The 110,934-nt window shown below is 32.7% G+C and overlaps 10 protein-coding genes and 1 long non-coding RNA gene across 18 annotated transcripts in view; 6 read left to right on the top strand and 5 right to left on the bottom strand.

Annotated features, from left to right (window-relative positions):
* LOC107414362 (uncharacterized) overlaps positions 1-2,965 on the bottom strand; it is a 3,258-nt gene extending 293 nt beyond the window's left edge. The window contains exons 1-4 of the mRNA XM_016022478.4: positions 2,383-2,965; positions 817-1,060; positions 436-529; positions 1-243 (exon numbers count right to left, since the gene is read on the bottom strand). The exon at positions 1-243 is cut by the window's left edge and continues 293 nt beyond it. Of these exons, the coding sequence (XP_015877964.3) occupies positions 1-243; positions 436-529; positions 817-1,060; positions 2,383-2,837 (1,036 nt within the window). The 5' untranslated portion in view covers positions 2,838-2,965. The remainder of the gene's footprint in view (positions 244-435; positions 530-816; positions 1,061-2,382) is intronic.
* Positions 2,966-6,248: 3,283 nt separating this feature from the next.
* On the top strand, positions 6,249-12,928 carry LOC107414193 (uncharacterized). 4 transcript variants are annotated; one of them, XM_048470596.2, is made up of 14 exons: positions 6,250-6,471; positions 6,899-6,978; positions 7,097-7,191; positions 7,721-7,881; positions 8,072-8,223; positions 8,426-8,544; positions 9,048-9,211; positions 9,377-9,451; positions 9,805-9,876; positions 10,850-10,987; positions 11,233-11,388; positions 11,985-12,037; positions 12,134-12,312; positions 12,399-12,928. In XM_048470596.2, the coding sequence occupies exons 1-14, from the start codon at positions 6,387-6,389 to the stop codon at positions 12,457-12,459; spliced, it is 1,590 nt and encodes a 529-aa protein (XP_048326553.2). In that variant the 5' UTR covers positions 6,250-6,386; the 3' UTR covers positions 12,460-12,928. The 4 variants fall into 4 exon arrangements, with proteins under 4 accessions (XP_048326555.2, XP_048326553.2, XP_060675986.1 ...); XM_048470597.2 differs by having other exon boundaries at positions 6,448-6,471; positions 7,147-7,191; XM_048470598.2 differs by lacking the exons at positions 11,985-12,037; positions 12,399-12,928 and adding an exon at positions 11,629-11,677 and having other exon boundaries at positions 6,249-6,471; positions 12,134-12,269.
* An 11,832-nt stretch (positions 12,929-24,760) lies between these two features.
* Positions 24,761-29,376, top strand: LOC107414195 (leucine-rich repeat receptor-like protein kinase TDR). The gene is made up of 2 exons (XM_025071960.3): positions 24,761-27,613; positions 28,684-29,376. The coding sequence occupies exons 1-2, from the start codon at positions 24,955-24,957 to the stop codon at positions 29,142-29,144; spliced, it is 3,120 nt and encodes a 1,039-aa protein (XP_024927728.3). The 5' UTR covers positions 24,761-24,954; the 3' UTR covers positions 29,145-29,376.
* Positions 29,377-30,288: 912 nt separating this feature from the next.
* LOC125421597 (QWRF motif-containing protein 7) lies at positions 30,289-33,536 on the bottom strand. The gene is made up of 5 exons (XM_048470825.2): positions 32,895-33,536; positions 32,367-32,603; positions 32,059-32,148; positions 31,502-31,609; positions 30,289-30,360 (listed from the first exon to the last, which is right to left on the bottom strand). The coding sequence occupies exons 1-5, from the start codon at positions 33,534-33,536 to the stop codon at positions 30,289-30,291; spliced, it is 1,149 nt and encodes a 382-aa protein (XP_048326782.2).
* Positions 33,537-37,142: 3,606 nt separating this feature from the next.
* LOC125421441 (zinc finger protein ZAT9) lies at positions 37,143-38,817 on the bottom strand. Its single transcript, XM_048470484.2, has one exon. It carries the CDS (start codon positions 38,387-38,389, stop codon positions 37,337-37,339), a length of 1,053 nt encoding a protein of 350 aa, XP_048326441.1. The 5' UTR covers positions 38,390-38,817; the 3' UTR covers positions 37,143-37,336.
* A 2,135-nt stretch (positions 38,818-40,952) lies between these two features.
* Positions 40,953-58,143, top strand: LOC107414226 (structural maintenance of chromosomes protein 6B). Of its 4 annotated transcripts, XM_016022331.4 has the most exons (28): positions 40,962-41,379; positions 41,634-41,739; positions 43,084-43,217; positions 44,412-44,467; positions 45,328-45,414; positions 45,492-45,812; positions 46,460-46,579; positions 47,053-47,187; positions 47,814-47,890; positions 47,975-48,050; positions 49,499-49,573; positions 49,677-49,781; positions 51,289-51,458; positions 51,567-51,669; positions 51,801-51,913; positions 52,522-52,726; positions 53,672-53,803; positions 53,894-54,008; positions 54,141-54,226; positions 54,373-54,468; positions 54,869-55,002; positions 55,099-55,201; positions 56,174-56,253; positions 56,351-56,429; positions 56,558-56,615; positions 56,812-56,909; positions 57,097-57,191; positions 57,744-58,143. In XM_016022331.4, the coding sequence occupies exons 1-28, from the start codon at positions 41,238-41,240 to the stop codon at positions 57,799-57,801; spliced, it is 3,159 nt and encodes a 1,052-aa protein (XP_015877817.3). In that variant the 5' UTR covers positions 40,962-41,237; the 3' UTR covers positions 57,802-58,143. The 4 variants fall into 4 exon arrangements, 3 of the variants coding, with proteins under 3 accessions (XP_048325796.2, XP_015877817.3, XP_024927514.3); XM_048469839.2 differs by lacking the exon at positions 47,053-47,187 and having other exon boundaries at positions 40,960-41,379; XM_025071746.3 differs by lacking the exons at positions 40,962-41,379; positions 41,634-41,739 and having other exon boundaries at positions 43,078-43,217; positions 44,404-44,467.
* Positions 58,144-59,827: 1,684 nt separating this feature from the next.
* On the top strand, positions 59,828-62,243 carry LOC107414214 (F-box protein At5g07670). Its single transcript, XM_016022318.4, has 2 exons — positions 59,828-61,280; positions 61,613-62,243. The coding sequence occupies exons 1-2, from the start codon at positions 60,046-60,048 to the stop codon at positions 61,881-61,883; spliced, it is 1,506 nt and encodes a 501-aa protein (XP_015877804.3). The 5' UTR covers positions 59,828-60,045; the 3' UTR covers positions 61,884-62,243.
* Positions 62,244-62,752: 509 nt separating this feature from the next.
* Positions 62,753-71,427, top strand: LOC107414227 (uncharacterized). 2 transcript variants are annotated; one of them, XM_016022333.4, is made up of 16 exons: positions 62,753-63,119; positions 63,226-63,309; positions 63,938-64,011; positions 64,108-64,141; positions 64,342-64,400; positions 65,400-65,514; positions 65,592-65,629; positions 65,828-65,925; positions 66,109-66,164; positions 66,990-67,272; positions 67,433-67,548; positions 68,205-68,261; positions 68,816-68,881; positions 69,300-69,374; positions 70,222-70,309; positions 70,964-71,427. In XM_016022333.4, the coding sequence occupies exons 1-15, from the start codon at positions 62,916-62,918 to the stop codon at positions 70,282-70,284; spliced, it is 1,422 nt and encodes a 473-aa protein (XP_015877819.3). In that variant the 5' UTR covers positions 62,753-62,915; the 3' UTR covers positions 70,285-70,309; positions 70,964-71,427. The 2 variants fall into 2 exon arrangements, with proteins under 2 accessions (XP_015877819.3, XP_015877820.3); XM_016022334.4 differs by having other exon boundaries at positions 62,755-63,119; positions 71,021-71,427.
* Positions 71,428-71,563: 136 nt separating this feature from the next.
* LOC107414228 (NADPH-dependent aldo-keto reductase, chloroplastic) lies at positions 71,564-74,869 on the bottom strand. Its single transcript, XM_016022335.4, has 5 exons — positions 74,693-74,869; positions 74,056-74,231; positions 73,249-73,492; positions 72,469-72,648; positions 71,564-72,247 (listed from the first exon to the last, which is right to left on the bottom strand). The coding sequence occupies exons 1-5, from the start codon at positions 74,810-74,812 to the stop codon at positions 72,020-72,022; spliced, it is 948 nt and encodes a 315-aa protein (XP_015877821.3). The 5' UTR covers positions 74,813-74,869; the 3' UTR covers positions 71,564-72,019.
* Positions 74,870-94,201: 19,332 nt separating this feature from the next.
* Positions 94,202-94,946, bottom strand: LOC112491089 (uncharacterized). The gene is made up of 2 exons (XR_003055366.3): positions 94,673-94,946; positions 94,202-94,531 (listed from the first exon to the last, which is right to left on the bottom strand). It is a non-coding gene; the product is annotated as an uncharacterized LOC112491089 (long non-coding RNA).
* A 7,352-nt stretch (positions 94,947-102,298) lies between these two features.
* LOC107414196 (MDIS1-interacting receptor like kinase 2) lies at positions 102,299-106,205 on the top strand. The gene is made up of 2 exons (XM_060819977.1): positions 102,299-104,892; positions 105,879-106,205. Exons 1-2 carry the CDS (start codon positions 102,312-102,314, stop codon positions 106,172-106,174), a joined length of 2,877 nt encoding a protein of 958 aa, XP_060675960.1. The 5' UTR covers positions 102,299-102,311; the 3' UTR covers positions 106,175-106,205.
* Positions 106,206-110,934: the final 4,729 nt, after the last annotated feature.

Raw genomic sequence — 110,934 nt, forward strand, 5'->3', positions numbered from 1 at the left:
CAATCAGTAGAACCATAATGGAAAGCATGAATGATGTTTTCAGCTTCTCATTGAAGAGATTGGTGGTTCCTGCTGTATTTTCGTCCTCCGGATGTTGAAATAGGTCACTGAGGATACTGGTAATTTTTTCGATTACCTCCATGAATTTTGCTCTGGTGCTGTCAAAAATCCATTTTATAATATTTTTCACCTTGTTGGAGTCCTCAGGAGTCTCATCTGGATTCTTGGAACTACTCTCCTGATCTGCATAAAAATTGAGTCAGTAAAATGAGGGTGGTTATGGGGATGACAGATGAAGATTGTTTTTCCCTTGAGTTCAAAGGTCCAAATAAAAACTGTGGATCAATACAAACACCAAATTAAGTCATTGGCTGAAAGTAAATAAGGTATTCACCAAAAGATTAACTTACCATGATAACTAAATTTCATACTAACCTGCATAGAATGACTCCCTGAGCTCTCTCACCACCTCATTATTCTGAACCGCATCCCAAACAGATTTATCCGATGATAATGAAACAACCATCCTCTACAAATGAAATTGGCTTATAAAATATATAAGTAGATTCTTTCATATAAAACACAAAAGGATCCATTTTTTTTTATTTAGAAGGACATATTTCTGCTTCCTCAAATTCGTTAAAATTCTAGTTCAAACAATATTTTCTCATCTTGAAAGCAAAAGTTTCAAGATCTCAAACAATATCCAATTTCTTCCATAACAACCTACGATTTTGAGACAATTTCTAAAAGTTAGTTGCTTTTTCTTTCTATCTATCTGGAGCAATGATATGAAACTCAAAAAGAATAAAACACCTGTATTAATGGCTCAGTCTGCAACAAATGGAAAGCATCATAAACATTGCGATATCCATGAGGCTGCATCATTTTTGAATTACAAAGATGAAGAGGTGGCTCCCTCCAATCCAACTCCGACCCAACCGGAGAAACTTGGTGCCCCAAACCAGTAGGACTCACAACTTGATCTCCCACATCATTGCCCGATTTAGAAGCAAATTTATCCCTTACAAGCTGGGGATAAGGAGCAAGGTTGATAACCCTGTATAAATACAAAACCGATCCAAAACAGAATTAGAAACTCTGTTTGCACAGCGAATAAATGACAAGTGTCAACAAATTGCTAGTACAACTAATTACACTTACAATAATTCTATACTCATCAATTTCGTTTACCAAAATGCATATATCAACTGTTAATAAAATCTATAAAAAAACATAGGAACTCTTACTTCAGACAATTTATACCCCTTGAACGTACTCAAATAACTAATAAATAAGGGGAAACTTCGTAGAAGGATATAACTAAGAGTTATTCAACAGCAGCGAGAAAGTGACTCAGAAAATAAGACATAATACACACACATTACACACTCTTGGAAAAAGTCCTTAAAAGTCCAATTTTCAGCATACTTTTCTTAGCACATCCTTTCAGAACTTGTACGGTACTTCTGCATTCAATTGCTTGTTAAAAATGCAAGTTTCTATACAACCTCTTGTGCCAAATTCAGTAGTAAGCCATTGGAATGGAAATATGAGAGTTTCATTTCTATAAAAGTTTATTCTTTAAAGGCTAAAAAGACAACTTTCAAACTTCTTGTTATACTTTGGACTGCAAAGTTCTAAATTGCAGGTACTGAGCTTCTCTTCTCTTAGAATCAAATCAATACAGTAAATAAAATTAAACATCTGTAAGAATTCACTCACCAACACCAGAAGCTACCCAACAAAAAAAAAAAAAAAAGGAAACGAAAAAACGAAAAAAAGCTGTGCTGTCCTTTGAAAATTATTTTGTTTCCAGGTAAAGTGACAGGAACCTTCCTTTGAATAAATTGTCAATTTAGCTGTTCGGGATTACCACGAAACCTTAGGAATTAGCTCTGACAATGATTTTTTCATATTAGTATTATATGTTTAAGTATTTACTTGGCCATCACCATCATCATGTATGCGTAAAAACTAGACCAGTTTGGAAGAATTTCACTTCTTGTTTAGGGGCGTTTTCAGACAGTTGACCTATTCTTTAGCCTTCAACATCCTCACCAATACCACCACTCTCACTACCAAGTACCATCTAACATGAATAATAGTAAAAATAATCGCTGCAAAAATATAGTTCTAAGAAATAAATACATATTATGGACCACGAATTCTAAAAATTAATCTAAAACAAAATTGCTTATGGACCTTTTCATTGAAACAAATGGGGTTGTGTTTCTCATGTTCATGAGAATCTTACAACATCAAGGAAATAACAATCACCGACACCCTTACATTTCCACATAATTAAACATAACCCATGAACAACAAAAGCAATTAATAATTAATAAACGAAAAAAAAAAAAAAAAGTAAATAAATCTCACCGTTGAAGAGCAGAGACAACGTTTTGAACTTCATCTTGGGAAGGAACAGACCCAAGAACAATATCATCAACAACTACCCCTTGTTCTCCAAAATCTTCAACACCATCCACCGAAACCCAATCAAACTCATCATCACAATGGGACAAGGAAGAACAAGTAGCTAAACCAGAAGTGGGATTAATAGGTATATTATAAGAAGCAAAAGGTGTTGATGAAGAAGAAGAAGAAGAAGAAGACGAAGATAAAGAAAGGTTATTTGAAGAAGTGGGTTTATGGGTCTTTCTAGTAGTGGTAGGGGTAGTAGCAGTTCCACCATTAGAGGAAGATGAAGATAGTGGTTCTTGAAGAGCCCCACCTGCAACATTAACCCTTGTCACTGCTCGACCTACTGACCTTAACAAGTTTCCTCCACCTCCACCTCCACCTCCCATGCTTTTCCCACAACCAAACATCATATTTTTTTGGTATTCTGGGGTTGATTTCTATCTGCTCTATCTCTCTCAATCTCAGAGTAAAAAAAATCCAAAGAAGGAATCGTGTGGATGCTGTTTTTATGTATCTTTTTTTTTTTTTTTTTTTTTTTTGGTTTTCTTGGATAGAGTTTATAATTTCGAGGAGATTAATTAAAGAAGATAGGCTCAATACTAAGAGGCAAATACAGAGTTGGATAGGCTTTTTGTTTTATTTTTTTAAACTTTACCCCATTTAATACAGAGACTGGCTCTTAAATCGCCCATTTACCATACGGACAAACTTAGCTTTCCTAGTGTTTTTTTCTATGTTGGCAATCAATGAGAGGTTGATGAGTCGCAATCATAGGTGATTTTTAATTACCAAAAATAAATTATTTCACATATGATTCAATCCAACAAACTTACAATATATCTATATATTTTTTTCTGAAAAAAGTGAACTTATTTTTGTACTTTTTATCTTAAAACATTCCGTACTTACTTTTCTATTTTTGATAAATATTCTGTACTTATATTTTCATTATAATTATTATGATTTTTTTTAATAATGCCTTCCTTAAAGCTAGAAAAACTCTTAAAAATAAAAAAATAAAAAAATTACATTTATGAATAATTATTTTATTGATTAATGTAATATTTCATTTTGTGTTATTTAAATCCTTTTGATAATAATATAGCTCTTTCATGTTAATAAATATAACAAATAAAAGTTAAATTTAAATGATTTTAATATATATATATATATATATATATATATAATTGTTGAGATATTAGATAATATATTTTAGTATTAACCTACAATTTATTAGGCAAGAAACGAATAATAAACTTATGTAGATCTTCAGCTGTCACTTTTTGAGAATTTCTTCCTTTCATTAGTTTACCAGAACAAATTGCTATTTATCATCGATGATAATGATAATTGGCACTATTTAATTACACATTAATTTTTCATTTTAAAATTTTAATTTGAAAAGTGAAGCCTCTTGATAATCACTATGCCAAATTGTTCCCATTCATAATGAAAAATAATATATATTTTTTTTAATAATTTACATGATATACTAGTTGCTGGTTACGTGTTAAAGATAATAAAATGAATTTACTATGATGTGGACTTATATATATAATTCATTTAACTATATTTTATGCATTGAATCTAAACCAAATTTTACAAATTTTGTTATACTTGTTTTCGTAATTTCATCCGATAAATATTAAAAACCAAAACATTTAGATCAATACATGCAGATTTTGGTAAATTTAATATCTATTGCTTTCCATTATACTCACTCTGTGAACCAGTTATATTTATTATGTTAGCCCTCCATTCAGACTTTAGTATCATCTAAAATTAAATGACTAGGTTTTACAACTATGATCAAAAAGCAACCAACTTCAAGAGTTATAAATTAGATTTAATAACTTCTTTGTTCGATTCTTAGCTACATCTCTTCTTTGCTATTTAAATATTCACATATATAATCAAAATGGGGTAATGGTTTTCTCCTATGATAAGTAGTAATTTTCTCTGTTTTTCAAACTTAAATATTGAAAACAATGAAGAACCAAACCCAAATCCACCATATATAAACAACATTAACAAATCATTTGATTATGATGAGCAATAAGAGTGAATAATTAAGAAATTAAAAAAAAAAAAAAAACCTCTAACTATTAATAAATGAAAGTTTTTCAATAAAATCATTATGGTCTAGTAAGTTGTAGGATAAAAGAGATTAATATATATATATATATATCATTATGAACAAAGAAATATTGCAATTCATAAATGACCTATTGAAACATATTGAAAGTTTTTTCTTCACAATTGAAGAGTAAAGTATATTACCCTATTCGTTTGGATTATCTCATCAAACGACATGGTGTCAATGAAATTCATCTTTGCTCCAAATATTCAAAACTAAAACCTGTATAATTTTGAGAAAGAATAGAAGCCAATAAGTTAGAGAAACAATTACGGAAGTAACAAAATATATAGATATATATATATATATACAGTTCGTCCATGGTGCGGACAGTTCTTATACGGACTATAGTATTGGTGACAGTTTTTCATAGTATTGATGACAATTTTCTAAAAAACCGTCTTTAATACTATAAAAAACCGTCACTAATACTGCGGTCCTCATGCGGACCGTCCTCACCATAGAATTTCTGTATATATATATATATATATTCCTGCTCAAGAAACAAACATGTAATCCAACTCTATATATCTAATAGCTTACTCTATATAACTTCATGTATAACTTGAAAAATAAAATTTAAGAAAATATTATGTGAGAAGGAAAATAAAAGCTGGAAAAAGTCGACAAAATATTTCATTGTCAACCATACAAAGCAAATTTTTAATCATTTTCATCTAATTGCTATTCTAAAAAAAACTCTTAAAAAATATTATTCTAGTTAGTAACTTTGAGATCAACAGAGTAATATATAACCAACCAAAAAACCCAAATAATGGCTTGAATGCAATCATATTTATTCATTAAATACATTTAATATATCAATGTAATGATTTCATAAATGAAATATGCATCGATATTTGAGTCTTGCAAATAACTTTTTAGTAAAGATCAAGTGCTAATCCATAAAAAAAAAGTACTTTTCTTAGTAAAACTTCTCAAGATCACTATTGCAATTTCCCAAATCCATTTAATGTAAGCATCTCAGCAAATACAATCAATAATCATTCAAAAACAAAGCAATTCATGGAAAATAAATAAATAAATACATACTTTATTCAAGAAAGAATCACATCAGAGATTAAGGAAAACAAAAAAAGCCAAAACTATTCATACATAAATGAGAGAAGATTTAATAAAATTACCTTAAAAAACAATATTATACTCATTTTTAGCCATAACAATGAAGAATAAAACTGTTAAAGCATCATCAATTTTAATTGGAGCCCAAGTAGTATACAATAATAACCTGCTGGCTTAATAAACGACCCTAATATTTAAAAAATTACAAGACCTGTAGTATTACTATTGAAATAATGAATAGATAATAACATATTTATCTTAACTATTACTTGAGTAATAGGGTGCCTCTAAAATACATATTCAAAAAATATTTCTCTCCCTATATGTATTGCTAAATACTTTTAAATATGTTTGTGTTCTAAATTACATAAAATTAATTTAGATAAAAAAAAATATTACGTCAAGTTAAATAATTACTTGACTATATCTAATTATTTTAATGAGTTTTTTTTTTTTTTTTTTTTTTTTGGGGTCATGAGTTACAAAAGGAAAAGAAAAGGATTAAAAAAAACAAAAAAAAAAAGATCGGTCCATCGAAACTGATCCGATCCGGAAACATTCCGGGTCAAGTCTTCGAGTCTGCAAGAAAGTATTATTATTATTATTTTTTTTTTTTTCAGAAAATTTGGAAACATTTTTATTTGGGTTTATGTGTCTTTTCGTGGCGCGAGTTTCCTGAGAGAAGTTGTAAATTTGATCAAAATTGTGAAAGAAGAAAGAAAGAAATTCAATCAGGAAAATGTCTGAGAATTCACCGCCTCCATCACAAACGCTCAGCGACAGAGATCGTATCAGTCTTTCTCATACTTTCAAGTACTTGTTAGGTCAGTCACTCTCTCTGTTATCATATTTCTATTCGTTCTGTAGCTCAGAAAAGTTTCCATTTTTAGTTTAAATTTTTTTAATTATTTTTATAAAAATACTAATGATAATAATAAATCCTTGTAAAGTTCACGGAACCAAATTCAAGAAGAAATGTTTTTGTGAATTTTATATATATATATATATATATATTTTTTTTATGAATTTCATAGAAGCAAGTTGAAAATGGACGAATAAGTAAATTGAGCAGTTCGAGTTATTTGAGTAGGAATGATTTGGCATATTTTTTCAGTTTTGAGTATTGGAAAAAATTTAGGATTCTAACTATGCAGAAGAGAGCTGCAGAAAGATTCTATTTGGATTAGTTTGTTAATGTTAATTGCTAGATTTTTTTTATTTTATTTTGTTAATGGAATTGTGAATGATCAGCTACTCAGTTCCTGTCGAGAGGAATTCCATTTGTGTTCAATTCATGGATCGTGAGGCACCTAACACAAGAGGATTATGCGGTAGCTTTAATTTTTACTTTATTTTATTTTAAAAAATTTAGTTGTTTATTTTATGTAAAAATTTAAAATTTATGTTTAATTTTCAAATGCCTTATATATTTGTGTTTCAATGCTGTAGCTTTATGCAGTGCAGTTTCATCTATTTGTCACATGTGTCTTGTTTCTCAGTCGGGAGGGATTTCGGCGGGCATGCTTGCGTGCAGACATGAAATGGTGCTTTTCATGCTATCAATATGTAGTCATTTGTTGCAATCCGCCAAAATGCACTTGGATATTGCATTTTTCTATTTCTGTTTTGCTTTACTTAACTGTTTTTGGAGCACTGACTCTGAAGTTTCTATCGGTTTTCATTATTCTTGATATCGGGCTTAATGGTTAAGTGGTTTTTTGCATTTAGTATTCTTTACCTTTCCATATGTGGTTTGAGAGAACAATGTTCTAGGTTTGATATTAAAAATGCTGCATTTCGTTGTTAACCATATTCAGTTGTATTAAGTTACAAAAAATCCAGTTAAATGTAAGTGCTAGAGTTAGCAAAATGCTTAAATATAAATATCTCATAGAAATGTCTAAGATGATAATCTTTGATTAGTCCAAGCACAGCACATAATTTATATAACATTTCAGGTTTTATCTGTCTAATAAATTGGTTAGCTAATTTGTTTTGCTTATATTGAGGACTTAATACTTATGGTACTTTTTCTATGATATAATTCCTGAAATAATATTTATTGTGGTGCAGGGATGGCACTTCAATGGAAGAAAGCATGGCAAAGTTAATGAAAATAGCCTGGTTGACCGTCCCACTTGGAGTGCTTATAACACTTGCAGCATGCTATTTCGTCTTCTGGTGGCAAGGTTTAAGTTATTTTGATCCATATGGGCAAGCTATCTTGATTAATGGTAATGTTAATTATGGTTCTTACTTTAACAACACCTTACTGTATTTTTTTTCTTTCTTTCTTTCTGTTTGTTGTCTCTGTATAAGAAGAAGATTTCTATCTTTTGATTTGATTTTGCAGTATTGAATGAAAATATTATTTTATATTAATTTTGTAGTAACTTGACCAATGAGATGAGTTCTATATGACAGGCTGTGCTTGCATTTTGGAGCTACTGGCAGAGCCTTTATATATCCTCTCTCAGAACCTGCTTCTGCTTAAACTGCGGCTGGTTGTAGAAACAGTAGCAACTCTACTGCGGTGCATAACAATGTATGTTTTCATTGTGAAGCGAACTGATATGGTAAGGGTTTGAAGTGTATTATGCTGTCATTCTTGGTATTCACCTGTTGTTTAATCATGCAAACCGTGGCAATGGCAGTGTAGTACGGATCTTATTTGTTTTCCTTTTTATGATATGCTTGGTTACATGGTTTGGCATTGGTTGGTTTCAGTATTTATTCTGTACAGCTTCTAATAGTTAATAATCAGTTGATTGTTTGCAGGAGAAAGTGATTGTATTTGCACTGTCCCAAACTGCATATGGAATGTGCTTATTCTTTGGGTATTGGGGTTACTTTCTCCTTTTTCGTGAATTTAGAAGTTCTGAACTTTTCCCTTTCAGGTAATAGAATTTTTCTGGCTGTGCATTATTTCCTTTAAAACATTAATACGCATTCTCTTACACCACAAAAAGGAAAAGAAAGTGAAGCTAATAATGCATCAATTCTTAGTGGATGAATGAATGCATGCAACACTATCTAAAATGGTGATATCTATATATATATATATATATATATATTTTTTTTTTCTGTTTATGGGCATCACATGTTCATATTGTTTGCCTTCTTAAACTGCCAAATTGATATATTAATTTTCTTTGGTGAAAGATTTCATGGAGTGCCTTGTCCATGGCTTTACCTTGGAACCAGTAGACCCTTTGAATGGCTAATGTTTATCCTAAATAATAAGCATCACACCTTGTCAATAATTCACAGTTGCTTACTAAACAACTGTACAAGTTTGATCTCGCGTGTGTGTTTGAAATGAAATTCAAATTGATGAAGAGCATTGTACTCTATTCTAAGTTATTATAGTACAGAAGTTAACAATTTAACTCTTTTACAGAGTAGAAAAGAAGAAGGGATTTGACAAGCAGCTGTCAAACATGTGTATGTTGTTTACTCTTCAATCCTTCAGGAAGTTGATCCTTCAAGAAGGAGAAAAGATGGTCCTTGTGTGGTTGGACACACCTTACAACCAAGCTGTATATGGACTTGTAGACAAATTAGGTAAGTAATTGGTCCACATATCTTTGACCATGGTCAATGCAGTTAATGCATTGCACTTCAATTGTGGTTGTTTATAATTGATTCTTGTATGGTTGCAATTACTGGAGAAAGATTGGTTAACCTTGATATTTTTCCTATGTTTACTTTTACACTATTAAATTTCAGGGAGCTTAGTGGTGAGGATGGTTTTTCTTCCTTTTGAAGAAAGTTCCTATGCCACATTTGCAAGGTCTGCATCAGGTTTATTTCTCTCCTTTTTTTCCTTGATGTTTTTAGATGGATCAGATTTTACTCTCAATCTCCAATTCTTAAAGATAAAAAAATGATCAGATATGACTTTTACTGTAAGTTAGCTTCGGGGTATATGTGTTCATGCCAAGTAAATTGGTATATGATCAAGTATTATTTATATTTTTCTTATTGATTATCTTTGTCTGCACCGTGCTTTATAAAACAAAATTCTTCAGTTTTGCCTTTGTGGAAGAAAGCATGTTATTAACTTTTTCTTTTTGCGTTCAATTTGTGATCAGTTATTTTGCCATGGCTTTATTCAAGAATTTGATCCTTATAAGCCATAGTGTTTTCTATGACAGATAATCATCCTGATAAAAAGAGGAAGTTAGGAAGTTTCCTTACGGAGGCCCTGAAGCTGGTTTTGTTAATAGGTCCGCTTTCTTTCACTTGTTCCCTTCTTTCTTTTTTTTTTTTTTTTTTTTTTTTTTTTTTTTTTTTGGGTCTAATTCATATGTTTAACCACAGAAACTTAAGTGTAGTTTGCAGTTTATTTGTTGACTCTGTCAGTTATGTAGCTGGATTAGTTATAATATGTACTGGTATCAAACTAGAGCATATGTTAAATTCATAATTAGTGGCAAAGCTAACCATTTATTCTTTGAGTTCCACCAACACTCGGTCTTGGCACATTGCTCTGGTTATACTGGATGAAGAGACTTTTGCAAAATGGAGTGTAAAGGCAAGCATAAGAGAAATTGATTGAGAATCTAACATGTAACTTATCCCAATCCTCATATTGCTACATCCTCCCAGAAGAATAGTAGTTTCTTACACTAGTAAATAATAGAGTATCTTAGGTGTATGAACTATTTAATTCCTTGTAAATAAAGGACAGCATGCTTATAAGAGGGCCTAGGTAAACAAGGGAGTTGCTGAGATAGACCAGCCATGCAGAATAGAGAAGACTTGCAGTCGGTGGTGATGTTACTTGGTGAAGGAAAGATTTAATAGGATGAGGTCAAAGTACTAAGAACTCCTGTCAACTATTGACTTAATATCTCATATAAGCAGTGCAGATGATCCCATCTAGTTGGAATTTTTGATAGGCTCTTATGAATCAAGCTCTAACCTTGAATAATCCTGTAGGCTCATAATTGTTCTGTGAATAAGTTTACGATTTTGAATTATGTTTTTAAATTATACTAGTTCATGATGGAAATAAATAAAATAAAATAAAAAAGTGAAAACATTTTTCTTTTTTTGCAGTGGTTTTCATTGAATTATTTTCTTTTAGTGTTTCTCCTTTCCTTCGTTTGTTCTTCTTTTTCCCTTTTGGAGCTTATAATCAAATTTTACTATAATTATTGTTTTCTTCATCTCAAGTTTCAACTATGTATCTTGTAGGTCTTGTATTTATGGCATTTGGGCCAAGTTACTCTTATTCACTCATCAGATTGTTATATGGCCAAAAATGGAGTGATGGAGAAGCATCCACAGCCCTTCAGTATTACTGCATTTATATCATTGTTCTGGCCATGAATGGTTAGTTGTTTCGTGATTATCAGTGGTTGCAGCTGAACTATATGTTTTTGTATCACCGAAAAGTAAATATTGCATGCAATGATGGTAAACAATCTAATATTACATCAAGGACACCGGTGGTCATGTAATCAGCAAAATTATAGTATATTATTGCTTTGGTGTAATCAGCAAAATTATAGTGTATTATTACTGCTTTCCCTTGTCTCTTATGAGAAACTGAGACTATGGTTCTGCTTTTGCATTAGGGACCTCTGAAGCGTTTCTACATGCAGTTGCAACAGAGAGTCAACTCAAACGATCCAATGATTCATTGCTTGTATTCTCAGTTTTATATGTAGTATTGAATGTTGTGCTTATACGATCGGCTGGTGCTATTGGCTTAATTGCTGCAAATTCATTAAGTATCCTTTTTCTTAGACTTTTCTCTTTGTTTTCTGCTAATATTTCAATGAGCTTCTCTATCGTTTACATTACATTGGAAATCAGTTAATTTACATTGGTTAAGTAACTGTATCTTATAATTATTTTGCCGCGAAGAGTCAATCATGAAAACTTACTCTTCATTGACCTGTGGTGCATTTGACATCAGAGAGTTTTGTCTGCAATAACAAAGACTGTAATTCTTATATTTTTGGTGGCAGAATTGTGAGTTGCATAGCATGAAGTCAAGATTACCATGATGAATGACAGGTATGGGTTATAAATGAAAGAGATAGAGGTGCTAGCATGCTTATGCATCATATCTCTATTATAGGAATTTTATGAGTGAACAAAGCACATAGTAGGTTGCTAAAAATTTGCTTTGAGGAAAATGCTTCCTGAACTGATTCACATCTTTTAGATAATATCTAAGATTTCTCAAGCAGTTTTTCAACCTGACATGCCACTGGAATCAGAATTTCCTTATGAGCCTGTTTTTTTCATAATTAGCTAATTGGACAAATTTGCATAAGCTGTTTAGTTAATGTTTTTGGTTGAGTTTCTTGACATTGTGAAGATATGATTTTAAGGATTATGTACTCAGGAGTATTCATCAAATCTTATTTTCAGGTATAATTTTTAATTATGCAAGATTATGTAAGCTTACAGGTTTGGTCATTGATATTAATCTCATGCCACATTTTTTGTCTCTTTCCTTCTTGACAGGATTCTTCCACATTTTCTTTCTACAAATGTTTGCCTTCAGGATGGATAGCCCTGCTGTTTTCAGGAGTAACTACTCTCATATCTGAGAGAATATTTCTGGACAGAGAAAATTTCTGGCCTACATTTTTCATTCATTTTTCCATTGGGTTTGCTTGCTTTTGTGCCTCGTCAATTGCCATGTATGTTCTTTTAGTCCTTGTTCATGCTAATCATATCATGTTAGTTTGAAACAAGAATGATCTCATTTGTCAATTTTCTTCTTCAGTTATCGTCGTGAGAGACCCTTTATCAGAAAAATCATCCGCTTTCGTGATCATTCAGACTAATGAACTTTGTCCCCAACTATTGGTGAAGACAGGATGGCGTTTCTTGACCATAAATTTTGATGGTATGCATCTCATTTTTGCATTTGAATTTATAGTATGCACAAATATTTTCCAACGCAAAGACAAACAAGAGGGGGTCTTACAAATATCTTGCTGAGATAGCTGACTGTAACATTTTTCCAACTCCTGTAAAAGGAAACAAAGATTTTAATACCAATTCATCAATTTGATTTTCTTTCCATTAAGCAGAAAAGAAAAAGAGAAAGTCAGGGCCTTGTATTAATTTAAGGAACAAAAGGACACCACACCACCAAGGATTATAGATGTCATAATGGCATTTACTGAAATGGCCACGTTATTGGAACGTCATGAATTAGTTTTTACTGACAGAAACATCAGTTAATTATGTTGTAGGCTGAGAACAAAATTTTGATTTTATTTTATTACCATGGGTAAACTATTACGATCTTCCAAAGGGTTCTCAGTTCTGTGCTTTCCCTTCCTTCATTCTATTACTTAATTTACTTTGTCCTGAAAATGGATTTTTTATAGCAGCTTCGTTTTTTGGAAGTTGTGAACGAGCTGAGAGCTATGTTTCATTTCATGAAACATGTAGAAGCTCTACTTGACGCTTTTGGACCATTGTAGCCTCATCTTTCAGGCCGCTGAGAAAACCAAGGAACCACTCTCCTAGATTTTCTCTAGAAAGAAATTACTTATATATACTTGGTAATATTTTTGGGTCAAAATAAATATTTGGTTTTTGGTATATAAGATTTTAAAACAAGTAGGGAAATGAAACAGTCAATCAAGTGGTAGAAGATGATATATCTCCACCATCTCATTAGCCCTGCTCCTTTGTGGCCGGCATCATCTTCATCTAGTTCCACGCGTCCCTAAACGCGTTTTCTTTTTATTATTTATTTATTTATTTATATTTGAAAGCGAAAAGCCAAAGGCCAAGCAACAAAAAGAACTTATTTCAAAAATTCACTCGAGTAGAAACTAGAAAGTAAAGATGATCAATCACAATGCCATATTTATCTTAAAAATAATCCTAATAAACTTATTTGCAATTTCTTTATTTCATAGATTTTTTATATGCTTACAACGGTTATTATTTAGTCATATTTTTTCACCCGTATGTGATATACTTTTATGAATCTTGGATGTTAAAAGATATAACGTTTTCCAAACGATCATGAAAAAGCAATTATTAAAGTTTCTCTTAGGCCAAATGAGTAGAAACTAAGCGAGGATTGCAATTGTTAGAAGCAAAAAACTACTTTAATTAGATATTACATATTATTAAGAAAATATTGAAACATATGAGGAGGAAAATTGAAATTGCCGATCTAAAGGGTTAGGTGAGGTCTAAGGGGGGGCAAATGAACAAATCAAATGTCAAAAGCAAAATGGGTAATGGGGGATATAGAGGGCCAAAAAGGAAGAAACGGTGATGATTCATAGGACATCCACGGGTGCGTGGGTTGTCCTCCAATGTCACCAGAAATTGCCAACAATGGTAATTATAAGCTTTGAAAGCTCGGCAAAGGTAAAGTAAGAAAAAAAAAAGAAATGGAATTTTATGATTAACATGTAGACTAAGGTAGACAGGTATCCAACAAACATGTAATATAAAGTGAAGTTCATCTTCTAAAACAAAATGATTGTAGTTTTTGAGTTTTGTTTATAAGGTTGAATTCCTTGACAGTTTTACTTAGTATTTAGTCTTTTTTGCTTCTAAGTGCAGCAAAGAAAAATGTCCTACAATATAACAAAAAATATAATTATTATCCTCTTTCTTTTTAATCCAAAAAATTTGAAAAACAATTCATATAATATGAAAGAAAAGGCCCTGACCTGAACTAGCATGCAAATTTTCTGCCAGGACCAGGTGTCTAGCTCAAAGTTGATTCGAACGGAGAATTTTGGGATATAGGTTTTTTTGTATTTATTTCTATATATTGACAAAATTTTATTTCTAGCATTCTTTATTGTTATTCAAAGAATAATAAGAAAGAAGGAAAAACTAAGGTAACGTTCTTTGTTTAATTAATTGATCGTCTTTTCCTTCATGCAATAAATAAATAAAACCCTTCATTTTACTATCTATAATTTTAGAAAAATATTGTCTCTCAAACTCAAATCAGGAATTGATCATTTAAAAAATAAAAAATAAAAATCTCTAATCAGGAGAAGATATATTGAGATAACCTAGCTCGATTAAATTATGATTCAAGTTCCTGAATTAAATGTGTAGCCCATATCCATAATTTGTTTATTTATATGTATATATATATATATATATGTATCTTCAAACTTAATTCTAAATTAGTAATAACTAATAACTTATCAGTGCGTGTTTAGCTCCATCATTAATAAGGATATAGATAGCAATGCATTTTTAACTTATTTCTATAATTTTTTTTTTTTTGCATATCTTTTTTTTTATTACATTTTTTTTAATATCTTATTTCTATACTTCTCTAACAAAAAGTTGTTTATGACTTAATTCTGTCAATGCAGTGTGTTTGATTTGACCACCAGAAAACAGCTTAACAAATTTCGTGCCGTGGAGTTTTAGCAATTCAAGTGATAAGTGTAATCTTATTTTAGAAGACTGAATTCTATTCAATTTTTCTAGAAAGTATGTCTTTGAAAATACTTAGCAAAAAAGGGGGAAAAAAAAAATCATATCTTTCAAAAAACTGGTGAATTTTTTAATACAACACTTTTACTCTACATGCATATAGATCTAAATTAATTAGACATAAAATTCCACCAAATAGTACTTTATCATAGTCAGTTGAAACTTGGAACACAAATTAAGATGACAGAGACAAATTATATGCAAATTCCTTTATCATAAACCGATTTTAAGTTGGAAATCTTTAATATTTGAAAATGAAATGGATAAATATGAAAATAAAGGGTGGTTATTGTTTACTTTTATATTTATTTATAAATTATATATATGTTTTTTTTTAATTTCATTAGGGCAATTTCCCAAAAACCGTCCCCCACAAATATATTTAGTATTCCCTAGTTAGCTTTTTATTATCCCTCTACTTTAGAAGGTCTAAATCATTTAGTTGTCTATTCTCTCACTACTTTGATCACATACTCTCAAAAATTAAGAGAGGTGGCTCTAAATTTATATCTTCAAGTTAAAGCATCTTTTTCTTTAACACAGACTAAATGATAAAAATCATACAACATGACATGCAATGATGGGTGGGGACCCTATTTTGTTATTTCCCTTTGTTACCTTGCTAAAATTCACTTCATGAGGTTACAAATATTCACCATTAGCTTTCAAATTGTTATTATTGTAATAGTTAATTGATCGTATGGATCTTTGTTTAATTATCTCTTTTAACTTTCTAATCGCTAAAAGCTCCACTAATTTTTCAAGTTTCATGATCAAGACAAAATTGTTCTCCATCTTGTAACAATAACCTTTCTTTCTTTTTTCTTTTTTCTTTTTTTTTTTCCTTTTTTTTCTTTTTTTAATTGGTTCAGCTACGTTTGATAAGCCATATATATATATATATATATATATATCTGAAGACAATTGGTTTATTCAATTTTGGTGGGGAATGGAGGTTTGGATGTAAGTTTTCTTTGGTTGGTTTATAGAGAATGATTTGGTCGAAGAAAATAGTTGTTTGGTAAACAGAAAAATTAACAGGAAAGAATTTCCAAAAAGAACAAAGAATTAATTAAAATATCTTTTTTAATATCAAAACCACCTTAAACATCCACCCTACTACTTTTTCTGTCAGATACCATATAACAAAAATAATATTAATTTTCCATAAATTTTTTTTTTTTTAACACAAGAAAATATGATTGCTATATATATAGAAATATTTGTATCTTTTCCTAATAAACAGATGTAGATAATTACCCCCCCAAAAAAAAAAAAAAAAGAATTATAATGGAGCCCCAATAAAGTATGCTAGCTAGTTTACACTTCAAGGCAAAGCTAACAAGACCAAGAGACCGACATATATAGCTTTCAAATAAATCCATGTATAAAGAACCATAAAATCAAATCCCCACGAAAATGAAATGATTAATATATATTTTGATGGATCATTGAAAGAAATATATATATACATATATATATATATATATTAAAAAGCAATCTACAAATTGGCGCGTGTACGCACTCGCATCCTCAGGCGCGTGAAATGATTCACATGTTATATAGATATATATATTAAATTAGTGTAAATCTTGACTTAAGAGGGAGGTCTCACATGCTCATATCACTCACCTTCAAACCATAATAATTTTGTTCTCCACTTAATTAGAAAGTGTTATCATGTGGGGGAAAAAAATAATATATATATATATATATATAAAATAAAATAAAAAAACAAAAACCTAAATAAATAAATAAATAAAAAAAAAGAGAGAGAGATGACTGTGAAGTCAAACTCTAGGACTGTAAGTTCACAGTGTTTCTCTGCAGAAAGAATGTAAGTATGCCCTACATGGGACCCAATCCCATCCATCCAACTTTATCTCTCACTCAATCTTATTGTCGACTAATCTTCAATATTTCATCATTCTCTTGTGGCCCCACCATTTTTAACTTTCCCATACTCGTGCAGCTCTTTATCATCTTGTATTTTATACATATAACATATAAATATCTAGTCATATACTGTTTCTTCAGTATTGGGCAACTGGGTAGCAATCCTAATTCCTTTATATAAAATTTACGAAGCTTTCTAATACAGAGACAAACATATATGTATGCTTTGGGCATGTGAGAGAGTACTGGCATATACGTATTCATTGACTCAAATAATTGCAGTGATATATATTCCATGATTGACTGCTTGTTTGTATGTGCAGAGAATCAATATGAAATTTGTCACATTTTTCCCCATGTTTATGTCAGCAGATCGGTTTGAGTCCTAGTTAGGATAAGTCTCAATGAAAGACAAGAAACAAGGATATTGTTGTTAAAGTAGATTGGAGATAAATAATACCAAGAAATGTGATTGTCATAATTAAGAATATCTCCAATTCATTATCCATTTGTTGGCTTCCATATCAGTGAAATGAATTAAGAAAGAAAAACTGGCAGCATGCATGGGAATAGATTATAGATATGCCATATCAAATACTTTAGCACTTCGGATGATATTATCTTAGTAATAAAAGATATGAATATATATATACATATTAATTTTCAATTCTCTTATATGATGGGACCTTATACAAAAATAATTTCAGACAATCCTAGATAGAAAATTCTTAGATGATAGAAAAACTAATAGACATATAATCAGTTTTTTTTTTTCTGGAATTCCGTGATTATTTGATTATATTTTGGATGTTTCCTAAATATTTATCCATTGAATGCAGTGTAATTGTTATTTGAATTCAAACCATTAAGACTTGTCATATAAATGTTTCACATTTAATAAAATCAAAGATTTCTTTGATAGAGAATTACTGTGTATATATATATGTACATATAAAAGTTTAATTTTAGCAGCACTTCTTGTTCTTGTTCTTTTTTTCTCTTTTGGTGAATCTTCTTGTTCTGTTTTCTTTTTTTTTGCTGAAACTTCTTGTTCTGTTTGTTGTAGGGTATTGGAGATGATTAATTGATGAATAGGATCCATAAGAACAAAAAGTACTTAGCACTATTAAAGATTAAATGTTGTCATGTGCTATAACATGGGGAGAGGGGAAGGGGTGTTTGTGACCAAAAGTCCAAGAAGAAAATTAAATTGGATGTGGGATCAGCTGAGCTCAAAGTTTCTGTTGAGAAAACTATTCAAAATTGAATGTAGAGATAGTGCCTTTAAAAGTGAGACAGATAGGTACATATAGAGGCAGAGACAGAGATGAATGAGAAGGGTCTGTCTGGTATATATAGCTTCCACCACCTGCAAAAGTTTACAACTGATTTTCTACAGCCAAAGTGTTATAAATATATATTTCAAAAATTGAAAATGTGAGAATCTGATAGGCTACTAGATTGTAGGTACCAATTCCAAGTAACAGACAAATACTTCAACTAAAAACCACATAAAACCATATTAACCAGCATTTCATATTTAGTGGGGCAATGGACCCAATTTTCCCACTCCCTCCTAGTTTCTAAAACTTTTCCTGCTTCTACAAATATTGTTTCACACACACCAAATAGTGGCCTACTACATATATTTCTTTCCCTTCTTTGATTCCTTTTATAGTACTAACTTATTATACCAATCAACAAAATATATATAATATTCTTTTTCTCATATGAATTCTTTTGAGAACTTGAACAAATATAAATAGAACTATACTAAGGTGCCAAATGTTAAGGTACCACCTTGAATATATATATCTATGAATATATATATATATATATATATTATCTATTTGAACTTTGAAATTGGCAAAAAAGAAAGGCAAATGTTATAAATAAAGGATGAAAAGTATAAAAGGAAAAAAAGAAAAGAAAAAAAAAAGAGGTATATATATATATATATATATAGATATAAGTATAGCTTTTTCCCGGTTATTTGTATTGATTTTGAAATTGAAGGGTTTGGTGTTTTATGCTTGTTTTATTCTCTCGTATTTCTTTCCTTTCTTACCTTTTTTCTGAGGAATTAATGACAATTTTAAAGAGTTGAGAACAAAATATTTTGATTCTAGCGACAAAAATACAAAGTAAAGTGGAGCACTCAACTCAACTATATATATCTATATATTTTGTTGGAACATACACATACACACCATCTTCACCTGTTGATATTCGCTGTACATGCAATCACAAAAATACTATATTTTCTATATCATTTTTTTCTGATTTTTCTTTTTCTTCCTTTTGGGGCAAAATCCTCGCTATAACTGTATCATATTCTCCATTGTCATGTAGAAACTACATAGATATTTCTGGCTTCACATGTACTTTCATTTTGATTGGATATCTTTTATCAGATATCTTTTATCGGTTTTAAAATATATATATATATATATACAATTTTGCTATGATATATAAGCATATGCAAATTAAGATGGATTTGTCTTATCCACTAATTCTATTAAATAGATTATATATAATTAGATCATATAATCCATCATAGTTAATAGATTGTATGTAATTGACCATGTACATTTACGTTATGGTTGATGTATCCTTGTATAAAAAGTATAACTATATACATATTAATAATATTTTTTTTTCTTTAAACAAGTAAATGATTAAATGAAACTAAAATCATTAAAAAAAAACATTGAATGTTGAAAAAAAAAAAAATCTCAGAGAATTAGAATGAAATGTTCTAAGTTATTATCATAACTAATAATAATTTCTTAAAAATCCAGACTCAAATGTACATCTTCCAATGACAATATGTCAATTTATGTAGGTTGCCAAATGTGAAAATAATATTTTTATATCTGAACCTAAAATCCCACTTCACAAAAATATATACATTGACAGTTCTTTTTCTTTCAAAATGCCTTGGTGAGAATGCGTCGGTGGATTAAACACTAAGTCCTTTTTATTATTACTCTTTTTTAGGGAAAAATGAATTTTGTATTGATTTATTTAAATTTCAAATGTATATATAAATTGGAAAAACTAATGATGTTTAATCAAGACAGTTTTGATATAAAAATATCTATATATAAATAGTTTTGTTATAAAATGAATGCATATTTTTAATATGATTTTATACATGTTCAATAAATTATATGTAATACACCGATTATAATAAATCACATGGTCTGAAGTAAACGTTACATACAAAAGACATACATGCATTTTGTTGCAAAGTTCTATAATATATATATATATATACATATACATAGTTTACATTTAAGAAAATTATAAAGAAAAAGCATAGATTTATTCCCCCTCATTTTGAGTCGTTAAGGGAAATGACAAAGGACAGAACCGTCAACCCACCAAAAAAAAAAAAAAAAAAAAAAAAGCCTCAAAAAAGGTAGGGAGGAACCGTTTCAGGGCTGAAATTGAGAGAGGAAATCACGCGTGGTGAGTGATGATCGTGTCCAAATATCATGGTAGTGGGCTCCATTCCCCCACCCCATCCTCACGCCACACAGACAACCCCCCACCTTCTATTCATTGCATCATCTGCCACGTGTCTTCTTCCCACTCCACTTCATCCCAATTCTTTAATCACCGTTAAATTAAAAGAAAAATATAAAAAATTTGTGTTCTATTATTCTCAGCAAACTATATTATTTTATTATTAAATTTCTGCTTTGTCATCAGAGAGAACGAACTATTAGAACTCCCCACAAGACAAAGTGAATGGTATGAGGGAGACAAAGTGATAGTGGGTCCCACCCTCAGCACTCTCTCTCTCAAGCCCCATGGACCCCACTAACCCATCCACCCACCCATTAATCTCTACGCCTGCCTCTGCCCCTGCCTCTCTGCGGTTAAAGAAGCAAGATATGAAGCGCTTCTTTCCTTTTGTGCTGTGTTTGTCCCTTGTGCATTATTTCCCTTTTTAATTTGTTTTCGTACGCTGCACAGTCTTCCCAATGTTGTTTTTGTTTTTGTAATTTTGAATTTAATTAATTTTTCTTTTTCCTTGATTTAAGTTAGAGAAACGTCATTGACTAAACCAGGATAATGATGACTCCTGTATGTCTTTATATGGAGGCTTCCACGCGCCTTTAATACGTGGAAAGTGTTAATATGTCCCTTTCTACACTTATTTTCTTTTTTGTTTGATGCTGATATATTGGTCATTTTGGTTAAAGTTTTCTGAATTTTTTTTTTTTTATAATTTCATCTTTCTTCATTATTAATGGATAATTGGATGTGTCTTAATTTTTATTTTCTAGATTTTTTTACTGGGTTATTGGTAGCTCTAATTGTTTTTCTTAAGTTGTTTTGAATCTTCTAATAAAAAAATACTTATAGTAAAAAAAAAAAATCCAATAAAACTGAATCACAATTATACAAAAAATATGCATGGATCAGTATTCACTATTTAGGTGACACACCGTATACATTTATAAATGTACGGGTGATGTCATTGAGTTTTGTTTATAAAAAATGTAAGCATATTTTCGTTAATGAAAAGCCAACTTAATAATATTTTGTCACATTAGTAAACAAAATGTTTTTTATTATTTTTAATGATTTCTCTCCATTCTAATATCTCAAAGCAATAACATTTCAGATATTAGTAAGCTAGCTTTATTTGATATTAGTAAAAAAAATTTAAAAGGTAAATTTGGTGTTACAAACATTATTGTTTTTAATAAATAAACTATATAAAAAAAATAAATAAATAAATAAAACATTGACTAAAACACTCAATAACTAAGCTTGACTTAATAATACCCCCCAAAAAACAAAAAGAATAGAAAAGAAAAGAAAACCATAACAACATGATGGCTATTTATAAATGTTAAACCAATGCTTTCAAAATTTCAAATTTATTTCAAGGGCTTGGCCAGTCGGCCTCAGCAAGGAACAGGGAAAAACAAATTAAATAATAATAATAATAATTAAAAAAAAAAAAAGAGTATCCAAAGCATCATTGGCAATTTGAAAAGCGTGAGGAGTGGGAAGCACGCGCGGTAAGGAGGCCTGCAAAAAGTAAAGTCCACGTAACATTTGAATTGTCAATAATACCCTTTGCGAAGGCGACTATACGTACGTACGTTTAGCTTCCTTCTAAGACTGAAAAAAAAAAAAAAAAAACTTTAATTCTGTTTCTCTTTTACTTTATTTTATTTTATTTATTTATTTTACTAATTTTTTAGTTAACATTCTGTTGGGAAAAAGAAACTTCTATCGGACAAAGAGAGAAGAGGTTGACGAAAGCTATGCTTATAGTTCTTCAACCGAGGAACAACTTAGGAACTGTCTCTCTCACTGTAATAAAAATCTATGTTTGTTCATTTATTATTATTATTATTATTATTATTTCGAGATTGTGTAAGAAATTATTTTATGCGTATTTTTTCTTTTTCTGCTAGCTTTGAAAGAACCGTTTGATGATGATCCCGTGGTTAGTTTGGTATCACTATTACTAAATTTGATGGTGATGTATGGATTTGCATGAGAGTTAATGGAAAGTTATTAATTTCGAGTAAAAGCAATAAATCCATATTGTCTTATTGATAATGGGGACAAAAATATGCTTTCAAAATCATTAAAAAAATGTCCTTAAAATGCTTTTGTTTTGTTTTATTCTTTTTAAATTCTACCTGTATAAATAAATATTAAATGGCTCTTAATCAAATGGGGTACGTAGCTTTCCATCTTTCTAACATTGGCTTTGTATAACAAGTTGTGTGGACAACCTGATTGAGCTTTTATTAACAGTGTACTAAACTCATTTGGTTGTTTTTATTTTTTTATTAAGTGGAAAATCCTTGTTTTGTATTAACCTTATTGACAAGGTCGGAGATTTTATTTTATTTTATTTTATTTATTTTTGTGTATTGTATGCTATCCTGATTTTATATTTATTCTTTATCATAGTCATTTAATTAAATTTGTCTGTGTTGTTGTAATGCCACTTTTACTTCAAATTTTAAATTAGTGATTACATAGAAAGAAACGTCTATATGATCCCGGTAATTCTTCCATCATCACGAATATAATATTTCTGTTTTTGAACTTTTTTTTTTTTTCAAAGAAACAAAAACTTTAGTGAAGAAAAAGGGAGGTTATTAAAATAAATTGAAGCTTAATTATACTAATTAACATCGATAATCGCATGGGTAATCAAGCAAAAAGATGTTAGGTGGAATCATATGCAAAAACAAAATGAAAAAAAAAAAAAAAGAATTAAAATGATTGAGGATGATTACGTTTGAAGCTTTATTCTTTGTCTTAAGAAATAGTTTAACAACATTAATAATACAAAATAAGTGCATATCAGGCAAAAAGCTTTATCAAAGTCAAACTCAGTAGAAAAAGCTACATATTCAGTATATCCGTATTATTAGATATAAAAATAGAAATTAATGACAATTCTCTTATCCATTCGGGCTTTAATAAAATAGACAGGGGTTTTTTTCGACTTTTCATTGAATTTCAAACATCCGCGCCAATCTTTTTTCCAGAGCTGGTTTATTTTTAACGGAGCACAATGATAAAGTGACACTTGTCACAGGAAAGAAATTATGACCAGCCACTTATGATGTGCCGTGCACTCTCTTTCTTTTTTTATTTTTGGATGATTTGGTGAATCAGGTGGCTGACAATCTATAGACTATTATGATTAACATGCATCCACTTACACCAAATTAGAAAAAAATGGAAAATCTCATTAATTTACATAGGAATGGAAAACGATAAAAGCTTTTTTTTTTTTTGTTTTTTTTTTCCCAATTTACATTTGGCTGATCAAATTAAAGGAATAAAACAACTTAAAGTTTTTTGCGCCAATTCAGGTGGATTCCTTAAAGAAAATGGTCCCAAAATTAGACCATTTGCAGTGAAAGAAAGGAAGCTAAATAATAATGACTTTTTTCTTCTCTTTGCTGCTTAATTATTATTATTATTATTATTTTTTGTTTAAGCAAAATGCATACTTGAATTTAATTGCAAGCATTGAGAGAATGGTTTATATAAAATAGGTGAAACATGTTTGATTATAATTATTAGAAACAAAGTAGAAATAACTAATGCCCAATTTAATAATGTGGTCCGTTATTCACCCCTTTCTTTTTTTCTTTTTCTTTTTTTAATTAAACCAAGTTTTCACCTGAAACTCTTTGTTGGATGATGACCTGAGGAAGAAGAAAATTAAAGCTCTTCAAAAACAAAGAAAATGAAAAAAGAAAGGAAGATTATGTTGGGGGAGGAGAGGGAAAAAAAAAAAAGAAAAAAAAGAAAGAGAAAGGAAAATAAAGGAGAGGGAAAAAAAAAATTTGTTTAAATAAGGGTATGAGGGAATAATGGTGGGAAATTGAAATGACTTTCTTGGATCCTGTGAGAGACATTGTCACTGTTTTACATATTTATCAATTTGTTAGACAAAGATAAAGGAAACAAGGGAATGATGAAAAGTAGAAGCAAAAGAAAAGGAAAAAAGAAATCCAAGGAAAAAAACCAAAAGTATAGTGTGTGGGATATCAGACAAAGGTAGAATACTTGAGGGGTGAGAGAGAAAGTGAAAGAAAGTGAGAGAAACAATTGTAGCAGTAGCAGTAGAAATTTGTTGATATGGAACAAGAAGTGGTAGAATTAGTAGTAGTTTTTTTTCTTTTTTTTCTCTGTTAGATTTTTTTTTTCTTCTTTTTCTTCAAAATCCCACAAAAAAAATATATATATATATATACCCACTCAGAAAAAAAAAAAAAAAAAACAATCATCATCATGAAACACCCTCTGAACCCAGCACTCCAGAAAAGCAATTCAATTTCACTTCCTCATCATCATCAAAACATTGATTCCCTTAAATTTACCTCTCTTATTAACACCATCACCTTCCCAATCTATTCCCAAACACACACCACCCAAAAACCATGAAACTTTCTTTTCTTTTCTTTCTCACATTCTTCTTCTTCTTTCTCCAAATTTCACAGCTAGTCTCTGCTTCTACCGTGCCTTTCCAACTCATTGCACTTCTCTCCCTCAAATCTTCCCTCAGAGATCCCCTCTCTACCTTCCATGATTGGGACCCAACGCCGAGTTCTTCCAAGGCTGATTTTCAAGACCCAGTTTGGTGTACATGGTCAGGTGTCAAATGCCACCCAAAAACGTCTCAGATCACCAACCTCGACCTCTCACGGAGGAATCTTTCCGGCACGATTCCGGCCGAAATCCGGTACCTGTCGAATCTGGTTTACCTGAACTTGAGTGGGAATACTTTTGATGGAGCTCTCCAATCCGCCATTTTTGAACTTTCTGAGCTCAGGGTTCTTGACATTAGCAGAAACAACTTCAACTCAACTTTCCCACCTGGGGTTTCCAAGCTCAAGTTCTTGAGGGTCTTCAATGCTTACAGCAACAGCTTCACCGGCCCTTTGCCTGAGGAAATCAACCGCCTTCGGTTACTCGAGCAACTTAACCTCGGAGGAAGCTACTTCGGAGGTAAAATTCCGGCGAGTTATGGAAGTTTTCCGAGATTGAAGATTCTTTACTTGGCCGGAAACTTGCTCGAAGGACCAATACCTTCCCAGCTAGGCTTCTTGTCGGAGCTCGAGCGCATGGAGATCGGCTACAACGACTTGACCGGTGGGTTTCCGACGGACCTGGCATTGTTAAGGAATCTGAAATACTTGGACGTTTCTCAAGCCAATATCTCCGGGACTCTAGCGCCGGATATAGGAAATTTGACTAAGCTTGAGACTCTGTTGCTTTTCAAGAACCGACTTTCCGGGAAAATCCCAGAAAGTCTCGGAAAATCGGAAGCTCTGAAGGTTCTGGATTTGTCAGATAATCAGTTTTCTGGGTCTATACCGACGGAGTTTTCGATGCTGAAAGAGCTAACGGTGTTGAGCTTAATGACCAACAATCTAGACGGTGAAATTCCCGAAGGAATAGGAGAGCTCCCGAACCTCGATTCGTTGCTTTTATGGAACAATTCCTTAACCGGAATTCTTCCCCAGAAGCTGGGATTCAGCGCGAAGCTGACGAAGGTCGATGTTTCATCGAACTCTCTCACGGGTCCAATTCCACCGAATATTTGTCAAGGAAACAAGCTGTTCAAGCTCATTCTCTTCTCCAACAGGTTGGTTGACCAAATCCCAAGGTCTTTGGCAAATTGCACTTCACTATCAAGGGTCAGAATCCAAAACAACAATCTCACCGGTTCGATTCCTTTGGGTTTCGTTTCTTTACCCAACCTAACCTTCGCCGACCTGAGCAACAACAATTTGACAGGTTCGATTCCCGAAGATCTCGGCAATGCCGAGAAGTTGCAGTACTTGAACATTTCTCAGAACAGTTTCGACACCGTTCTGCCTGATAACATCTGGAAAGCTACGAATTTGCAGATCTTTTCGGCCAGTTCTTGCGGACTCAAAGGTAAAATACCGGATTTCATCGGTTGCAAAAGTGTGTACAAGATCGAGCTTCAAGGTAACAGTTTCAATGGTAGTATTCCATGGGACATTGGGCATTGCGAGATGCTTCTCTGCTTGAATCTCAGCCGGAATTCGCTCACCGGCATTATTCCATGGGAGATTTCCACTCTTCCTTCCATCACCGACGTCGATCTTTCACACAACTTTCTCACCGGAACTATTCCGTCCAACTTCGAGAACTGTAGCACCCTAGAAACCTTCAACGTTTCGTTCAACTTGCTTACCGGTCCGGTACCGGCGTCCGGAACGATCTTTCCCAATCTACACCCTTCGTCGTTTTCAGGCAATGAGGGTTTATGCGGCCGCGTTTTGGCTAAACCATGCGCTGCGGATACTCTCGGCGCCGGAGCCGTCGAGGTCCACCAGCAGCAGCCTAAGAAAACGGCGGGAGCCATCGTTTGGATCATGGCAGCGGCTTTCGGGATCGGTCTTTTCGTTCTCGTCGCCGGGACTCGATGTTTCCACGCGAACTATAGCCGTCGATATAGCGAGGATCAACAGCAAATCGGACCGTGGAAATTAACCGCTTTCCAAAGGTTAAATTTCACGGCGGATGATGTGTTGGAATGCTTGTCGATGAGCGATAAGATCATCGGGATGGGTGGGACGGGTACTGTGTACAGAGCTGAGATGCCAGGTGGCGAGATCATAGCGGTTAAAAAGCTGTGGGGTAAACAGAAGGAGAATATCAGACGGAGGAGAGGAGTGTTGGCTGAGGTGGAGGTTTTAGGAAACGTGAGGCACAGAAACATAGTGAGATTGTTAGGGTGCTGCAGCAACAGGGAATGTACCATGCTCCTCTACGAGTACATGCCCAATGGGAATTTAGATGACTTATTGCATGGCAAAAACAAGGGTAATAATTTGGTGGCCGATTGGGTTACAAGATACAAAATTGCACTTGGTGTGGCACAAGGGATTTGTTATCTTCACCATGACTGTGACCCAGTCATCGTGCACCGTGATCTGAAACCTAGTAATATTTTATTGGACGGTGAGATGGAAGCCAGAGTGGCAGATTTTGGTGTGGCCAAGTTGATCCAGAGCGACGAGTCCATGTCTGTGATTGCTGGGTCCTATGGTTACATTGCACCAGGTACAACATTCTGTTATAATCTTTTATTTTATTTATTTACTAGTAATTTTTTTTGGTTTTGTTCCTTTTGTTGGGTGTCGATGTGTTGCTATCATGCGCAGTGCAGTGCAGCGCATGCTAGTATTTGTTATGGTTTGAGTTTGATGACGAAATCTGGAAAAAAAATTTACTAACATGAGCTTGGAAATGTGTGCAAATTAGCATTCCAATCTTCGTTCAAGTAAATGGTCAACACTTACCTGCTAAACAAAATCCGGGTGAAAAAAAAAAAAACAAAAAAATAAAAATTTGCGTGGTTGTTGTTAAACTTACAAATCTTTTAGTCAAAATGGATATCAATAATCAACTTTATTTAGCCAAGGAAAAGATTTAATATGGCTCTGTCCTTTTTTCCCCCCACTAGATCTTCAATTTATCTCTTTGATTTACTTAACGGGGAAAAAAAAAAACCAAAAGATTTATGACATATCAGAGCTAGTCAACTTGTGTCACACTTTAATTTCTTTTTCCATCTTTTTAATTTTGTGGGTGGCCAGGAAAATTGGTGTTTTGGCCTTATCATAGGACTAAATTAGATTAAACAAGGCTTATTTATTCTAAAAGTGATCATGATCTGACAAGGTGAACCAAAAAAAGGTTGATAAGACATATTTCGGGCTTTGTGCTCTATTCATTTGTATATCTCAAATGGTTAAAAACATTATAGTGATGCTCAAAAAGGAGCTGAAATATAATATGAACATGTTTTTTTCAGCTTTGGTTAAATGATATAGCCAAGTTAGCCTTTAACTTCCTTTCGGCTTCGCAAATTTTTCTACATGTTTTTTCTTTTTCGGTGCATGCCACAGTACTTACATGCGCGCATGGCTTTTTCTTTATGGCGTTTTGCTTTCTCATGAGGTCGATTTCACAAGATTTAACCACAATTGAATTTTTATTTTTCTTTGTCGTATATGGGATTGAAAATGTATATATTTTTTTTTTTGGCATATTTCAAAGTTTGGAGTATTCTATTGTCGCATTTTCTTTTTCATGGTTTTTTGATAAAGAAATATTGTTTTTTTGTGCAGAATATGCATATACCCTACAAGTTGACGAGAAGAGTGATATTTACAGCTTTGGGGTGGTATTGATGGAGATTTTGAGTGGAAAAAGATCGGTGGACTCGGAGTTTGGTGATGGGAATAGCATTGTGGATTGGGTGAGGTCGAAGATAAAAAACAAAGATGGGATAAAGGATATTTTGGATAAGAATGCTGGTGCTTCTTGTTCGCCTGTGAGGGAAGAAATGATGCAAATGCTGAGAATTGCATTGCTCTGCACCAGTCGAAACCCCGCCGACCGGCCGTCCATGAGAGATGTGGTTTTGATGCTTCAAGAAGCCAAGCCTAAGAGGAAGTTGCCGGAAAGTCATGTAATAGTTATTGGTGGTGGTGGTGGTTGTGGTGGAGATAATGGGGTTTGTGGAGGTGGTGGTGGTGGTGGTGGAGGTGATATTGCTTTGACACAGAAACCAGCACCTGAATGTTAATATATGATTAAATTAATTTTAAAAAGGGGTTTTCTCCTTTTCTTTTCTTTTTTCCTTTTCTTGGTTTTTTTTTTTTTTTTTTTTGGGGGGGTTATTTTTCAAAATGGTGGGGGATTGGTATAGGAGAAGTGATTTCTTATTTTTATCTTTAAATGGTATTTTCCAAGTGTTATTGGTCAACTTTAATTTTGTTTTATATTATAATTACAATTAACTACTTAAGCTTTGTTGATATGTATATCTATGTATAAAGTTTTATCATCACTAAAGACTCTAAGTTGATCAAGGATGTCGGTAGTGATTGCATATGGACTAGTTGTGGGTTTAAAGAAGGAAGAGCACCGTCTTCAGAGAGGCAAGGGAACATACAAAATATATAAATAAATAAAATAAGAGGCAAAGGAATCATGTAAACGAATATAACTAAAACTTCAATACTATTTTCCTTAATAGAACAATGGAGGATTTGAGAAAGCTAATTAGATCTAGATTAATTAGTTTCAAAACTAATTTCAAGAAATTACCCCAAAAAAAATAAAAAATTTCTGAAATATAATATATCTTAAACTGCAGGACAAAGATTCAGCTGATGGGCAGGCCCCAAGCCTAAGCAATTGTTTTATCTTTTTTGGCTGAAAATGGGAGTTTTATAAACCAAAAGAAAGACAAGCAAGCAAGAAGAGGAATGCTTGTCCTAGGATCAAGAGGTACAAAGGCCTCTCTCCTTATCCATCTTTACAATAAAAGAATTATACATTAAATCCAAGGTTAGAGCACCCTCTACGAGAATTAAAGCCCATTTACACAGAATATGTGCAAGCTGGTTAGCGGACCTCGGAATCCAAGAGAAGGAAACCGAACAAAAGAGTTAATCAAACTAAAGATGTCAGACAGGAAAGTATCAGTAGCCCAATGGAAACCACCCCTTGACACTGAATTCAGAGCAATCAATTACATTCTTAGCATCTGATTCACAGAAAATTTTTGACTCACATATATAATGGCATGAATTAACTACCAACTTCGTGTAAATATGAAACAATTCCAATGAAAGTAAAATATTTTTGGGCTGGTATTTTATTTTTTTGTTGAATTGCAAAAGGTGATTTTTTTTTATTTTTTTTTTTGGCTGAAGGTGATTTTGTCAGTTATTTTGGCTCCTCATCGAATCCATAACTGCTTGGATACAATGTGCTCTTACACTTGTCTCATTTGCCTGTAATACATGAATCAATAAAAAGAAAATAGAAGTTTTAGAATCTTTTTTCTTTCAAAGATTTGAATACCAAATGATATGATATGATATGATATATATATATATATATATATATTATTAATACTGCTTTTAGTGATCTCATTTTAAACTCAACCAAGGAGAGCATTCATTTTAAAGACTATGTCAAATCAATTTCTTTTCTGATATCCCTACATATTTTGGTTTAGGTAGTTTTATCATGTGTGTCTATATAGACAGCTTATGTGCGCCTCAACTGCTACTTTTTACCTGAGCCATTTTGAGGGCTCACTTTTTCATGTCAGCCTAGCGCATTTAGAAGTTATAGAACTATAAAAATTCTTCCCAAACTGACATATAATCGCACTTTCTAATTTCAAAAGGTTAGTTTGTCTCCATGATTGGAATCACAATTTAAGATGGGCGTGCATATTGGATTTCAACTGTGCCACCAGCATAGTTACATATCTCATATAAGTCCATTTTTAACGCGGCCCTGATCCAGCCCAGCTAAAATGAGCCGAAGAACACAAACACCGTCCCAAGTCATTCCAAACTTTTTTTATTTTTTAATGTCTAATACAATATGTTCTAAGGAAAATTTTCCCTACAAATCAAAAGCTTGATAGAAACTTTATTGACACTTTCATGTTTGAAAAATCATCATTTATCTCTTCAAATTTGGATAATTATCATTTACTATCTTTAATGTTGATTTATAATAAAATTGGTTTATGGAAAATCTATTATTATCTTTATGTGTCAAAATAAATATTGCATTATTATTCTATCACTTACTTTATAATAGCATACATTTTAAAAAAATATATATTATTTACTATAAGTATCATTTATATATGATAAACAATATAATTAAAAAGTAATAAATAAATTACAATTTTTAATATATATTATTATATAAAAAATATCATAAAATAAAATTCTGATATTTATTTGAAATTAAGGATAAAATAGAATTTTCATAAATTAGTTTACTAGAAAAGCTACTCCAAATGATGATTTTTCAAAATCTCAAGTGTATAAGTGGTGATTTTTTAAAATTGAAGAGTAACAACAAATGCGTCAATGTTTGAGTGTATAAAGAAAAAAAAAAATCACTCACCAAAAGTGAAGCTACATAGATTACTGTATTCTTCAACTCCTCCCCGAAATCTTTCTCTTGTTTTTTGGCAATTACAAGCTCTGTAATCATATAAAGTGTATTTTCAACCTGAAAGGTAAATTACAATTTTATTAGAATTTCAACCCCAACCTAATATAGGAGCTTAAGGTTTCCAAAAATTATTAAGAAAAATAATAATAATAAAGACGTGCTATGCTCTATTTTTTGCTTCTTCTCTTTTTATTTTTTGGCTAGAATATGTTATACAATCTTGCTAACAGTTAGCTGTACCAAATTAAAACAATATACGTACTAACACACATAAACAATTTAGAAAACGAGAAAACAAAGGCCAACCAACACCAGACCAGGTCAGCAGTTATAGCTTCTTTAACATTACCTTAAATAAAGAGCCAAATCAAATGAAAGCTTTTGAAAATCTTGAAGATGTTATCCAGTACTTTTGCTTATATAAGATATATAAATTAATTAAAAGACATTTTTTTTTTTTTTTTGGGTTTGCATAGTTATAATTAAAAGAGAAAAAGAGATCGAACCTGTGAGTGGAATTTACTAATGATTAATTCAATGCCCTCCATCACATCCATGGCCATGCTCATGGCTTCGTAAATGGACATCACATCTGCCTGCATGCATGTACAACACGTGTTGATTACAACAATTGATTAATTTAATTTAATTTTGCTCTTCCACAAATTAATTAATTACATATTTGGTATTTCCAATTGATTAAGTTAACAATGTGCTTTTAGCTTTACCCAAAAAAAAAAGAAGTAATTTTAGCATTTTATTTATAACTTTAATTTAATTACTAACTACATATATATATATAAAGCAAAACTACCTTAGCGCCATGAACTAAGGGTAGTTTGATTGAAATTCCGGACAATTTTTTCACCAGCTTTCCCACAGCTTCTTGATTTCTTTTCTCCATTTTTGCCCATTGATTGAGAAGAAATACTTGTGGGTTCAAAATTTGATACAGCTTGATCTCATGCTTGAGCTTTTGCATCTGTATTCTCTTCTCTGTGATTGAGTTTCTCAGTATAAATATTCTAAGCCACACGTACAGCAATTTTTCCTGTCATAAATTAGGCCACCATAACCAGCTAAGTTTCTCTTACAAAATATATATTAATATATTTATATATAATTTTATTCAATTGATCGTTGAACAATATCTTCATGCTGAAATATTATAATTTTCATGTGGATTATAATTGGATGCAGTTAGACAACCCACCATATATTATGGGTATAAATCTACTACGGTAGAAGTGTATATATATATATATATATTTATACATTTCTTAGGGCTTTAGAAACTAGAAATTAGGAAATTGAGTAGTAATTATCATTTTTAAGTACTTGCCTCAGCAACAATCTTTGTAGCTTCCATGGCGGCGTCAGCTCTAGCATTGGCAAACCTCCACTGCAAAAGCTTATTATGCAAAACCCTGAAACGGTGAAACTCCTCTTCTTGAATAGGTGACACTTTTTTCTGCGCCCTGAAATACTTCAAAACCCCACCAACCCCACCACTACTCGATTTAACCTTAACTCTTCCCACCCCCGGTGATTCCACCGCCACCGGAGATGCCAAAGACCGTCCTGGAGACAATGCCCAAGCAGATGGAGACCCAGCCAGTAATGATGTCTTTGTTGCACCGACACCTCCGCGTGGAGTTGGGCTACTAGCTATGCCGCGGTGCAAGAACCTTGCAAAACCTTCTCTACTTTCTTGAGCCGGCTTCTTTTGAAAGTTGGAATTGATGGACTGTAAAGGATTAGGATTGATATTTGCTTTATTATCCTCGTCTTTGTAATTTGGTCTTGTTTTTTTGGTGGATTTGGAGCGGTTGTTGTTGTTGAATCTTTGGCTGGTGTTCAATGCGGTTGTTGAAATTGTATTCGTTCCGCTCCTGCTACGTACAAGGCGTGGAGAACTTTGTGGTGGTGGCTGTGATTTAGTACAAGATGTAATTTGTTGGCGGCGTGCATTTGAGTTTTCCATTTTCTTGCTCTGATAGTTTTAGAGGTTTCTTTTAGATAGTTTAATTACAAATTTACAGGAAATATATGTGGATATGAAGGGAGGGAATTTGAAGTATAAGGAGGACGTTGACAGCACGTTGTTGTATATGATGAAATTAAGTTGAATATTTATATCTATATACACGTTGCCAACGTTCTTGAACTCTTCTGGTCAAAGGTTAGCTGCGAGGCCATCATTTCCTTGGACTTATTTTTTATTCTTCTAAGTAATATAACTTTCTTTCTTAATTTCTATCAAATATTTATATATATTTATATTGGCTTTGACTGCAGACTTCATTGGTCATTAGGTTTCTTTGGAATTAATAGTATGTATCTAACCTATATACAAATCTATTGAAATTTTTTTTAATAAGTGGGTTGCATATATAGCCAAAAAAAAAAAAAAAGGAGGTTGCATACATATATATATATATATACATATATATTATAAGGCTATATGTATGATATTTAAATTATACATGCATACATGTCTTACAATATTTTTATAGTATCTCTTTTTCCTGCGGTAAAATTCTCAATATATATTTTTCGAAGACAGACAGTATTCTAATTAATTAACATCTATATATAAATAAAGAGTACTATTATTGAGGTATCAAATTCTTTCTTGCTCATATATAAAATGGATAATTTAATCAAATAATTAATACTTTTATTTTAAGATGCAAAAATAGTGTTAATTTATTTATTAGTAATTTTTGATTTTACACAATTTCGGAAAAGAATGGTAATGATATAAGTTTTATATGCAAGTATGCAATATATGGAACTTAATTAAATTAATGTGTTTTTATGCACTTCTCTTCAGGGCCTTCTCTAGTCTAGCCTATGGCTTCCTTTTTACTTTTCTTTGGTGAATTTGTGTACTTTTTTTGGGGGGTGTAATATTATATTCCGTCTCCCTTTATTTGCTCTCATTTTTATTTCGGAATTTATATAAATGTTATGATGATGAAATATAATGCTTTAGTAATTTACCTATGTCGTATGGCTGGATCAAAAAGTCAGATTTTAGTTAATAATATCATAGCCACATTAATAGATGGACTAGTTTGAGTTGGACACTTATCTGTCATATGAATCTTTCTAAATAAATAAATAAATAGAAAATTTTAAAAAAACAACTACTTACCTACAACCAATTAGGCCCTGATTAGTTTCTGTTTTGTATCTAGTGAATACAAACAAACGAAAATAGAAAACTCCTATTGTATATATATATAGTAAAATTATGGTGTGGACCGCACCAAAATCAATAACTATTAAAAAAAAGTGTTGACTTTGCTATTATATACATAGAGTAAAACCGATGTTTTTTTTTTTTTAAAGTATCAGCTTTGGTACGAATTCGCATATGAACGGATCATATCATAAAATTACCCTATATATATATCTATGGAATTTAAATTTTTTATCAAAAAATGCTTAATTAGGAGTACGTGTGCCACATTTATATTGTATACAGCAAAATATTAGGTAATTTGCTTCTCCGCAAGCGATTAGAACTTTAGACTTCAAAGTTTGCATTCATGAGAAGGTTAATATGTATGTTTTTATTTTTATTTTACTTTTTTGTTGGATACAAATGAAGGCAGCAAAGCACAAAACAAATAAAAACTTGAACGTATCGGAAGGGCTTATGGGTTGTTCGTCCTCTATGGAGAGGCCAGCTACTAAAACATTCCCAATTGATGGTAATTTTTAAGGATTTAAGGTGTGATAACGAAATTTCCTTTCCTAACTTATCAATAAATATTCTATAATATTGTTTTGCAGTTAGGAGTTACAAGTAGAAAATTTTTAATTTTTTTCTTTCTAAAGATTGACAAGGTAGAAATTTGATCCATAAACTTTGACACCATAATTATGAATGGAAAACATTGATTAATTAATTAAATTTTATCACACCTATATAATTAAGTATACATATTTTTGTTAAATGACGTTGGTCATGTGGAATGTCCCTCACACCCAGACCTATGATATGCCACCTCCTCTTTAGTTTAAAAATTATAATAAAATAATTATTAGATGATTGTCAGGCACTGCATAATAGCTGCGTCACTATATATGGTAAGATCTAATAAGATTTTGCTTATAAAAAGAAAATATTATTTTGTTTCCAAAAGATTTTGTTAATTCACACCGATTAATATTGTAACGCGCTTATAATCTTTAATGTTTATGTATTTATCCGTTGACACAAGTATTTTTGTTTTATCAAAACTTCTAATGCATTAAAAAAAAAAAAAGGAATTTCTAAAAAATATAATTGGTTATGGCCTTTTCCGGTGGAGTACTGGTATAAATCATCATAAATATTCAAATTATAGTAAATTTATCCCCCCCCCCCCCCCCCCCCCCAAAAAAAAAAAAAAGAGTTTATAAAATGGTTAATTAATTTGACATAATATATAGTAGCTAAACAATGGTACTATGTTTGCCAGTTAGTGGGATGGAGAGAGCTAGCGCTTATTCTCTATCCCAACTATTCAATTGAATTTTATTTATCCAAAATGATAAAATTTTGAAAATAAAAAGATAGTCATCTAATGTAGTTTAAAATTCTAATATTTATATTATCGTTCCTATTTAATTTATTACATAAATCCATCTTTTTTTTTTTTTTTTTTGTGTGTTCTTCCATTGCTTAAAATGTTGGAAAATAGTAGTCAAACTAGAGATATGTTTATCACAATGACAAATATTACTATTATATTTGTAACCGAACATGATTTAATATGCTATAAATTTATATCATATTTAATTTTATTCTCTCAACACTTTTTATCAAAAAATAAAATCTCAACACTTCATGGATATGTTTCTTTAATTATTAAGAGAATTTTTAAATAAAATAAAAAGCAATGTGTCTCTACTCTCTAATCACCCATAAATGGGAATTGGAAAAAAAAAAAAAAAAAATTTTCAGCAAATATATATTATATGTAATTACAAAAATAAAACTTGAACCATAAGGTAAAATACCAACAGAAGTTGGCTTTTTGTGGTGTGTTAAAAATGGATTTTGGGCTAAAATTTTGCATTTGATGGCGTGTCAAATTAAGAACCATCGATGATGAGATGGCATACTCAGCGTATGATTGACAACTGTGGTTTCACATTACAGAAGCAAAACCAAAGGATAAACTACAAAGACGAAAGATAAGAAGGAAAGAATTTGCATAGCTCTGACTTCTTCACCAACTGTACAAACTATAATGGAGGTGATGACAAGTAGAAGCTAATCTTATATCCCAACAAAAAAACCAAAAACTTCTTTTATGACTCTCTCTTCAATATATATATTTTTTAAATAATAGAAAAATAGTTACCTAAAAACAAAACCATCTTTCTTCTTTAATGTTATTTTCCATCAAAATTACTAATTTTTATAATTTACCAAAACATATTTACTAGACCTAATTAATTCATTCTTATCTGCATTAATAGCATCCAAATTTGTGTTTAATTTGCAGGGTCATGGAAATTTAGTACTTTTTCATGCAGCAAAGAAAAAAAAAAAAAAGAGAAAAAAACAAAAAACAAAAGGTCACTATCATAATATTAACCAAATGGAAAGAATTTCAAAAAAGAAATAAACACACTGTATGAAATTGTGAAAAAGGATAAAAGAATGCATACCAAAAAAGAAAAAAAATGTATTAAATAAAGAGAATCGAAGTTGAAATAAGAACCCTTTTTTCCATATGAAACGTTTTCATCAACTTCGAAATTGTTTTTTTGTTTGATGTATTAATAATCAGAAACTGTTTCATGGGTTACAACCTCCTCGTCTTCTTCTGGGGCTGGTAGATTAAGATCTATGACCAAATTATCTCTGAACTTATTAGTAGAAGAAGCAATATCGTTTCTAGCATTATTAGATAGATTGGAAAAATGAACCTTTTTGTGACCTCCCAAAGCCTGTCCAGTTTCAAAGACCCTGAAGCAAAATGGACATTCGAATGTTTTGTGTTCAATAACATAGTTGATGGTACCATCACCGTAGCCAGCTGCAGTGCTGTTTCCACCATTATTGTGATCTTTGGAAAATTCGCCGCTATCATCCAATATTTGGGTTCTGACGATGATCTTTTTGTGGCTTGCTCTATGTCCTCCAAGAGCCTGATAAGATCGGAACACTTTCTTGCAAGTTTCGCACTTGAACTTTGATTGATTCCGGGCTCGATTTCGAGACTTCGAAGGCAATATATCCTCCTCTTCTTCCTCTTCCTCCTCCTCCTCCTCCTCCTCTGGTTCTTGCTCTTCTTCATCCTTGTCTTCGTCCTCGTCGAAGACAAGTTCTACATCTTTCACATCGTCTTCCTTTTTGTCCCATTTGTCCTTTGAAAGCATTATAAGACACATAGCAACTTCTTCTTCAGAGAAAGTCTCATATAAGGAACTCACCTGCTGCTCCGCCATGAAAGGCGGCTTAGCCACCACTTTTGCAACCTCTTTACGGCCGCGTTTGGATCTTCTACGAGTCAAGTTCTTGGGTTGAGACTCGGTCTCATCGCTTTCTTTATCATGGATAACCGAATCCTGAGAGAGCACTTCTCGGTTCAAGGACATGTAAGACGGCCTATTAGAGTTCTTCCTGGAGTGAAGATTGAGTGAAGAAGATGAAGATGGAGATTGGGTTGGTGGAGTTGTTGTTGACTCGGTCGAGTTGTTGTTGAGATGTTGTTGCTGCGGTTTTGGTGGGATTGGAAGCTTTGCGAGATGAGATCTCATATGGCCTCCCATGGCTTTGCCATTGGAGAAGCGTCTGTTGCAGATCTTGCAGATTCTTTGCTTTTCCATGGATGATGAAGAGTAAGATGAAGAAAGAAGTAGTATCTTCAAGCCCCAGATCCTCTTCTTTGCAGAAGTTTCTCTCTCACTTCTAATCCTAAATCTCAAAGAGAACGAGTTGAAAGTGGGAACTTAAAAAGGAGTAGGTGACAAGCATTCCTTAAGAAAAAGGAACAAAACCAGAAGGTCCAGAATGAATGTGGTAAACATTAAGGTGTCCTTTGGAATGGGTGTGGCCAAAATGCGTATGTGAGATTTTGGACCATTCGATGGTTCGATATATATGAGTGTGTATGCTGATATTATGGTTAGTCAAAAAGTCCCACCCTATGCAAATCAGAGCTAAGATTTAGTAATTAATGCAAATACAAAAACATATAAATAAATGTTTTTACTTAGACTTTTTTTTTTTTGTTTTTTGTTTTTTGAACTTAGCTCTTTTTCTTTCTGGTGGAGAAGGTTATATATATATATATATATATATAAAATGGTTGTGGGGCCGTTATTTAAATGGTAATAGCAAATTAATATAATGTTTTACATTTACTAGGACTTTTACAAATCTGCTGATCTCTTTTTTTTTTTTTTTTTTTTTTTAATTAAAGAGTAAAATCTTAAAAGCTGATTTTCCTTTCAATTTTTAAATAATTCAAAATGACTTTTGTTTTTGTTTTTTCTTTTTCACATTTACTAAAAAGACCTCTTTATTTTTAATAAATTTTACACCCTATTGTTCTTGTCATTATTTTTATTTTTGGTGGAATCTTGAACTCATTTTGGAATGTATCCAAATATGACTAGCTGAGCAGTCACTATTAATATCAAAGGCACAAAACAACATCCCTAAAATGGAGATTACCAATAATTATATTGTTCATATAATTTGTGTCATCTAGATATTGATATAATTACGTCCACGTATAATGGCTCAATAGGAATAAGCCGTGTAATCCTCCCATTACACATCATTTTATATTTATTTTAAAAGTATTTTTTAAATTTTTAACTCTTTTGTTATTTCATTATAAAGTATAAAGTATTTATGAAGCTGTTTAGAAGATACACATCATATATACATACATTTTTCATATTTACCAAATAGATAGTATTGTATAAAATTCGTCTATAACGACATGTTATATCAGATCATAAAATAGCATTGTAAAATAGTTATATTTAAAACAATTTCAAATGGAATACATAGCTTAAAATATCAAAATTATAAGAATTATTATAAAACTAAATGAATGTGTATTTAGAGGTTAAAATATTTATGTCAAATGCTTAATGCTTATTCTAAGTTGCGAAAAGAAAATAAATATATATATATATATATATCGGAATTATAAAGTTATGATGATTCATGATCTCTATTATCTATTTTTAAATTGCTTTAAGGATTAAGATTTGAAAATATGTTAACCCATAGAAGGTTTATATTGCAATTTTTGTATTTTTATTAAATTTATATGGTATATCAATACTTTTTAAAATTTTAATGGTTATAAAAAGTTTTAATGTTTAACTATCATGGTCTTTCTTATCAAAGATTTGTGATTTGTTTAAGCTAGTGATATTTATATGATAATATATTTATTTATTGGATACATTAACAATTATTATTTAAACTATCTAAAATATGTAGGATATGATAACCATTTTGACACTCTACACAAATATCACCTATTTAATAAAATTCGACATTCATTTATTACAAAATTGTCGCACAAGCACACATATATACAACCTTTTGCTTTAAAAAGTTGAAAATTAAAAAAATTATTTATGTCCATCTAGGTTTACATGAAGTTTGATTTGTCTAAATAACATTTTAAGCATGTTACTAAATTTATATTTAATTAATAATTAAATTTTAAATTTTAATATTTGATATGATTCTATATTTAATAATAAAAAATTCAATATTAAATTATCAAATATTTGATGGAAGCTATAGATATATTCCTTTTAATCCCAATATCATAGGAGCTTGCGTGTGTATATATATATATATATATATATTCCTTTTAATCCCAATATCATAGGAGCTTGTCTATATATATATATATTCCTTTTAATCCCAATATCAAAAACCTTTGACGTATTAAGATACGAACTACAAAGGTATGGGGTAACTATTTGTTTTACAATTTGAGAATTCATGATTAAGAAATAATAGATGATAAACAAGTTAGAATTAAGTACAAACAAATTTAGTTAATAACTAAGTTAATAAGTTTGACATAATTATTGTTTTTTCTTTTTTTTTTTTTTTTTTGGTCGAGAATTATTGCTAGAGGAAAACTGTAATTCTGCTATTAGACCATCTTAAAATGAACAGTTTAATACAATTTGTTTGGGATGGATAAAATTTGTTTGGGTGCAAAATAAAATGGTGGACATTTTGGGGGTGTTGGCATGGTCTTTGGACCTGTGCTTACAATTATTAGACATCGGGCCGGGTCGATCCGGCATGTCACCGTTATTTAAAGCTTTTAATACATCATGAAAATAATCAGATCGTTTTTCAAAAATTTATAAGAAAGTGGATGATGAAAATCATGAAATTATACTTTTATTTGATCAAAAAAAAAAAAAAAACTATACTTTTATCTAATTGCGTTCAATAAACAAATATATAATAAAAAATAAAAATAAAATATATAAGAAATAAAAAATAAAAAAAAAAAAACCAAAGGGGTCGTGTTCATACACATCGGTCTCAGACAATCAATTCCTTTTATTTCCCGCCACTGATAGGAATCTTTGTCGCGGAGGTTCTTGGCGGTTGAGCCTAAACCACTTTCTTTTTGTTTCGGAACCCTAGGAGGAGAAGAAGCAGAACTCGGCCTCAGCCATGAACGATCATATCTCCGGCGCGTTTCACCGTCCCATGGCAGGCGTCGTTAAAAGAATCCGGCTAGAGAACTTCATGTGCCACAGTCACCTGGAAATCGAGCTCGGCGACTCCGTCAATTTCATCACCGGTCAAAATGGAAGTAAGGCTCCTCTTTCTATCTTCTCTTTGCCTAGGGTTTATGACATCCAGAATTTGTTGATTTTGCCTATGGTTTCAATTTTCTCAGGTTTTTGTTTTTTATTTTTTGAGTGTATGTGTTTGAGCGCAATTATATTTGTTAGATAGGCAATTAGTCTAAATTTTAGCAGCCTGTTGGGAGTTTAATTTTAAAAATGCAATATTTTTTCTTTCTTTCTTTTTTTTTTTTTTTTTTTGGTGTGATGGTGTTTACAGGTGGTAAGAGTGCGATACTTACTGCTTTGTGCGTTGCATTTGGGTGTCGAGCTAAAGGGACTCAAAGGGCTTCAACGTTGAAGGATTTTATTAAAACTGGTTGCAGGTTTGTGTTCGCCTTGCCATTCTTTTTTCTTGTTTGTTGTTTGTTTTTTGGGGGCAGGTTAATGAGAAACATTCACATCATAGAAGTTAATTCTATGTTTTTGAAATAAAATCTTTTCATTTTGTCATTGTGAAAGGTTTGTGCTTCATATTCCTTTCAAGGTGTGTTTCATTTTGACGTCATGAGACATCTAGCTAAAAGAATTGGCCACATAGAATGCCATGCCACTGTGCTAATAGAGAACCGCAGATCTTGCTAGAAAAGGGTTCACTTTAATTTAGATGTGAAAATCTGAATGCTTGACTTTGTAGGGTAGAAGGTCCGCAGATGACAAGTTGTAGAGTAGGATATACATTTCTGAGAAGTTTGTAGCTGTACCTGCTGAGGATTGTTAAGAGAGAATCCGGTGTTTTTGATACAAGTCCATCAGAGAAACAACGGACTATAACAATTTCTGTTTGTATGCCACCTTTCGTACAGGTTTAATATTCTCATGGCTGTTTGTGAGTAATAAAAATTCATTGATCTGTCTAGAAACTTAGAATATATGAACTATGTTTACTTTGATAAAGCATTTCACTCTTGATGTACAAGGCCCTTCTGTAAGAGGATAGAGATAAGTTAAATTTAGGAAGTTCTATCTGAAAGGAGTGTTTTACTAATAACCTTGTTGATTGGATTGGTGATGGGAAGTTCTGAAAGAGTAGTGATTCTCTGATATCCTTGTTAATTGGATTTGTAATTGGGAGATTTCTCAACCAGTTCTCAGTCTCCGTACAGCTTTAGTTCTTCTTACATTCACCTAAGTATCTAATTTCTTTAGGCCAAGTTGGATTAGTCTTACTTTTGCAATGCTCTTAAACTTTGATTGATATATTATGTAAATTTTCCCTCTTCCTTTAACAATGAGAGAAACTTCATTCTTTGGGCATCGGTATTTTCTCTTGTGCTTCTTTACTCTAACCATTAACTGGATCCTTTTGATTAGTGATTCTGTAGCCTGCAGTATTGCTTTAATGAGTGAGACACTTTTAGTTATCTCATTAGACCTGAAGTATCCATAAGGATCTTTCTTAATTTGCGTTTAAGGTGATTGTTGAAATTGTTTCAGACTTTCTTTTAGTTTTCAGTGGCCTGAAGCATAGTGGGAGCACTGTAAATATAACAGAGAATTCAAGTTTGTGAATAACATATAGTTGGTTTATATTTTTTTCTTTTTTCAAGAGGCATTTTCTGCATTTGAGATATTTTAATGTGCTTCCTATGCTTGCAAAACAGTGTTTTAAGACTTACTTCTTAGTTCAATTTGGTTTGTTTATTTATTTATTTTATTTTTTGTTGCAGTTATGCAAATGTTCATGTAGAAATTAAAAATGAAGGGGAGGATGCTTTGAAGCCAGAAATATATGGCGATGTCATAATTATAGAGCGTAGGATTTCTGAAAGTACAAGCACCACAGTTTTAAAAGATCACCAAGGTTTGAATATCTGATGCTAAAACTTTTTTCTACTTTAAAGTATTAAGACAGATAGGACTAAAACTTATCTTCTGCAAGATTTGTTTGATTGGTTCCAACTTTCAATTAAATTATAAACAATTGCTAGAATGTGTTTTCTAAGTTCATCCTTACCTATAGAGAAACCAATTTTTGTAAGTTTTGGTTTGGTAAGCGATTGGAAGTGATGACCAATGAAGATGGCATTTCAGTAGATGGTTTATTAAGAGTTTAAATCTTTGTTCTTTGATTTGAGTTAATTTTATCACCAACAATTTTTTTGTGTGGTCAAAATCAATTTGGTAAGATGTGTGTTACATACCAAAAATAGATTGTTTAGTTTTAGTATGTTTTCTAGAAAAGTTTAGTATGCTTCAGTTATGGTGCATACTACCTCGCTAAAAAGCCTATGTTCAGTGGTAAAAAGAATTCATGAATTCACATCCCTCGTTTATTATCTCGTTTTGTCAATATTATCCTCCATTCATGTCCTTCATTCTTAGAGTGGGGAAGTAATGACAGCCTTTAGATGAAGCCTTTAGATGAAGCAAGTTAGTTTAAGACAACATTTTCGTATTCTGAGTTATTTATGAAAAACTTAAGGCAATTATTTTAGAAGCAAATTAAAAAATCATTGAAGTGTATCTTATATGTCATGCTGAAATTATATCCTTTGTCATCATAACAATCCCTTACAAAATGGGATCATTTTTAAAGTTACCTAGTGTGGTGTAAAAAGATAAGTATATTTGCCAAATCCATAATATAACAATGCCTGGTTTTGATATTAAACCAATTTGTAACTCATTACTAACTTAAAGCTTCCAACCAAGATGAAAAATAGGAACAGAAAATGCTGAAGTAATCTATATACCTTTTGTCTTCCCAGTAAGAGAATGGTTCATAAAAACAGTACCATACTAAAATAAGTCTTGGGAGGAAAGATCTCGATATTGCTCTAACAATATTTTGCATGAAGTGGCTGGTCTAAAGAACTGAAAACTTGTTCTTGCATGGACTGTTTGGTTTCATCTGTTCTTTTTCTTTTTATTTATAACGGTATAACTAGAATTCTTTCAAAATAAAATATTTGATTTTCTATAGTGCTTGAATATTGATTCATGAGATTGGATTGTGCTATTCACTTGATTCTGCTCTCCATCTGGAGCATGACAGGAAAAAGGGTTACAAATAAGAAAGAGGAGCTTCGTGAGCTAGTGGAGCATTTGAATGTGAGTGTTTTTCTGATTACTTTACACAAATTGTCTTCCATCAACTGTTTTCTTCATTGATGTTTATATATGTGATATGGAGTATAAATTCTTGGTTGATATGGATGTTCTGCTAAATAAAAGTGCACTCGATGTGATAAAGTTTATATACAAACTTTCCAAGTACGCGTATCCTTACTTTGAATCATACTTAAATTAGATCATTAGACATGAAGGGCATTGGGAATTGCATGGCACCTTGATTGTGATGCAATCACCACCAAAGTAGAGTGGAGTTTAGGTTCTTTAGCATTATTAAGGTATCGTACCCCTTATCAAGAGAGGGGATTAGAAAATAATAGTGTCATGTATTACATGGCCAGTAACTCGAATGAAAGAGTTTACTTTTTCTTTGTTGTTCTTTTGCCCACTTTCTTTGCTCCTTGGAAAGAAAGAGTTTACTCTTAGTAGGTGATAAACCACACACAGTTGTATTTCCTTGAAACTGTAACAAGATTATGTACAAATTACAGGAACACCCTAAAAAGCCAATGAGATCAGAAGTAAGGTTTTTATGAATGTATCTGCCATGGCATTTAAATGTTGTTTTTCCCCTAAAATTGTTCAATGCCAATTATGGCAGCACCATATACCAAGGGATTTACATGTGTACAGATTGACATGTGTATATGAAATATACTCACATGCATGCACATATATGTGTGATTGTGGGCTTGTATGAATCAATGCTAAAGCATAAATCATTTGATAAATTTCACCCCTTAGTAAACCTTCCTAAAATTAGGAACTATTGTTTTTTCTTCTTGGGAAGGTAGAATTAAGCAATGGATTGTTAAGATATTGTGCTTTACATTGTGCAGATTGATGTTGAGAATCCTTGTGTAATCATGAGTCAAGACAAAAGCAGAGAGTTTTTGCATTCTGGGAATGACAAAGATAAATTTAAGGTAATCTCAAATTTCAATAAGTGTGTGTATTTCTAGTAGATGGTGGAATTTTGCTCTTCTAACACTTGATTACTCAGTTTTTTTATAAGGCCACCCTTCTTCAGCAAGTTAATGATCTTTTGGAAAGCATTGACCAACACTTGAAGTCTGCAGATGGTATAATTTGTGAGTTAGAGGCCTCAATAAGACCTAAAGAGAAGGAACTACTTGAGTTGCAAGAAAAGATTAAAAATATGGAGCATGTAGAAGAAATAACTCAACAGGTACAGCAGTTAAAGAAGAAGCTTGCATGGTCCTGGGTATATGATGTAGAAAAGCAACTCCAGGAACAAAGCTTCAAGATTGAAAAGCTGAAAGATCGTATACCTACTTGTCAATCTAAAATTAACAGTCAAACAGTGAGTTATTACTCTTGGCAATGTTTATGTATGTATTTTAGATTTTCAACAGAAAGGGTAATTGATGTTTGAAAAAGATCATCATATTCTTTTCCTCTTATTTTTGTTTTATTTTGTTTGTTTGTTTTTGTTCTTTTCTTCTTCGAGTGGCTCAAATTAATGGATGGAGTTATGTCTTCCAAAATATGCAATAGTATAGTGAATGTTAGAAACTTTATTCTAAGGTCAATTTTTTAAAATAATTATTCTAAAATGATATGGATCGTTTTTTCAATGCAATTACAAAACAAATTCTTTTCAATTTTGCATCATAGTCCATTTTGTCTTGGGATGTTTAAGACTTGATAAAATCCCATTTCGAATCTGTGATATAAAAAGTGGAAAATTTCACTTTGATCTGCCAAATCTAATTTTGTCAAAAGTTTGTATTTATAAATTATCATGCCTTTCTAATATCTTTGTTGGGAAAAAAGGGCACTTTCAGTTTCTGCCCTGGCTGTTGTTTCCTTTTCTTCAAAAGCTTATTTGTCTTTGTTGCAACATTATTTAGTGGCTATTTTTGAAGGTTGAGCCTTGATCCCACTGTTAAGCATATGATTTATAGCTTAAAGCATATTGCATATTTAATTTATTTATCTTTTTTACAGGATCTAGTGGAGGAATTGAGGGCACACTTCACCAAGAAGAAAAATCAGATTGCATCTATGATGGAAAAAACATCAGAAGTGAGGAGAATGAAGGATGAATTGCAACAGACTCTAGCCTTGGTATGTGAAGAGATTGTCCATATATATATATATATATATATATATTTTTTTTTTTTTTTTCAAAATGGCTTGTGAAAATTCAAGAATGTGTTCTACACTAACCCTTTATGTGAGAATAAAAGTCGAAATAACTATGAAACAAATCAATGTTTTGTCAAATTTCCAGGCATAACAAGTATATAGATATATATATTGATTTCACAACTAAATGCTGAAATTATTTTTCACATTGCTATTCAGAGATATCTTATGTTAAAGAATATCTCTCTATATCAAGAGATGTTAATAGACATTTATTATTTATTTGTTTATTTTTTCTATCTCATCCCTATCTCATATATAGTCTACAATTGCTGCCCTCACAGCCATTTTAATTGTTCTTCATCCCTAGTATCTTTTCTTTTGATAATAAATAACGATCATATCCTTTCAAATTTCTTGCCATTTTGCTTCTTGATATAACTTATTGACAGGCTACAAAAGAGAAGCTTGAATTAAAAGAAGAACACAGCCGCAAAAGTAACCACATTAAGAAGCTGGTAAACCGTGTTAGGTTGCTTGAGCAGCAAGTCCATGATATTCATGAGCAGCATGTTAAAAACACACAGGTCTTTTAGTTTGATATTCCATTGGCCCTTTTGTTTGATTTTCTTTGTAATTATGTTTTCTAATTGTTCATCAGAAGGATGCTTGACATGATATTAGAAGCTCACATGGAACCTTTAGGAAGTGAAGTGCAAATGTTCAATATATGTTATATTATTTGGGGAATGAATTAGGATGTGTCAAGATGGTTGAGAAGTACAGGAAATTCAGACCTGTGCTTGCAGGGAAGTCTTAACAGAAATTTCTTGATGAATCTGGAGCTGTTTGAATAATGAGTTGGATAAAAGTGGTTTTGGCATTCTCACTAAAGAGAGAAAGTGGTTTTGGTGTTGTTTGGCTTCTGTGACGAACAGTAATAAAATTTTGGTTTTTCAACCTTGGACTCCACTATATGAGATCTTTAATAACATAAGACACTCTTTCCATATGATGTCACATGGAGGCCCCACACATTAAAATTCAATATTAAAATTAAATGTCATGTAGAAAGAGTGTTGCATAATTTTTCTTCCATTGGTGATTGCACTGTTATAACAAGTTTGGTCTTCCAAGATAGCATAGTGTTAATCTAGGGTTGCTGTTCCAAGCATCATTAAAATGTGAAATTTATAAAATCAATTTTTTGCAGGCTGAAGAATCTGAAATAGAGGAAAAGGTGAAGGAACTTGAACACGAGGTTGAAGTTGCTGATTCAATGCTTTCAAGGTTAAATAATTATTAATTTAATCTTTTTGTTTGCGTTGCTGTCAAGATATTCCATTTAATCCTAGTTAGTCTATTGATTTTCAGGTTGAAGGAAGAAGAGAGTGTGTTATTAGAAATCTTAGATCAAGTAGTGTCTGAAATCCGAAGGATAGCTGAGGAGGTGTGCAGTGTTCGACTTAATAAGTTAAATTGATGGTCTAGTGCAATTTCTACTTTCTCATCCTTGCATTTTTTTCTCAACCTGCCCTCTTCCTACTAAGTTTTTCTTAAATCTTTTGTGGTATGTTCTGTACATTTAGTTTACCTTGTGAGCTATATGTTACAAAAATACCAACATCTAGTGGTTAGTATTTGTTATTTGCTTTAAGCCTATCTCTCTCTCTCTCTCTCTCTCTCTCTCTCTCTATCTATCTTTTTTCTCCATATAATTATGGTTTCTTGAGATTTTAATTTGCATACTTTATATTATTTTTTATTTGATCTTGACTGACTAATCCTAGGAGGATTTCTTGATTTTAAACTACTATGAGAAGCCCTTCGTGAAATTTTGGTAAGGCTGAATATCTAAGCAAAGAACGTTGGCTAAATGCAATTAACAAGGAAATTGATGTTAGTGGAATCTATAAATGGAATAACACAAAAAAAAAAACAGAAAAACTTGGGAAGCATGGAATTCAAAATTTCTGAGGGGTTTGTTTTTCCCCCTGCCTTCTTTCTGAAATATAAAACTTGTGGGTTCTTCTAGTTGAATATTGCTGGAAGGTTCCAGGGAACAATAACATTATAGGTATTGATGCAGAAATCTAAAATTGAGTACTCTGAAAATTTTGTTGTGGTTTAAAAGCTCTTCTAGATAGTATCAGGCTTATTTGAAAAGATAGTGGGGTGGGGAGAGAGAGTAAGTTATTTACATGACACTCTTTTTGTAATTATCACTCTTAAGGATGTTTTGGGAACTATAGTTTTGGCCGTGGGTTAAGGTCATTGCCAATCTGCAGAAGCTAGATATGGATTTCCTGTATTGGAGATTATGGGGTGGGATATAAATAGTTAATTGTCAGTAGCATTTTGAAGGTTAGGCTGATTTGGAGATTCTGACCTGGTTTTGTTTGTTGAGTCCCTTATGAGATTTTATGTTATGAAGAATAGTTTTCTGGCAGAAAATTAGGGCTACATATTTTATTAGTTGGGCTGATTGGTGAGTAATGAAGATTAGAAGACCCATAAAGTGGATCAGCAGATAAACATTTGGATCGGATGTGAGGGGTTCCTCAATGCCTTATCTTAATATTTGTTAAAGTGGAGGAGAGGAGGATTTATTTTTAGGATGAGGGTAATTTTAATATAGTGAAGAACAAGGATGCTTGACTGGCTATTTATATAGGAGGTCCTATCAATTACTGCCCTAAATTCATCAGTCCAGGTTGAAATACAAAGGAATTCCTTTTCCTCTCTCAATCCCTCTCCACGTTTTGTTTTATTTTGTTTTTTGTTTTTTTTTAATGCCAATTTTGATAGTTGTGTGTATATGTTCTATTGAATGGTTGTTACATCCAAGCTTTTGTATTGTCATTCAATATATTTATGCTCAAATGGTGATTTTATTAGATTGAAAACTGTGACAAGAAGAACCGTGAGATCTCTTCTCTCATTCGTGAGCTTAATCAACATCAAACCAATAAGGTAAGACAGCTTTCTCTATTGTTGTCTATGACTCCTAAGAAACAGTTAATCCTTTCCTCCGCACAGCCACAATGCTCAGTTGGTGCAATCTCTTCAATGACAGGTTACAGCGTTTGGTGGAGAGAGGGTGATGAATCTGTTAAGAGCAATTGAGAGACATCATCGTAGATTCAAAAAGCCTCCAATTGGTCCAGTTGGTGCTCATGTGGTATGAATAGATGTGTATCCATGATATATCTTTGTATCTACCAAAATTCTTGTAGTTAATATTTTGGTACATGTGTTTTCTGTCTAAATCATTATAAAGTTTATTGGAGGGGAATAGATACACTGTGCCATTCTAAAGTGTGGGCAAGTTGCCGTATCTTTTCCCTTCTTTGGTAAAGTCCATTTCTTTTAATGTCACACACACGAACTCCTCTTAGTAACTAGAGTAAGGTGTAGAAAGGTATGTTGGGCGAATGGTATTACAATGTAAACTTGTTGATTATAAAGCAAAAAACACTAAAAATAAACTATGTTTTTATGCTCTCATCTATTTGTGGCAACTAAATCTTACATATGTCCTTGAATAGTTGTCATCCAATAAATTAGTTCATTTGCATATTTAGACACTCAATACCCTGCCACCCAAATGTTTATATTAATTTGTAGTTTTTCTTTTTGTTTTTTTCTCTATTGCAATGACATTGATAATTTATGATTAGTTTTACAACACTTGTGTGAATAATAAAATGGGTAGTTATTTAGCGATATTTTTTGTATTATTCTCTTGACCTTAATCCTTTGTAATTATTGTATCATTAAAATGATTAATACTTGGGACTATTAGGACTATGGACGTACTTCTTTAATTGTTTTTGATTTTTCCTTCATATTTGAAGACACCAACTTTTTCTCGTTGGGAGAAGTATCACTTTTTAACGTAGCTTATTTTACTGAAGCAGCATAGTTTTCTAACTAATTCATATTTCATTTTGTTTTTCACTATTTTCTGTCATTTTCTGTATGTTAAGTTGGCTTTGTATGGCATATCGACAGCTTTACCATTTGTTATTAACAATTACTTTTATTAGTAATACAGTGGTATTGTGTGCACCAACTTGTTTACCAAATACTTGGATACCAACTAATGACACATGATATTATTGGTTAAAAAATTAATAGGACTTACATGTATAGATTAATGGACCTAGTTATAGCTAAGAAAATGGCTCCATATAGGTTGGTATCCAAATTTTTGCTAAACCAGTTGGTTCTTGTAGTATTCTTCTACTATATATATATAACAACTTTTTTACTTGAATGTTGATTGGATCTTGTTTTTAGCTGAAGTTTTGTCTCGTATGCAATCTCTGCTGACTTCTTTATTTCTGGTTTTCAAGTCAATTGTAACCAAGCTTGGCCACTACTATAATTAATAATTACAACTGAAGTTACCATCTGTCTCCTGAATAAATCTGAGCAACACTGGTGATATCTTTTGTTTACTATTTTTTATTTTTTATTTATTTATTTAGTTTTTAGTTTTGATTTTTTTACTTATATGTTGTTCCAGTCTGCCAGGACAGTGATTTGGAATTATTCGGAAAAATAATCAACTTGAGTTGTAGTTTACTATGGATATGAGATTAATGATTTGGCTATAGCAATTACCATAAAGTGTAATGCTACTTGCAACAACCTGCTCAGCTATCATATGATTGTTTCTGCAGACTTTGGTTAATGGTGATATGTGGGCTCCTGCAGTTGAACATGCCATTGGCAACTTGCTCAATGCTTTCATTGTGACAGATCATAAAGATTCTCTTCTTTTGAGAACATGTGCTAAGGAAGCAAACTATAGCTACCTTCAGATTATCATTTATGATTTTTCAAGACCAAGGTAACTTGATGATCTTTTTCCATGAAGGCTTTCCTTATTTTATGCATACTGAAGTTGTCTTCCTGTATAATATCTCTCTTCATATTATGCCATCACCTTTTGGTGTAGGTTGAATATACCACATCACATGCTTCCTCAAACGCAGCATCCAACTACTCTCTCTGTTATTCATTCTGAAAATCATACTGTTCTAAATGTCCTAGTGGATATGGTTAGTTTACAGGCGTATTATGCTCCCATTATGTATATATATATATATTATTCTTGTGGCTTCTTTTTGGTTTCTCCTTCCTGAAGTACTTACCTGACTGTGTTTTTTAACATGCTGTGTTACTTTTCCAGGGCCATGTGGAGAGGCAAGTTCTTGTTAAAGATTATGATGGGGGAAAAGCAGTTGCTTTTGACCAAAGGATCTCAAATCTGAAGGAGGTCTACACCTTAGATGGATATAGAATGTAAGTCAAAAGAAGTGAATTACTTATCCTTATAGGACTCGATATCCTTATGTGTTTTGGTGTTCTGTATCATAAGGTACTGTCAAGATTTAAAAAAAAAAAAAATTCACATAACTTATTCATGATAAGTTGAATTTTGATTCTGAAGCTCTTTGAATTTGAAAATAATAGGAAGTTATTAATGAAATGATAATCTATTGCTTCTCTGTTTTCTTGGTTCCAAAAATTGGGCTTTTCCTCAAGGATTTTGGGTTGGCATGCTGCAGCGGTTACCTGCAAGCTTATATGGTGTTGCAATGTATGTTATGCTTAAAAATAAGAGAAGGGTTCAATATCGCTTGTAGTGAAACTCTAAATCACATAAAGTCAGGAGTTAACGGAATCTGGCATAATATTTTCAGATTCATAATGGCCATCTTTAGGTCCTGTTGGTTGAGTTAGCCAATTTATGAGAAATTCCTTTTTGCTTTCCTAAATATGTCAGCTGCAGCTGCTGCTGATGGAAAATAGTTTGAGCCTTGAGTCTTTTCACTTCAACATTCCTTTTTGACTGGTTCAGATACATTTTTTGATCTAAAGCAAGCATTTATTTTTTCTTTCCTTTCTAGGTTTTCTCGTGCTTCTGTCCAAACAATACTTCCTCCTAACAAGAAGATTAGAGCTCCCCGTCTTTGTAGCTCCTTTAATGACCAAATCAAAAATCACGAAAGGAATGCATCAAATGTACAAGAAGAAGCTCAACAGTTTAGGAGGAGGAAAAGGGAGGCAGAAGAAAAACTTCAAAATCTTCAAGATAAAATAAAAAGTGTAAAGGTAGTAAAGTTTGGTAGCAAATTTTTGTATTCTTGTCAGGAAAATTTAGGTTAGGTGAATTTTAGTCATTTTGTTGTTTTTCGTTGACTTTATATTTTCTTTTATATGGGTTTGCTTCCTGCTTTCATCCTTCAAAACTGATTCTTGGTGAAGGATCTGTTTTGCAAACTTTTTGTGCAATAATTACAGGCAGAAATTTTTTTTCTTGGGACTCAAATCTGATTCTTGCATCGCTTTGTCTGGGTGATGTAATCATCCTTCTCATATTTTCTTTCTGGATTTCTAACTGTTTGCCTCCTAGAAAGCTTCTCTTAAAATTCTCAAGTTTCATTCTGTAGCATCTATTTATCTTATTCTGGGTTTCGTATGAAATATTCTAGTGTATGCTATGTAGTAATTACCTGAACTTTCAAAATGAATTTCAATAATGCTTTCAAGTCTTGGACTGGGATTTAATTAGGATTAGATATTTTGTCTGGGTTTCAGCTTGGTCATATCATACTACATCACATTGCATGTCCATGTCAAGTACTTTTTGTTCTTGATGATTAATTTATAAAGGGGTGTCAGAGGATCCGAGAATTTAATATTCTTCTCCTTTTCTGAATATAATATTTGGCAGAATCATATCTGTATGGCCCTAAAGACACCATGTTGTGTCATGTTTGATGTTCGTGTAACAGCTTAACTTTACAACATCTAGTAGAAGTGATTTTATTTATGTACAAAGTTGGATTTTGTGTACAGTAGCTGGAATGTTGGAACTTGAAAACAACTTACATACATATGCTTCTTGAGTTGTGACATAGTAAGATTTCTCATTATAAGTCGTTAGAGTAAGATTATCCCTTATTTGATTTGAGCTGCTTTATTTATTTATTTTTATAATCTATCATGGGCCTTATCTGTTATTTTAATCAGCTGTTGCTTCCTTGTTATCTGTAGAGGAGGTGTATGAATGCAGAGCGTAATGTTATGGAGAAGAAACTAGCACTTAATGATGTTAAGAATTCATATGCTGCAGAAGCAAATGTGTCACCAGCATCAACTGTTGATGAGCTTCATCAAGAAATTTCAGTTAGTTCTATAATGTTTTATATTCACTTATTTTGTGTGTCCTTTACCCAGTAGTCTGATATTTTCTGATATTGTCCTAACAATTTGAAGAAAGTTCAAGAGGACATAGAAGAAAAGAAAGCATTGCTGGAAACGTTCCAAGTCAGAATGTATGAAGCTGAATCAAAGGCCAGAGATCTCAAAGTATCATTTGAGAATCTATGTGGTTAGTTATCAGTGTTATATTTTTTAAGGTTTGATTCAACTATAAATACTTTGTGTTTTACATGTTCCTCTTTCTCTTTTTTCTTTTCTTCTTTCTTCTTTTTTTTTCCCCTCCTATAATAAACAAATTCAGAATCAGCAAAAGGAGAAATGGATGCCTTTGAGAAAGCAGAAAAGGATCTTACAAATATTGAACAAGAGCTACATTCTGCAGAAGCAGTTTGACCCTCTTCTTTAATTTCTTTACTTCAAACATCGTAATTTTGGATTATATATTTATAATTTTTATCAAATAATATGCTCAGGATTTTTTTGATGTGAAAATGACTGATATATTTAGTAACATAAATGTTACATTGTCCCAGAATAAGGTTCATTATGAAGGCGTAATGAAGAAAAAGGTCCTTCCTGAGATCAAGGAGGCAGAGGCGCAATATCAGGAGCTTAAAAGCCTCCGTGAGGTATCATTAAATCCTATTAGTACATGTAATATGCTCTTTAATTTCTGAGAAGTAGTAGTTTACCAAAGAAGGTTCTGCAGAGACTTAATGTAGTTTGTTTTCTAGAAGATATAATGAGTAATTGAATGGTTTGCTTTCTAGAAGATTTAACAAGTTTGATGGCTGGTTTATCTCTCTCTCAACTTTAATTGGAGCTTGGCTGATATTTAGATAATTTACTTGAAAAACATGTTACTTTAAATATATAGGAGGGATATATCATTTTTGTTCTAATAAATTAAAATTATTACATAGCTTTTCTGCATCACCTGTGCGTGAAAGTTTTTGATGTAGAAAGATATTTGATTTGGTGTTATTATGTCAACTAGCAGATAACGTTGAACGCTGACCAAAACTGCAGGATAGTTTTAAGAAGGCTTCTATCATTTGTCCTGAGAGCGAAATTGAAGCAATAGGTTGGGATGGTAGCACCCCTGAGCAGCTAAGTGCCCAAATAACCAGACTGAACCAGAGACTTCAGCAGGAAAGCCACAGGTATTTATTATGATCATCTCTTCATTGCATCTCTTGAACAAAAGCCAAGCTTCTGTCTTAACAGTGTATCTTTGCTTGGTTGGTTTATTCCTACAGATTTTCTGAATCCATTGATGACCTTAGAATGTTGTATGGGAAGAAGGAACGAAAGATTCAAAGAAAACAGCAAAGTAACAAAGCCTTTCGAGAAAAATTGAGTGTAAGCATTAAGATCCTCATTACAACTGTACTTATGGTTTTAGCAATTGAATCATTTGATGCGAGTGTACGAATGACCGGGATTACATGAGTCTGCTCTTCTTATAATTGGTTTTCAGTAGAGAGTAACTCTACTCAATATCATGTGCAATTTATTTCTTTATTTCAGGTTTGAGAACCCTAATCAAATTAGCATTATACTACTTTTTATATATATTTGTATATGTATCTGCCAAGATTTTTCAATCTAATAAAAAGAAAAATAAAAAAGGTGTCAGCCAAAATGTGGGAGGTTTTGATAGAGTTAGAATTTACTTTGAAAAATATTGCTATTATAAATGCTTGGTTGGAAGTGATCCAAGTAAACTTTTTATAGCTTCTATTTCACAGTTTCGTCTTTTTATCAGCGAATCTTGACCTGCTTATATTTTTAGGTTGTTTAGATTCTTTTGATGCGTATAAGCTATGTATTATGGATTATTAGAGAGAAGAGTAAAACGATATTAAAGAAGTGGTTGACTGGGGGGAAATTAAACTTGAATCAGCATTGGCTTCTGGTGTTGGCTGGTGCTGGACCAATGTCACCTGTTCTGTTGTCCTTGTCTTTACAGTCAGCTATGATATCATCATCCTTTTCTCTCATTTATTTTTCCCAAGGAAAGTACTGGTACATAGAGAGAAGTGACAAAGACAAGTTGGAATAATCGGAGCAGGAACTGGTGGTTAGAGCTGGCTACGTTGCTTGTGAACCCAAAGTATCATATCTGAATGTAGAAAACATGAATGACAAAACATTTTGCATTGGATAATTTAATGTTTCAATTTTGGTTGTGGATATATGTTTCATTTTGTTCACTTTGTTTTACTAATTCCAAACTCCATTTTCTTACTTATGCTTATTTGTAGAACTCTTTCCTTTTGTTGAGTTTCTCCTGGAAAGGCTTTTTTCATAAAATATAGTTCAAATTTCCAGACTTGTCAAAGAGCCCTAGAAAAAAGACATACAAAATTTCAGAGGAATGCAAGACTTCTGAGGCGTCAACTAACATGGCAGTATGAAATTCTCTCTTTGCAATTTAGATCATACTTTGAGGATTTATTTTTTTAAATTTTATATCTCTTTTCTATTTTTTTTTTTGTTTTTCATTAGATTCAATAACCATTTGGGGAAGAAAGGGATCAGTGGAAAAATCAAAATTAGTTATGAGGAAAGAACTCTCTCTGTTGAGGTGAGCAACTGTTTTATTTTGGAAGTCATTCACTAGTGTAAGTGGATTAATTCTATTTTTTTTGACCTATTAACATGAACAGTGGTTTCCTTTTCTTAATTCATGATATTGTGATTTATCTTTCTTAGGTAAAGTTGCCTCAAGATGCATCAAGCGGCAATGTTCGTGACACTAGAGGGCTTTCAGGTTTTCTTTCTAACATACTTGATAACCGTGTTTAACTTGTTTGTATCTTTTAAAGCTTTAATGAAGCTCCATAAAAAACTCCACTATATGCTAACTGGGTTTTTAAATTACTGTCACTAATTTGCCGTGTTTACAATCAAATTTTTTTATGGAATATTGTTTCTTCTAAATCATGATACAAGTAATTATTAATCAGGTGGGGAACGCTCGTTTTCAACATTATGTTTTGCATTGGCCCTGCATGACATGACTGAAGCTCCATTCCGGGCAATGGATGAGTTTGATGTGTTTATGGTACGAGTCCTACATATAAAAAACTAGTGTCTTTCTCACTCAGCCAAAGAAAAAAGAATATGGGTGTCTTTCTCTTCCTTTCATCCTTGTTACCAATTAATAGTAATGTATTATCTAGTAATGTTATTATTCAAATGTTGGAAAACGGGCTGCATTTAACAATTTGTTCTATACATGTTATCTTCAGGATGCTGTAAGTCGGAAAATCAGCTTAGACACTCTTGTGGATTTTGCATTGGCTCAAGGATCCCAATGGATATTTATCACTCCTCATGATATCAGGTAATGGCTTAAGAATTCATTTTGCATTTGTTGAAATATAGAAACTATTTGAACTGTTTGCGTAGATGGTGCACGCTTGTACTTGTCTAAACCGCATTTCTCTCAGCTCTGTTTGCTTTGCACTTCACTTGCGCATTATGACCTAGCTGGGCATTTCCATTTGTCTGGCCCAAGCTGTGCCTCAAAATTCCCATATAAATCAAAACATGTATACTTTAAAGGATTAATCTGGTTTTCCTTCTATAGTCGTTAAAGCTACCATAGCAGGGAAATCTTTTAGTTAGTACTCAGTTCAAACATGGTTGAGACAAATTATTAAAAAAGGTAGTAACATACTTAGCAAGAAGCATAGGCTACTAGTTGCTCGTTATCTGCTTATATTATTTTCATAATTGAAAACCCTTCTAGCAGATGCAATATTGTTGCCCTTAAATCCTGGTTGGCTGAATATTTGGATTTTAATTGTGTTGTACAGTTCCACAGTTTCTTTCATATTGACAGTAATAACGAAAGGTAAATTTGGTTTTTTAACTTTTGGTAATTTTGATACAGCATGGTAAAACAAGGGGAGAGGATAAAGAAGCAGCAAATGGCGGCTCCTCGTTCTTGATTACCCCCTCCACAATTTTACTTGTTTGTATAGTTGTGCCAAGTCTAATCATGCATTTTGAAGTGGCAAGGTTTATCTTTTATCGTACCATTTAACATCTAGGTTAAATATGCTAACTATAGAATTGTTTTTGCTTTCATCTAGGAATTAGTGTGGCTCCTTGTTGCTCTGATCTTACATTTTGTGCTTTGCCATTTATGTCATCCTTCCCTTTTCTCCATCTGTAAAGCCTGTATTGTAGTCTGTTTAAATGCCAATCTATGTAAAAGGAACTAAAATACAGATTGGATTATCTATTTTACTATCTATTTGCTTAAATATGTTATTTCGTTCTTTTATTTATCTATTTACTTCTTATGTCCAGGTATATATTATAGGCAGAATCAATACTACAAAGTTATTCAAATGTTATTGTATTAATATTATTGGCTGTGGCTAAAATAATGATGCACAAACAAAAGTGAAATCTTTTACCTCAAATTACGGGTCAAAACTAGTATATTAAGGAGAGTTATGAGCAATGAATCAGATCGGACAGCATTCTTGGATCTGCCATCGCATAGATCGTATTAGTGGTCGGACAAGGAAGTTAATCCATTCTTAGAAAAAATTCAAATTTTATCCTTTTAATTCTAATAATATTTATTTTTCGTCCTAGAAATTTTATTTACTAATTATCTAATAAATAACTTACCATCATTTCAAAGACTTTCCTCTGTTAAATTATTCTTCCAAAGAGCAAAATATCCATTATATTACAACTCAATTAAGTATTTAATTTAAAAAAAAAAAAAAGAATAATGAGTGTTTGACAAATTCTTCATGTTTTGTAATTTTTGGCATTCTGTCTGGTGAAATTGTAACTTAAAAGTCTTTTTATATGGGTGATTAAAGATTATCTAAAGATTATCTTCCTAGTTCTCAAAATATTTATAAAAAATAATTTGAATATTTCAGTGAAAAAAATAAAAAGAAAAAATGAATAAAATTATTTCCTTTTAATTCTCTCTATCATTCGGGGAGATTTCTCCTTAAAAAGCTGTAATTTGAAATTCCCGAAGGCCAGCTAAAGAACAGTGGGCAAGTTTTTTCTTTTTGAAAAGAAGAATAGTGGGCAATTAGCCTGAATATTTATTTATTGAACAGTCTGACAATTTTCTTATACTGTTGATTCCCGTATTGCAGGTCTAAATTCCAAACAACTATTTTGAGATCCCATGGACTATATTAGCAAAATATTAAGTCTAAAAATTACTTTCAAGGAATTAATTTTTTTATTGGGTTGCTTTCGCTTTTCAAAATGAGTCTAGAAAGATGCACTTTATCATCTTCAATAACCATGGACCATGGTTCTGTTTCTGTCCCCACTTGTTATAAAAAGAAAATTTTGAATTATAAACGGCTACCTAACGGCTACTTTGATTGGACACTCCAATATGTGCGCTTTAGCAACTCCCAAAGACCCAAAAAAAAAAAAAAAAAAAAAAAAAGGGGACGAAATACCAATCCGGCACAAAGGATAACATTGGTTAAAGTATGACGAGGACAGACTTAAAAAGAAATTTGGAGTAATTCTTTTGCGAATTTTATAATAACAACATGAATATGGGAATGCATTTATTTATTTACTTATTTTAAAAACTGCTATTTGAAATAAGAAATATAAATGTGTTTTATGCAAATTATACAATATCTTTTGGGTGCAATGCAATATGGGTTGTGATTTAAATTAATTATAGTATATATAAACAAATATTTTTCTTTTTTTGTTGAAAATTGTTGGTACATTTGGATATAGTATTTTATAATTTTGCATTATGTTTTAAAAATTTTTTTGTCATAAATATCCTTGATAATTTTAAGTAAATTACACGGACTGATTATTTGTATTTGTAAGATTTTCAAGAAAATGTGGTAATAACTCATCAAAAAAAAGAAAAAAAAAGAAAAAGAAAATGAAAATAGTAAATAAATAAATTTTGTCAGCAGAGCAGTACTTGGGAACGGACCCAACTCAAAATTCACAGATAAATACAAAAAGCGCTTGCCAGCTCTGAAAATCTCCAAAATGCAGAAAACCAAATGGTAGAGTGTGCTCCCAAAACACATTCAAAATCTGGAAGTTCACATTCAAAATCTGGAAGTTCAGAAAGTCTTATAGAGAGAGAAAAACACAAGATAGAGTGAGAAAATCTAGAGAGAGAGAGAGATTTAGTGAGAGAGAGATTCAGAAGTGCTCGGAAAATGGGATGCAAAGAAGCTTCAGTAGAAGAAGAAGCAGAAACGATGTCGTTGTCGACAGAGAATCCAAACCACCCTTGTCCATCACCATTGAAGAAAAATAAGCCACCGCCGAACTGGTCTGACCTCTGGCTCAAGAACACCAAGTCCCTCAACCATGTCTTTTTCACCATGCAGCTCCCTCCTCTCACTTCTTCACCCAAAGACCCAAATCACAAAACCTTCATCTCCAATTTCTCCAAGATCGATCGGACCCTCCTCTTGTCCGACGAGATTCTTCTCCGAATCCTCTCCAAGCTGCCGGAGTCTCAGCAGCGCAATCACAACTCCCTCGTCTGCAAGCGCTGGCTCAGCCTCCAAGGTCGTCTTGTACGTTCTCTCAAGGTCTTGGACTGGGGGTTTCTTCAATCGGGCCGATTAATCTCCAGGTTTCCCAATTTGAATCGCGTCGATTTGCTTTCTGGGTCTTTAATTTCGGACCGAAAATCGAGCATTTTATTGAGCCAGAGACAGTTTTCGGTTCATACCAGTTCACGATTCTCGCCGAATCGGAAAGTTTTCCAGGCAGATTTGCTTCCCGTTGAGGTTGTCGATAGAGGGCTAAAAGTGTTAGCCGGTGGGTGTCCGAACCTGCGAAAACTTGTAGTGATTGGTGCCAGTGAATGGGGTTTGATGGATATAGCTGAGGAGTGCCCGACCTTGCTTGACTTAGAATTGCATAAATGCAACGACAATGTGCTTCGGGGCATTGCGGCTTGCGAGAATTTACAGGTGTTAAAGCTGGTCGGCAATGTCGATGGGTTGTATAATTCCCTGGTTTCGGATATTGGGTTGACGATTCTAGCTCAAGGTTGTAAGAGACTGGTGAAACTTGAGCTCCGTGGCTGTGAAGGAAGCTTTGATGGTATGAAAGCTGTTGGACAATGTTGCCAAATGCTTGAGGAATTGACTCTTTGTGATCAAAGAATGGAAAGTGGGTGGTTGGCGGCACTTTCTTATTGTGAGAATTTGAAGACTCTGAGGTTTCAATCTTGTAAAAAGATTGATGCTAGTCCTGGACCAGACGAGTACTTGGGTTCTTGTCCAGCTCTTGAGCGGTTGCATTTGCAGAAATGCCAATTGAGGGACAAGAAGAGTGCCAGAGCCTTGTTCATGATATGTGGGGAAGTGAAAGAGATTGTTTTTCAGGATTGTTGGGGTTTGGAGAATGACATCTTCAGTCTGGCAAGTATTTGCAGGTAAAGCATTCTTTTTGTTTTGTTACTCTTCGGTAGCTATGCTAGATGTTAATGCGAGTTAGATTATAAGGAAGATGTATTTTGTTAATTGCACTATGAAATTGGATTTTGATATTTAATCCAAATCTCAATAGACTATTTTAGTGGTATTTTGCTGTTTGCATAATGTAGCAAAAAATAAACCATTCATCTCCCCTGATCAAGTGAGAGTTGTGGTTGTGGAAATTCCATTAATTGCATTATCATGATTGCTTGTAGAGCTTATATGTTGAAAAATTGTACATATTTGTTTTTCATCAGTAGATTAATGGGTGTTGTACTGTTAATCACAGGAAGGTCAAATCCTTATCTCTAGAAGGATGCTCATTGCTGACAACAGAGTGTCTGGAATCTGTAATCCTTTCCTTGAAGGAGCTTCAAAGTCTTAAAGTAGAATCATGTAAGAACATTAAAGACAAGGATATTTCCCCTGCACTTTCAACCCTATTTTCTGTTCTTATTGAGTTGAAATGGAGACCAGATAATAAATCTCATCTTCCACAAAGTGCCATGGGTACTAGCATGGGGAAGAAAGGTGGTCGATTCTTCAAGAGGTCTATATGACAGAGATCCAAAAGTTTCTAATTGCTGGTAAAAATCTTACCCCTTGATCGTATGCTGTGTTGCTGAAAAAAGGCCGTGTTTGTGAAGATCTTGTAACTTTGTAATCATTTTGTTGTCCGTTTAGATGGTTAACTTAGATGTTGACTGAGGAATGAATGTTCTTCTTCCACATCCATGGGTTAGAGCAATGGGATTGATGCAAGTAAAGAACATTCGACCCTAGCTTAGTTTATGTTGGGACATAGGTCCCATTCACCATAATGTTTAGATAGATAGATATATATATATATATATATATATCATATAATTAGTTTGTATGATATAGTTTATATTTTAAAACCAGTATTGTTTTCTACTAGACATTCTTGGACCACCACTAAAACTGCTTTTAGGCTAATAGAGATTAAATTTATTGCCTCATAATCTTGGCAAAGAAAATGCATGAATTGTTTTTCCTTGGTCGTTTTTGAGCCTCCTATTGAGCATAAAAAAATAAAGTAAAAAAAAAAAAAAAGTTTGTCCAAGTATTATTTGAAAACATATTTTAACCCAAAAAAAAAATAATTTAGTTAATTCATTAATTAAATGATTTTGTTACAAGCAATCTCACAAAAAAAATAAAAAAAATTAAAGTACAAAAATTGGTTTTGATGGATTATTTTAATGGTTATTCTAATATCGTCAAAAGCTGAAATTTATTCCTTTTCTCAAAAGAAAACAAAAAAAAAAAAAAAAAGAAAAATTTTAATTTTATCCTAAATTATTTGTTATTACTATAAAATTTTAATTGAACCTTGCCCAAAAACAAAAAAAAGCAAAATTAAAAAAAAAAAAAAAAAAGGAAAAAGGCAAAACGCACCTCCAAGTCTTGATGATGTGGCTGGAATGCTGGGATTGCGAAAAGGAAGAGGAAGCAGACGATCAAAACCATTATCGTGGACACACAGCCGATGCTTGACAGCCCTGACTCTATTATTATTAACTGGTTTTAGAGAGAGAACGAGAGAGAGAGAGAGAGAGAGAGAGAGATAGATGAAGAAAGGGAAGGAAGTGGTGGTGGAAACAAGTTACGGCGACAACAGCAGCGAAGAAGAAGAAGAAGAAGATTATCAGAGCAACCTCCACATCAACATCAACAACAACAACAACAACAACAACAACAACAAGAAAGACGCATCTTTTCCCTCCTCGAGATTCTCTTCTCGCAACGCTTCCTCCAAATACGATTTCGTCAAGGTCCTCCTTTTTTTTCTTTTTTTTTTTTTCCTTCCCCCAAAATAACAAACAATTATTCTACAGAAACTTATTGTTGTTCTAAAATTTCGTTGCAAAAATTAAACAGGTTAAGGTCTGGTTAGGTGATAATGCCGATCATTATTACGTTCTTTCCAGGTTCTTGCTCAGCAGAATGTTGACTGTTACCAAGGTTTCCTTTCTCTTTATATTTTATCCACTTTTCGTTGTCGTTTTTAGTTTCCTTTACTGTTTAATTTTCTTCGTTTAAGTATGCATAATTTGTTTCCAAAGCCCCTAATAAAAAAGGGGGGAAAAAAAAAAAAGAAAGGGAAATGAATGTGCCCAAAATATTGAATCTGGATTGTTTTATAATTACCTAGTAAACTTTTTTTCTGTTTGATGATTTACCTCTTTTTTAACCTTGGAAATTTCAAGTTGTTGTTGCGGTTTTTTTTTTTTTTTTTTTTTTTTTTTTTTTTTAAAAATTCATATTACTTGACCTAAATAATGCTTCGTGATGTTAGAAAGTGCAAATGACGGTTTTTTTGTAGCGTACTTTTAACTTTATCTGTCAATTCAATTAGAAGAAGTAGCTTTGTGTTGAATTGACTTATTATTAGTAAGCAAGAGGGAAGTTAAGAGCAAATTTTGACCTTTTATTTTTTATTTATTTATTTATTTTTTCTTTCTCCTTTCAAAATATTGCCTTTCTTTTAATTTTTCATTTCTATTCTTTTTCGTTTTTCTTTAATTCGAGCGTGAGTAGATGATGATGGATTAGAATCGGTGATATATATTATGAGTTTTGGTGTTTCCAGATCCCAAATCATGTAGCTATCAAAATAGCTCTTGAGCTTAAGAAGTTGCTTATAGACAACAGCCTTCTAGATGTGTATGCTATCTCTCCATTCCTTTTCTCTCATTCATTAAAAATTTATTGATTTTAAAATTTTAAATTATGGTACTTATATTTTGTGTTATTTTGCAGCTCACAGTCTGATTTAGAAGCTAATCTGTTTAAGGTATGTTGTATGTTAAGTTGTCTTGTTCTCTGTCTTCTCTTTTTTTCTAGGAGGCCTCAGGTGCTTGTGGAAAAATACGGATAATTTTTTAGCCATGGCTTGATATGATTGTGATGGATGGCATAGTTAAAACCATCGTAGTTTCAAACTTTACAGGCATTCAATTTAGTTATATGAGAGTTTTCATTTGACTTGTGCAGCTCATGCAGCGACGGGGCTATGGAGAAGAGTACATAAATCGATACAAGATGATGACTAGGTGAGTACATTTTCTAGGAAGTAAGTCCTAGTTTTTTTTATCTACATTACTAGCTGTCTCTTTTTTTTTATCTACATTACTAGCTGTCTCTTTTCCCTTGTATCAATACTAGAAATATAAATACTGCATTGTATATCTATTGCAAGTCACTTGACATTTGTTTTATATCAATACTTCTTTGTAACTTATTTTTTGCTTGCTATAAATATAAATGCTTGTTTGGTTAATGAGTTTGTCATATATTACATTTGTTTCATTTTGTATTTTACTAACTATGCTTGTTACTAATTTCCTATTGATTGTTCTTTTTGTAAACCTCTAGAAACACCGTGTTTTGTGAGAATATTTATCTCTTTAATTCTGGATTCCTTCCATTGGTAGTCATTTTTGCTTGTGGTTTTGGGTTGAGTTTCTTAATTACCTGTGTGCATAATTATAAGCAGTGTTTGTTTGGTATTTTTCTAGAGTAGATCTTTTGGATGTTAATCAGTTTAGTGACAATTTTAAGTTAATAGCTGCAGGAAAATGTATATTTTTTAAAATTCTTGTTTTTTGCCCTTTTAAGACAATTTTTGTTTCTTTACTTGTTAAAAGTTGTGAGTTCGTTAGATGTGTAATATCTAGAAGATGTTTATTTTTTCTTAAACTTCAATACTAGCTTGATTTGATTATGGTCCTCTCGAGTCATTGTTAACTTGGGTTCTTACTGGTCATGCGCTGTTATAGGTTAGTAACATGTACTTGTGGTAAGTATGTTGTATATGTTTTCAATTTATGGAACCTTATGCTAGCATTCATTACGTATTTGTTTTAGTGATGCTAGAAACTGATTTTCCCGAGATTAACATCACTTTGAAAGAAAGCAAGAAAGAAAATAAATGAAGATGGTAAAATTTGCTGCATTAGATGGTAATGCTTTTTGTTGTTGTTGGTGGGTTCCCCCCGCCCCCCTCTCTTTTAAATTTAATTTTTTATTTTTTTTAACAAAAATATTGGCAGATTTCACCATCAAAGAGTGCCATTAGTCATTCTTGTATGTGGTACTGCATGTGTTGGGAAGTCTACCATTGCAACCCAGCTTGCCCAGAGGCTAAATTTGCCAAATGTCTTGCAGGTTCTTATCTCTCTCTCTCTCATCTACTCTGTTGAATTTGGATTGCTCTGATCCCATTCTTTTGTTAATTGTTACAGACAGATATGGTATATGAGTTGCTGCGGACATCGACAGAGTACTTCTCAAGATCTCTAATTCTAGTCTGAACGTTGTTATATTTAATTTTAGGAGCTATGTTAGAGCAATTCACAAGGAATAATGCTATTTTAAACATGCTTCTTTATTTAAAATGAATAGCTGTTGTAGTTAGACTTAAGCCTTCTGCCGACATGAACAGTGTCAAAGTGCTTATTTCTACTTATTTCCAATTCAGTGCACCATTGGCATCCAGTCCTGTATGGGCACGAGATTTCAGCACCTCCGAGGAGTTAATTACTGAATTTTGTAGGGAATGCAGAATTGTCCGTAAAGGTATCCACTTTACTTTTTTGCTATTGAGACAATTTTTTTAAATACTATTAGATTATCATAATAGATTTTTGAGTATGTGAAAGAATGCGCATTCCCGGAGCTTCTTTCTTCAGTATAACAATTTTTGTTGGTGATTTCTGGATGTTAATTTATCAATTGTGTGTGTGTAATGTGGGCTTGAAGGTTTGGCTGGTGATCTGAAGAAAGCAATGAAAGATGGAAAACCTATAATAATAGAGGTGAGATGACCTTTCTATTTTGTGGGTGGCATTAAAATATATATTTCTTTCTATTTCTTCCTTTGCAATCTCATTTTTTTGCTAATAACAAGGTAATTAAATTTTTTAAAATTTTGAAAAATGAAAGCACACTGTGCATGTTAGATGCTACTAGTATGAGCATTACTTTGTTTAGTAAGGGAATTTGCCTGAATGTCATTATATGATCTTACTATTCTATCATGCAAAAATGTGGTAAGACTATATTCTGTGGCTGAGCTTACTTCATGAATTGAACTACAATCTGAGCTTACTGCATGAATTGAAGTAAAAAGTGCAATGATTATTTTTAGTGCGATTAGTTTTCGTCATAGGTTAGAATAGTTAATCAAAATCTCTGATTGCAAGACTCTCAACCAGGATGAATATTAGCAGGTGAGGTCGGTCAAGGTGTGTTCATTATAGTTGTTCCTTACTTGGGTGCTTACTTGTTTGGACTTCTGTTTTGTTCTATTTGGGCTGTTCTGGTGTTTTGGTTCAGTTCTTAAAACTAATGGGGGTGAATATTGACTCAAATGTCCAATATTATGTTTTGAAAAAGCATGATATCGCTGTGATGAATGTTGAATTTGTGATTTTATAAGTAGGATGTAGGATTTCTAAATTATGCCGATTACGAACTGTTTTACTGTGTCTATTGTGAACAGTAAATGCGGATGTAATATTTATCATACAAGTGATATAGTTTGTCTTAAATAATTCATGATAAGAATGTTATATGCATATAATGCATCTTACTCTCAGGTTGGTTAATCACCATTGTTCCTTTTGATGATATAATAACAGGGAATGCATTTGGATCCAAGTATATATCTAATGGATGATGAGAATAAGTCAACATCTGCGGTGGAAAAAAAAGTTCAGGAGGCAAATCCCGCACCTGTTGCATCTGATGATACTAATTCACTATTGGAAAGTAATACTTTAAGTGTTCCTGAAAGCCATGGTGAAGTTAGCAAATGTACAGAGAATGTCAGTTTAGAAGAAGAAATATTAACCAATAAGGTTAATAAAGTTGCAGACTATCTAGAAGCTATTAATTTAGCAGGAAGTGTTTCAAGGAATAAAGGTCAACTCCCACTCTGGATTTTGGTCAGAAGTACTATTATCTTCCAGCATATTTTATTTCGCTTCAAAGACATCTATATCATTGAATCATGTAAAAGTTTAACAGAAGAAATGAAGACCTCAACCAGAGAGATGTGGCTTACTACTTTTGGTTCATGCAGGTGAAACTCTTAAAGATCCAGATACAAATAAAAATTCTACGGTTAAAAAAGAAAAGTCTGGTGCTGAAGCAGTAATTGTACCTTTAGTGCTGAAGATGGCTGAATTTGACCATAAGGTGTTCTCAAATTCCTCGTTTGCTTTAATACTTTCTATGAAGCTTATCCTTTTCCATTTCTTATGTGCTTCGTGCCTGTTATTTTTGTTTTTACGAGCAGTGAATTGCATGAAAACCGTTATCCTTGTTGCTTGCTTCAGATTCTTTTCTTAATATGACATGCAAATATCTTCGACACAGTCGAGTAATGGTTGATGCTAGTCATTTTTGTATAGTAGTGGAGTTGATAACTGATAAGTGTAGGTAGTTAGGAGATAGTATTTAATCACCGTGCTGTATAAAGCTCCAACGTTACTGCAATTGATCTTTCTCTGAAATCCCATGCAAATTTACTGGATCATTGTTTCCTAGTTTTCTTGACATCATCTCATCTTCCCAGTGTATGATTTAACTTTAACATATAGTACTTACTTAGAAGAAACTTAAAATTAGCAAAAAAGCAATGGTCAAACACAATTCATTGTTCACTACATCTTGAGTTAGTGTATCACTTGATTTGTTCTCTTTTCTTCTTGGTAAATAACTTATATAGTATTTTTTATGCTCTTGCGATAGTGCATGAAAGTTGCTTTAGTTTTACTGGAATTATGTTAAGCAATTGTTTGTTATTACTCTCTATCCTGCACTCTTTAAGAAATCTATTCTTTGCAAACCAGGCATTGCTTGAGGAGTGGATTTCAACTCGTACATTTAATGATAAATCTCTAGTCCAGGTATGGATGATATGGACTGTATTTGTTTGGTAATTATACCATTTTCAAATCACTCAAGTGAACACACTGTTAGCAATGTTCATGTTACATGCCAGTATGAATGAACTATTCGGAGATACGCGTAAAAAATCCATAAAAAGATGATATAGACTCTTATCTTAACCTTTTAAAAATTTTTAGACGTATTTGTTTATTGGGTTGCATTGATTGAAGCTTTTCCAATAAAATCTGCTTTAAAAAATTTGTATCCTGTATGTGTTTAAATACTTACAAGTGTTCCTCCTAATAACTAATAACAAGCTGCTTCATCAGCAATAGATGAGGCTTAGAGTTACTTTTGCTTACAAATGATGCTGTTGGCCTCTCAAATGGTGCATTCATCCACTTGCCTCTGCTACGTTTTAGAGCTAGTTTTTTATGCAGCATCCTGATTTCTTGAAGTCATTTTAATCTAAGTTTCTTCAACTAGACTTTGTTGTTGCTTGGTTGCTAGATAGTTTATTACAGAATAAAATTTTGGTCCTGACTTCCTTCATCTCTGCTTTTTCTTGCAGGATAAAAATAAGCTGATAGCCAACTTGAAAACCATTCAGGAGTATCTATGCTCATTCAAGTCACAGGTATGCTCCTTTGTTAGCCCAAAAAAAAAAAGTCACAAGTATGCACGTGTGTGTCTGTTCTGTCTTCTTTGCTGGGTTATAGTCAACCAGGGTTTCCATCATCAAGCATTTTAGAAATGATTATAGAACAAATTTGAGTGGTTGTAAGTGTTGGTTTAGCTGAGTATTGTCTTCATCTACTAAAGGGAGCTTAATTTCAGTAGAGAACCATTCTAAATGTTGTTGGTTGTCTTGCTGATTGCATTTCTAGCGAGACCATTTAAAATTTTGGAATAAGTAGGAAGTCTTAAACATTAGGATTTAGGAAGTCTAGATATTACCATGGACTGCTGCCGGCCATTATTGTCATGGCAAGATTTGTATGGGGCTACTACGGGAGTGTGTTTATTATTATTATTAATTGGTTTTCTTTGAACAGGGTTTGACAGTTGTCAGTGTATCAGCAACTACATTCCCCCAAACATTGGATTGGTTACATGCATATCTTCTTCAGGTATACTTCTTTATATAAAAATATAGGTTCAAGCCATCTTAGTGCTTATTCAATCTAGACTACCTAGATGTTTTAGTCCAAGCTGTTGTGTTATGTCTTCATCAACAAGAATGTTTGAGAAGCTTAATAAACACGGTAGCTGGCAAATGAGAGACAGCTAGACAAATAAGCTCCTCACATCTTAATCCTACCATCAAATTATAATTGTTCTTTTTTCTCATGATGTATTTGTCTCATGAAGAGTATTGGGCTCCTACTTTTGAAGTGCCCATCTCATATGGTTAGATGTTTTAACTTTGCTATTAATGCTGGGTAATACTTTTCTTATATTCTTGATTTTGACCTACAAATTGAATACTACTAATGGGTATTAGAATGAATCTACAGTAAGAATACATTAACCTTGCAATGGAAATAACTAGACCAATATGTTTGGTTTCTGCCAACATTAGCTAGAACCATTGTTCCACATTCTGAATCTGTATGATCCAATGTATCCCTCAGAGAGTATCTTGTCAAGCAATTGGAATTGGATCAAGCGTGTGGAAGTGATTTTGAGATAACTAAAAATTTCAAGCATTTGTGGGTTCAATGTGAAAATTGAACTTATCTTTTTATAAAAAAAAAAATCTTTATTCAATGTGGCACGTTGTTTCTGTTTCTTTTTATCTATTCATTTTTTTATTGTCCGTTTCTTCTATTTCTTTGTTATTAAAATAATTACCTCTCAATTATTTTGAAAATTTTCAAATTGATTCTGGATGTGTTACTTTTACATCTCTCTTTCTATACCAGCTGTACTGTTAGTGCAATTTTTTTCATGTCATAGTTTTGGTTATTTATCCAGTGCATTGAGCAAGGAATTTCATCGGAGTCAAATGACAATGTTAGGCAGCTTGGAGGGAATTAGCTTTACATGCAGAGGTTAACTCGAGGCAAGTTGGATTTTCCATACATGAATTTCTAATCTGCATCCAGATAACAGTCTATTTCATAGCATTCTATCAACTAAAATAGCATGAAATATTTTTGTTGCTTCAAATTAAATTTTCCATCCATTGGAGTTGTATCTATCAGGTTAGTATTTGGATGGCAGTATAGTGTTCCAAGCCAATTAATTTCTTCTCCTCATGCATATGCTGTCTTCTATTTTAAAGCTTTAAGTGGTAAAAAGATAGGGTGGCATCATTGCCACGGTTAAAAGCATTTTTGTGGATTTGCCTTCTTTCTTGCAATCCTAATTTTGCCCTCCACTACTCAGCACTAACACGTTTTTTTCCTTCCATTCCTAATCACCACCATATTCTTAACCTGACAGGAATTAAAAAAAATAAAGAAAATCCATTTTAAAACCATTGGGCCAGGGCTTGAAAAGAGAATGAAATTGTATAAAACCATAGAAAATGGATAGCATTGAAGCCCAGCCACCGTTTTTGCATAATGGACTTAGAAAGAGAAAACCCAGCCAATCCTAGAGGACAAAATCTGAATTGAATGAAAGAAAGAAGGCATTTAACATGGTAATAACGCCTGCCAAAATAAACAAAGAACATTAATTGTTCTACATTGATTTTTGGTTCTTTGTCCAGTCTTTGGAGGCAATGTTTTGTGGGTGCGATTTTAATTATTCATACTCAATTGAATAGAGAAAGGACCAGTATGATGTTCTGAAAGAAACTGCATGGCAAATCAGCTGGATGATGAAGATCGAAATGTCAGAAAACAGAGGGGCAACAGACAAATACAGGGGCTTTGCAGGAGAGCCTGTTCTGAGATAATATTCTGTCAGATATGTGAAGTTTCTATGCCCAGCATCTTGAAATCCAACCTGGACTTCCCCAAAACTGACAGGAGACGAAATGACATGCTTTGGAGAAACTAGCTGGTCTGCAAGAAGTGGATAGCTAAATTATATTCCTGTCTGTACAAAGCTAAGAGATCCCACTGTGGTGGTGGGTTCAATTATTTTGTTTTTTCCCTGAAAGGGTTCAATTATTTTGTTGTGACCACTAAAAAACATTCTGGAATGCATTCATAGTAGATATTTTGTGTCCTTGATTGTTTCCTTTTAATATTACTTAATTATTCATCAAAAAAAAGAAAAAAAAAAGAATAAAAAGAAAAAAGGCTGCTCAATTATGTGTTCTCAGTTCCTGGAAAAAGGGAGAAAAAGGATACGATTCTCGAATGCAAATTCTCACACAAATACGTGTATTGGGATGCATTTTTATTTTTGTTTTGATTTTGAATAGATAAAGTACCTTTAAACTCTAGGTCTTGTGAGATAATGCATGTCCTTGATTGGGATTCTTTATAGATTTAAACCCCATTTATCATATGCTATTTGATGCTTGAAGAATTTCTTCCCGCTAATTAACTTGCTTTTTTTTTTCGCTGAAACCCGCAAATTAACTTGATTTTGATCTGAGAGCCGTACATTTTAATTTCATATAAACAATTGGTTTCAGCATTATGATATGACAGGTACATTTTAATTTCATATACACAATTGGTTTCAGCATTCTGATTTGACAGGCAATACAAGTAATAGAAAGAAGATAAAGCAGAGACAGATACTACATGGATTTGCAAGTAAATCACGGGAAATTGAGAGTTTTACAAATTACGACATTATAAAATACATTTTAAATCTCATCGTCCCAAAGTTCTTGAATTGACTTGTATGGGCTTGTAGTTTGATTGACCAGAAACTCTCCCCTCATGATCTTCCTTTCCTCCAGTTTGTCAATCTGGAGGCAATCTTCATCGTCCAATTTCAATTCAAGGGCCCCGATGTTCTCCTTCAACCTATCTTCATTAAAGCTTTTCACTATTACGCTTACTCCCTTTGATAATCCCCATTTTAGAGCCACCTGCATAAATTATATCTTAAAAGTCAAGGTAACTTGTATAAATGACATTTTAATTACAAAATCTTTATAATTTCAGCCTAAATTGCGACTTATAATTGCTATATTATGAAGTACTAGGCTAATAGCTCAAGCCAGAATATATAAATATATATATATATATATATATTTTTGGGTTAAAATAAAGAAGGTGACAATTTTAATGTTTGTTAATTGATGTGTACCTGAGCTGGTGTTGCTTTGCGTTCAAGAGCGATGGATTGGATGACTGGGTTATCCACCACGGCCGTTGATCCCCATGAATTGCCCGGCCCACCGAGAGGTGAATAAGCACTTACGTGGATTTTGTGGTCCCCACAGACCTCTCGGAGTTTTGCCTGCCTCCACATCGGATGCATTTCCACCTGTACCACCATTTAAGGTCATTATATTAGAGTAAAGAAAAATTATTCTTATATATATATAAACATAATAAACAGTAGATTGAAGGATGTGTTCATGCTTCCCAATTCAGTATTGATTAAGACAGATAACGAAAAAGAAGAAGAAGAAATAATACAGAAAAACAAAATGCTAAATTATTGGCTTGTCAATAGTGGTTGGTTACAATTGTTGTGGAAAAAAACAATTTTCATGCATGCGGAGAGAGAAAGTCAATTTCAAACCTAACCTCACGAATTTTGACACACGTCTTTTTATTTTTTTAATACGTTCTTCCATTTTTCAAAGCTTACTACTTTTTATACAAAACCCCAATTCTTTAAACATTTTTTTGCACTTTTTCTCTTCTTTTAGAAGTTTTCTCTGTTTCAGTACGCTAATCACCTTATTAGCCTGTATTAAATAATTAAAACTTCCTCATACGCTTAGCAATTCCAGAAAAGAAGAGACTAAACAATTTAAAAAAAAAAAAAAATCAATTTACAACTTCATAATCAAATCCAATTACCCAAAAAATAAAATAAAATAAATAAACCTTATAATTAAATTAAAATTTTATGTACCTGATTGACAGCCGGTGTTACAGAGGCATAATCCAAAAGCGACTCAATCTTCTTGCTAGAGAAATTGCTGACCCCAATACACCTACACATTCCCATTTCAAGGCACTTTTCCATTCCAGCCCAGGTGTTCTCAAGGTCTAGCTTTTCAAATTCATCTTCACTAGGAATTGCATAGCGAGACCATGGCTTCAACTTCACTGGCCAGTGCACCAGATACATATCCACATACTCCATATCCAAGTTCCTATAAAGCAAACATTCAAACTCACAATTAATTATTAAATACATATTTTCGTACAAAAGACAAAAAAAATCTTCAACCAGATATATTTTGGGGTTTTATTATATTTAGATCTCAAATATATGCCTTTTTTGAGATTCTCAAAATCCTATAGCTATCAAAGATCCTGATTTCCTCTGAACTCAGATTTTCCCTCATTGTTGCCATCATTACCCTTTAGTCCTAAAACAATATGAATGAGAATCTCGAGAGAGATTCTGCCGGAAATTTAGACCATGCATGGCAGCCGAGACGATACACCCACATGAAAAAGTTTGCAGTAGATATACATATATATAGATTATAAGGAGCTATTTTAATTATGTTCTACCAGATGATGTTAGACAATTTATATTCCCATCCAATTACATATAATCGTAGGTGAAATATTCTATAAATTACATATAATAATAGCAACTGTATGGCAACATAAGATGCCCCGACCTCACCCAATAGAAAATTAGTACCGCTGCTTTAATATAGAGGTAAGGTTGAGGGTTGTTGATCATGGATATGCATGTGCTTACTTTAGAGTTTTTTTGAGTCCTGCAACAGGGTCATGGTGGTCACTTCCCCACAGCTTCGATGTGACATATATGTCTTCTCTCTTTACTGTCCCATTTAGAATTGCTTCTGTCAAGGCGTTTCCCACAGCTGGTTCTGAACCATAAATCTTTGCCGTGTCAAAATGCCTGTACCCCATCTGCATATATATAAAACCATCAATACTAATTAGACGAAATCTGATATACAAAATAATTTTCTTGGCATGAAATACGATGTAGAAGTGTCATTTGGCATTTGACAGAGCCTTGTGCAAATATTGGAGTTTTTGTCTAATACGATGAATAATCTTTAGGCGTTTTGATAGTTTGAGAACATATTTTTTCTCTTAGAACATATTTTTTATTTTGATCAAGTAGGTATAAAAATTGGATGCCCTTATTAATTTCTTCCATATATAACCCATTAAAGACTACATTGGAGGGTGAGAAATCTAAGTTTGAAGTGGTTTGAGTGCTATAAGTTACTTGACCAGAGTTTTGAAGTGAAGACGAAGAGGATGGAATTAAATAATAAAGAAAATAGGAAGAAAAAGAAGAAGAAGAAGAAGAAGAAGAAGAATGAGAAAAGAACGGGACAATTGTGTGGTACGGATTGTACCTTGATGGCCATATGGATGGCTGATTCTGTTGTCTCCCTATCATTTTGGAAGGAAAAAGTGCCTAATCCAATGACAGGCATTGTTATCCCACTATTCAACCGCACCTGATTGCCCCTCATCTTTCTCTTTCTTTGTCTTTTTCTCTCTCTCTCAATAATGTCTCTCCTTTTTTTCTCTCTAACACCCACAATGCAAATGAAGACTCTTACTTGATCACCTATTTATAGACGCCTTTGAAGTCAGTACAGGTTTGTACTGTTTCCATAAGACACTTGAACCACATACGACATTATTTAACACTAAAATATTCTTGTAATTGTTTGTGTAATTGTTTGTGGGAGTTAATATGAGAGATGTGAATGTGTTCAATTAAATTATTCCAATTACAAATCAAGCTAGGGATCTTCCGTGTCTCTAGGGATTTGATCAAAAATGGCCCAATTCATCATCCAAAGGCAACTATCTTATTGCACCCTTTTAGAGCTACTTTTTATTAATTAGTTTAGTTTAGTTTAGTTTTTTTCCCCCTCTATATGAAACCTAATAATATATATATATATATATATATATATATATATTTTTTTTTTTTTCTATCAAATATGTTAATTCATCTAAAAAGTCAACTAGTTGCGTACCACTCCTAAATATTCATAATTGAAGTCAACTTGATAGGTGGCATGGTGATACTATTTATGACGCAAGAATTTGATGACATGTAACAATTAAAGAGTATGTCTTAATTAATAAGGGTTTGTTGACTCAAATCAAGTAACAACTAGCTACAAACTATATATGATGTTTGACATTAAAATTAATTTGTCAACAATGCATCTATTTTTTTTTCCCTTATTAGTAGAAGTCAATGAAATTTTTTTAAAGTAAAACTTATTTATGTAGCATTGCTGTCTTTAACAGTAATCTCTCTCCCGAGGTTGACATTGTTAAAAGTCAAATGAAATGTCAATGCTGCTCATGTTCAATTACCATATATATATATATATATATATTAAATTAAATAAAGGTACCGTATAACAGAAAATATGGCACCGACCCAAGTAACATGATCAAGTTATTCCATGGTTTGCTGGATGTTTAGGATCATATACAAATAATATGATCAAATAAATATATACTATATATATGTATGTATATATATACACGCGTATTCTGGATTGGAAATTGGAAGTATCAAAGAAAGTGAATGTAGGTTTATATATACAAATCCGATTAAGAGATGCACAGTGTTCGGATGTCATGGATTTGGGTTGCATTACATTACATTTTGACTGTGCACCGTCACAATAAGTCTTAGGATCTCAAAAATCCTATCATGTGGGCTCAGGATTTTCTCATGTTCCTATGATCTTTGCTAACCCATATCCATCTCTTACTTACATTCCCATTTTTATTAGTTTTAGTTATTTTATTGCTCAACTAGTTTCACTTTGTACGTATATCGATCCATAGAAATCTCGGTTAATATTTAGTTTTTTTTTTTTTTTTGGTTTTTGTTTTTGTTTTGTTTTTGTTTTTAATTATATATACTGAACCAGGATGGACGATTCGATTCTAAGATTTTTAGAATCTTATTACCCAAGGTTCGAATGTCCTAGGTACCAATTGGTTATGAATTTAACTAGATGACTGAAGAAGCCTCTATAAGGCTATAGAAGCAAGCTTCTTTCCATTAAGAAGAAGAAAATGCTATATCATGAGAAGGGAATAATTCAAGGCAAAAGGAAAATTAATTTATCATATAAAAGGAAGATATTACTCAATGCTTGTATTTTTATTTATTTATTTATTATTATTATTTTTTGTAAACGACTCAATGATTGTTTGGCTACCCAATTAACAGCTTAATTAATGAAACCATTGATATACCCTTCTCCAAATAACTTATAATCACAAGATTATAAGATAATTCAAGTTGGCCTGGTGTCGCAATCCCCTCGCAAGAAGCAGACCTTTGAGCTCGTTGGTTGAGTCGTGTCCTCTTCCCTTAATTAATTTAGATAATTCTTGTAATCTTGATTAAAAAAAATTACTATTAGTTTTAAGCTGGGCGTCATCAGATTATTAAAAAAATAGTTAGGTTGATTAATTGATTAACGTATTAAAGAGGAAAAAGTTTAAAAAGATTAAGTAATGTGGTGGACTAAATATTATACGTTCGTAGTTGAGTGTATATGGCTCAGCACATTATCGTACGGCCAGGAGGATGTGAAATTGACAATCTTGAAAGATTTATAAGATGTAGCCGGTCATATTGGGTGCATTATTAACAATGAGCAATATTATTTTAAGAGTCATTGCTAGCTAATTTAAATATCACATATTCCATGTCTTACCGATATATGCCATTGATTAACCATCTACGAAGGGGGGAAAAAAAAAAAAAAAAAATTCTCAAACCGTCACGTTGACTAAATTCAATATTTTACATATTCTTGAACTATACATAGTATGTATATCCGTGCAGGCAACTAACACACACACACATATACCTATATATATATATATATATATATAGGTCTTTATACCAATAGAAGCATCACATAGTCAACAACGTTTTCTCTTAAATACTAGTGCAAATTCGTTTAGGTACCCTTCAGATTTAGCATAATTATATGTTGCCACCCTGAAATTGAAAAACTATCACTTTGGATTTTGTATTTTTACAGCGTCAAAGGTAACGGTTTAACTTGTTTGACCATGTAAATGTTGATTTTGACCCTAAAAAAGATAACTTTGTATTAAAATCATATTTATATCACTTACCACCCCTAATTTTCCTTATCTTTTAATATATATATATATATATATATATTTTGAAAACATCTTATATACATATAAATGTCACCTTTTTATTTTTTGGTAATTATATTTATTTGGAAGTTAACTGTTTGGTGTTTTTTTTTTTTAATAACAATTCAATAAAAGAAAAAAAAAACTCAATAATACATTATCAATTTAAATTCTTTTTTTTTTTCAAAAATAATAAATTTTAACTTTATGTAATTATCCTTTAGATTTTTTCCTGAATTATTTTTATTTTAAAATCTGACTATGCTAAAAAATTAAACAAATATATAAAACTATAAAATAGTATCATTAATATTTCATTAGTTACAATAAAATTTTTAAACGCAATTTAATACTGAAAATATTGATAAATATATTTGAAAATTCTTCAAAAAACTAAAGAAAGAATTTAAAAATTAGCAATTCTTCATAAGCCCAAATAAATAACTAGTCCAACAGCATTTATATTCTAATTTTCTTTATTAACTTTCGTCCAAAAAAATATTGTTAAAGCATTATCAAAAAAAAAAAATATATATATATATATATATATATAATAACTATAATGAAAAAAAATATTAGTATAACAGTTTCCTTTTCTTTTCAACATCAATACCATTGTTAACACGTAACACCTTCAATCTAAAGCTTCTATTTGGGTTTCATGGTAGCTCAGTTTCTTCCTCTGAATTCACTAAAAATCAACAATTTCTACAGTACTCTAAAATCTAAATATTAAAAAGACTTGAAAAAAAGAGAATTAAAACTCTATTATCATGGCTTTGGCTGCAAAATGGAGAGTTTGGATTTGGATTTAAGGAGAAATCTTAACATTCATAGTTTATAGATCTGAGATTTGTATTAGGTCTTGTACCCAAAAAAAACTCCCCTCCTCATATTCTTCATCAATTTCGTTACTACTGCCTGGGTGGTAGCCATGGTGTCTACGGCTCCAATGGCAGCGAGTGAGTGATTTTTGTTAATGGAGGTTTAGAGCTTTGCAATATTTTGCGGAAAAATGAATATTCAAGAGAGAGAGAAAGAGAGGTTAGAGGAGAGAATTGTGTGAGCTTAGCTTGTATTACATTTTTCAATATAACAGTGTATATCAATTCTTACATCATCAAGTAATGATTACAATTCTGATTTTTTAATAAAATTCTCTCACTCACACTTTCATGCAAGCATATTTCTTTTTACAAATTCAGTGACACCTAGAATGTAAGCCAGCACGGATTATACCTTGCAGCCTCACTTATCCATGTCAGCACAGAAGTTATACTTCAACACTCCCCTGTAACCTCTGTGCTGAAACAACTTTTAGCTTCTCCCTCAAGTAATTAAATCGATTCTTTGGTAGAGACTTAGTAAATATGTCTATAATTTGTTCCTTAGAGACACAATATGTCAAGTCTACAATTCCATCTTGCAAAACTTCTTTAATAAAATGATAGCTCCTGTCAATATGCTTGGTTTTTTGATGAAAAACTAGATTTTTGGTAATGGCAATTGCTGAGGTATTATCACAATGCAGAGGAGTGGCTTCAGCTTGCATTTCACCAAAATCTTCAAGTACAAACCGAAGCCCTATTGCTTATGCAATTGCTTTAGATGCGCTGATGTATTCTGCCTCAGCTGTAGAGAGTGCAACATAATTTTGCTTGACTAAAGCCCACGAAAACATCTCACTTCCAAATTTGATAACACACCCTGATGTACTCCTCATGTCATCCACAGATCTACTCCAGTCATTATCATAATATCCCACTAACACAGGTTGTTTTCCTTTTACATACTTCAAACCATAGCCTAAAGTTCTTTTAATATACATTAGTACTCTTTTTGCTGTATCAAAGTGTTTGTTAGTAGGACAATGCATAAATCTTGCTAACAAACTTGTTGCAAACATAATATCTGGTCTCATAGCTGTAAGATACAAGAGACTTCTTACAATTTTTCGATACTACTCTTCATCTGCTGTCCCATTACCATCATCCTTGCTAAGTGTGAAGTCCCACATCGGTTGGAAAGGGAAACAAAACACTCTTTATAAGTGGATGTGGATACCTTTCCCTTACGAGGCCTTTCCATGTGGGAACGTAAAACCTTGGGGTTGTGGTGAGCCAAGCCAAAGAGGACAATATCCCGAGTTGTTGAGTGGGTGGGACCCCTAACTTGTACGAGGTTTTTTAAAACATTGAGCGCTGGGTTGTAAGAGGATTCCCCAGGTCCAAAGAGGACAATATTGCATGCGAGTGGTTTGTGCTATTACACTAAGCTTATCATTTGCAATTAGAGGTGTAAGGACTGGATTGCAAGTTGTTAGGCCAAATTTATTTAACAATGCAGAAACATACTTCTTTTGGTGCACGAAAATACTTAAGGTTGTTTGTATTACTCCCATACCAAGAAAGTGATGCAATAAACCCAAATCTGTCATCTCATACTTCCTTATCATATCTTCCTTAAACCACTTAAGCATTTCTTTGTCATTTCCTGTATACACTTTGTCATCAACATAAATAGTCACAATTAGCATGCCTTTTTCTCCCCTGGTCTTTGTATAAAGTAGGGATGTCAACGGGACGGGGCGGGGCCGGTTTTTAAAATCCCGTCCCCATCCCCGTATGGGATTTTTCATCCCATCCCCGCAATTTTTTCCGTTTTTTTAAAAGCGGGGCGGGGACGGGGATTCCCTAATCGGTGGTGGTGCGGGGACGGTTTCCCCATTTGTTTTTTTTTCATATAATTGATATAATTTCTTTTGATAAATTTATATTAAAAAAATTTCTTCTATAAGCAAAATATAAATAAAATGACCAAAAATATAATAAAAATACAATAAAAGATATCAAAGTTCAAATTTATAATTTTAATAACATACATTCTCAAAAAATACAATATAATATAATCCAAATACATAAACATAAAATTTATAAAAATATACATGCACACATAATAAAGTTTTACTTCTCATTTCCTTAAGTCTCCATGAAAGAATGTTCCGTAAGAGTTGATTGCTACAAAAATAGACAAAAATATTAAATAATATCAAAAAATTTTAAACAATTTAATATAAACATTTTTTGTAATAAATAAATTCAATTTACCTCCTCATCAATTTCTATGTCACTCATAGTAGAAGAACAAGCTCCAACATACAGTGAAGAAGATGAAGCTAACAAAAATAAGATTAATTAGTTAACAATAAATACAAAAATTATTTAACACAAAAAAATATAAAATTTAATTTTTCATACCATTAATTTCAGCCCATAACCAATCTTGTGCACACATCAAAGCTTCTAAAGTTTTAGGATGAAGTCTACTTCGATGTGGACTCACAAATCTTCCACTGGTACTAAATGCAGACTCAGATGCAACAGTTGATACTGGAATGGCTAAAATATCTCTTGCAATATTATGCAAAGTAGGATACTTCATTGCATTTACTTTCCACCATGCCAATATGTCAAAGTCATTAGATCTAGGCAAAACCGGCTCCTCCAAGTAACGATCAAGTTCAGATTTTACATTATCAAGATTAGTAGTGCTAGAAACAAACAAATCAAATTTTGCCAAACGATCTTTTTTTCCAGATGGAGTCATATTGGATTGAGAAGATAAAACATTTGGAACATTTGCACTCAAATTGCGTTTTGATTGATACTCCTTCACTAAATCATAGCAAATTTGATGTATAATGGCTATCTTATGCACACCTTCATCCCCATAAATCAAAGGAAAATAATATTCTATCACTTTCATTTTATACCTTGGATCTAAAAGAGTTGCTACAGCCATTATTCCATGTGTTTCACTCCAATATTTTTCAAATTTAGATATCATACCCGCGGCCATCAATCTAATTTCCTCACAAGAAGATGTTAGCCAATCACAAATTAACATCCTAATCTCACAAATGTGTGGGAAAAAAAGATTAGCTGTAGGATACTTTGTTCCTGAAAATATTTCAGTCACTTCATAAAACAACTCTAGCCTTTCACAAACCTCTTTGGCTAAATCCCAATCTTGATCACTAGGCAAACATTTATATAGTGACTCTCGTTGTTTCAAACGAGGAAAAATAGTCCTATATTTCAAAGCAGTAGCAAGCATCAAATATGTAGAATTCCACCTAGTTTTACAATCAAGAACCAACTTCTTATCACAAGAAATTTTCAATTGACGAACACATTCTAAGAATTTTTCCTCTCTTTTTGGTGTTGATGTCCAAAAATAAACACTTTCACGAATTTTTTCAATACTTCCACAAATTATTTCCAAACCATCTTTCACAATCAAATTCAATATATGTGCACCACACCGCATATGAAAAAATTGACCTTTTAACAAAAATGAAGAATTAGGAAGCTTATCCAAAAGAAGATTGACCAAAGCATCATTTGTGCTACAATTGTCTAAGGTCAAAGTAGAAAGCTTACCATCTATATTCCAATCCAATATGCAATCTATAAAAACATTGCAAAGAACCTCAGAAGTATGTGGACAAGGCACATATACAAACCTACAAAAAATAATAATAATAAATAGTTATAATAAACTAAATACATAAAACAATCCAATAAATATGAAATTTAATATATAAACTTATAAAGTACCTTATAATTCGACTTTGAAGTATCCAACCATCATCAATGAAATGTGCCGTAATAGCCATGAATCCTCTATTTTGGTTAGATGTCCACATATCCGTAGTAATTGCAACTCTACCATAATTCTTCTCTAACAACTCCATTGTTTTGGATTTTTCGTAATCATATAATTTAAAAATATCATTTTTAATTGTATTACGAGAAACCGCTTTAAACAATGGTTGAACCGTATTTATAAACCTCCTAAACCCATAATGTTCAACTATTGAAAGAGAGTATTCATGCAAAACAATCATGTTTGCAAGCTCTTTTCTGGCATTCTCTTGGTCAAACGTATATGTACCAACTTTAACTTTTCCACCGACATCTTTAGTAGGATTCAAAATTGCTTGCCTAATATCCTTTTGTGTTCGAAGAGGACACCTTTTAAAATGATCATGCAAATGTCTTGTTCCATTTCTACTCCCTCCTCCTAGTTTCTTACTACAATAGTTACATACGGCCTTATCCACCCCATCTATCTTTACCTTTTTAAAATGATTCCACACAACCGAAATCAATTTTCTTTTTCCAATTACTTGACTACTATCCTCATCACATACCTCTATCGAAGTTTGGTTTATATCTTCTTGACTAGGTATTTCTTGAGGAGTACTAATTGGAGTCGAATTGTCGCTAAAAGGTGTTGATGATGATTGATCCTTGTCATGTGGAGTGCTTCCAATTGTCGAACCACTAGCTTCAGCCATAATTTACCTTAAAAAAAATAAAAAAAGTAAAAAAAAACAAAAATGGAAAGACAAGACAATTAGATTAATGTGTTGATACCATTAAAATATATATATATATATATATATATGTATATAAATAAATAGAAACAGAAGATGGTGAGAGTTAATCCATGTTTTCAGCAATTAATATCTACACATAGGGGAATGCCTTTAAAATAAGACCTTCAAAGGATGGAAGCAGAAACAAAAATATGTTTTAGTTTAATCTAAAGAAAAACTTTCAGAAACTTTCCATAATTTAAGTTAATTTGAAACTATGATTGAATAGCCTATTTAAAGAATTTTGTCCAAGTTTTCAATCCTTAAGATAATTGCTATATACAATGCAATAACGCAGAGGTTTTGTTCATAAGAGGCATGCAATAAAAGGCGTACGTGGGAGAGATGAAGACAAAAAGAAAGTCAATTTTTTTACATAAAAAATAAAGCTAAAGTTAAAATAGGAAAAAGTCAAATAAAATGCATTTTTGAAATTGAATGATGGGTATACGTGGTGATTTATTGCGGTGCCACATTTTATCCCATATAAATTTTTCTCATAATGCATGGCAATTTAATACGGTGTCTGTTTCTATTGGTGGGTCATCAGCTTCTTCACTTCTCATTTGCCAAAAATAATATACATATATATATATATATATATAAGTTATTTTCTCAGCCGAAAAATGACAATATATTATTATTAGGCTATTTCTGTATAGTTTTTTCTTAATTTTTTTTTAGCCATACAACATTTATCTTTTGTGTTTGCATTTGACCAGAACAAGATGACGAGAACCGAAGTCCTCCCAATTGACAAAATTTTGGAAGAATAATTAACTAGGGAAGTATCAGATTTTCATCTTATCCAGTGGGGAGCAGTATTTGGAGTCTTCTGCAAATCTTTAAGACCTCAGAAAATTGGGAGTGGATATACCTTGTATTAGGCAATTTGTTATAGCAAATACATAATATCACATAATAAGTAGGTAATCAAGATACTGGTGCAGAGGATTTGCAGATGTTAAGATAATATTTTATTTTTTTCCCTAGAAATGCAACTCCTATTCTCTGCAGTAAATAGTTTGAATATCTCAATTCATGTTAATATTTAGTGGTTAATTACAGAACAAAGCTTTTTTATGAACTGGTTGAAGAGAATGGGTGCTTATGTACCGCATACTCTTAAAAGCTGCGTGAAAGTAACAAGCCACTTAAGCAAGTTTGAGGGAAAAATTTTGCATCAATCCAAACAAAGGCTTTAGCAATGCAATTTCACCTTCTAAAATCACATCCATAACCAGCAAAAAGAAAATAAAAAAACCCATTGCAATTCATATCAGTTTCGACCTTTCCTCAATATTTCTCAGCAATAAAGCCTATGCAATTTCACCTTCTAAAATCACATCCATAACCAGCAAAAAGAAAATGGAAAAACCCATTGCAATTCATATCAGTTTCGACCTTTCCTCAATATTTCTCAGCAATAAAGCCTATGCAATTTCACCTTCTAAAATCACACCATAACCAGCAAAAAGAAAATGGAAAAACCCATTGCAATTCATATCAGTTTCAACCTTTCCTCAATATTTCTCAGCAATCAAACAACACGTAAGGAAGCAAAAAGAAAAAAATGGCAAACCTTCGGTGGTGGCCGCGGCTGTGAAGAAGAATCGGCTGAGAGAGCTGAGGGAGATCGGAGATGGTGGTGGCGGCACTGCTGGAGCTGACTGCTAAGGGAGATCGGAGATGGACTGTCGGCAGCACTACAACTACTGGAGCTGGACTAACTAAGCAGAGAGATGAGAGAGATAAGGGAGATGGTGGTGGATGCTTGAGCTGAGTTTGTGTGAGACAGTGAGAGGAATGTGTTTGTGTGTGTTTAGGGTCGGCTCGGGCTAGGAGAAAGGAAGGAATAATCATATGAGTTTAATTTTAATTTTCAAAATATTAAAAAAAAAATTTAAAAAAAAAAGATAATATATACGAGCCGGGTTCGGGCCGGGGTCTTTAATACCCGGTCCCGGCCCATCCCCGCTTCAGGTCTAAGAGAGTAAGCCCAAGCCCGCCCCGTCACCCCGTTTTTGCGGGGAAAAACCGCCCCGTTAGGGGCGGTGCACCGTGGTTTCGGGGATGGGCGGGGCAAATTGACATCCCTAGTATAAAGAGTGGCCTCACTTTGACTCTTTTGAAACCCACTCTCACAGAAATATGCATCAATCTCATTGTACCAGGCTCGAGGAGCCTGTTTCAAACCATATAAAGCCTTGTGCAATTTATACACTTTATCTTCATGGCCTTCAACCACAAATCCTTCTAGTTGTTCTACATAAACCTCCTCTTGCAGCACACCATTTAAAAATGCTAACGTAACATCAAGTTAATATAATTTCCAGCTTTTATGAGCTGCTAAAGCAATTAAGGTTCTGATGGTATCAAGCCTAGCAACCGGGGTAAAAGTTTTATTCAAGTCCACACCTGGTTTCTGTGCATACCCCTTAACAACTAGTCTAGGCTTATTCTTTTGAACTGAACCATCTAGATTGAGTTTGGTCTTGTATACCCATTTAACACCAATCACTGGTTTATCTTTTGGTCTATTCACCAACTGTTAGGTTTTGTTTTTCTCAATCATTTCCAATTCATCTATCATGGTCTTGCTCGAAGATTGATTTTGAGCTGCCTCTTCATAATTTTCAGGTTCAAGGATGCACTTATTACATTTTGCTAAGATATAAGCGAGACTTCTCCATTTTATTGGTGTATGATCAAAATTAGCATGCACTCTATCAGTTTCTGAGTGAATGGAACCCATACCTGAATTTCTTTGCATATTTGACACACCACTTCTACTGCTTATATCCTCTTCTGAGCCAGAAACACCTCGTTTTGATTTTTCTAGTGTATGCTGACTATCTCCAGGCATTGAGTTTCTCCTTGAAGCCTCACAACTATTAATTGTTGCCAAAATCACATTTTCACTTCCATTATTTGCATTTTCCTTCCAATCCCAAGAACTTTCTTCCTTAAATACAACATCTCTAGACAAAATCAGCTTCTTAGTTATAGGGTCAAATACTCTATAACCCTTCTCACAAGTTCCATATCCTACAAAGACTCCTTTTATGCTTTCAGGATGTAATTTCTGCGTTGTTTCAGCTGGAACATGCACATAGCATAGGGAACCAAAAATTTTCAAGTGTGCAATGCCTGGTTTTCTTCCACTATAGGCTTCAAAAGGAGTTACTCCATCAAGAGCTTTGGTAGGACATCTTTTAAGCAAGTACATAGTTGTGTGAACTGGTTCTTCCCATAGGTAATAAGGCATCTGTTTGTCATGCAACATAGCCTTGGCCATTTCAACAACTACTCGATTCTTTCTTTCAACCACTCCATTCTGTTGTGGAGTGTAGGCTACTATCATTTGCCTTTGAATCACTTAAACTCACAAACTTTAACAAATTCAGCAGATAGGAACTCTCCTCCGCTATCACTTCTCACACACTTGATTTTAAATCCACTTTGAAGTTTAACCATGGATTTAAATTTCTTAAAGAAAGTGAAGGCTTCAGATTTGTTTCTTAGAAAGTATACCCAAACCATGCGTGTACAATCATCCACAAGTAGCATAAAGTACCTGTTTCTAGTAAGAGTTTTTGTTTGCATTGGGCCACACAAGTCAGTGTGAATTAATTGCAGTCGTTGACTTGCTCTCCATGTCCTATTCTTTTGAAAAGCTTTCCAATGTTTCTTTCCAAATTGAAAACCTTCACAAATCTTCATAATCTCTTCAAGTTTTGATAATCCCAGAACCATATGTAACACCCCGTCCCGAACCATGTCGGAAATTTCTGCACGTTGACCAAGGTTGACCGTTGACCGTTGATCGAAGGGGTCAAAAGTTGACTTTTTGACTCGGTTGGAATTCTAGGTTGACTGAGGTACCGTTACGGAGTACACGTTGGCACGAGTTCGTAGACTGGTAGCACGTTGAAAACGGAGCTACGGTTTGAAAGTTTTGAGCAAAACGAGTTGAGGTCCAAACTGTCCAAGAGGTGCCAGGGTTGACTTTTTATTCATGCAAGGTTGAGCTTTGACTCATGCATGGTTGTGAAGTGCTCGTCGATACGAGTCCGTAGACTAGCGGCATGTCCGATTTGGACATGTGGTTTGAAAGTTATGGATCTGTAAAGTTTTTCAATTACTGTATTATTTTAATATTATTTTTGAACGCGTAACGATGTGCCACGTGTGACTTACTGAAGGTGACCATGTGTCACCATGGTGAAATGCCACATGTCAACCATGTTTAAAATCAAATTATTTTTATTATTATTTTAAATAATAATATTTTTATTTAATTAATTTGAATTTATTTGTTTTATTTTCCCTTTTCTTTTTCTTTTTCTTTTCTTTTCCCCACGTGGGAAAACACCATTTCTTTTTTTTCTTTTTCTTTTCTTTTTTTCCTTCTTCTTCCCTGAGCACCATAACACAAAACACACACAGTTTTTTTTCTCCCACCGGCCGTCCCTCTCTCTCTCCTTGCTGCACTTTTTCCGGCCACCCATAGTCCTCACGCGCCGGCCACCAAGGAGGCCCAGCCCGCTGCGACCTCAGCCACGAAATTTCCCGGCCTGTCGCCGCCGGACGTGCCCAGATCGGGCCGGTGAAGCCGGCGGCGGCCGGTTATGTTTTTCCGGCGATTCTCACCGTTTCCGACCAACCCAGCCCGTCCCATACCTCTATCCCACTATTTTCGACCCCTCTGAGTCCATTTCCGGGGTTAGATTGCCCAAAATCCCCACCGTTTGAAAGATCCCTCAATATTAAAACCGGCCGAAGCTTCCCGACCAAATTCCGGCCACCTCCGGCGGAATTGGGGTCGATGGAGACCGGATTTGTAATCCACGTTCTATGAGCTTCGATTCGGTATATTATTCGCCTATTTTGGTTAAATTTTGTGTTTGACCTCCCGGGTACCGGATATTATTTACCCGAATAAAATATTAATTTATTTGACTGTCTGTGAATTTTGTTCTAGGAGCACCGGTGAGTCGTAGAATTGATCCCGTAGTGGATCGTGGTTTAATTGCGTGCTCCAGGTGAGTGACCCACCTTTAAAAATATTTTTGGGGTAATTAATTGTAATTATGTGGTATTAATTGGATATCTGTAAATTGTGCTCATGTGGCGTATTTTAAATACAATCGGGAAAAATATTATTTTATATATATATTTACCCATTGGTGCTAAATGAAATTTTGGGGTCATTAAGAAATTCCCGATTATTATTTTCTTGTGATTAAATGGTATTTGTTACACATGAGCAAGTATTTTCAGTAATTAATTGCGTCTGGATTTTATATCATTTTTGGGCAATTAATTATGTTTAATTGGTATTTAAATTAGACTCATGTGGTATGACTTAATTATGGTTTTATTGTGGTTTAATTTATTTATTATGCATGAGCAAAGTATGTTTCGGTATTAATTGTACGTGATTTTAAGTAATATTTTTCGGGCATAATTGGGTTAAATATTTTACGAAAATATTTGTTTAAATTTTATAAATTATGCCCGCGGTATTTTTATGGTTGCATCTCGTACTTCGAGAAAATTGTGGTTTGTTGTTATCGCTGTTTCGTACCGGGTTGTTAAATAAAAATATGTGGGATGGTAAGTGTGAGAATTTAATGTATTTTCCACGGTGGTTTTGGAAAAACGGTACGGCTGGTTAATAATTTTTATTTTTAGACGCACTCATACAATATTGGTGTTCTGGTGTATGGTGTATGGACACGTGGTAGTGCGCGGTTATTATGTGGTTTAGCGCACGGTTATTACTGCACCCGTGAGTTGCCATTGGACCGTGGGCAGACAAGGTTATTGTTGTGCACAGCCGCCCCCCTCCTTGGTCGGGTTGATGGTTTTAGCAGCGGTACTGTCGGGACGCCGAAGTGACCGTTGCAGGTTTCTCTCTTTAACCCCCCCCCCCCCCCCCCCCCCCCCGCCAGTCGGTGCTCGGGACGCTGGGTATCGGAGGGCATCACCGGTATATGGTGTGGTGCGTCGGTGTAAATTGCAAATAATGTTTTAAACCCCAAAGGTGTTCAAAAATTATTTATTATAAATTATTGCAGTTTATTTATATTTGGGGTATTTATTTATTTATTTGTTGTTTGTTAAATTATTTGGTCCCTTGGTTTTCGGGAAGTACGTATATCGGGTTTTGTGAAAATGTTTTAAAAGGGGAACATTTCCAACGGAGTGAATAGTGAGGGTTTTGAGAGAAAGTATTACTTCAATTGTTTATTTATTTAATTATTCAGTATTGATTTATTAAATCCCTTTATTTGATATATTACTATTAATATTAAAAAGTGTTTAGTAGTTAGGGTCACTCACTGAGATGATTAGCATCTCACACTCTTAAATTCCGTTCCCCTAGGTCCAGGTTGGAGACGTTGATTGTCCGGGGCGAGCCCAACGTCTCAGTTCGTTGCCGAAGGTTCAAGAAGTTTTTCTTCCCTTTTCCTCTCCATCTTGTATTATTCTTTATCTGTTATTTTTATAAATTCCACATTTGTCGTATAATGCTCTGTATACTGTATTGGACGTGTAGTTGTTTTTAATGCACTGGGTTGCTGCTGTTGTTTTATTTTGAAGTGCTGCAATTTGTGGAATCAATTTGTAGTTTGTGGGAGGAATAAGGGGGTGTTTTTAGAAGTGTGTTTTCAGTGCAGGTAATTTGTGGTAAGTAAATCCCTTAGGGGAGGCTCTGCCGGATTTTCCGTTGGAGGGTCCGGTAGGGTTTCCCTAGGATCAGGGCTTGTCTAGGGTTCCGGGGAAGGAATTCTGGACGGGTCCTGACACCATATCTTTCTTCTTTAACTCCAGTAGTGCATTTAAGTGTAGATGCCCTAACCTTTTATGCCAAGTTTTCACACTGGAGTCAGTTTGAATGCTTAGAGCAAGCTGTTCACTCGAGGCCATAAGTAATGGATAACATCTATTTGCTTTGGCTCTAACCTTCACAACCAGGTTTTCACATGTAGGTCCATCATACACATGACACATTCCTCCACCAAACATCAAGTAGTAACCATGCTCATCCATTTAGCCAACACTCAAAAAATTTTCTTTCAATCCAAGTAGATACATTACCTCTTTAATGTGCTTTTTGCCATTGTCAGTATCAATCACCACTGTGCCTTTTCCAGCTATGCTCTTTAGTGTACCATTTGGCATTTGAACTCTTCCATACGAATTCTTTGTCACATCCACCAAGAGATCTATATTTCTTGTCATGTGGTTACTGCATCCACTGTCTATATACCATTCACTGTCCCTCCTTGTCTTATCAAGTTCACTAGCTACATAAAACATGTTACCTGTCAGCTCCATATGATTTGTGCAATTTGCTTTCTGCACATTCTTCCCGTTTAGGCACTCTCTTGCCCAATGTCCAAATCTGTTACAGCTATAGCACTTAGGTTTACCTTTGAATCTACACTTTCCAAAATGGTATTTATGACATGTTCTACACTGTGGTTTTGAGTTTTCTTTGTTACCTCTAGTCTTCCATCTATTTCCACCGTGAATAGTAGTCATAGAATGAGTGTTCATGGCATGTTTTCCATGAAATCTTTGCTGAAATCTCTGCTTCGGTTCCCACTTCTTTTCTCTTGGAGTCCAAGTCTTCTGGAATTTAGTTGCATTGGAGTGTATTACTTATTTGTTTTGTGTTTTAGAGTTTGTAGCATGAGTGTTCACATATAAGGTAGAAAAGCCTTTTTCTGTGAAATCAGTAAATTGCAAGTCAAGTTTCTGTTCTTGACTCTTAAGAATTGCAACAACTTCTTGGAATTTTATTATTTCCAGATCCGGAGTGTTTTCTATCACTAAGCATATAGGCCCATAGGCTTTAGTCAGGCTAATTAAAACCTTTTGAACCATCCTCTCATTAGATAAACTCTCTCCAAATGTTTTCATCTGGTTTATCAAATCATTCAACCTAGTAAGATAGCTAGAAATGTCTTATCTTCCTTCATTTTAGTATATTCGAATTCCCTCCTTAGACTTTATAATTTCACAGATCTCACCTGCTCACCACCATGAAATTCCTTGTACAGCAGCTCCCAAGCTTGTTTTGAGGTCTTTGCATTTACTATCTTTGGGAAGATCTGATATGAAACAGCACCTTGGATAATTCTCAAAGCCTTTGCATCCTTCATATAGAACTCCATTGTCTGTTCATCATCCTCCATTTCTGAACTTCCTTAAGCTTTTGTACCCTTTCCCTTCTTCTTCTCATCAGAAATAGGAATGCCTTTCTCCACAAACCTCCAGAGCCCATAGGATTTGAAAATGGTCACCATCTTGATCCTCAAGAATTCATAATTCTCACCTGAGAATGTTGGAGGTCTCACTTCAGATCCAACCATTGTTTATGCTGGTCTTTTCAGTATAAGAAACCTGAGTCTCTAATTTGATATTTTGTTTTTTCTTTTGTTTTTTTTTCTTTCGAGCTCAGATTTGCTCGAAATCTTCCTTATCTCACAGTGTTTACCCAGATTCATATTCTACCGTGTCTCTGATACCATGTTAATGGAGGTTTTGAGCTCTACAATATTTTGCAGAAAAATGAATATTCCGAGAGAGAGAGAGAGAGAGAGAGAGGTTAGAGGAGAGAATTGTGTGAGCTCAACTTGTATTGCATTTTTCAATATAACAGTATATATCAATTCTTACATCATCAAGTAATGATTACAATTTTGATTTTTTAATAAAATTCTCTTGCTACACTGTCATGCATGCATATTTCTTTTTACAAATTCAGTGACACCTGGCATGTAAGCCAGCATGGATTACACCTTGCAGCCTCACTTATCCAAGTAAGCAACTCTTTCTACTTCAGCACAGGGGTTATACTTCAACAATTTTTACAAGACCCCCGTTGATGCTGTCGGCTTCTAGGGGGTCAATATTTTTGAAAAAGGTGAGTTGCTGGAGAAGAAGGTCATGACATGCGAACATTTCCTCCATTAGTTCTAGGTTCTATGGAAATGAAAAGGGCTTGAGGGGGGAGAGGGGAAGATGAATTACCGGGGGTAAAGGAAAGGCATGTTATAAATATTATATAAAAATATATGATACACATAATAATAGCAAGGATTGGGTATAAAAAAATAAATCACAAATATTAAGCTTAAAATAATAAACTTGTAAAATTTTTGTATACACAAAGATAAAATTAAAAATAATAAACAAAACCTTAATATAACAAATCTGGTAATCATGAAATTTAAATAAGAATTTGAAATTTGAATTCGAGAACTGTGTTCCACATAGTATCGTTAAAATAGATTTACTCTTTATTGGTGTTTTTAACATATATTTACTTCTTATCTGTGAAGTCCCACATCTGTTGGAAAGGCAAACGAAACATACTTTATAAGTAGGTGTAGATACATTTCCCTTACGAGGTCTTTAAAACCTTGAGGGCTACGTTGTAAGAGGATTCTTCAGGCCCAAAGAGGACAATATCGCATGTGGGTGGTCTGGACTATTACAATTAGTATCAAAGTTAGTACCCGGATCAATGTACCAGCGATGACGCTGGACCCCAAGGAGGGAGGATTGTGAAGTCCCACATCGGTTGGAAAGGGAAACGAAACACTCCTTATGAGTGGGTGTGGATACCTTTTCCTTGCGAGGCCTTTTAAAACCTTGAGGGTTTGATTGTAAAAAGATTTTCCAGGTCCAAAGAGGACAATATCGTATGCGGGTGGTCTGAACTGTTACATTATCGGTGTTAATAAATTTAGATGCGTTTGTTTGTCATGATAAAACAGATATAAAAATTTCAAATGTTGTACTTTTGAGATTCTCTTTGGTAAACTTAAAATTGTCTTTTCTCTCTACATATTGATGACCCTAAACAAATCTAAAAAAATTTCAAATGGATGTGAAAAAAGAGCTACAGAGCTTATTCTCCTATAATCCTGAAGTTCTGCCACTTTTTCACTTTGAAAACTGAAGGGAGGCTACGCTATATGTTGGCTTTAACTTTTAGGATATTATAGTGTACCATTAAATGTAAAATTTAATTGGTTATTACAAAATCAAATTCATTCAAATATGTAACTTCTAGATTAAAAACTTATTAAACAAGCCAATTAATATAACTTTTTTGCCAAAATTACTTTGGTTTAATAATCAAATTTTTCCAACAAGGGAAAGAGAGAAATATTATTAAAGTTAACAATAAAAGTTAAAAATATTTTATTACCTTTTATGTCTTAGTATTTATTTTTCTTAACTTATATACGAAAAGATTAAGTTACCCTTTTATAATTATACCTTTTTTTTTTTTTTTTTGTGGCATTACCCTTTTACTTTAACTGGGTACAAATAACGGCAAGGGAGCTTCTTGATGAATTTTGAAAGTCATGGTTGGCAACATGTATTTATGAAAAACCGAAGGGGTTCAAAATGTCATTTGCCCAAATACTAAGCGGACGGTTTAGTATTGACCATGACAATACAATTAGTTTGATCAGTATCATTCGTCTAACAAACCCACTTAAAAGGTTAAAATTGAAAAATGATCTTTATTTCTAATAATTATAATTTTTAACATTTTTTAATCCAAATTAATGTCCTTTGAAATAGAGAGTACACTATTAAAAAGCTCAGTTCTTTTATTTATTTATTTTTTCGGAGGGGTTCAAAAATTTCAAACCCTTATAATACGAGAATTTTTTCAAAAGGTTCGAAAATTTCATACCGCTTCGGACAATGAGGTAGAGAATACATTCTCATATTTTTCAAATGGGTTTGAAAATTTCTAAACTTGTGCAAAAATCCAATGATCAAGGGTACGTATTTTGTGAAAATGGGGTTAGAATTATAAATTTGAAAATGGAGGTTATTTTAAATTTTGTCTTTGGAGGAAGGGTTATTAAGTCAAATTTCTGGAGAATTATAATTATGGTAGAACGTGGTCGGGACAAAAAGAACATAAAAATTAAAATTGCTTTCCATAAATCAATTCTCAAATGGACCCTTTGATGGCAAGGCTCTCAGCCAGATGAGCAAACATAATTTGGGTCACACCATTTTATTTATCAATACATGGATGCAAATTAGATACTGAATTTACTCAAACATACATATAAATTACGTCTTCATATAATTAGTAGAAAACAGCAAAACGGCAAGCCTAATTAATTCCTTCTATGTCATATGTATAAGTATACATAAGAAAATTTTATGATGCGGACTATTTGTATGTGGACTTCGGTATCTGTGATGGTTTTTAAAAAAACTATTACCAATATTTGTTTATATATAATAGTATAGATGACCATTTTTTCAAAAACCGTCATCAATACTAGATGATCGCATACGGACTGTCTGTATCATTGACAGACTTAATGTACATATATCATGCACTATCTACCTGCATGGTTTGGAATTTCATCATGTAATTAATAATATTTATCCATGGGGACAGTTAATTTCATCATGTAATTAATAATATTTATCCATGGGGACAGTTAGGCCCCTTTCAGATCAGTACTGGAGACGAGATCTTTACCTTTTCGATAAGGAATATTATCAAAGAGTCCCTCCTTCCCATCTGATCATAGAAACCAAAAATAATAATAAAATATATATATATATATATATGTATGTATCATAGGATCTGCTCTAATTCTTGTTTGTTATCGGGTTAGTACAAGCTTGCTACAATTAATTGCGGGGAATTAGGTCTACTTACAAGTCATGATCCGAGTCTCTGAAGTTCCAAGCCTTTCCCTTGATGCCACAGGGCCAAGCAGAAGCAAAGCTATCCGCAACGCCTCCCAAATCATTGATAGCTTTTTAGAAGCCATTTTTGTCTGATTTTATTACGAGCTAGCTAGCCAAAAGCTATGGATATCCTGTTTTATACTGAACCCAATTCCTAAAATTTATAATTGTTGGCTTAAAAATTATAAGAGCAACCGTCAGATCAATTAATCATGGCATCCTGAAAAACAGGTTTTTCAACAATTTTCATTGACTATTAATACTTCTTTTCATTTGAATTGAATGTATAGTTAATAAATATAAATGGGTCACATCGTATTTGTGATAATGTTAGGGAAATTAGTTGATTATGTATCTTGTCAATATTCCTTTACGAAATAAATTAATTCAAACCATTTTAGTCAAAATTCAGGTGAACATTAGGTCGACGAGTCCGCTCATCTCTTTCCACTTGTATGTCATATAGAGCAGCAAGGGCCAATTCAACGAATGCTTATAAGTTAACCCAATGTAGTTGTGTATTATGAGTGTGTGGCATCATTATGTTGTATGTGCAAACGAATTAAATTAATAAATCACCATGTGTATTCTCGAAGGGCAAATGTCTTTTTTTTTTTTTTTTTTTTTTTGGCTTTTTCTTTTTTGGGATTTGGGTTCGAAATTCAGGTTCTTTGCATAAAAAAAAAGTGGTTTTTGTCATATGGAGTCAAATTTTTATAGTTTGAATATTTAATTAAGGCATGCATGAAAAATAAGTCCATTAGGAGATAACAACAAAAATCATGTAGTGTTCTGTGCTTTAATTATAAAGAAAGGACTTTTTTTTTTTTTTTGGGGAATTTAAATGTCCATATATTTACTTTTCTTTCTTTGCATTCAATTATTTATCTTATTGTACTGTACATGTTCATGCGCAAACATGGGTTTCAACGGTAGGTCCATATATATATATATATATATATATATATATAATATTAATTGAATGCAAAATTGTCAACGTTGTTGCTAGATATTAGCATCTAGCTAGACGCAAAATAACATTGTTCATGAACTTATTTATAATTTGTTCATCGCTTTATGTTTATAGAAAAAGAAAATAGAAAATTGATAACTGTCATTAACCAATAAACAAATAAATAAATAAATTATTTGAACTTTGTGGATAACAGAATTTGAACCAATCACTCTTACCGCTGGACCGTTACCTTAAGATGATTTTGGTAAAGTATTAAAAATTTAAAATCACAAAAACTTTGTAATTAATCGAGCAGCAATACATGGATATTTCACCTAGTTAAAATGTTTTTAAACCATTATACCTTTTCATTGAACTTATTTAAACACCCATAACAAACTTTGTCCATCATTTCTATCAATAATACATTACAAAATGCTTTTATCATACGATGAGAAAGCATTTCATATATGTAAATGGATGCGTAGTAGTCAACCATGTCGAGGGTAATTGTGACCCCTTGGATCACCAGCTGTCAGATATCTCCCTCTTCCATAAGATTGACCAATTGCATCCTCATTCTTCACATCTGATATTATATTTGAAACAAGAACAAATTAATTACATTTAATTTTTTAATTGCTATGATAGTAATTATTTATCCTTAATGTATATATGTTTAATCTAACAAATAAATAAAAAATTATATGTGATAGCAATTAAATTAAATAATTAAATATTTTAACCTTTAGCTGTTACTGAGGTAGTGAAGACACACTTACATTTCATCATATGAGTTGCAGTGTTGGAAGTACCAAGCAATTCCCTTGATGCCAATGCCACCGCTAGAAGCGTAGCAACCAAGAAAACTACCCAAATGATTGAAAACTCGTTAGAAGCCATTTTCTTTAATTAGTAATGGTGTGAATTTTGGGTGTTATATAGAGCCCAAATCCTGGTTTCCTTTCATTTTCATATAATTGAGTAAATAATTAACCTCTCAATCACAATATCCTCTTGACCACGCCACCTTTTTATTCTGAAAGAAAAAAAACAGAAAAAAAAAAAGAAAAAGAAAAGACACGGCTGCCCACTATTTCAACATTTTATAGCATCATTTTTCTTTGAATTGACTGGGAATTATTCTCATTTGATTTGTATTTTGGAATTTTTTTTTTTTTTGAAAACAAATGGGTCATTTTACTGTGATACTAGCTTTGTATTATACATTTTTAAAAATGATTTATCTTGAATTAATTTTTCAAACCATGCATGTTTTCTCCCATCCAGGTGGGGTAAGTTACTGTGTCACAGGGGTACCCCTGGGTGATGTTGATCTTCTCCATATCCCAAGTATATTTATACATTATTCAAATAATCTAATACAACTGAAAGTATTGGAATATCATTGTACATTTAAAAATAAAAAGTTAAGAAATTAATTTAATTGGCTTCGGCTACAGTATTGGATGGATGTTTTTGTTTTTTGTTTTTTTCACTAAATTATTGGCTCTATGTATTCCTAGCAAATAGCAAGGAAGCTGGCAAAGGTCCATACATCGTAACACGTAACGCAACCCATGTGTCTTCTTGGACCTATGGCTCCCTTTTCGTTTTTCTTTTTTATTTTTAATTCTTATTTTTGTTTTATTTTATTTTATGAAGGAACCTATGGCTCATTGGATGGGCCATATCTGTGGACTTTTTAAACTTAAGGCCCAAAATTAATAACTTGCTGACCCAAACCAACTTTTTGACGGACTAAGAGAGAGATTTTCCATATAAATTCAATAGCCAACTGGACCAACTCTATAGATTTAAAGTTAAAAAAAAAAAAATTGGTTTTTATACATTTTATTAAATCAGAAAATGGTTTTTATACATTTTATTAAATCAGGAAACTATCTCTCACTCATTTTCTTATTATTAAGTACTAAAATATTTAGCAAGTAATATGGCAAAATAATATCACATTAATTTTTTGACTTATGTTAAGTTCACCCTTCAAAGATTTACTTTTACGGTTTTACCCGTTGTTGGTAAATAAAGGACTTGTAGCACTACTAGCTTTCTTTTGACCTTCAATCATTTATTCGTACTTGTTTTTCTTTTCACTTTTAGAAAAAGCTGCAGCAAGTCTTTTTCTTTTTTTCTTTTTTTTTTTAAGATTCATTTTTCCCTATAAATTTCATTATTTATTAAAAAGGGAAAAAAAAATGAAAAAGAAAAACAATACAAAAAAAGAACTACCAGCTGGTAGCTATATACCTAGATGTTGGCCAGTAGGTAATCTTTTTAAAATACCTTTTTGTTTTGGTTAAATAAAACTTCTCGTTATCCCCAAAAAAAATAAAAGACAAAAAAAAAAAAGAAAAAAAAAAAAAAGAAAAACTGCGGAATATTAGGGCAAATATACAAACCAGAACATAAGATACAAACCATAACAAAAAGTACTGAAGCTACCTTAAATCCCATTATTCGTGAGAAGATTGTGGCAAGAACAAAGGACGTTTTTGTCTGCTGAAATCTCTTATTTGTTTTTATAAAACCAAAAGGAGCCACTAAGACCAACAAGCCAAAGCTCATTCCTAAGAGCTAACACTACGGCTAAAAAATCTCTTGTTTGTACACACCATTTCTACTATATATATATATATAACACTATGATACCACCAAAAAAAAAAGAAAAAGAGTGCTAAATTAAACTTCAAGGATGTACAGTTCATAGAAATAAGGATTAGGAGTCGTATCTTTCATTTGTACCTCGCCAAGCTTCTCTTCAATCATCTCATCTGGTGTAAAAAATCATATGGATTTGAGACAATATGTCTCTATTCACCAAAATGAATGGGATCCATAATCCACAAATCATGTGGATCCCATTTATTTTTATGAGTAGAAATCATATAGTTCTGGATCTATGGTATTTTTGCTCCTCATCAGAGCTTGGATTATGGCAACCATATATGACATTCACTTTCTTTCTTTCTTTCTTTTTTTCTGTTTTATTGATTTCTTTGAGAATTAAAGTATTACCTATCACATAAACAGCATCTAAACCAAAAACAAATAAGTATATGCACCATTCTAGGAGGGAAACAGACAAAACTACAGCTCCCTTATTTAAAGGGTATATATAAATGGAATTAATTTATTGCATCAAATAAAAATTATCGTTAATATCAAATATATATAATATGTATATATTATATCTACGTATATATGTATATATATATATATATATTATATATCTATACATATATGTGCGTGTATATATCTTTGGAAGATCAAATATGTGCCATGTAGTTGAGAATTATCTTCCACTTACAAGTGTTACATTATCATATCAGTTAATTCAAATATCTTAAACTATATTATCTTTTTATTCAAACCTATTTATTTATTTGTAAGAAACTCCACTTAAACCTATTCTCACACATTAGTTTCATTCATATATTTATTTTTTCATATAGGATTTTACTAATTTGAATGATTAATTCAAGTATTATTAATTAAATTGAATTGGGCTTTATGATCACGTTAGTTACTTATTATCTAAGTATCTCTCTAGGCTTATTTGGAAAGTTTCCCAACATCAATTTCCCAAAAATTAGTTTCCTTCTATAGTATTTTGTTTGTAATTTCAAAACTTGTAAATAATTAAATTAATCTATTGTTCTTCAACAGAGGATAAAATTATTTTTTAAAAAATGTGCAATATCATTTTCTTACGAAACTCAAAAGGACAGTTCAAACATGCTACTGTATTATAATTTTAACGATTTCTTAGTATTCTAACAATATCCATGTATAAAATGTCTTAATAACCTTCCGTATTAAAAATACATATTAGATACACTCCCAAGAAACGTAAATCCTATTTATGTTAATGATTTAGAAAATAAATATAAATCATAACAATGAAGCTCAAAGATGAAAACGATAAATCAGAAGAGAAAGATTTGCACCTAAGAATAAGAATGTAAGTATTTAGATATTTTGTTTTATCAAAATCAATTTTTCCGATTTAGTTATGTTCTTCATCTTTTTTCTTTTTTATCTTTTTTTTTTTTTTTGCCCCCTTTCAGTGTTCTCCCTTTTCCTTTTCTTTTTTCGTTTCTTTTCACATTTCGATGAGGTCCATTCCACTTGATCCGTTATTTTCTCATCCTCACAGTAGGTGTTCTATTTATGCCCATTCAAATGATGGTTAGATTAATTACAGTTCGTAACAAATTACATGATTTTTGGACAATTAAAAAATAAACAGAAACAAACAAACAAAATGGAGCAATATTTTCACTTTCTTCTAAACAAGTAAAATTCTACATCATCAAAAAATTATAGCAAGGTCTTCTCTAGCAATACCATTATTTTTTACTGGTGAACTCAGTGACAGTGGTGGAATACCAAGGTTTAAATCTTCTGTACAGAAGTTAAGTTAATCTTTCAAGGTTATAAATCATAGTTTTTATTTTTATAATCCAATACACTCTGGTCTCCTCCCCACTCTTAACATTCTACTTCCCATAGATGAAAATTCAAAGAAAATTAAAAGAACAAAGAAAAATAAAAACATAATCAGGTCCATAGATGAAAAAGGAAGCCAAAAAAATAAAAACAAAAAAACCATTGATGAGGTGATAAAAGCGAAAATTTGAAATTAGGTTCATTAGTTTCCACATTTCGCATTATATATGCGAGGTGATTAATAACACAACACCATGTTCAGTCAAAGCCCAATACCTGCAATACTGGTCCTCTGAAAGCAATTAAGGTTGATTTCACTAGCTCAGTCAAAATGAAAAAAATTAAAAAAAAAGGTTGCTTTGTCACTCCCATACAACTTCGATATGATTGATTTAATTAAGCGACGGAGTCACTCCCATACAACTTCGATTTGATTGGTTTAATTAAGCGACGGAGTGAAGTCTCTTTTTATATTTTCCATGTGAAAGTCTACCGAATCACTTTTGTCAAAGGACGGCTCCTAATTGACCCGACTTTTTGTTTTGTTTTATTTATTTATTTTTTTAATTTTTTAATTTTTCATTTTTCTGTCCCCCGTTTGCCATTCGGTAACTTTCTTAGCAGTCGCTTTTGTATAGTCTCTTTGCAGCTGAGTGGAGGCGATAATAAAGTTCACAATTTTTTACGTTTTTTGGATGAAAAACTTTACATTTTTTGGGACTTGCAGAAGAGATGTTAGACTATAAAAATACGGAGTGAGCTAACAATTGTGGTTGTATTTGATCCTTCATTACTGAAGTGTGTTTTTCTTTGAAGAAAAATCACATGTACGCTAAAATGACAGAATTAATTCCCATTGAAAGTGCTTGAGGAAAGAAGCTTACTTATATGTAGGTCCCCTTTTTTATTTTTTATTTTTCTCTTTTAAATCAAAGTAGAATTTCTAAAGTGATTTTCTAATGGGGCAGTTTGTAGTACTTGGCAAAGTTGCATAGCTTATACTGGGCGTCACATGGTTTATTTAAGTGCTAAACTCTCAATAATGCAGACTGCTTCAAGCCAGACTGCAGAAAATTGTTGTACGCAATAATGTATGAGAGTCAAGAACAGTCTCCCCAAAAAAAAAAAAAAAAAAAAAAAAAAACTGAAAAGTAATGGCACTATTAAACCACAATCCAATATTGTCACTTTTCTCAAAAACTCGAATTTGTGAAAGATGGATCCAAACTGGGTTATATACTCTAATAGGCACAACAGCAAGTGATTGAGTTAAAAATTCTTTGACTTTAAAAATACAGTAATATGGATAAAAAAATTATTTTTATTTCAAGCACTAACAAACCGGAAGCACCAATTGTTTCAAAGAGAGGAGGATACGTAATTGTAAGGATTCCCGGGGAAATGGTGTGTGTAACTTAGAAATCCATGGTAACTCTTTAAGTGGTGTATATCAACTTAAAATAGTAAGCCATCGAGTCACAAAATAAATTTTAAATACATCTCATCTTCTTAATTATTTACTTTTACAGTTTATCCCCATAAAAATTCTTAATTTATGGACACCCTGTACCTATATAGTTCAAACTAGTTCTAATCGTTGATTAATTTGAAGGTGGAGACCGCAGGCCAAGTCTTACTGACTGGTTTAGGTAGAGTACCACCAGTAAATATGTTTCCAGAAGAAGAAGAAGAATAATTTTGTTTTTATGGAAGAAGTTTGGTCAGGTTTGGTCAGAGCGTTGATCGGTGAATATAAGAGACATTCGTAAAGCGATCAAGTACCCATTTGGAAGCGAAGACACGTATCTCTTTTTTCCTTTCGAATCTTTCTCCGTTTATACTGGACTAGTATCACTATGAAAGAATAGATTATTAGACACAACAAAAGTAGCAACTAAAAGTTCATTATTTAATGTTTTTAGCCATAATAAAGATCGTTATTAGGTTGTGGCTAATAATTCCTGGTTAAAAATTTTTAACCACAGCACATTGTGGTTAAAGTTTTTAGCCACCTTTAGCAAGAGCAAGAGTTGTAGATAAAATTAACTATTGTGGTTGTTATGAACACAGTCCAAGTGAAACAATAGTTCTACAATTAACGTACATATGTATAAGCTATAAAGTCCTGTGAAATGTTGCTAAGCAATACATTAATTAGAAGTAAACCGTTTCCCCATAAACCATGTCCAGCTTACAAGAATATTGTGTCTCATTGGCAATAATTAATGTTGCTTGGGTGGTCTTTTTGCTATCTTTCTGCAAAGCTGATCATGCAGCGTCAAACAGAGAAGCTGAAGCTTTAATCAAGTGGAAAGATAGCCTACCAAGCCAATCAGTCTTCGACTCCTGGGTTTTTCCAACACATACCAATAGTTCTTCTTCTACTCCTCCAACTCCAAGTCCATGCAAATGGTATGGAATTACCTGTGATAATGCAGGAAGCGTAACCCAAATAGAGCTGCCAGGCAGAGGCATAAATGGCACCCTCCAAAACTTTGATTTCTCATTCTTTCCCAACCTTGTTCGTCTTGATCTTCAAAGTAACAATTTCCAAGGCCCCATACCAGCCAACATCGGCATGGTTTCCAAGCTCAAATTGCTTGACCTTTCTACAAATTCTCTCAATGGCACTCTGCCTCTTTCCCTTGCAAATCTCACTCAAGTTTCCGAGCTTGATATTTCCCGTAACGACATAACGGGAATCCTAGACGGCCGTTTATTCCCTGGTGATCAGTCATCAACTCAATCCAAAACCGGCCTTCTTAGTCTCAAATATCTACTATTCCAAGATACTCTGCTTGGAGGCCAAATTCCCAAAGAAATAGGAAACTTGAAATTCCTGGTTACTCTGGTTCTAGACAGAAGTCATTTCAATGGTCCTATACCTCCTTCTCTGGGTAATTTGAGTCACTTGCAAGCTCTTCGCCTTTCTGAGAATCAAATGTCAGGGGAAATCCCTGAAACATTAGTAAATCTGAGAAACTTAACCGATTTGTGTCTATTTGCCAACAAGTTTTCAGGCGTTGTACCTAGTGAACTGGGAAAATTTTCATCTTTCACTGTTCTGCAGCTGACTGGCAATAACTTCACTGGGCATCTACCTCCCCATGTGTGTAGGGGTGGAAAGCTTGTCAACTTCACAGCAAATTCCAACAATTTCGCTGGTCCAATCCCGACAAGCTTAAGAAACTGCACAACCTTATATCGTGTTAGGCTCGAACATAACCAGCTAACGGGGTATATAGACCGAGACTTTGGTGTGTATCCCAACCTCACTTATATCGATTTGAGTTTCAACAGATTGCGAGGCGAGCTCTCACCGAACTGGGGAGAATGCCGGAGCTTAACGCTACTGAAAATTGCAAGCAACATGATCAGTGGACAAGTCCCAAATCAGATTGTCCGGTTGAACCAACTGGTGGTGCTCGATCTTTCTTCCAATCAAATTGCTGGTGAGATACCAGCAGATATTCGGAATTTATCAAAGTTATCCTTCCTTAGCCTGAAGGATAACCAGCTTTCAGGTAGAGTACCTGAAGGAATTGGGTCATTATCTAACATGGAGTCCTTGGACCTATCAATGAACATGTTAACTGGGCCAATTCCATCTCAGATAGCGGATTGCTCCAAGCTTAGAAGTTTGTGTTTGAGCAAGAACCAGCTGAGTGGTGGAATCCCATATCAGATTGGTAATCTGGTTCAGTCGTTGCAAGTTTTACTAGATTTGAGTCATAATTCAATTAGCGGAGATATACCACCCCAGCTTGGGAGGCTTACAAGTCTAGAGAATTTGAACCTCTCCCACAATAATCTCATCGGTTCAATCCCTGATTCATTCAAATACATGGTGAGCTTATTGGATATCAACCTCTCAAACAACCTTTTGGAGGGTCCCGTTCCTGATATTAAAATCTTTCAGTCAGCTGAGCCAGAAGCATTGAGCAACAACAAAGCTTTATGTGGAAAAATCAAAGGTCTACTCCCTTGCAACGAAACAAAGCAAAGAGGTAGGAACAATAAGAAACGCAAAATTCTAATTGTTGCTCTTTCTTCGTTGGGCAGTGCACTGTTCATTTCTTTTGCACTTGTTGGGATTTTGGTACTTATTTGGAAGACAAATCTATCGACAAATTCGCATAAGGCAGAAAGCATCCCAAACAGAGAGAATCCATTTTCACCATGGTATTTTAATGGCAAAATTCTGTACGAAGACATATTGAAGGCGACAAAGAATTTCGACGACTCTTATTGTATCGGTGTGGGAGGGTTTGGGAAGGTATACAGACTGGATATTCCGGGTTATCATGATGTATTGACAGTAAAGAAATTGAATTTTCAGGCCAGAGATGAGTCAGATATGGAGAATATAAGACATTTTGGGAACGAGGTGGCAACTTTGGCAGAGATCAAGCATAGAAACATTGTGAAACTTTTCGGATTCTGTTGTCGAGGAATTCACACATTTTTGGTATGCGAGTTCATGGAAAGAGGTAGTTTAGCGGATATACTGAAAAGCGAAGAGGTTGCAAAAGAGCTAGATTGGGGGAAGAGGATAAGAGTAGTTAAAGGAGTAGCACAAGCTTTATGTTATATGCATCATGATATTGTGCCGCCTATAATTCATAGAGACATATCCAGCAAAAATGTTTTATTAGACTCAGAGCTTGAAGCTCATGTCTCAGATTTTGGCACAGCAAGATTTCTCAACCCTGATTCCTCAAACTGGACTGGAGTTGCTGGCACCTATGGTTACCTCGCCCCAGGTAGGTTTTGAATAGTGCACCTATTGCTTTTTGTACATTAATTACACTTCCGTAGGAACACACACACACACACACACACACATATGTATATGTATGCCAATAAAATTTAATGCAAAATATTCAATTAAATACAAAATAGATGTTGCAAACTTTTGACATTATATATATATATGTGTGTGTGTGTGTGTAGACACGCACATATGAAGCTTGATTAATATTGTTTTCCTGTCCGGCAGATGCATCTAGGTGGCTTAAAAATGTTTATATTTTATTTTTTTGTGAACCTAACATAAAATGAGATAACTGTTTCTTGATGAGGAAGAAAGTGTAACTCTAACATTTTATTTGCCTTTAGATTTAGGAAAGATTTGTTTTTTGGATCAAAAGATTTAGAAAATATTGAAAGTGATGGTTTTTACCAAAATTATGGATGGGATCATCTTTTGTCCCCCATATTGTTGTTGTCTCCATCCACCTTATTTCAAAATTCTTTTAGTTTCTTCCGTCTCTATATATAAACTAACAGTAACGAGGTAGAATTTTTGAAATAAGGTGGCACTAAGTCGTTGGTGGAACAGATAGAGACAGTATGTTGGGGTTAGAAGATTCCAATCCTAGTTAGATAAATACCCTTTTGATCTGAAGGCATAGTTCAAACTTCAAATAATAAAATACCCAACATTATTAGTAAATTTCTTGGCAGCAGATTTTTAATTTTTAATTTTTAATTTTTTTTTATATGTGCCTTCTCGTATATGATTGGATTCACCTCTTCGTTGTTCTATTTATAGAATTTATTATTTAAAAAAGATAAAAAAATTAATGTTATAATTTTGTTTTTCATCTAATACGATTAATTATTTTAAAAAATTCAAAAGTATTTTTCACACACTCACTGGAACTCCACAAAAAGTATTTATTAGAACTCCTAACATTTATTTCAATATATATATATATATATATATACGTGCATATTTTTATTGCAGAGCTTGCTTATACCATGACAGTGACAGAAAAATGTGACGTATATAGCTTTGGCGTTTTTGCTCTTGAAGTTCTGATGGGAAAACACCCAGGGGAACTCATTTCCAGTCTACAATCATATGCTGTTGAAAGCATATTCCAACATAAAGATGTATTGGATCCTCGTCTCTCATCTCCCAAAAATCAAAACATTGAAGATAAATTAGTCTTGGTTATGAAGCTAGCTATTGCATGTTTATCTGCTAATCCACAAGCCCGTCCTACCATGCGAAGCGTTTCTGAGCTACTTGATGACTAGAAAAATTTTAATTATCTCTTCCATGCTTTAAAAAAAAAAAAAATGATATATATATATATATATACACACATATATATAAGGAAATTCTACGGTGCGGACGGTTTGTACCAAATTGTGGTACAGACCATGTTGAGGTGTAGAACATGGTACGGACCTACATGATAGTATTGACAATAATTTCTTCAAAAATTATAGTCAGTATTGAGGTCTGCATGATAAAAACATATAGATGTCCGCACTATAAAAGGACTTTATATATATACACTATCATGATTGCATGCATGCATGATGTGTTAACTTGTTTTGGCTGTGGCAAGTTCAACAAGCTTAAATATGGCTTCTTTAATTTGCAGTTGGACTGTAAAAATATTCAAACACCTGTTGTTATAATACATAATATATATATATATATATATATATATATTTATATATATATATTTATATATAATCTGTATACCGTGCTCATAGAAGTTCATAGATGATTAATTTTGTATACTGGAAATCATTTACATTTTTATTTTATATGGACTAGTCTACGGACTCGTATCGAGGAGCATTATCACATAGCACATGAGTCAAAATTGAACTCCACACAAGTGAAAAGGTCAAACTTAGACTTGCCAATCAGTCTGGACTGCACTTTGTTTTGACTATAACGTTCTAATCTCCGCTGTGATTTTGGATGCTAGTTTACAAACTTATATCGATGAGTACTTCACTGCGGTAACTTGATTAGCATGGAATTTCTCTCACGATAAAATGTCAACCATGGAACGTACTTGGTCAACCTTAGTCAACATTGGTCAAGGTTAGTTAAAAATTCAAATTCAAAGCATTTTCTCATATCGGAGTGCTACACTTCTCCTCTAGTCATATTCCACCATAAACTAAGGTTGCAAACATAAAGGTTATACAAATCAAGGAGGCTTAAAAACATGAAAGAGGAAGCTGAATTTAGCCTTTTTTTTTTTTTTTTGCAACCATAAGTTTTGTTTTGTAATTTTTATTTTTTTTTAAATTTCTTTTTCCATCTATCAACAATGTTTGAAATTATTTCTTTGACTCACATGTTATTGAAGAATGTTTCATTCAGTTAATCAAGTTTGAACAAGTTTGAAGATGTTCAAGCCTATACAACTGAATATCTTCAAATTTTGTATAGAAGATGACCGAACAATCTAAAATATATATTCTGAAAAAGTGTTCGGAAGTATAGGAGTGACCAAATTTGAATCTATTTGAAATATATGACCGAGCATATTTAAAATTGTTTAGAAGGTTACAGCCAAACATACACTCTAAAAAATTTAAATTCTTAGAATACAAAAAATATTCAGAAGCATATGAATGCATAGTTTGTAAAATCAAAATTGAAACCAAGATTTGATTGGTTTTGGATTGAAATGGGTAAACAATCAAAACTCACCAATAATCAAAAAACTTTCTTTTTCAGAATGAACTTCACTCTCTTTTCCATGAAGTTTTTTCATTATATATATATATATATATAAAATAATCATAAATAAAAACCATTCCAAATCATAAAAGAAAGAGAAAATGGTAGAAAGTTAGTAAAAATTAATGTCAAACGTGATGTCCATGGAACAAAAAGCTTCAAGTCATCGCCAATTCCTCTTATAATTAAATTGATGACTTTGGGATGGGAGAGATTTAAATTGGAATGCTTGTCCCGACAACCATTGGGTTATCCAACAAGGTCAAAAATATAATACATAAATTGGCTTGTGGTTGGCTGCGTGGAGTATCACAAACATAATAAACAAGTTGGCCAGAATATATATAATTCCAGCCAAGAAAAAACACGCTGAATTTTCCATTATTTTACCTATATTACATAAACCTCTCTTAAATTGAAAATAGTTACAGGGAAAATTACAAAATATCTCAATTTTTGTTTATGCTTCAATTTGGTCTCGTAGACATTTTTTTGAAACAATCGCATAATGTCTAATTGCCCACTTTCTATAATTTTTTTTGTTAGAATTTGATGAGACCATTTACTATTCAAATTAACCACTAATGTAAATGATATATATATATATATATATATAAATTATAACTTGTTAACAAAACTAATTAAAAAAATGAACAGGAATAAATTTTTTATGGTTCTTAATTATTATTCAATTTTCATCAAAACCAATAATAATGTAGCCATATATAGTTTATATAAGTAGTTAATAAATTTTTAAAGTGGGGCAATTTGACATAATACAATAGTTTAAGGAGGAAATGTCTTCAAAAATAAAGTTGGTGGAAGTTGTGGGAGTATTTTGTGAGTTTCCCATACTTCTTATTGACTGACCACTGATACTATTCTTTTTCTTTTTTTTATTATTTTATTTTTTTGGGCAAAAAACCACTGATAGTATTCAATCCAGCTATGTGCCCTTTTCTTTTTAAAAAATAAAAAATAAATTAATTAGGCGTATATATACACTTTTTTTTTTTTTTCTTTTGTGGAAATGCATAGAAATATACTTCGCTAAAATTGCACGGACCTCCTCTAGGGGAAAGAAAAAAAATGTGCCTACTTCAATATAATCAATATTAATTGGTTTGACTACTGAATTCTTGGCTATAATAAGTTTTTGGTATTGATCTATGCATTGAAGCAACAATTCAGAAAGGGATGTTAGAAAGTGACACTAATGCGTTATGGACTTGGTGCATTCATCAGTGGAAAATCTAGGTCCAGAATGATTTTTAGTTGAAGATATTAAAACAAAATAGTGAAGGTATGACAATTTTAGTTGTATTTTACCAACAAGGTGGCTCATAAATGGGCAAGATATACAGTGTCCAATGAACATGTTGAAATTTGGAGAAGGTCCATCATGGATTCATCCTCTACTCCCATCTGATATTTGCTTTAAAAAAAAAATAATAAATAAATAAAATATTCTGTTAGTCAACTCTACAATTGATTAATGGAATGGAGAAAGACGCAGATTCCTTTGACTTTAAGGGTGGAGGACTGGGTGTCCAAAGTCAAATGAAAGTACTTTTTCTTCAATTTATTTTATTTATTTATTTTTTTACTTTAGAAAATAAATGAAATTTTAGAACAGTACTATCGTTTTTTCTCCATGCGCGCATTAATCAATTTTGTCCAAATTTTCTATGAAATCGATCTAATATGTGTTGCAGTGAAAACAATATGTCTTTGTCAATTAACCTTGGTGTTGTATGTATATATAAGAATAACGGACTCAGACAATACGGCTAACAAGTTTTTTTTTAAAAAAAAAAAAAAAATGGTTTCAAACAAGTTTTCAGTTATTAGGGAACTATTCTTGGTTGTCATTTTTTTGCTGGCTTCGGCAGTGACATCAAGAGAAGTGCTACGCGTCTAGAATCGTATGGCCTGTAAGTATCATTTCTACTTTTTGCTATATGTCAAGACCCGTCCAGAATTTCTTCCCCGAAATCCTAAACAAGTCCTGATCCCAGGGAAATACCACCGAACCTTCCAACGGAAAATCCGGCAGCACCTCCCCTAAGGGATTTACTTACCACAAATTACCTACACTGAAAACACACTTCTATAAACATCCCCTTATTCCTCCCACAATACTACAAATTGGTTCCACAAATTGCAGCACTTCAAAATAAATACAGTAATCCAGTGCATAAATAATCACAACACGTCCAATACAGTATACAGAGCATTATACAAATAAATGTGGAATTTATAAAATGACAGATAAAGAAGCAATACAAGTTCGAGAGAAAAAAGGGAAGAAAAACTTCTTGAACCTTCGGCAACGAACTGAGACGTTGGGCTCACCCCGGACAATCAACGTCTTCAACCTGGACCTAGGGGAACGAAATTTAAGAGTGTGAGATGCTAATCATCTCAGTGAGTGACCTTATCTACTATACAATATAATATCACAGTAATAAGTAGATAGATAATAATTAATTGGAAATAATAATTTCTCTCAAAACCCTTACAGGTCTCTCAGTTGGAAAAGTTCCCCTTTTAAAACCTTTTCACAAAACCCTTTATTCGTATTCCCCGAAAACCAAGACATCGAATAAATACCAGAAACAGTAATAATTATAATTTTAATTCCAATACAGTTTCCAAACATTTTATTTTTAAAACACAGTTCTGAAAATCATTTGATGCACCCACTATATACCAGTGGCGCCAACAGTACCCAGCGTCCCGAGGTACCGCCAGTCAGGAGGTTATAGAAAGAAACCGGCATACGGTCGCATGGCGTCCCACTGCGCCGCTGCTAACCTGGTGTCCCGGCCATGGGGGTGGCCTACCCTCATCCGATGGCAACCACAGGACAACCTCATAATATCACCTGCGCGCTAATCACACCCACCTGTGCGCTAATCACACCCACCTGCGCGTTAATCACAACCGTGTGCTCACTAACCATATCACAAATAAACAGAACACCAGTACGTGCACGGTGCATCTAAAAATCAGAAAATCCACATATTTAATTTATAAATCAAAACTCACATTTTGCATAAACATAGCGGGTATAGTCCATCCGCTTGAACCCAGAAATCCTCCGTAATTTCTTTATAATCAATACCATAAATTCCATGATTTTCAAATCCACCAACTCCCAAATCCATCAATCCAAATATTCACATTTTCCCAAAAGCATAAATAATTCTCGAAATATAATAATTAAATCTCATAATATTCCATGGGCATATTTTATAAAAATTGAAATCACCAACATAACCAAATATTTTCCTTGAAATAT

Source organism: Ziziphus jujuba, chromosome 8 (genome assembly GCF_031755915.1).
Source record: "Ziziphus jujuba cultivar Dongzao chromosome 8, ASM3175591v1".
Taxonomy (NCBI): domain Eukaryota; kingdom Viridiplantae; phylum Streptophyta; class Magnoliopsida; order Rosales; family Rhamnaceae; genus Ziziphus; species Ziziphus jujuba.

Excerpts from the sequence above, each read along its gene's own strand:
- LOC107414193 (XM_048470596.2), top strand. The coding sequence starts at position 6,387 with ATGTCTGAGAATTCACCGCCTCCATCACAAACGCTCAGCGACAGAGAT. Across the intron at positions 9,212-9,376 it reads TGGACTTGTAGACAAATTAG|GGAGCTTAGTGGTGAGGATG; the intron begins GTAAGTAATTGG and ends ATTAAATTTCAG. Across the intron at positions 9,877-10,849 it reads GAAGCTGGTTTTGTTAATAG|GTCTTGTATTTATGGCATTT; the intron begins GTCCGCTTTCTT and ends TGTATCTTGTAG.
- LOC107414195 (XM_025071960.3), top strand. The coding sequence starts at position 24,955 with ATGAAACTTTCTTTTCTTTTCTTTCTCACATTCTTCTTCTTCTTTCTC. Across the intron at positions 27,614-28,683 it reads CTATGGTTACATTGCACCAG|AATATGCATATACCCTACAA; the intron begins GTACAACATTCT and ends TTTTTTGTGCAG.
- LOC125421597 (XM_048470825.2), bottom strand. The coding sequence starts at position 33,536 with ATGGAAAACTCAAATGCACGCCGCCAACAAATTACATCTTGTACTAAA. Across the intron at positions 32,604-32,894 it reads CTACAAAGATTGTTGCTGAG|GAAAAATTGCTGTACGTGTG; the intron begins GCAAGTACTTAA and ends AATTTATGACAG. Across the intron at positions 30,361-31,501 it reads TCTATGTAGCTTCACTTTTG|GCAAATGAGACAAGTGTAAG; the intron begins GTGAGTGATTTT and ends CATGTATTACAG.
- LOC125421441 (XM_048470484.2), bottom strand. The coding sequence starts at position 38,389 with ATGGAAAAGCAAAGAATCTGCAAGATCTGCAACAGACGCTTCTCCAAT.
- LOC107414226 (XM_016022331.4), top strand. The coding sequence starts at position 41,238 with ATGAACGATCATATCTCCGGCGCGTTTCACCGTCCCATGGCAGGCGTC. Across the intron at positions 41,740-43,083 it reads TTTATTAAAACTGGTTGCAG|TTATGCAAATGTTCATGTAG; the intron begins GTTTGTGTTCGC and ends TTTTTGTTGCAG. Across the intron at positions 51,914-52,521 it reads ACCTTAGATGGATATAGAAT|GTTTTCTCGTGCTTCTGTCC; the intron begins GTAAGTCAAAAG and ends TTTCCTTTCTAG.
- LOC107414214 (XM_016022318.4), top strand. The coding sequence starts at position 60,046 with ATGGGATGCAAAGAAGCTTCAGTAGAAGAAGAAGCAGAAACGATGTCG. Across the intron at positions 61,281-61,612 it reads AGTCTGGCAAGTATTTGCAG|GAAGGTCAAATCCTTATCTC; the intron begins GTAAAGCATTCT and ends TGTTAATCACAG.
- LOC107414227 (XM_016022333.4), top strand. The coding sequence starts at position 62,916 with ATGAAGAAAGGGAAGGAAGTGGTGGTGGAAACAAGTTACGGCGACAAC. Across the intron at positions 64,012-64,107 it reads GACAACAGCCTTCTAGATGT|CTCACAGTCTGATTTAGAAG; the intron begins GTATGCTATCTC and ends GTTATTTTGCAG. Across the intron at positions 64,401-65,399 it reads CGATACAAGATGATGACTAG|ATTTCACCATCAAAGAGTGC; the intron begins GTGAGTACATTT and ends AAATATTGGCAG.
- LOC107414228 (XM_016022335.4), bottom strand. The coding sequence starts at position 74,812 with ATGAGGGGCAATCAGGTGCGGTTGAATAGTGGGATAACAATGCCTGTC. Across the intron at positions 74,232-74,692 it reads CCATCCATATGGCCATCAAG|ATGGGGTACAGGCATTTTGA; the intron begins GTACAATCCGTA and ends ATATATATGCAG. Across the intron at positions 73,493-74,055 it reads GGACTCAAAAAAACTCTAAA|GAACTTGGATATGGAGTATG; the intron begins GTAAGCACATGC and ends TTTGCTTTATAG.
- LOC107414196 (XM_060819977.1), top strand. The coding sequence starts at position 102,312 with ATGTCCAGCTTACAAGAATATTGTGTCTCATTGGCAATAATTAATGTT. Across the intron at positions 104,893-105,878 it reads CTATGGTTACCTCGCCCCAG|AGCTTGCTTATACCATGACA; the intron begins GTAGGTTTTGAA and ends TTTTTATTGCAG.